Source organism: Lygodium microphyllum, chromosome 2 (assembly GCF_053477565.2).
Source record: "Lygodium microphyllum isolate KBCC chromosome 2, Lygodium_microphyllum_v1.1.10, whole genome shotgun sequence".
In the NCBI taxonomy this organism is placed as follows: domain Eukaryota; kingdom Viridiplantae; phylum Streptophyta; class Polypodiopsida; order Schizaeales; family Lygodiaceae; genus Lygodium; species Lygodium microphyllum.
In genome coordinates, this window is record NC_141136.1 from 42,810,727 (window position 1) to 42,954,905 (window position 144,179).

General features: G+C 39.8%; 1 protein-coding gene across 4 annotated transcripts; it reads right to left on the reverse strand.

The window, feature by feature from the left end:
- Nucleotides 1-34,050: 34,050 nt before the first annotated feature.
- Nucleotides 34,051-93,064, reverse strand: LOC148039670 (SGNH hydrolase-type esterase superfamily protein). 4 transcript variants are annotated; one of them, XM_087692858.1, is made up of 7 exons: nt 92,824-93,059; nt 92,161-92,238; nt 61,659-61,808; nt 61,471-61,547; nt 61,227-61,391; nt 60,950-60,994; nt 34,051-34,453 (listed from the first exon to the last, which is right to left on the reverse strand). In XM_087692858.1, exons 1-7 carry the CDS (start codon nt 92,920-92,922, stop codon nt 34,297-34,299), a joined length of 771 nt encoding a protein of 256 aa, XP_087548984.1. In that variant the 5' UTR covers nt 92,923-93,059; the 3' UTR covers nt 34,051-34,296. The 4 variants fall into 4 exon arrangements, with proteins under 4 accessions (XP_087548984.1, XP_087548998.1, XP_087548993.1 ...); XM_087692882.1 differs by lacking the exon at nt 34,051-34,453 and adding an exon at nt 44,341-44,668 and having other exon boundaries at nt 92,824-93,058; XM_087692872.1 differs by lacking the exon at nt 92,161-92,238 and having other exon boundaries at nt 92,824-93,064.
- Nucleotides 93,065-144,179: the final 51,115 nt, after the last annotated feature.

Below are 144,179 nucleotides of genomic sequence, written 5' to 3' on the forward strand. Positions count from 1 at the left end.
TATGGTAAAAAAGCACAGACGTCTCATAAAAAGTCTCTTTCTTTGAAATCTTATCCTCTAGAATTAGTACATTCAAATGTATGTCAGATGCCAGGATTATCTTTAGGGGAAATAAAAATTTTGGTCACCTTTGTTGATGATGCTACACGGAAGGTATGGGTTGACCCTATTCACCAAGGATGAAGTGCTTGACAAGTTTAAAAAATTCTTGGCATTGTTGAAAATTAGACTCATAAGACACTTAAGTGTCTTCGCTCTGACAATGGTGGGGAATATGTGTCCAAGGCCTTTCACGCATTTTGTGACAGCAAAGGGATAAAGAGGGAGCTCACTGCCCCTCATAATCCACCCCCAAATGGAGTTGCAAAGCATATGAATCGGACCATACATGATAAGGTATGTACGATATTGTCTCATGCTGCATTACCCCATGGCTTTTGGGTAGAGGCTGTTATGACAATTGTACACTTGATTAATCGATCACCAAATAGGTCTTTGGGTGGGGGAGTTCCCCAAGAAGCATGGTCAGGAAAGCCACCTTCATATGCTCATCTGAAAGTGTTTGGCTACAAGGCCTTTATGCACATTCGTAAAGAAAAACACAACAAACTTGAGCTAAAGTCCTATAAGTGCATTTTCCTAGGACACGGTGACAAGGGTGAAATGGGGTATAGATTGTGGGATCTCGAGAAAAGGAAAGAAATACATAGCAATGATATTATCTTCCGATAAGATCTCATGCATAAACAGCCCAAAAAGACTAAGAGGTCTGTAGGGTTGTATTCCGGGAAGAAATACCTTTTGCACAACAAAATGTGCCTATTGTACAGCAACAAATACCTATTGGAAATGAACCTATAAATGCAGGAAATAATGCTGGAAATGATCAACTAGCTATTGCCTACCATAATGAGCCACTACATGTGTAGGAATAGCCAGGAAAGGAAGCTATTAATGCTGATTTTCAAGCTGAAATGCCAGGATAACATGCTAAAAATAGACATTTGCAAAAATAGCTAGCAAACAATGATCATTGGGTTAGGAGATCATCTAGGGCTACTAGAAAACCTGATAGATTTGTTCCTGGTACAAATAATGTGGCTGATAATGTCATGTTGACAGACTAATGTGATGAACCATCTTGTTTCAAGGAAGCAATGGACAGACAAGACAACAAGAAATGGAATAAAGCCATGTTGTCAGAAAAGGAATCTCTTGAGAAAAATGGCACTCGAGACTTGGTGCAAGTGCCTAAAGGGCAAAAAACACTTCCACGCAAATGGGTTTACAAGATGGTCACTTCAGGTTCCTCACCAAAGTACAAAGGAAGATTGATTGCAAAGGGGTACAAGCAGGAGCATGGAATTGACTTTGATGAGATTCTCTCTCCTATAGTCAAGATGACTACATTGAGAACCATTTTTGTCTTGGCTGCAGGCTGAAGTTATGGAACTCATATAGATGGATGTAAAGACTGCATTTTTACATGGTGATCTACGTGACGACATATATATGTAGTAGCCTGAAGGGTTTGTTGAAAAAGGGAAAGAGAAGATGGTATGTAAACTCAAAAGGAGTTTGTATGGGTTGAAACAAGCACCAAGAGAATGGTATCATAAGTTTGATGCATTCATGTAGTCTTAAGGCTTTCATAGAAGTCAAGTGAATCACTACTTGTACACCAAGAAGGCAGCCTAATTATCTTGGTTTTGTATGTTGATGACATGCTGATTGCTAGCAGGGATACTCATGCCTTCAACTCACTGAAGAAAAGTCTTCATATGGCAGCTTTGACATGAAGGACCTTGGTGATGCAAATCACATTCTTAGTGTGCGAATACTCAGAGATAGATCAAAAGGCCTACTCTATCTATCTCAGCAGGAGTATATCGCCAAAGTTTTGCAGTGTTTCATTATGGAGGGGGGGAAACAATTGGGGTTCCATTGCCTCCATATGTGAAACTCAATGCAGAGGATAGCCCTACATTTGATGATGAGAAGGCTGAAATGGCCAAGATACCATATGGTTTAGCTATTGGCAATTTGATGAATGCAATGGTTGCTACACGTCCTGACATTGCCTTTGTAGTGGGAGTGGTTAGCAGATACATGGCAACCCCTGGCAAAAAGCATTGGGATGTAGTGAAAGGTATTATGAGATACCTCAAAGGCACAAAGGAGTTTTGCATCTGCTTTGGAAAGCAGAAGGCATTTGTTGTTTGCTTTATGGATGCAAACTATGCTAGTCATGCGGATTGCAAAACGTCAACTTCTAGGTATGTGTTTACTTTCACAAGAGGAGCAGTCTCTTGGATCTCCAGGCTACAAAAGTGTGCTGCATTGTCTAGTATAGAGGCAGAGTATGTGGCTGCCACTAAGGCATGTAAGGAGGCTTTATGGCTTTCACATCTAGTGGGAGAGCTTGGCACCACAAAGTTACATGTTCTCCATTGTGATAGTCAAAGTGCTATCATGCTAGCACGAAATCTCGTCTTTCATGCAAAGACAAAGCACATGCAGGTGAAGTACCACTTCATTACAGCAAGAGCATTGAGCTTGTCAAAGTACATACAGATGATAATCCTGCATACCTTCTCACGAAGGGTCTTCCAGCAGAGTGGTTTGCTCATCGCCGACAAATGATGGGAGTTGGATAGATATATGTATTTCAACTTTACACATACCTAGACTTAGCTGATTCTTTTCTCCTCTTAAGGCACATTGCCTTTAGGTGGGAGGTTGTTGGGAATAAAGGCCCTCATGCCTTTAAATGTGCTCGGGTGTGAACACACCCTTAGCACTTTTACTTACACATATATATCTATCTAAAAACCTAAAGGTACACACTTGTCATTTGTACCTAAAAATGTGCTCACTCTCTACTCTGCTCTCTCTCACTCTCTCTATCTCTTTGCATCTAAGGAACTCATGTTGTCTCGATGTTCATGCCTAACCTGACTCTACAGAACAAGATCAACCATGAGGACCCTAAAGCTGCAAGCAAACTGAAGGACAAGTACAAGATCCAAAAGAGCAAAGTGGACTACATGAAGAAGGACAAGGAGATTCATAATGACATATCTAAAAATGCTAAAAACCACAAGGGCTTGTTAATCCTTGACCCAAATTTTTACTAGACTTCTTTACTATATTACCTAGCCCTAATGTTTCTAACATAAGCTTGTAAACTTCTCATGTAACCTTGTACTACAGCCTTTGTACACTTTATGAGACCCCTCTTATAACCTCTAGATGTCCACTACGTCTTTGGTACCCACACTTAGCTTTTTCTGTGAGACAGCCTCTAGTGTTTACCATGTTTGTGGTGTGCCCACACTTTGAAAATGGTTGATCACTAAAGCCTCTTCACACTTTCGACTTCGCTGGTTGTGATTGAGGAGGGTATTGAGATATCTAGCAATCACACCCAATTGTATGTCTCTTTGTATGGAGCAATGGGCAATGTAAACACTAGCAATCTAGGAAGAGGTCCTAAATCCCATAAGCCCAGTGGTGCAAAATGTTACCTATGCAACTTCTATAAAGCATTGTACTTGACTATCACTTTCACAATTATGAATACAATATCATGATGCTTTCCTCTTTCAGTTGGTGTCATCTTTGTCATTGTCGGTCTCATACACAAGATTGTCTTTATGAGTTCAAGCTTCCATCTTGGAACCTAATTCACTTACCTAACAGTTATCTAACCCTTAGTCTATGTCAACATGAATCTAGCCTTCATCTTCCATCCACCATAGCTCTTGCCATGCTCTAGACCGCACTTTTCACAAACAGAATATACTCACATCCTAGATAATGCATCTACCACTACATTATCCTTGACTACCATATAAGAGATATCAAAGTCATAGCCATGTAATGTACCGCCTTCTTTGCTTAGAAGATAGATTAGGCTATCTCGATGATCACTCAACTTTGAAATGATTGTCATAATATAGTGATTTCACAACATGAAGTATGGCTGACATTTCTTGCTCATAGACATTGAGTTCCCTTTCTTTCTCATCCAACTTCTTTCTTTCATAGGCAATAATACCATGTTCTTGGCATAAACCATCCCCAATACCACAACCAATAGCATCAGCACAAATGGTGATTTCTTTGGAAAAGTCTAGACACACTAAAATAGGTGCTAAAATAAGAAGACTTTTCAACTCATCAAAGCTCTTCATAGTTGTAGCATCCCAAAAGAAAGATTGTTTTTTCAATCAATTAGTAAGAGGAGCTACTACATGGGTATAATTCTTAATGAATCTTTGATAGAAAAAGAATAGTCCTAGAAATCCTTGCAATGAAGTAGAGTTTTGTGGTATGGGCCAATCTTTGATGCATTGTACCTTCTTTTGATCCACCCTAATCCCTTTCTTACCCACAATATGACCCAAATATTCTATCTCGCTAGCCATAAAGGCACATTTGCTTTTTTTTGCAAAAGCCTAATGATGTCCCAATGTGAGAAGGACTTCAATAACATGTTGTAAATTATCCTCTCTATTCCTATTGTGTATGAGGATATCATCAAAGAATACCAAGAAAACTCTATATAAGAATGGCTATAAAACCTTATTCATGAGAGCTTGACAAGTAGCAACTATATTGGAATGCCAAAATGGCATAACCAAAAAATGATAGAGATCCCTTTTTGTTCTAAGGTCATCTTGTACTCATTAGCTTCCTTCATCTTGATTTGGTGGTAACCTAGCCTCAAGTTGATCTTTGTAAATACCTTTGTGTCCTTGAGTTCGTCCAATAAATCATCAATTCAGGGGATTGGATACATGTTCTTTATAGTACTCTTATTAAGGTCCCTATAATCAATGCACATCCTATAGGATCCATCTTTATTATTAACTAGTAGTACGAGAGAAGCAAAATGTGACTGACTAGGCTAAATAAACCCCCATTTCGAACAAGTCTTTAACATATTTCTCCACTTCTTCTTTTTCATACTTTGACAACCTATAAGGAGGTTTGTTGATAGGTTTAGTATTAGGTGCCAACTCAATAAGATGGTCCACTTCTCTCTTGCAAGGTAATGATGTAGGAGGCTAGAATATGTCTTTCAACTCTTCAAAAAGTTTACATAGACATGGATCACACACTTTGGGTGTAGAAGATTGCTAATTTTGATCCACGTTCAAATGGAGAAGTGTAAAAATACAAGATTAATTTCTCTCTTCATCTTATTTTTGTTGATTACTTTCACTTATTTTCTCTCTATACCATTAAGTGTTACTTGCTACCCATTCCAAGTAAACTCCATAAACATCTAATTGAGATCCATGGAAAATTTATTAATCTTTTTAAGCCAATCCTAGTCAATAATGACTATCTATAGGATCCATATCTAGGACAATCAAGTCCATCATAATGGTGCAAGGCTAAGATAGCTCAATGGGTGTTTGTATGCACATCTCCTTGCTCAACTCTTGAGCTCCATTTGCAACTTGTACCTTCAATGGGGTGTCCATTTCTTGAGGTAACAACTTCATCTCATATAATGATTTAGCATTAATAAAGCTATATGTGATGGTTGTATCTATAAGAACATGAGCAACCTTAGAATTGATAGTGCCTTTGAGTCAAAGTGTATTCTCTCCTTTACAACCCATCCAAGCATCTTGGGATATAGAAAACAACTCCTAATTTGGGCTGAAAAGAGCTTGATTCTCTACTATATTTTTTACTATAATGTTCAGCATATCGTATGGCTACATGTACATTTGTAGGCTTTGCTTCCCCAACCTTTGCTGAAAGGCTTAGATCTAGTCCCAAAATATACTTATTCAACTTTGTTGAATCAAACATGCCCTCAACATACATAGAAAGGTTTAGGAACTGGCTAGAATACTCTCTAGTTATAGAGCCTCATTGTCTAAGGTGATACCACTTCCTTTCCAACCTTCCTTTTTCCATTCGAGATATGAAAACTTGGATCATGGTTGATTTAAAGTCCTCCCATGTCAAAATCTTGCCCAATTTTTCTCATGTATCTCCGTTATCTATCTGCATAACCCTCTAGATGTAAGCTGCATAGCATATCTTTGCCTCATCATGATGTGGGTAAAGGGTAAAATATATTTTCAACTTGTTGATCCGTTTTTCTAACTCCAATGGTGAGGGTTATCTCCTTTGAATTGAGGTATGCTCATTTTCTATTTGTACCCTTTATCATAGTGATAACGATAGTTGTCATTGTTGGGTAAACCACTTGACTATTGACTTTAAGAGAGACTACCAAATATTGGTTGTCCATAGTTATTTCTAAAGGAATGCTGTCCAATTTTCTTGTTGTGAAAAGAGTAATGACTATGGCTGATGATTATGATCGTGCTAAACATGTGGCATCATATCCTCTAGATCATCATGCTGAAATATATCTTCTCTTCTTAGGTCTTCATAAATGCGTTGATCTTGTCCATTCCTTGCATTAGGCATTTGAGATTTTAGTGGATAAAATTGTTTATAGAAGGAATCACACCCATAAATCTCATCTTCTTTATTACCATGTTAAATTTTCTCTAGCTATCCATGATCCTTTGAAGAGTTATGGTCTTCCTCTATTCCATGAGTTGGAAGGAGACTAAATTGTTTCATTGATGCTTAAAGGACCACCATACTCATAGGTTGAGTGTATAAACTAATTGGTTGCCTTTGACTTCACATTATCATTTGAAAGTGATGCCCCATTATCATTGAAAGGTTGAGTGCTTTGCCATTTACCAACCAAGTTGCTAAGAATGGTAATCATTTGATCAAACTTTGTATCCAATAATTGATTATGTTGTCTAAACTTCTTAAAGTGATTGATCATTTGTCCTTTGGACATTACCCATCGTATGGTTCAATTGAATGATACCTTCATTCATACTTTCAATCCTATGTGAAAGTTGTTGGTACTTGTTTGAATCATGTCACACTTTTACTTTAGCCATATATCCCACATCATTAGGACATCTTGGCCATTGTGATTCTTCATTTATACTGCCATCATTCCTATCATTTTGTCCATGATTTTTTGCTCTTATAGATAAATTAATATCTGCTTGATAGTCAGTCAAGTCTTCATTTAAATTCTCAAACACTTCCTCTTTCTTCTTATTTCTAGCTGCCATTGGAATAGGTGCAGTAGAAGGAGACTACATGTTATTAACTGGGCTATATCTAGAGTTGTATCCCTCTAGTCCTTGTGTTTATGGGCTCAAAATGAAGCTTAGTATGTGTAGGTAGAGAAGATTCACTAAAATCGTAAGTTGCAGTTGGGTAAGGGGTAGTTCCAAATCAAAATGGTATACTTTGCCTAGCTATCAGGAGTTGTTTACAGTTACCACCTATCAGTAAAATGGCCATAACTTTTTCTTTACCAAAATTTTTAGTTAAGATAAAAGCTAACTTTTACCTCTTTAAGTAGAGTACAAAAATTCCATGTCAACATTAAAATATTTAATTTTAAATTTGCTTCTTTGTGATTGACCAGACTGTGATAGCAACATGTTTGCACTTGTAATTGCCCTGTTTTGTCACATTTGATCATAGGTATGTATCATACACTTGTGGCAACTAAAATACAACCAGCATACCTTGCAAATACCATTTAGCCATATATATCTAACCTGTAAACCTATGTATTTCTATAATTCTTTAGTGTTCACTAACCTGTTTTACCCTCTTTTAGTGCCATGTTTGCCAATGAACTTCAATTCTTTTGCACTCTATCCCGAGTGGTCTTAAGTGGTCCACCACCTATGTGAGGGATAAATTGGTAGAGGGGTATCTAAATGGGATCTAAAACTCTAGAAGGTATGCAAAGTTCCTTCCAAACCAGGTTGTGCACCCCCTACAAATTCCTAAATAGCAAGGAAGAGTCACCTCTCTTTTCTCTTACTAAGTCATTCATCTTTAACATTTTTCCTCAGCCCGGTATATATACATTGTAGTGCTAGTATTCTACAAAACAAGGATGCTATGCATTGCTGAAATAAAGCTTTGGGCCTTCAATTATATGTAACGGATGAGAAAGGTTTATCTTTAGTAATCAGTGAGTCATTGAATTACTAAACTCACATTTTATAATTTCTTGGGTATCTCAATGTACATAATCACAAGATATCAAAATTTAAAATTTAGGTAATCACATAAGCAATAATTTATTGAAATTTTATATTGCAATGTACTAGCATGCATGTTCTGATCATGAAGGATATCAATTATGAAAATCAAGCTAAAAGGTTGAATTTATCAAACATACCATCATAGAGATTCAATCAATCATGAGTGGACATTAGATTTCAGCATAAGTCAACTGAAATTTTCAATCAAACAAAGAGGACATACCCAATTCAACCTCTCCTTCAGTAATTGGCTATGCTTCAACAATTGGAATTGGAGACATTAGAAAAGAGTATATGATACCTTGTTTAATGCTTGAGATTGTTGTAGCATCGTGAAATGGACCAAATTCCTTCACAATAGTTGATGAAACTCCATATAAGCCTTTCATTGGATATGAATCCACTTGAAGTCTTTAAATAGCTTCAAAAATGCCAATCTTAAACCAATGTTTCTTGTATTGATAAAAGAGTATTCAAATCCCCATAAATCTGAGTCAATGCCTTCAATTTAGGCTAAAGATCAATACAAACTTCTAGAGATACTTCAGTTATTGATTAGAAACAAGAATCCAAGAGATCTCAGATGTCCATAACTATCAAAGCATTCAAGAAGAAGAAAATGCTATGAACCATGTTCTATTGCTTCAATGCCGGATCAATCTTTATGGAATGGACTTGCCCTTAATTCTTTGGAGTAGAATCCTTTGTAATCCCCATGACTAGATCACAAATTGACAAAAAAATTAAAGAATTTCGTGGCTGTCCTATTTTCCCCCAAATAAGGGATCAAGAATATTCTAAATGTAGTCAAAATGTTTTAATATTGCTTCCTTATTACATGTGGAAGGCTTAGATTTGTTTTTAGTGAGAATTTGAGTAAAAACCTTATGAAAATTTCAAGAACCAAGCAAGATTTCACTTCTTGTCCACAAACTCTATATCTAGGTTTTGAGAGAAGCATGAAGAGAGGGAAATGGCTCAATATATCTAAAGGAGGATAAGAGATAATGCTTCCAGAGGCTTAGAGAAGTGAGAACCCCATGGATTTTTGAAGAATTTGATAAAGATTCCCTGTTTTTTCTAAACACTCTAATAGGAGGAGAGAGAAAATCACCATACCTAACCTTCAAACTGAGAAAGAATGTTGCCAGCTTGTTAAAGAGTCTTCAATTGGTGTCAAGGACAAAGCTTGATGCCATAGAAGGAGGATAAGCACTAGAGATGTCCACCTAAAGCTACCCAAAATTTGCATTGAAAATTACACTGATTTTTTTTATCTAATCATATGGCTGATCTACTCTGTACTCTAGTCACAATACTACTCCTAAAGATGAGGAGAATGTTGTTGTGCACTCAAGGAAAAAATATTTTATCATGGAGAAGAGATCGTTTCAAGAAATTAGGCATGGAAGCTTGGGAGGGGCTGAGAGAAGAGAGAGAAATACTTGATTAACAAAAACAATTCCTATTTAAGCTTTCCCTAAACTCTATTAACCCCGATTAGAGACCTAAAACCTTCAAAACGGGCCTCTTCTTGTCCAGACCTACTAAAATATCCAAGATCTTGCCATTTCTTCTTCAAATCTTCTCTAAGAACTCCAAAATTAGTAAAGACTAACTATAGGAAACCCAAACTAGTCACAATTTAAATTGTACCAAGTCCTGTAACCAAATCTTGAACTCCAATTACCCTGGATGGTGTTAGTAACCAGATCTAGGCTTGAAAATGACATTTTCGAGAATCAAATTCAAGGCTTTAATACAATTGAAAATTGAATTCAAATGAAAAAAATCAAGCAAAAACTATTAAAACAATTGGTCGTAGCTATGTCATATCTGAATATGAATTAAGAATACAGCTAGCCATAGCTAGGTTGAATCGAAGGTACAATGAGAATCATAGAGGAGAGGATACTGTAAGAAATCCACCTCTCGCTATGGTAGGCATTGAGTATTCACTCTCACTGTTGGTGGGGAAGGTAAAAAACCCTCAAGCTCCAAGAAAATGAAGCAATTTACAAATGTGCAAAAAGATGATTACAATGTCACACTCTTGCCTTCTATACTTCATCCCCAATTAAGCTAATTCCCCTAAAGTAAAGGGTACAAATTTGTTGTATTACATGTAGGCACTATATTTTAACAAAGGGTGAGATATGACTAATGCAAGGCTATTGTCTTAGGGAGTGTATTTCATAAAGATCCAAAGTATATAATTAATTGTTACATTCCATGCCTTAAATGCATAGCAAATATTTATAGATTTAAAAGTACTAGGAGTAAAAATTGTATTTACAATCCAAGACTATACAATTTAAATTTTTACATAGCTATCTTTCAAGGGTATAGAAAAGTTTAAATTGGATTTGGATGGTCAAGATATAATGTATAAAAACTCTATAATTTTATAACTATCACATCCCTTGATTGAACCCAAATCTTCATGTATGATGTGCATAAGAAGTTTTTGGCATTTTCCCCTGTGGAAAAAGGGGCTCTTTTCCTTTGTTTGCACAAGACACGCCACATACCTAGCTATGTGTAGTTGGGGGCAATGGGGCTATCAACCCCCACCCCAAGCTAATAGCACCCTACCCCCAACTACGCCTAGCTAGGTATGCAATCCCTCCCTCTCAAAAAGTTCAAGATGTTGCCATCATGCACAATCTGGACATAATATGAGAATTCTTATAAAACTTCTTGTGGTTCCTCTCGCACAAAGTTGCACAAGAATCCAGCTTGCATTTGTTGAGCCAATGTGTTTTCGAACTTGTTAGCATATCCAACACAGCGCTAAAATCCCAAGTTAAGAACATGAACTATAATGCTCAAAAGAGACTTGAGTCTCACAAAGTACATCCACAAGCAAGTTAGTGTAGAAATTTATCCTTAGCTTCATCAGTTTCTTGTAAAATGCGCTTTCGGATTTCCCGAGATCCTACCAACTATTATTAGCGCTCTTTCATCAAAACCTTGCACTTGCAAGTACACCATGTAATGACTCCTTACAAATAATATAGCAAATAGTTATATGTAGATGCATGCTTGAGTATCAATGTAAAGAAGTGAGCTAAGAGAGAGAGGGAAAGTGCAAAGGAGAGAAAAGACTAGTTGAACAAAGAGAAATATTGAAAGTTGAGAGAAAAAGACAGGAAGTGGAAGATGGAAGCCATATAAGCTAAGAGGAAGCTTCTATGAAGATGAAAGAGACTTTGTATTAATTCTAAATGGTGAAAAAGAAAAGTCCCTTAGACCTTATATACTAGCCAATGTACCCAATATTTGTCCACATTATTAATCCCACTTTCTTACATTCTATTCCCACCCAAAAAAATTTGTCCTCAAAAACAAAAATGGAAATTATTACAAAGTATGGGATAGAATAAAACGGTGTACTAGTCTATTTCAGCCATTACAAGAGATAAATCAATGAATTTTCCAAGAATATGGAATGAAGGAAGAAGATATGATCAAGTATATCAAATGTACATCAATGGGGAAGAATAAAATCCATCACTTGATCATAAATCGGTGGCCAAATGAAGATTGCAAAGATGAAATAGCATGATGTTCACTAGTACCCTGTTGTTGTAGTAAATCTGCTATAGCCTTCTATAGAAAGCTCTAATCAGGTCATGCTAGGCATTAAAACGAAGCTCTTTCCAAATTCTTTTAGCCCATGTAAGTTGTGGCTTGCTGCCCATGATAAGGGGACTCCTCCATTATCAAAGCTAGTCTTGAAGAAGATTTTTCCAAGTTTCGTTCTCTCCATTTGATCAAATATTCTTTGATCATTCTTTTCCTAACCGTATTATCTCATTGGCCAATGACCTCCCCATGCACATACTAAATGATGCCCTCCTCATGCATGGGTGGAAGCTCCTCAACATGATCCATAGTAGATCCAATGAAAGGCTTTAACTGACTCACATGGAAGATATTTTAAATTTTAGTGGACTAGGGAAGTGCAAAGTGATATGCCAAGTCACTCACTCTCTTCAAAATCTTGTAAGGTCCATAAAATCTATGAGCTAATTTGGTACTAAAATCATCTTTAAGAGTAGCATAACAAGACTTGGGCACCTTTAAAAGCACTAAATTTTCATCTTGAAAATGTAGATTCCATCTTCTCTCATCAACATAAATCTTCATTTAATCCTAGGTCTTCTTTAAATTCACTTTACATTGGTAAAGGAGAGCCTATATATGATCCAACTCTTCCTTGCTCTCAGGGTTTATCTTGTCATTGGAAATGACCATGGGGAAGGATTACCTTGTAGCCATACAAAGACTTAAAAGGTAAAATTCCTATGCTAGAATGAGTGGAGTTGTTATAGGCAAATTCTGCCAAATACAACCATGAATCCCATGCATTTTGTACATCATGGCAAAAGTGTCCCAACCACTTATTAACTCTCTCTATTTGTCCATCTGTTTGATGATGGTAAGTTGTAGAAGGAACTAATTTAGTATCCATGGAGGTGAAGACCACTTGCCAAAAATTGTTCATAAACTTGGCATCCCTATCATGCACTATAAGTTGTGGTAATCCATGTAACTTAAAGACATGCCCCATAAATTGATTGGCTACTTGAGAAGTATATTGAACTTTTGTAGAGATCAAATGGGCTGCCTTGGTGAGTCTATCTACCACCACATAATAACTATTTTAACATTTCTTAATGGCATGTAAGCCAACAATAAAGCCCATGGTAATATGTGTCCATTTTCCTTCAGGGATAGAAAATGGCTATAATAAACCATAAGGCTTTGATGTGATGTCCTTGTTTTATTGGCATGGTATATAATTAGAAACAAAAGTCTTAATATTCTTCCAAAGGCCCTTCCAACATTAACTCTTAGCAATCCTGCCATAGGTCTTAAAGACAACAAAATGACCAATAGTTTTGGGCAAGGAATGCATCTCCTAAATAATTTTCTAGGTGAAGGGAGAAGTATGGGGAATGACAATCCATCCATGATACCATATGAGAGCATTCCTTCACTAAAATTGGGAGTTCTATTCCATAATGCCTCATTGCAATTTCTGAAATATAGGGTTGAAGTTCTATTCCATAATGCCTTGTTGCAATTTCTAAAATATAGGGCTGAAGTCTTGATCTAAAAGATAAGCCTCCTAGATCTTCTCTATCCAATCACTATAAAGTTTAGAAATGGTTAAAACCTTGCATACCCACTTTCTGGATAAGAAATCAGCAACTATATTATCTTTACCCCTGGTATGTGTGATATCAAAGCCATAATTCTGTAACATAGCTACCCATCTTCATTGCTCAGTAGTGAGATTTGACTCTGAGAGGAAATATTTAAGGACTTTTTTATCGCTTTTCACCCTAAATCGGCTGCCACACAAATAATGATGCCATTTCTTTATTGCATGAAGAATGGCCAATATTTCTTGGTCATAAACATCCATTGCCATCTCTTTTTCATTCATCTTATGGCTCTCAAAGGCTATCACCCCATACTCCCATAATAACTGCTCCAATGCCCCAACCACTAGCATCACACTGGATAGTGAATTCCTTCGAAAAGTCACAATAAAGATGAAGTAAGTAAGTCTTTTAGCTGATTAAAACTCTGATTAGTTGTGGTATCCTAGAAGAAAGCTTCTTTCTTTAGCTTTTCTTTGAGAGGAGCTGCAATAGTAACACAATGGTGAATAAAGCTCTTGTAAAACAAAGAAAGACTAAGAAATCCATGTAGAGAAGTAGTAGTATTAAGTGTACACCAATCTCTAATACACTACACCTTCTCTTGGTCAGTTTGGATTTATTTTTTTTACTAACAATGTGTCCTAGATATTTCACCTCACTCTCCATGAATGAACATTTAGTTGCCTTAGCAAATAACCTATGCTGCCTCAAGATATCAAATATATGTGCCAAATTATCTTGAAAGGTCTTGTTATAGATGAGTATATCATCAAAGAATATTAGCACAAAGTGAAAGAGGAAATTATATAAAATCGTGTTTATGAGGCTTTGAAAGGTAGCTAGAGTATTTATCAATCCAAAGGGCATGACTAGGAAATGATAGAGGCCATGATCTATCCTAAAGGTAGTCTTTACTTCATCACCGTGCCTCATACGAATCTAATGATAGCCAAATCATTAATCTATTTTAGTGAAATACTTTGATCCTTTCATCCAATCAAGTAAGTCATCCACCCTAGGGATAATATATATGTTTTTCACCATAATCTTATTGAGATTCCTATAATCAATACACATCTAAAATGATCCATCCTTCTTCTTCACCAAGAGGACTGGGATTTCATAAGGCGAGGAACTAGGCTCTATAAATCCCATCTCTAATAGCTCTTTAATATGCTTGACCAATTCTTTCCTTTCAAACTTGGAAAGCCTATAGGGTGGTTTGTTAACTAGCTTTGAATGAGGTTCTAAATCAATTGGATGGTCAACTTGTCTCTTAGGGGGCAATGTTGTAGGTATGTGAAACAGATCTTTGTACTTTTCCAAAAGAGCTTTTATGACTGAATTGTTGGCTTATTGTTTAGGTTGATCTGGCACTTCTTTATTAAGATTCAACATAAAGATTTGGGATATTTTCTTGAACTCCTTTTTGGCTTACTTTGTTGCAATAATCTCAAAATCATTTTTGCTATGGATTCCATCCAAGTGTATAAGCTCTCCACCACTGACAAACGCTAGGTACAATTAAGAAAAGTCCATAGCAATTTTTCCTAATTGCATCAACCAATCACAACCTAACACAATGTCAATGGGGCCTATATCCAAAGCAATTAAGTTGATTCCCTGCTCATAATTTTCAACCAACTAAATATATAGCTTAGAACACATTTGGTCTTTGATTTCTTCATCTCTATTGGCCACTTGGACCTTGATAGGCTATTGTAAATCAATAGGGGAACACATCAAAATCGGTCTAAGGTTGATTTATTTATGAAGCTATGGATCTACCACTATTCACCAAAATGAACATATTTTTTCCATTAATGCTCCCTTGGATAGAAAGTGTGTTTGGGCTTCTTGATCCTATTGATGCCAGGAGGTATATTACACGGTGGATTCTGTGCCATGGTGGATTCCGTGAGGTTTTACGGTGCATTCCATAAACTTTTATTACCGGGGCTCATACACAAATTGGATTCTTTGTGCGAGAAGTTGATGGGGACGCCTATCCTTTTCGGGCATTTCGTTAATTTAGTGTGTACATGGGTGATTCCATAGCGAGTGATTCCGCAAAATACATATTAAATTCATAAATGTTTATGAGTTTAGAGTGCGCACTCGTGATAAATTAAGGTTAGGATTAATTTCTAACCAATTGATTTATTTATGTAGCTGAAGATTGCTAGGCATTCACTTTTGTCGGTTTAATTGTATTATTTTACTAACGATTGTGAATGCTTCAGTTGATGTGTAGAGATAGCAGCAGTGGCGATGGAAAGCATTGGAGGATAGCGTGTATTTGAGTTATCGTCAATATTTTGATGGGTGCATACCTTAGGCATGGCGCCTATATTTTGTCGCACCTATTTATCAAGGCGTTTGATATTTATTTATTATTTTTGTATGTGCATGGACGCACGATTTAGATATTTGTATTTGGACATTGTATTGGATATGCCTGACTTCTTAGGCGCCCGCCCATTAGCTTTATTTCTATTTTGCACAAAAACAAACTCAAAAGCCAAAAGTATGCTATTTTGTAATTTGGGCTATTATTTGAGCTTGAAGATGATTAATACATAAAATACATACTTTGTGGAGTGCTCACATAAGGCATGGGGGGAGATTGCACCCAATTGGTCTCTTGTTCATGTCGTGCAAGTCTTCTACATTGATTTGTGTGCAAAAAGTAGAGTTCTTTTGTTCTTGGGAACCTTTTGACGCTCACTACGCACGCTTACGGCATCCAATCTGTGCACCAGTGGTATCAGAGTGAAGCTGAGATCGAGAGCTTTCAATCGCTTACCATCTTGCGTGAAGGCGGCGCTCCTGGAACGAACGAGCCCTACAGTCAGTTTCATCGCGAACGATCGATACGGGTGAATTCCTAGCGGTCAAGAACCTCTATCTGCATCCTCTAATCCCGAAGGACCGGCTTGAGGAGGCGGAGGACCACTTCTACATCTTCTTCAAGACGATTTTTTTTCAACAAAGAACAGTAAGCTTCATCTATAACCAAAAGTTCAAAAGCTTAAGTTAAAGCTTAGTAAGCTTAATAGTAAGCTTTATAAAGCTTACTTCAACGAAATTTTACATTTGTGAACACGGCATCTTCTTAACTAAGTCGACAGCGGAAAAACGGCCCCCCCTCCTAAAATCGAATTCGTGGCAGTCAGCTTAAGTCTTCTTAAGCTTAAGTCAATTAAGCTTTAAACAAGCTTAATCATCTAAGTTCTTCAAGCTTATTTACTCATGCAAGTTCTATAAGTCCACAGAAGTCAAAACAGACTTATCTCAATTACTCCTATAAAGAATGTTCCTGTGCAGAAGCATAGAATCACGGAATTGCTCTCTGGAAGACCCTGTTCCTATTTGTAAACTTGCTGAACCAGTTTCAGCAAACGCAAAAGGTCATACGCAGTTCATACGCAGTTTCTACGAAGATAGCAAATCCTGCAATCGCAAAAGACAAAGACCGTAAAAGCCAAATATATATATATATAAGCCTTGTATACCCGACTTTGAGCTATGCTTATCCCGCTAATCAGATTTCGAGAGTGTGAGGTCTTTTGAATTTTACAGGATGACGAAACAAAATATGGACGATTTAATGGCCGAAGGCGATCTTCCCAAACCTACGATGGAACAAAAATTGGATTTAATTATGATGCAACTTGATGAAGAACGAAGAGCCCGACAAGCTTTGCAAGTTTAATTGGCCAATTTGCAACGATCTACCACCGACAAAGATGGACGGCAACCCAAAGATCTTATCTGACGTACCATCGATGCAACGCTCGAAGCTTAATCCATCCGCAAAGAAACAAAGATAAGTAAAAGAAACTTCAAATTTCGTACTTTCAATGGATCTCGAGACGGAAAGACTGTACTTGCATTTATCAGTCAGTTTGATGATTACTTTCATGAAAAGACATATGCTGAGAAAGACAAAATTAAATGTATCACTAATCATTTAGTCGATCGAGCATCTCTATGGTGGACTGTGGTTCGTAAGAGCATTGATTGTCCCACTACTTGGGAGAGTTTCCAAAAGAAGTTTTTGCAAAATTTCCTTCCTTCCCAGTTCCATGAAAAAGCCATAAAGCAATGGGATCTTCTACAATAAAGAGATCATGAACCTATTTTCCAATACACTGAACGTTTTTTGAATGCTCTACTATAACTACGCATGCTCGAAGATGTACCTGAAGCGACTCACAAACGCAAGTTTATGTCTAGCCTACTTGGACATTACTATGCTGAAGTCAATATGTTCAAGCCAACAACCCTTGAAGATGCAATTTCTTTGGCTCATGACACTGAAGACAAGATTCGAGGAAGAGACAAGCGTCCATAATAATTTCAAGCAAATGGTAACTATGGTTCCAAGCAATTTAATTCAAATTTTAGAAGATTCATTCAAAGTCGTTTTCTTACATCTTCATTCCGTAAGTCTTGGACACGACCACCTGCTTTGCTATCAAATACCAATCCAAACCCTAAGTCATCCTCATAGCCAAATCCTAATATTCCTAAACTTCCTGCCATTGCCAACAATGTATCTAAAGCCAAACCCATAGTTTGTTACAAATGCCATCAAACTAGATATCTAGCAGCCAATTGCCAATCGAAAAAGCCACCTATCCATATCAATTATCTTTGAGCAATGGAAGATGAAGAACGTGAGGAAATGCCTGACTTTACGGAAGGTGATAATGACATTGGTACTCCTTCGGATACTTTGCCAGGTATGCCAACTCCACATTCTTTGTTGACAATGAAATATTTTGTGCATGGTAAAAAAAAGATTATTTTACATGATGATGGTAGCACACGTGACTTTATTTCTACAAAGTTAGTAAAAGAATTAAATTTATAAACTGTTTCTACACATTATTGCATTAAAGCAACATTTCTAAGCATAAGATATAATGGAACACAAAAAGTGTATAACTTAGAAATTAAAATTGGTGAATATACTGAATGAATGAATTTTCTAGTTGTTCATTTGTAGTCTAGTGATATTATCCTAAGTATGCCTTGGCGTCATCAATATAATCCTGATATAGATTATTCCACGCATTCAATTAAAATTTATTTTCAAGGAAAACAAATTACATTGCATGGTATGCACGCTTCTAATAATTTTTCATTGCTTACTCATACTCAAGCTAAACGTGCATTACGTAAAACTAGCAAATCTTATTTAATTTGGGTGAATGAACTTCAAGCTTAAAAAAAACATATGCATCCTAGGCATACACAATTTCTTGCTCAATTTAAAGATTCTTTTGCTAATGATTTACCACCTGGACTACCACCTTCACGTCCTGAAGATCACAAAATAAATTTAATTCATGGTACACAACCACCATGTAAAGCACCATATAGGCATAACCAAATTGAACAGAAAGAAATTCAAAATCAAGTAGAGGAATTGCTAAACAGATGATTAATTAAACCTAGTAGTTCTCCATTTTGTGCATCTATTTTATTAGTAAAGAAAAAGAATAATACTTATCGCATGTGCATTGACTATCGTGCCCTGAATAAAATTACAGTTAAGAATAGATATCCGATTCCTAGGGTAGATGATCTTATGGATAAACTACAAGGTTCTGCCATATTCAGTAAGATAGATCTTAAATCTGGTTACCATCAAGTGAGATTGGATAAATCTGATATATTCAAAATTGCATTTAGAACACAATTTAGATATTATGAATTTCTAGTGATACCTTTTAGATTGACTAATACACCTGCTACATTTAGTCGAATGATGAATCGCATATTTTTAAAATATCAATATTATGTTATAGTATTCTTTAATGATATATTGGTATTCAGTAAAAATGAAAATGAGCATTATGAACATCTGTCTTTAGTTTTCAAGTTGTTAAAAGATAATCAATTGTATGCTAACCCAGAAAAGAGTGAATTCTTTCAAACAGAAATTGAATATCTAGGTCATATTGTTTTATTAGAAGGTATTAAGGTTGACCCTAAAAAGATAGAAGCAATTTTAAACTGGCACATACCCAAAAATGTGCATGAGTTATGTTCTTTTCTAGGTCTTGCTAGTTTTTACAGAAAGTTTATAAAAAAAATTTCATTACTTGCCTTGCCTTTGACTAAACTTTTAAAGAAGGATATTGTTTATAATTGGACTGATAATCAATAAAAATCTTTTGATTTATTGAAACATACATTAACACATGCTCCTGTACTACAACTACCTGATTTCAATAGACCATTCTTTTTAGTAGTTACTGATGCTAGTGGATCTGGAATAGGAGCCGTACTTATGCAAGATAACCATCCCATAGCCTACTCTAGCTGTAAACTGAAACCATCTGAACTGAAATATTCTACATATGATAAAGAATTGCTAGCTATAGTACAAGTCTTACGTCAATGGAAACATTACTTAATGGGTTCTGAATTTATGATTAAAATGACCAACAAAGTATTAGATATCTCCTTAGTCAACCCCAAATATCTAACCGACATATTAAATGGGCAGCTTTCATTCAAAGTTTTCATCTCCTTATACAATATCAACCAGAAAAAGAGAATGTAGTAGCCGACGCTTTGAGTAGAAGACCAACAATTCATAATATCTCTGTGATATCATTTGATTCCCTTATCCCTATGAAAGATACTTATCATCAGGATATTACTTTTCAAGCTGATTGGAATAAATTAGTTACAAATAATTGGATTTCTATTGATTCACTATCTTACAATAATGGATTCATGTTTTATGAAAAGAGATTATATGTTACAGTTCCATTTAGATCTTTTGTTTTGAATGAGATTCATTGTCCTCCATATCAAGGTCATAGAGGTATTATATCTACTTTGCGTACATTGACTAAAGATTTTTATTGGCCACATATGGACACTGATGTATCTAACTTTGTTTCTGAATATTTAGTTTGTCAAAGAGTTAAAAGGCACAATGGTAAACAGTATGGTTTACTAATGCCTTTATCTATTCCATCACGACCATGGAAAAAGATTTCTATGGATTTTATTACTGGTTTACCTAACACTAAAGCTAACCATGATATGATTTGGACTGTTGTAGACAGGTTTAGCAAACAAGCATATTTCATTCCATGCAAGAAAACTTTAATTGTACCTCAAGCAACTCAATTATTTTTGAAAACTTTGTTTATTAATCATGGTTTACCAAAAGTTATTATTTCTAATCGTAATTCTAGATTTTGTAATAATTTTTGGATTACTTTATTTGCTAACTTAGAAACAAAGATTGATTTTTCATCTGCATTTCATCCTGAAACTTGATGCCAGGAGGCATATTCCACGGTGGATTCCGTGAGGTTTTACGGTGGATTCCGTAAACTTAGATGACCGGGGCTCATACGCAAAGAGGATTCTTTGTGCGAGAAGTTGATGGGGACGCCTGTCCTTTTCGGGCGTTTCATTAATTTAGTGTGTACATGGGTGATTCCATAGCGGGTGATTCCGCAAAATGCATATTAAATTAATAAACGTTTATGAGTTTAGAGTGCGCACTCGTAATAAATTAAGGTTAGGATTTATTTCTAACCAGTTGATTTATTTATGTAGCTGAAGACTGCTAGGTATTCACTTTTGTCGGTTTAATTGTGTTATTTTACTAACGATTGTGAATGCTTCAGTTGATGTGTAGAGATAGCAGCAGTGGCGGAGGAAAGCATTGGAGTCTAGCGAGTTTCCGATCTTTCGACTATATTTTGATAGGCGCCACGCCTATATTTTGATTATGTCTATAGAGACATCGACTATTTATTATTATTTTGTATGCGCTTATGCGCCTGGATATGTTATTTTTATTTGGACATTGAGATTGGGCGTGCCAGACTCTTTGGGCACCGTCCATTAGCTTTATTTTCCTATTTTTGGTAGAAAGCAAACTCAAAAGCTAAAAGCTTGTCATATTTTTGTAATTGGGCTATTTTTGAGCAAAAAGATTGAAAATATATATTAAATACATGCTTTGTGAAGCGCTCACACAAGGCATGGGGGAGATTCAACCCAATTTGTCTCTTGTCTCATGTCGTGCTTGTTTTTACATTGATTTTTGTGCTAAAAAGTAGAGTGTTTTGTTCTTGGGGACCTTTGGGAATTCACTACGTGAGCTACCTGCGTCCGATCTGCGCACCAGTGGTATCAGAGCGGAGCAGAGATCAAGGGCTTCCAATCGCTACCAATCTCGGGCGAAGGCGGAGCTCCAAGAACAAACGGCCTCTACAGTCAATCTCGTCGCGAACCGTCGATACAGGCAGACTTCTGGCGATCAAGAACCCCTGTTTCCACTCTCAGATCGCGAAGGACCACTCTCTGTCGGCGGAGGACCACTCCCTCAACTCCATGAACAAGTCGTGATGAAACTGTGAGAAAAGCTCTTAATCCTATTAATCAAAAGCTTAATCATAAAGCTTAAGGGTATTAGAGAAGCTTGATTAGCTTCAAATCAACAAATCGTTGCCAAGAGGAGGACCCCCGAAAATCGCGCGGAGTGAAAACGGCCCCCCCCCCCCACGATTGAAAAAAACGGCGGACTGATCTTCTTCTTAAGCTTATTAGCTTAAGCTTAATTTATTAAGCTTTAGTCATTAAGCTACTCTGCAAGTTCTACTGGGCAGACAAGTCTGCAAACTCTCGGTCACGCACCCCAGAAGACAAGTTTCGCAAGTCGACACTAATCAAGTCCTGCAAGTTCTGCAAGTCGGCTAAGTCCAGCAAGTCAACAACCCTGCAAGTCTGTTAAGTCTGCAACTCTGCAAGTCAGACTAAATCAGAACTGACTAACGCTCGAAACTCCTAGAAGACTTGTTCGTTTGCAAAAACTCAGAACTGGAAAGTTGTTCGCAGCAAGCTGTTTTACCTATCTGCAAGTTCGTTGAAGTACTTTCAGCAAACGGAGACAGAAATATTTCAGAATTTCTGAAAATTGAAGAAGAAAATACCCAAAAATACATAGCCTTGTAACCCCAAATTTGAGCTACGCTCATCCCGCTAACTGATTTTGAGTGAGAAAGGTTTGTTGAGTTTTACAGGATGACTACCCCACATATGGATGACCCTATGGCTGAAGACGACCTACCCGAGCCTACCATGGAGCAAAAGCTGGATCTTATCATGTTGCAATTAGACGAAGAGCGAAGAGCTAGGCAAGCCTTGCAAGCGCAATTGACAAAGCTACAAGGAGCGTCCACTGATAAAGAAGAACCTCAAGCTGAAGATTTGATACGCCGTACCATCGACGCCACTCTTGAAGCACAAACCATTCGCAAGGAATCCAAGATAAGTAAACGAAGTTTCAAGTTTCGCACTTTCAATGGCATAAGAGAGGGAAAGACTGTTTTATCATTCATTAGCCAGTTTGATGACTATTTCCATGAGGAAACTTATCCTGAGAAAGATAAAATCAAGTGTGTTACTAATCATCTGATAGATAGAGCATCACTTTGGTGGACTGTCGTCCGCAAGAGCATAGAATGTCCTGCTACATGGGAAGATTTTAAGAAGAAGTTCATGCAAAATTTCCTTCCACCGCAATTTCATGAGAAGGCAATCAAGCAATGGGATTTACTGCAACAACGCGACCGTGAGCCTATACCACAGTATACAGAGCGTTTTTGGAATGCACTCCTACAGCTACGCATGCTTGAAGACGTACCAGAGACGACACATAAGCGGAAGTACATGTCTGGACTTCTTGGACATTACTACGCTGAGGTGAATATGTTCAAGCCTGCTACTCTTGAAGATGCCATCTCCTTAGCTCACGACACTGAAGATAAGTTACGTGGAAGAGATCGACGACCACAGCCATTCCAAGCAAACGGTAATTATGGATCTAAACAATTCAATTCAAATTTCAGAAGGTTTAATCCAGGTCGTTTTTCATCACCATCTTTCCGCAAGAATTGGCCTAAACCACCTACATTACCATCCACTATCAATCCAAATCCTAAGCCTATCCAACAAGCAAATCCAAATATACCCAGACTCCCAGCCATTGCAAATAATGTGACCAAAGCCAAGCCTATCGTATGTTACAAGTGTCACCAGCCAGGCCATCTCGCAGCAAATTGTCATTCAAAGAAGCCATCAGCACATATCAACTACCTTGGAGCTATGGACGAGGACGAGCATGAGGATATGCCGGACTTCACTGAAGAAGAAGACGATCCTACTACTACTTCCGACACTTTACCAGGTATGCCTACTTTACATTCATTGTTGACTATGAAATGTATGGTGCATGGAAAAGAAAGAACTGTATTGCATGATGACGGTAGTACGCATGACTTTATTTCAGCAAAATTGGTAAAGGAATTGAAATTGCATACAGTACCTACGCACTATCGCATAAAAGCTGCATTTTTAGGCACTAGGTACAATGGCACACAAGAAATTCAAAATTTAGAAATTCAAATTGGTCCATATATTGAAAGAAGAAATTTCTTAGTTGTCCCATTACAGTCTAGCGACATTATTCTAGGAATGCCATGGAGACACCAACATAATCCCAATATATATTATTCCACACACACAATGAATATTAATTTTCAAGGAAAATCTATTACATTATTTGGTATGCATGCATCTCATATGTTTCCACTGCTTTCGCATACTCAAGCAAAACGTGCACTACGCAAGAATACTAAATCATATCTCATCTGGGTGAATGAATTGCACGCAAAAGAAACTCATATGCACCCTAGGCATAAGGAATTTCTTGCATATTTTAAGGACTGTTTTGCAGAAGATCTACCACCAGGTTTACCTCCATCACGTCCAGAAGACCATAAGATTGACCTAATACCTGGCACACAACCACCTTGCAAAGCCCCATATAGGCACAATCAAATAGAGCAAAAAGAAATCCAGACTCAAGTAGAAGAATTACTAAATAGAGGTTTAATTCGACCTAGCAGTTCTCCATTCGGTGCACCTGTGCTCTTAGTCAAGAAAAAGAATAATACTTATCGGATGTGTATTGACTACCGAGCATTAAACAAGATCACTGTAAAGAATAGGTATCCTATACCTAGAGTTGACGACCTTATGGACAAACTGCAAGGATCTTCTATATTTAGTAAAATTGACCTTAAATCTGGATATCATCAGGTGAGGTTAGATAGATCCGACATATTTAAGACTGCATTCAGGACACAGTTTGGCCATTACGAATTCTTAGTTATGCCATTCGGATTAACTAATGCACCTGCCACTTTCAGTAGAATGATGAATCGTATTTTTCTAAAATATCAATATTGTGTGATTGTTTTCTTTGATGATATTTTAGTGTTCAGTCAAAGTGAAAAAGAGCATTATGAGCATTTATCATTAGTTTTTCAATTACTGAAAGAAAATCAATTGTTTGCAAATCCTGACAAGAGTGAATTCTTTAAGACAGAAATAGAATATCTAGGTCATATTGTATCAAAAGAAGGAATAAAAGTTGATCCTAAGAAAATTGACGCAATATTGCATTGGCCTATTCCTAAAAATGTACATGAATTACGCTCATTCCTTGGTCTTGCTAGTTTCTATAGGAAGTTTGTACGTAATTTCTCATTACTTGCTTTACCACTGACCAAACTTCTTAAGAAAGGTATTGTTTATCAATGGACTGAAAACCAGCAGAAATCCTTTGATTTACTTAAACGTGCATTGACCAATGCCCCTGTCCTACAATTGCCTGACTTTAATAGACCATTCTTTTTAGTTGTAACTGATGCTAGCGGATCAGGAATAGGAGCCGTGTTAATGCAAGATAACCATCCAATAGCATATTCTAGTTCTAAGCTGAAACCTTCTGAGCTTAAATATTCCACTTATGACAAGGAACTCTTAGCAGTTGTACAAGCATTGAAACAATGGAAGCATTATTTAATGGGTTCAGAATTCATGATAAAGACCGACCAGCAAAGCATTAGACATCTACTTAGCCAACCCCAAATTTCTGACCGCCATATTAAATGGGCTTCATTCATTCAAAGTTTCCATCCTATCATTCAATACCAACCTGGAAAAGAAAATGTAGTTGCTGATGCATTGAGTAGAAGACCTGCAATTTATAACATTTCTATCATATCTTTTGATTCTTTGATTGCTATGAAAGACACATATCACCAGGATATTACTTTTCATTCTGATTGGCAAAAATTAGTTCAAAATAATTTCATTCCTGTTGATTCATTGTCATATAATGATGGATTCATGTTCTTTGAAAAGAGACTGTGTGTTACTATTCCATTCCGATCTTTTGTTTTAAATGAAATTCATTGTCCCCCATATCAAGGTCATAGAGGTATCATTTCTACATTACGCATGTTAACTGAAGATTTTTATTGGCCGCATATGGATGCAGATGTGTCTAATTTTGTTTCTGAATGTCTGATTTGTCAAAGAATAAAAAGACATCATGGTAAACAGTATGGGTTATTAATGCCTTTATCTATTCCATCTAAACCTTGGGAGCATATATCTATGGATTTCATTACCGGCTTACCAAATACTAAATCTAACCATGATATGATTTGGACAATTGTAGATAGATTTAGTAAGCAAGCATATTTCATTGCATGTAAGAAAACTTTAACAGCATCACAAGCAGCACAGTTATTTTTGAAAACTGTTTTTACTAACCATGGATTGCCGAAAGTGATTATTTCAGATAGAGATTCTAGATTTTGTAATAATTTCTGGATTACACTGTTTTCAAATCTAGGCACAAAGATTGATTTCTCATCTGCATTTCATCCAGAAACAAATGGACAAACAGAAGCCACAAATAGCACTATTTTAGATCTTTTACGTGCATACACTATCTCTAAACCTCAAACATGGGATACTCATTTGCATTTATTACAGTTTGCTTACAATAATACACCTCACACATCTACAAAGAAAGCACCTTTTGAAGTTATTTATGGACATAGATTATCTACACTTGTTGCATCTTTGTCTAATAGAATACAAAGTGCTGATGATATTGCTGTTATGCATAACACTATTTTTGATGAGGTAAAGGATATGATTGCTAAAGCCCAACAATCATATACCAAACAAGCCAACAAGAAAAGACAAGCCATGAATTTCAAAGTTGATGATTATGTTTGGCTTAGAATAGAAAAGCGTAGACTGCAAAGTATAGATAGACATCCAGTTGTCAAATTAGCCCCTAGATTCTACGGACCATTTAGAATCATTCATAAGATTAATGACAATGCATTCAAGTTAGAACTGCCATCACATTGGAAAATTCATAATACCTTTCATATTAGTTTATTGAGACCATTTAGAGGACAATTACCTATCCACCCTGTCTATGAAAACCCACCTTTACTAGAAGAAGAGACTGAAATCCTTGAACCAGAAGCCATCATAGACACTGACTACATGACCACTAGAACTGGCCGAAGGTACTCTAGATATCTCGTGAAATTTAAGAACCATCCTGTAGAGGAAGCACAATGGATGCACGCTAGAGACCTAAATGCTTTCCCCACTCTGTTAGCTCCACATTGAGCTAATAGCAATTGAGGTCAATTGCTATCCCACCCCGGGGGTATGATGCCAGGAGGCATATTCCACGGTGGATTCCGTGAGGTTTTACGATGGATTCCGTAAACTTAGATGACCGGGGCTCATACGCAAAGAGGATTCTTTGTGCGAGAAGTTGATGGGGACGCCTGTCCTTTTCGGGCGTTTCATTAATTTAGTGTGTACATGGGTGATTCCATAGCGGGTGATTCCGCAAAATGCATATTAAATTAATAAACGTTTATGAGTTTAGAGTGCGCACTCGTAATAAATTAAGGTTAGGATTTATTTCTAACCAGTTGATTTATTTATGTAGCTGAAGACTGCTAGGTATTCACTTTTGTCGGTTTAATTGTGTTATTTTACTAACGATTGTGAATGCTTCAGTTGATGTGTAGAGATAGCAGCAGTGGCGGAGGAAAGCATTGGAGTCTAGCGAGTTTCCGATCTTTCGACTATATTTTGATAGGCGCCACGCCTATATTTTGATTATGTCTATAGAGACATCGACTATTTATTATTATTTTGTATGCGCTTATGCGCCTGGATATGTTATTTTTATTTGGACATTGAGATTGGGCGTGCCAGACTCTTTGGGCACCGTCCATTAGCTTTATTTTCCTATTTTTGGTAGAAAGCAAACTCAAAAGCTAAAAGCTTGTCATATTTTTGTAATTGGGCTATTTTTTAGCAAAAAGATTGAAAATATATATTAAATACATGCTTTGTGAAGCGCTCACACAAGGCATGGGGGAGATTCAACCCAATTTGTCTCTTGTCTCATGTCGTGCTTGTTTTTACATTGATTTTTGTGCTAAAAAGTAGAGTGTTTTGTTCTTGGGGACCTTTGGGAATTCACTACGTGAGCTACCTGCGTCCGATCTGCGCACCAAAACTAATGGTCAAACAGAAGCTACTAACAATACTATTTTAGATCTTTTACGTACTTACACTATTTCAAAACCACATACATGGGATACACATCTACATTTACTTCAGTTTGCATATAATAATACACCACACACAGCTACAAAGAGAGCACCATTTGAAGTTATTTATGGTTATAGATTGCCTACACCTATTGTATCATTATCAAATAAAATCCAAACTGCTGATGATATTACTAACATGCACACTACTATTTTTTATGAAGTTAAAGATATGATTGCCAAAGCCCAGTAATCATATACAAAGCAAGCAAATAAGAAAAGACAAGCCATGAATTTTAAAGTTGATGACTATGTTTGGTTACGTATAGAAAAATGTAAATTACAAAGTGTAGATAAACACCCAGTTGTCAAATTAGCACCTAGATTCTATGGACCATTCAAGATCATACACAAAATCAATGACAATGCATTTAAACTAGAACTACCACCACATTGAAAAATTCACAACACCTTTCATATTAGTTTATTATGACCCTTTAGAGGCCAATTATCTGTACACCCTGTCTATAAAAACCCACCTTTGTTAGATGAAGAGATTGAAGTCCTTGAGCCTGAAGCTATTATAGATACTGACTTTATGACCACTAGAACTGGCCGTAGATATTCTAAATATTTGGTCAAGTTTAAAAATCATCCTGTTGAAGAGGCCCAATGGATGCACGCTAGAGACTTAAATGCTTTCCCCACTCTGTTAGCTCCACATTGAGCTAATAGCAATTGAGGACAATTGCTATCCCACCTCGGGGGTATGATGCCACGAGGTATATTACACGGTGGATTCCGTACCACGGTGGATTCCATGAGGTTTTACGGTGGATTCCGTAAACTTTTATTACCGGGGCTCATACACAAAGTGGATTCTTTGTGCGAGAAGTTGATGGGGGCGCCTATCCTTTTCGGGCATTTCGTTAATTTAGTGTGTACATGGATGATTCCATAACGCGGGTGATTCCGCAAAATACATATTAAATTAATAAACGTTTATGAGTTTAGAGTGCATACTCGTGATAAATTAAGGTTAGAATTGATTTCTAACCAATTGATTTATTTATGTAGCTGAAGACTGCTAGGTATTCACTTTTGTTGGTTTAATTGTATTATTTTACTAACGATTGTGAATGCTTCAATTGATGTGTAGAGATAGCAGCAGTGGCGATGGAAAGCATTGGAGGATAGCGTGTATTCGAGTTATCGTCAATATTTTGATGGGTACATACCTTAGGCATGGCGCATATATTTTGTCGCGTCTATTTATCAAGGCGTTTGATATTTATTTATTATTTTTGTATGTGCATGGACGCACAATTTAGATATTTGTATTTGAACATTGTATTGGGTATGCCTGACTTCTTGGGCACCCACCCACTAGATTTATTTCTATTTCGCACAAAAGAAAACTCAAAAGTCAAAAGCGTGCTATTTTGTAATTTGGGCTATTATTTGAGCTTGAAGATGATTAATACATAAAATACATGCTTTATGGAGTGCTCACACAAAGCATGGAAAGAGATTACACCGAATTGGTCTCTTGTTCATGTCGTGCAAGTCTTCTACATTGATTTGTGTGTAAAAAGTAGAGTTCTTTTGTTCTTGGGGACCTTCTAACGCTCACCACGCGCGCTTACCGCATCCGATCTGTGCACCACCTATCCGTCCATCCATTGAAATGGCATTTGCATCATTATTATAATCGTTTGAATCTTCATGCACTAAAATACTATGAACCTTGGCTTTTTCATTCATATAAGCATACTTTGTTACATGGTCACTGTATACTTCTCACCACATTTGAAACATAACCATTTTTCCTTTCTTTCTTTGTATAGGTCCATAGGAATAGACTTTGGATTGCCATCAGTATTTCTAGGCTTGTTATCCTCTTATTTATGATCCATTCTTGGACTATTTGATGTCCTAAAATTGATTTGAGGTCTCCAAGCATTAAATGATGGATAAATTAGCAGTCTAGAGCCCCCATTAGATGCATGTTTTCTCCCATAAACATTGCCAATCTACCCCCATTTGAAAATAGTCCTTGGTTATCCAATAGTGGACTAAAATGTAAAGTATCTTCTATACTTTCTTCCATACCTCTTTGCAAGTTCAATTGCCTTGAAAACTATAGTGGGATTTTGACTTGTGGGGAGCTTGAAGGACCTATGGACAATCTGTAGTACATGCACCTATACCCCAATTATGAGAATTATACCTGTAATGACCTATTTATACCTTGCAATGTCTTGTAATAGCCCTATTTTAATTTGTTTTGGTCTACAAGAGGCATGAATCTTCATGAGCACTTGAATCTTCAATTCTCTATGTGATGTACCTATGTGAGGGATAAAACGGTGTGATAGGCTCCCTACACAAGCTCCGCATCACCGAGAGGTGGACAAAGTTCCCCTCGAGTGGGTCGATTGTATCCATTTGGGATCTTTAATAGTGGGGGAGGGTCACCTTTCTATTGTCCCACTATCTTCCTCAACATCCACCTTTTTCCTTAGTGGGAATTTCAACATACCAATAACATGCTACTCTATCCAATCAACATGATGTGCATTGCTTCAAATATCCATTCTTCACAGACCATATGCGATTGAACAAACTTTGAATTCACAAAATGAGTAGTGCGAGGGTCTTATCATGCACTGACTCACTACATCTTACCATTTACAATGGATTTTATACTATTTGTCATGGATTGAGAAAACATCATCAAGACATTAGATTAGAGTAATGAATCCAACCAACAATACACTCTTGATCAAGAGGTTTAATACAATGCCACAATACTAAACTTAGCTTCTAATTGACTATTTTAATTCAAAAGAGGAATACAATCAACAAATGGGCTAATTTGACTATTAAAGGGTAGAAGTTTAATGAAATTTCCTCAATTCTTTAATCTCTCTAACAAATCAATGAAGCTCAACAAAAGGATAAATATGAGAAATCAAGAATTAATGAGAAGTATCTCTTCTATGGCTTGACGAAAACTTGAATACTCTCATATGCTTGAATAAGCTTTCAAATGCTCAATGTTGATTAAATAATCTTCAATCCTTGCTCCTTGGACATTAAGAGTATTCTTGAAGCCTCGATAGCTTGAGATTGAAGCCTTGAATCCATTTGCCCCAAATCTTGACTCCATGGAAGCTCTTGAGGTTGAATATTGACCAATCTTACTCAACCCTTGCAATTTCTTCAAGAAACATTCACAAGGTTGAGTGCCAAGGCTAAAATGATAAAGAATCTTCAAAAAAATTTAGAGGAGGTAAAGCTTGGACTCAAGCTTTCATGGCTGCGATGGACTGCACTACAAGGGTTCAAGAGAGTAGAAGAAGAGAAAGGCAACACCAATCTTGATGATTTCTCAGTGAATAAGGTTGCTAATGACTGGAGCCATCACCTGGAGGAGTTTGATAACTTTATGGTAATGAACTCGAGAAGCTTGGTGAAGTGCTATCTTGTCAAGAGGAGCTAGGGTTTAAAAGATCGAAATATATCTTGGTTGAACTTGAAACCTAGAGGAAAGCTTGAGGAAAGGGAAAAGAAAACTCTCTCTTTGAAAAGTAACCAAGAATTACTACTCCTCTATTGTTGGGCATAGTTCATTAAAATGCTCTTCAAAATAGGCAAAATGTGATCCACAATATGCTATTTTAGCCATGGTTTGGCTAAATCTCCTTGAGATCTTTGTCAAAGCCCTGAGATTAGCCTCTTCTCTCAGTAGTATACATGCAAGTACATGACGTGTGGCTCCTATACCTGGTGCCTTAGATTTAATTATGAAAAATAGAAAAAATGTCTAAAAATAGGGAAAATCAAATAGATCAAGAGCCTTTGCTGTGATATCTCTTGTAAAGAATTGAGTCAAAAGAGAGAGAAAAAGGTAGCAACAATATCTCATAGTGGATCAATGCCTCTACATACACCCTTCATTGTGTTTTCCTGCCCTCCATCAACCTCAATGCATCCTATGTAGTTACCCTCCTTAATATCATAGGTAGTAAGTTGCTTTGAACCTAATGCCAACCTCACCCCTGTTACTACCCTCTAGCCACCTTCCCAACCTAGTATCAAGCTCGTTACTACTTATAGCTCACATGTTATTACATTGACCTAGCCAAGCCCACTATCCCTAGCATTTCATCAATACTAGTAAACTAGGACACATAGATAAGCTAGAAAATTGGAGATTGTCAAAAAAATGAAACCATAAGAATAAGTTAAAAGTATCCTTCACAACACGTGCATATATATGGTCTACTGGTTTAAAATTTTGCATTATATTTGTAAAATCATAGGTTTAAGTCCTTTAAAGTGTTCTCTTTAGTAATTCCTTAAGTTTTGTATTTAATTTTTTTAATATTTAAAGGAAAAGTCTTAACTTTGTCTTAAACCCCTCTCCCAAGCTTTAAAATCCCCTTTGCCAAGTTTATTTTTTTGTCCTAAACATCTCGTTCAAGCTTGCAATCTATTGTCTTTTTTGTTGACAAAAGCTTACTTTTTTTTAATTTGATAGTTCATTTAAAGAAGTCAAAACCCCTTTCAATATTTAAAATGTTTTAATGTTGTAACTATTTTGTAGAGGCATAAATCCATTTCTTAAAATCAAAAAAATTTCATGTCTTTTGTTTTTAAAAGCCTAAACCCCTTTCAAAAAATTTAGGAATAAATTAAAAACCTGAAGTAACAAAGAGAAAATTCGAAGGGGTATCTCATGAGTCTAATGCAAAATGTTTAGCCATTGGACAATATACTATGCACATATTAGAAGGGCTACTTTTAACTTATTATTCTCATGGTTTCATTTTTCTAGAAATGGTACCATTTTTCCACACTCCTAATTCACCCTTAGTGTCCTAATTTAATTTTGTGTTTTAGTTTACTCGAACAATGTATCATTTTTGCAAACTACTAAGAATGTTCCAAAAAGCATGCTTCATTTTTAGCCATCAATCCCAACTCTACATGCTATGCTTTTTAATTTGAAGTGGATCATGATATGCATGATTGTGTTTGAATGGAGTATTGATACATGCATGTATCAACTTACAATTACCATGCATGATTGTATCATGTCGTGACAATGACCTTGAGATAAATTGATCAATACAAGTTTGGAACAATTGCTTACAAGTTAGCTGAGAGGTGGTGGTTGTAAGATCCAACTATGAGACTACATCCATATACCTTTTCTTTTTACTTGGCATAAGCGATTGTGATTAAGGTGTATCACCTTGTTTCTTGCAACAACAAAGCTTCAAAGCAAAGCACCGTTGTGTGGAAAAAAAGTTGACATTCTTCAATCTTTCAAGAGGGAAGTTTATGATCCCCTACTCTAATTACTTTCATTGACTATCATTTGGTATCATATGTTCATAACGACCTCTATATATATCCATTTTCAACCTATATCCAATAATCTACAATGTGGAGGTCCAACAAGTAACAACCTATGGAAGTGCCTTCATATCATAAGTTGGTTGAGCAACAAACAACACTAAATTCACAACTCAAAAGTCTCAAAAGTTTAGCTTGCCAACCATCTCTATCCATGGTGAAATAAGCAAGGAGGTAATGCACTAGTGAGTCTAACGCATCCAGAGGGCAAGTATAACCCAAAGACCGAGCCCAAGTTGATATGTAATATGAAATATGCAATTACTACAACCAATTGGCTTCTTTCACATGTGAGATGTGTTGCCAATGGAAGATGCTCACAAAATTGCCTTCTTCCACCAACACATTCAACAGCTAAGGGCATTCATCAAGTCATCAACCGCATACTAAGGGCATTCATCAAAGGTATAAACCATATTACAGCTTTATATCAGCTAAAGAGGAAGGATTTGGGTCATGTCAAGTTCTATGCTTCGACATAGGACAGCCATCCCCACCTTGGCAAACAAATAGAGCAACGCCTCTCCAAATACTCGAGAACAGCATGTTTACTCTTTTGTCACGTTACGCCTCATACCTATATACTCTTTTGAGAGCATTGGTTAAAATCAAAAAATTATTGAACTCAGCTGAAGATGCAGTGGCCTTGAAGCTGCCGGGAGTGGCGTTCTATTGTCTAGCAGCACCTGCTTCCAGTCCTCTAGTATTACAATGAGCTGAAGTAGCAAGGTGTCTAGACTCTCTGGGGAAGAACATGATAATGAAGAGTACCCATTTTGTTCAAAATCACAATGCAGTTTAGGTGAGCAGACCTTTTTCCTCAAAAATCTTCCTTAACAATGTTTTCCATTACAATTTCATTAAGTGAAATTTGCCAGAATTAAATGAAATTTGTTTCAGTGGAAGTGAAGAACCACATGATACATAAATCAACTGCTGGCAGAGTTAACATGCAGCAGAGAAAATGTTCTCAGATGAACTTACCACTCTTTTCATAGACAAACAGCCACCAAAGACCTTGTTTAAGAACTCCATACACATTATTAGGTCTGCAAGAGGTTAGCAGAAGGATTTTGCAGGGTCCTCAGCACAGACATCAGAATGTTCAGGAAAGTCCCACTTGAGTGCATCAAATGCTAAGCCATTGTCATTTAGAACCCTAAGAAGTTTGTCAAATACTACTGCATTCCCTTCAAGGCTCAGATGCAAGCCATCACTGCCACACGAACAAAACAAAGAAAGAGCTGATGCTATCAAACAATTCCCATAATTAATGCACTTTGAACATGCTGGTACCAGCCTTAGAGAAACAGGGCAAAACATACTTCCAAGCACTAAACAAGACAGAACCAAGGCAGAATTGAGTGGGTGCCATGACCTGCTTATGGCTGCATATCAGAAAGATTTTTTAAAATTCTTGAGAAGTTAATAGTAAGACCTTTTGTCTAGTTCAAAGCTGATTGGTGAATGTCCTTAACATACTCATTTAAATTCTCCCTTAGGATACTGAGGACAAAAAATCATCTATGCTATCGAAGCAACCACTCCAGTACTCTAAACAGCCCTAGGATATTGGCTAAGAGTTTCGCACACAAACAATGCATTTCTTAATACAGGACTCCAGGCCTTTCTCCAATCACATGCCAAAATAATATCATTATGTGTCACAAGTTTCCCTGCAAAGGCTTCAGTCACGTGACGCACAACAAACATTCATAACCACTCCATTCTAACCAAAATAACACCGAAGATTGTCTCCATGCTTGATGCACATCCAACCTTCATATATGAAAGACAAGCTCAAATATATTTTTAGTCTCATAGAATGGACTTCTGGCCTTCTTGACAATGAGTCAAGCCACCACATTCTTCTTCATTAGACTAAGTCTATCTGAACTTCATTTGAGATTCAATACTACTCGATGACAACATATCATGATAATGTGAGCACATTACTCTTGAAGATGATTACTAAGCCTCCTTGAAGTATGAATCCTTTTTCATAAACTTCATGCTTGGTGGTTCCTACCGTAACCCCAAAACTGCTTTTTCATCTCCACAAGTGCGCACAAGATGAGAGGCATGTTTTTCCAACAGCTGACACACATATACAGATTCCACTGTACATATGGATAGGTCATCCTTCTAGGAAAGTTTTCACCCTCTAGTTAGCCCCTCTTTTGCCCACCAGGGGTGCATCTTTGACCATCCTTGCTTCTTACTTAAAGCGAACCATGTTATCTCACACTCTAGAAGGTAGCCTACCATGTGTCTCGATCAGCAGAACAAGGCATACATAAAAACATAAACACATCAAACAAAGGACCACTCAATATGTTCTGAACCCACTGCCCAACTGCTTGAACTGCAATCAATGCTATTTCAGATCTCTTGAGAGACACAACGATGCTTGGGAGTGCTATTTCAAATTTATGGCTCAGTGAAGGACACACCCAGCCATGTGCACTTGGAAGAAAATCTTCAAGCAGAACACCTTATATAAGTCCCCCCCCCCCCAAAAAAACAAAAAAGCAAAAAAAGAAACAAACAAACAAACAAAACAAAACTCTTCCCTCTCCCCTTCCCTCCCCAACTCTTTCCGCTCCCCTTCCCTCACTGCCTCCCTTCCTCTATGAAATAACTGCACCTAGTTCTAAACCAAGCAAACTTTGTACATCGGTTCAATTTGAGACCTTGCATACTACACAAAACTGCCCAATCACATTACATATATATAATGATATATTCATAATGAGTAATAAGATTATATCATGTCAAAACACAAAATGAGTACAAAAAGAAAAAGCAAAGAAAGAGAAGAAATTGTTGTAAGAGAAGGAACCAAATCCTTGTGTATATCAAATTGCTTTTTTGTAGTGTGTTTCAAAAGTAGTTTTGTATTTTGGCAAGCACTTTTGTGTTTTGAAAGCACTTTTGTATTTTGGAAAGCTCTTTTGTATTGATGAAAGTAATTTTTCTATTTTAGAAAGCATTTTTCTATTTTCGGAAGTATTTTCACTAGCACCTTTTTATTTTCATAGGCAATTGTCTATCTCAAAAGGATTGTTCTATTTTCTCAATATCTTTTCTAGTTTTGAAAGCATTTTTTATATTTGAAGGGCATTTTTCTATATCCAAAAGATTTTTTTTGATTCTGTAGCACTTTTCTAGTACCAATAGCACTTTTCTATTAGGAAGAAGATCAACTTGTTGAATGAGATCTAATTGGCAATGTAGAATACCCTTGAGCCTAGCGATGTCCTTGGACACCAACAAGGAATCAAAAACAAATGCACTCCGAGTGACCCAATTCTACCATTATCCCCAAAATCTCAAAAAGTGAAACAAAATCTTCATATGTGGCTGTACTAGAGTGGGATATTTTGCATTACCAAAGACCTTGTCACAAGGACACAATGCAGCCACCAACCATAGCTCTCCAAATATCAGATAGGAGGGTCAAAATCTTATTGGCTAAAGGGCAAGAAACAAATCTATGACAAGATGATTCCACACACTAGTGCAGAAAAAGTAATTGCCGTTGGAGATTCGGCGCTTTGAAAAGGTCAAGACAAGGGGAAGACCACCAATCAGCACTCTCCAAAGAAAGGCCTTGCATTTGAACAAAATCTTGTTTAGCCACTCTTCTATCACAGAAGCAAAAAAGTAGAGTGTACTTACTGAACTCAAAGATAGAGTGAAAGTACAACTTCAGTTTAGGTCATCGGTTGACCTAACCCGTCTTCCACCAACTAACTAGACTTGGGTTTATTTACTCTAGAGCCTAGTGTCACTAATTTAAGTTCCTAAGACACTAGGTGTACACACCCTACATTGACACTTCAATAAATGTCCACACCACACAAAATACATTTGGCACTTCCCAAAATTGACAATTTCTAGCACCCCCCTTGCCATGCCAATGTCATGAACTACAAGGATGATCAATCACCAAAGGATAATAAGTTTGACTTTCAAAAAGCCTTAAACTTCTCACCTGGTAATGCTTTGGTGAAAATATCTGCAACATTTTTCTATGTAGGTACAACCATCAAGCTCATCTCTCCTGGATGGCATCGCTCTCTGATATCCTAGTAATGCACCTCAATGTGCACACAGGATTCCGTGCCACTGCAATAGCACTCTGACTATCCAATGGTAAATGTGGATCAACCAACAATCTGCACAACCATACATATTCCATTGTTGCCATGAAGGTTACCCTATACTCAGTCTCACAAGATGAGGTAGCCACTGTACGTTGTTTCTTGCTTAGCCATGAAATGCATGAACAGCCCAAAAAGAAATAGTGTCCACTAGTAGACTACCTAGTGTATCACTCGCCCAATCTAAATCACTGTAAGCCTGTAAGTATAAGTCTCCCCCCCCCCCGAGAAATAATAATGTATGTGATTGAGCACCTTACAAATATCTAAAAGTTCGCTTAACAACTTGCCAATGTATGATCTGTGGCTATGCATATAGCTGCTCACCTTACATATTGCATACTGAATGTTAGAACATGTGTTGCAAAGGTAAATAAGGCAACCAAAAGCCTTGCTGTAAATTGCAACATCATGCATCTCTTCACCATCATACATAGACAGTTTTAAGCCTAGCTCCATAGGAGTGCACATAGGTTTGCAATCTTGCATACTAAACCTATGTAACAACAACTTATCCACATGCTCTGACTGTGACATGATGATACCATGCTGATTTTGGGTGAACTGAATCCCCAAATAGTAGTATAGACAGCCCATGTCTGATATAGCAAATGTATGTTTTAGTTCAGTCTTAAAATCTGCAATTTTTCCCTCTGTAGATCCAATGAGCAGCATGTCATCCACATAAAGAATGATAACCAGCAGGTTCCCCCCTTTATTCTTAATGCATAGAGTGAGAGCAGGTGGACTATTTTTGAGCCCTTTATTGGCCAAATATGCATCAATTTTTGAATACCATGCACAAGGAACTTGTTTAAGACCATAAAGAGCTTTATGCAACTTGCATAACATGTGCTCTTTCCCTTTAATGACAAACCCTAGAGGTTGGGACACATAAACATTCTCATGCAAATCCCCATTCAAAAATGATGTTTTAATATCCAACTTATGTACTTTCCAACCATAATTTGCAGCCATCGCAATCACACATCTCATCATACTCATACAGGATGTAGGAGCAAAAGTTTCCTCATGATCTATGTCTTTCTTCTAGGCATTGCCTTTTGCTACCAACTGTGCCTTGTACCTGTCAACTATACCATCAGCTTTACGTTTGAGTTTAAGAACCCACTTAGTGCCAATAGCCCTATTGCCAGGTGGTAGATCCACAAGATCCCATGTAGAGTCGGTGGCATTGGAGTCTTAACTCCTCCTACATGGCCTATATCCAATGTACATCTTGCTAAGCTTCATCCAAAGAAGTAAGTTCATCATCATCCAACAATGAGCTCATAAACACATGCTCATCACAATCATCTACTTCCATTATATCAGTCAAATGTGCCCCTCTTGCATCATGTGTTGCATGTTTGGCAGCCCTTCTAGTGCGTTGAGATAAAGGAGCATCCATTTTACTCTCCTAGAGAGTTTGTAACAGCCATCTATTGGCTACATTTACAGCAGCCCTTTCATATTGTGCATGTGGCAAACAATCATCAATACCCTATTGTTCGCGAGCATATGGTGCAACAACAACTTGTTGTATTAAGACTTTCATGCCATTTACAGCATGCACAGACTCCAAAGAAAGTGGCAAAAGACCCTCAAAGATATCACCAATGTCATAGGAGGTTGGCATTTGAAACTGGTCATATGAAAATGCAACATTTTCACCAAATATGACATCCCTACTGACAAAGACTTTCTTTGTGTGGAGGTCATACAAGCAATAGCCCTTGCTCTCCAAAATGTAACCAATAAATATGTATTTTACAACCTTGTCATCAAGCTTCCCACGAAGCTCTTTCAAAACATGCACATAGGCTATGCAACCAAACACCTAAAAGTAATCAACTTTGGGTTTCTTGCCATGCCAAGCTTCAAACGGTATGATCATTTTCAATGCCAAAGTGCATGCACGATTCAACACATGATTTGCACACTGAAGGCCTTCTAGCCAAAATTTATGAGGCAGCCCCTTGCCCTTCAACATACAATGAGTCATTTCCATTAGAGTGTGATTCTTCCTTTCAACAACACCATTTTGATGAGGGGTTGTCCTAACAATGGCTTAATACGTAATGCCATGATCAAGCAAATATGTCTCAAAAGTACGAGACATGTACTCCCTCCCTCTATCCGTGTGAAGTGTCTACACTCCAATTTCAACCTCAAGCCTTGCAACAAGGTGTTAAAAATGCATGAATACATCAGATTTTGCCTTCAACCATACACACATGTATACTGAGAGTAGTAATCAATAAATGTAACAAAGTAAAGATCACCTCCAAGTGCACATGTCCGCATTGGACCACAAACATCAGAGTGAATAAGCTGTATTTTTTGAACAACACCATTGCACCATCATTTTTAAAGAAAAACATGTACATCTTGCCCAAATTACATCCCTCACATGCGTGAGGAGGTGACTAGAGGTAATGCATCTACCATATGACACCTCTAAAGGATCATCAAACTCACAAGCTCATATATCCATAGCAGGCATGCCATAGCTTTACATTCTACATAGCGGGCAAAAGAGTAGTAACCATCAAAGCATCATGAGATTGTCTATCATATATATGTAACAAGAATAGACCCTTATACAAGGTACCGGACAGCCTAAGTGCATAATCCATCTCTTGTCTCTAACAATGCATTTATCATCTTTAAAGATGACCTGAAAGCCATGCTTATTAAAAGCAAAGATAGACAACAAGTTCTTTGTAATGCTAGGCACAAACAAGACATCTAAAAGCATCAAATTAGAACCATCTGCAGCAATAATAGTGATTATATCAATGCCACATACATCATAACTGTTAATGTTCACACAAGTAACATGCCTCCCAGCAAGGGCTGAATACAAAGAGGTAAACAAACTCTTCCTGGAAGTGATATGCTTTGATGCTCCACCATCAATATAACATGTTTGTTGATTTCAGCAGCAATAAATGCTGAATCAGCCATTAAAGAATCGTAATTGCATGTGAAAAATGCATAATCCTCCACAAAGTTGACTGAAGCATCACCATTTGTAGATTTGTTGGCTGATGTCTCTTGGACACTCAAACCGGAGTCCTTCTCTTTGGCCAATCTCTTTATGCATTCATCAATATTGTGACCGGGCTGCTTGCAATAATAGCATTCCCCCTTCTTTTTAGACTTTTCTGAGTCTTGGACAACCTTATTTGATGGCTGTCCAGCATCACCCTTTTGCCTATTTTTTGCATTTTACCTGTCTTTATTTACCTTTGCCTTTGAACTTGAAAAGCATAGCCACGTCACTTGAACACAATGCAACATTCTTTCAAGTCAATTCCTCTTGCAATAAGAGGCCTTCCACTCCACAAATGTAAGGAGCTATTGTACTCCCTCAAAGACAACATCAAGAGGTGTAGAAACCGAGATATGACTCTAGAAGAGAGTTCAGTGTGATATTCATCAATTCAACATCCTGAATGACCTCATCAACCTTAAGCATCTACTCACGCAAATCTTGTATGTAAGTAACATGACCTGTCTCATGCTATCATCCTCATCCATGTTCACATTGGCCAACTCTCTACGAAGATGCAATATCCTAGTCTCATTGCGGGCTACAAGCATACGGTCAAGTATGTCCCACGCCGATTTGGAGGTCTTACAAGACCAAATGTGTGAAATAATTTCCCTTTTCACTGACAAGGCAATCAAAGAAAGTGTTTGTTTCAACTGCTGAGCAAAAGTGCTCAATTTGTCGATGTCTCTTGACTCAACTACCTTTGTTGGGCCCGTTCAGCCTTATCAACCAGTTCAACCACCAAGCCGCCACTACCTCTCTCTCCATTGCCTAGCTCTCTTGCTCCACCAAACAATGTCCAACGCAACATCGTCCTAGTCGAGCACAATGCCAACTCTGTCAGTTGTACCAACACTTCTGTCCACTCTAGTGACCACCAGACCTAAGTCTCTACCCTTCGACACCTGTTGATTGCTGTAGTCTTCCATTTCAGCACCTAGCCGTGTTGTATCCGTCGACATTGCCCGTCTTCCGTTTGCAACACTAGCTAGGCATGCCAATTACTGCCGCCACCAAACCTACACTCGTTGAGCACTTGGTCCTCGCCTGCTTCTCGCGCCGCCACCACCTTAGTAAACCAACATCACTCCCATCGTCGCCAACGTCTACTATGCCTCCTATAGGTGTGCCACTTGCTCCCAGCCACCACCCCCGTCTTCTCCTAGTCATGCTGTCACCACCACTCCTTGGTCACCGCCACCATCGTTGCTTGTAGCTTGTGCTGCTGCCTACTTCGTTGAAGATGTTAAGCTCCGTGCATAGATCTTGAGGCACTCCCAAATTGGGAGTTTTGCTCGATTTCCTTCCCAATGCGCGAATCGACGTCCGACAACTTGACATTGCACAATTTCTATCCAATTTGCATAAGAAATTTTAGGCTTTTTGGCCTAGAGCCTTTGGCACACATCAAGAGGCAAATTCTAGCTGTTGTTCACTATTGGCATGCATCTTGAGGTGACATTTCTGCAAAAATTCAAGGTGTAAGTATAAAATTCTTCAATTTCTTCGAAATTTCAAGAAGAATTTTGGGGCTTTTGCTCGGCATGCACTCCAAGGCAAGAAACAAGTGGTACAGCAATATTTAATTGTTGCTACAATCAAATTAAGCATAAATTTTTGGAAAAATTCAATAAATTTTTTGTGAGAATCAGCATTATGATACTGTAATTTGTACTTCTGTGGGCACGTATTTTGAGGCACATATGGTACAGCAGTGCATTGCTGTGATTTCCTAACTGAGTACTGATTTGGGTGACTTTGTACACACTTTGGCATATGTGTGACAGTTTGGTATTTGTTTCTAAATTCCATGGGGATTTTTGGTACTCTGAGGAGTATAAATCATACTTCAGCACTGAAGTATTTGGCTGCAATTTTTTGTCCATTACTGACAGCATGGCACATTAGGGGAATACAACATTCTTGGTGTCCTCATTTAGGAGGAAATTTTTGATGGCACGAACTACCCGTTATGGAGTTTTATGGTCCGCAACCCTGAGTTCTAGAGGGGCACTCATCACCATTAGTGACAATTTTTACATACCAATTCATTGAGTGGGGACCATTTCCCTATTGCCAAGTCGGTGGATGACATTCTTTAGTCAAAGTTCTTTATGTATCAAATTTGGGTTTTAACCTACTGTCTGTTGATAGTCTTACACAGCTAGGTACTTGCATTGTGTCCACACAAGATGTAGTGACTATGGAGAATGCATCTACGGGAGAAGTACATGGAAGGGTGGACTTTATACGCTCACAATCCTTGCTGCAAGGAGTTCCTGTGAGCTAGGATTACTTTGGCGTACCCGATATATTAGGTTAGGGTTTAACAGCATGTGCACACCATACACACACCCACTCATAGTGAACAAGTGAATAGCAAGAGAGAAGAGAGTACTAGAATGTCACATCTACTATGTGAATATCATATGAAAGTACAATCTCGAAGGTACTAAGTACCACACCCACTAACAGGTGCAATCCCTAAGTTACTAAGTACCACACCCCACTGATAGGTGTTCATAAGAGGAAAAACCCCTTCTCTAGCTAGAAGCTAAAAAGTACTCGTCTGATAAGAGAGCATTCACACTAAACTTAGGCGAAACATGCTAAGTGTAACAAACTCCCCTCGATTGAATGATGTGAATGTATACATGGAATAGACAAATCAATCCCCAAATGATATCAAGCCTAGAGCCTTACAAAAGGCTTCAAACTTCTCTCTAGAGAGAGCATTCGTAAACACATGTGCCAAGTTGTCTTGTATAGGAACATAAACCAAGTTAATCTCCCCTACATGGAGCCTCTCTCCGACATAATGATAATGCACCTCAATGTGATTAGTGCAAGCATGAGAAGCTGGATTCCTAGCAACTGCCATAACACTCTAACTGTCAATATAGATAAGAGTGGGTAACTATTGTCCCACACTAAGATCGATCAAAAGGCGTTCAAGCCATACACATTCCAATGTCATTGTAAATCATAGCAGCTAAGAAACGCGTTTCTTTGAATTTGAAACTCATGAAACGTTTCTTAAAGTACGAAAAGTTTGTGAGAGTAAAAAACGTGGGCATTTTTTTTTTCCCGTGAGTTGAAACCCAAAACATGGTTTTTTTGACAAAAACTATTGGGCAATGTTAAACATGATGATGATGATGTGTATGTAATGACTCGTGAGGGCTCAAGATTTTGGACGAGAGACTGATTAGATAGGCTATTTACATGTTAATTTCAATTTTCTTTGTATGATATCTATGAATCATAATGTGGAGTTCTAAACCATAGTATAGCTTGTCCAAAGACTAACTTTGGTATAAGTCACAAGTCAATAATGGATCATGGATATGTAACATATTATTCTCAATTGACTTTATTATCACTCAAGCTCAATTGTCATTCTTTGTTTAAGAGAGAGTTCCACAGAGGTTTAGAACCTCTTTTCCTAGTCAAAACTATTAAAAGTCCCTATATAAAAAAACCCACGTTTCTTATTTTACCCCCTCTTGAAAGAAACTTACGGAACACATTTCTGACATTTCGTTTCTAAATGTTTCTGACGTTTCTAGCTGCTATGCTGTAAATGTTGCCCTACATTTAGCTTCACAACTAGATGTGGCCACTGTAGACTGCTTCTTGTATGACCAAGAAATACATGAATCACCAAGCATGAAATAATTACCACTGGTTGACACTCTCATGTCAAAACAACCAGCCCAATCATAGTCTCTAGATGCATGCAAGCAAAGAGAAGTGCCTTTAGGATAAAAAAGGCTTAATGTCTAAGTGCCTTTGAGATGGTGAAAAACACATTTTACTACTTACCAATGTGTAGTACCAAGGTTGTGCATAACACGTGCCAATTGAGAGATCCTAAACTGAATTTTCATCCATGTATTACACAAATACAATAAACAACCACTAGCCTACTAATAAGGAGAAGCATCAAATGGTTCTTTTGCATCCCCAAGTTTAAACAAGTATCCTATCTCAACGGAAGTAGAGATAGGCTTCCATAAAAATACTCAAGAAGCTGCCCAATATACTTAAGACCGTTGCAAAATAATCCCCCCCTCAACTTCAATAAACTGTATGCCAAGAAAGTGTTAAAAGTGGCCAAGATCTATCACATCAAAAGCATGCTGCAATTCAGCTTTTAAGGCTGAAATCTGTGTCTCATGCGGTCCAATCAATAGCATGTCATCTACATAAAGAATGAAAATCAAAAGGTTATTCTCATTTTTGAAGACATAAAGTGTGCTTTCAATGTGTGAATTACTGAAGCCAAGAACAATCAAGTATGCATGTATCTTTTCATACCATGCCCTAGGTGCCTATTTCAAACCATAGAGAACCTTATGCAAATGGCACACCTTGCTTTCTAGCCCTTTCTGAACAAAGCCAAGAGATTGTGTGAAATAAACCTCCTCATGAAGATCATCATTCAAAAAAGCAGTCTTCACATCCAACTGATGCGCATGCCAATCATAATGAGCAGCCACAGCAATGACACTATGAATGGTAGTCATACATGAAGTGGGTGCAAACGTCTCATCATAGTCAATCCCATGTTGCTGGGCATACCCTTTGGCAACAAGACGTGCCTTGTAGCAATCAATCCTACCATTAGATCTACATTTTAATTTGAAAAACCCACTATGTACCTATAGCACAATTGCCAAAAAATAGAGTCCATTTCTGATTGCATAGTTGCCATCCAATGTTCATTATGTAAAGCATTATGTAAAGAAACAAGTTCCTCATTGCATGCAGTAGCTATGAGTGCTCAGTGCCTACACAACCAAGTTACCCTATGCATGGCAAGTGGCTACTCTAGTCCTAACAAGAAGTGGAACAGACTGTTTGCTGTCCCATAATGTATCTAACAACCATCTAGGGACTATTGTAGCTTCTCGAATAGCAATCCTCTCATCACCCACTTCATAATCAGCAAAGCTTGTCATCACACACTTCATAATCATCAATGGGCTGAAAATCAGGTTGATGTTCAGTATCTGTTTGCTGCTGATTTTGCTGCTATAAACCCTCAATAGGTTGCTGAAATTGACCAAAATCAGGTGCACTTTGCTGAAATAATGGCAACAAGGTACTAATTGTCAAACATGTCCATAGGCCCCACGTTGGGTTCATTTTTGCAGTCCATGAAGGATTGACCAGCATGTTCAGCAAACGCAGAATACCACATCTCCACCAACAAAAATCTTGTTGGTGGAGGGTTGGTACAAGCAATGCCCTTTAATTTCTGCACTATAACCAATAAAAATGAATTTAACCTTGTCTTGCAATTTATGCCTTCCTGGTTGTGACACCAAAGCATATCCCAAACAACCAAAGACACGAATATGTGACACCACTCGTTTCTGGACATTCCAAGCCTCCTAAAGTGTATATTCAACCAATGCTTTAGTGGGGCTATGATTCAACGCATACATTGCACACATAATAGCATCAAGCCAAAACTTGTGCAGCAACGTGCCATTTCCATTGAAGTGTGATTTTTTCTTTCAACCACATCCTTTTGTTAAGGTGTGTAAGGCATAGTACACTGATGTGGAGCATTTCAGCCAAAAAATAGTAAAACTCTCATGACATGTATCCCCCCCTCAATTAGTTACGTAGTGTAATTAGCTTGCATCCACTGCCATTGTCAGCCAAGGCCAAGAAGGTTTTAAAGCATGCAAACACTTCTAATTTGTGCCTTAAATCGTATGCCAACTATGTTAGATATGATCAATGCCCCACCCTCATTAGGTGCTACCAATGATCCATGGTGCTCAAAGTTGTAAGGCCCCCATTATGAGGAGAAGCCAAATGTGAGCCCGGACATTGGTTGAGTCCTGACTTGTATATCAGATGAGGTCTATGTGACCGGATGGCAAAAAGGTGATTGTTGTGGGTCTAATCTTTGGGTTAGACGGAGTGGTTAAGCTGGTAGCAACTCGAGGCACATTGCATTGAGTTGCGTGGTAAGGGAGTTAAAAGGGGCCCCTATTGTGGGGTCCGGGGGCCGCGGAAGCGGCCCCTGGCTGGGGGGTCCCAGGGGGGCCAGCGGCCCCCCTGGCGGGGGTCCGGGGGCAGCGCCCCCGGCCCGATGGTAAAGGGAATATTCCCTGGAATATTCCCTGGCCGACTAGTGGAGGCTCATATGGTAGGTCGGTCAGCAGGCCGACCTAACGACCTTCGCGGGCTATAAAAGCTAAACCCCTTCGCAGCCATCTCACACTCATCTTTCACCCAGTCAGAGTTGTTGTTCCAGCTAGCCTTAAGCTCTTCACCTATCTTCTGTCTAGATCGCCATCTAAGCTTCACTCAGTGGAAGCGCACGGGTGGACAGAGCCATCTTTGTATCAGTTGTTTGAAGTTAAAGAATTTACTGATTCTCCTCTTATCTGTTGTGTACTCTCTATCTCTTTCTCAGATTCTGTTCGCTGCGCCGTGTAATATTTTACATGGTATCAGAGCCCAGGGGGCTCTAGAGATCGGAGAGCGTGCAAGAGGCAAAGGCTTCAACAGCAAAGAGAAACGATGTCGACTCCGGGAAGCAGTTCTGGCGCATCAGGAAGCGGTGCAGGAGGTGGTGCTGCTGTACCGGCTATTCAAACACTGAGGATTCGTCCACCAACCTTCAGCGAAGGCAAGTTAGATGGTACAAACTACACCTTGTGGAAGTTCAAAATTACAACTATCCTTGATTCTTATGAGCTTCTGGAGACTGTGCTGGGGACTGACGCAGAACCACAGCCTACCCCCGACCCATCAAATCCTAGTGTGATGATTCCTCCGAATGCAGATCTTCTACGAGCTTGGAAACGAAGGAATGCAGATGCATTGTGTGCCTTAGTTACAAGCTGTTCTGACAGTGTTTTGACTCTGATTCAGCATACAACCAAAGCGTCAGAGGCTTGGAATGTACTAAGGAGTCAGTATGAAACACGAAACCAAACAAGGATTCAAAACTTGGAGAATCAACTAGCAGCGGAGAAGTTTGCTGAAGGAGAGACGGTTGAAGCATTCATCACTCGGATTAAGAATCTGCGCGACCAGATGGCTGGCGCTGGGATACAAAAGACTAGCGAAGAGCTAGCTCGGAGGTGTCTTCGAATTTGTCCACAAAAGTTTGATGGACTAGTAACTGCCCTTAATACTCAGGTGAGACCTCAAGCTTTGACTTTTGAGGAGTTTTGTGCATTATTAATGGAGGAGGAGTTGAGGCTGAAAGCCCGAGAAGGAAGCAACAATGGAGATGCTGCATTCTCTGCCAATGCAAAAGGCAAAGGTGTTTCCTCCACCAAAAATGATGGTGACAAAAAGAAAAAGGGCGGCAAGAAAAAGTTTCAAGGAGAGTGCTTCTACTGTAAGAAGAAAGGACATGCAATTGCAGATTGTCGTGTCAAGAAGGCAGATGAAAAGAATGGTACCCTTAAAACTAAAGGGAAAGAGACAGCCAATACGGCTGAAGCAGAGTTGGAATTATTCATGGCGACCATTGAGGAAGTGTGCTCCTCGGCGCAAGAAGAATCTACCACTGACTCTTGGGTGTTGGATAGTGGGGCCTCCCGTCACATGACCAACAAGAAAGGTCTATACAGTTCTATGCAGCCTCTACAAGAATCCATCACTGTGACGGTTGGAAATGATGCTAAATGCCCTGCTGCGGGCACAGGTACTATTTCTTTTGTTGCTGCAAATGGTGAAGTAAAAAAGCTTTCAAATGTGTTGTATGTTCCCGAAATCAGGAGAAATCTCTTATCAGTTGCTGCCATAACTGATCTTGGTCATGAAGTGAGGTTCAAGAAGACAGGTGCAGAAATTATTGATAGTGCTGGCACAATTGTTGGCAAAGGAGAAAGAAGGAACAACCTGTATGAGCTAAGTGCTCTTACAGCCACCGCTGGAGTGGGCACAAGTAAGCTTTGGCATGAAAGGTTTGGACACATCGGATTTGCAGTATTGAAGGAGATGCAAAAGCAAGGTATGGTTGCTCACCTACCTACAATAACTGAATTGAAGGAACCATGTGAAGCTTGTATGATGGGCAAGCAACAGAGAAAGGCATTTCCACAAGAAAGCAAGAATAGAGCACATGCTCCTCTAGAGTTGGTGCATGCTGACTTGTGTGGTAAGATGCCTACACAGGCCTTGGGAGGATCTTCTTATTTTATGTTGATTGTCGATGACTACAGTAGGAAGATGTGGGTGTACTTCCTTCGTGATAAGGCTCAAGCTTTTGGTAAGTTTAAAGAATGGCTAATACTTGTTGAGAATGAAACAGGGAAAAATGTGAAGAAATTTAGAACAGATGGTGGTGGTGAGTTCAACTCAAAGGAGTTTGAAGGCTTTTGCAAGAGCAAAGGGATCAAGCGTCAATTGACGACGCCTCACACACCTCAGCAGAATGGTGTTGTGGAACGCAGGAATCGTACCATTGTGGAGATGGCAAGATGCATGCTAAAGGGCAAGGGATTGCCTAACCATTTTTGGGCTGAAGCTGTTAATACTGCAGTCTACATTCTAAATCGGAGCTACACAAAGGCTCTCAAGGGAAAAACACCTCATGAGGCTTACACTGGTAAGAAACCATCTGTTTCACATTTCAGAATTTTTGGATGTGAATGTTATGCACATGTTCCAGATGAGAAGAGAAACAAGTTACAACCAAAAAGCAGAAAATGTATCTTCTTGGGTTATAGTGATGAGCAGAAGGCTTACAAGTTATATGACCAAGAGGCAAAGAAGATCATCGCGAGCCGTGATGTGGTGTTCAAGGAGGAGCCGCATATAGTGGAGGAGGAGAAGGCAAGGTCTTCCACTTTATCATCAAGCGAAGAAGTAGTCCACTATGAACCTGTCCCGAGAGCTATCCCTATCCTTAAGGAGGAGGAAGCATCATCTTCAGATGATGAGGAAAAAGTTCACCAACCTGACATCACCCCACCGGAAAAGCCATTGCCGCGCTGGGTGAAGCAGCTCTATGACCACAATAATCCTATGCCTGCATCTGTTGAGGAGAAGGCAGACGGACCAAGGAGGTCTCAGAGAATAGAGGAGCAAAGGAGGGCTTCTGCTCACATAGTCAACATGGCCTTGATGGTTGAGATTATGAGAGAAGTAAAGGAGCCAACTGACTTAGAAGAAGCACTTGCAGATCCATCATGGAAGGCTGCTATGCAAGCGGAGTATGACAGCATAATGAAGAATGACACTTGGGAGCTAGTGGATCGGCCAGCAAAGCGGAAGATTATTGGCACCAAGTGGATCTGGAAGGTAAAGTACAAGGCTGATGGTACCTTAGAAAAGTACAAAGCTAGACTGGTTGCCCAAGGATTTTCACAAGTTGAAGGGTTTGATTTTCAAGAGTCATTTGCCCCAACTGCCAGAATGACCACTATTCGCACGGTACTTGCAGTGGCTGCCCACAAGAAGTGGCCAGTGTACCAAATGGATGTTAAGTCAGCGTTCTTAAATGGTGACCTCAAGGAGGAGGTGTACGTGGCTCAGCCACCAGGGTTTGAGGCCCCCCATTCTGAGAACAAAGTGTGTAAACTGAAGAAGGCATTGTATGGGCTGAAACAAGCCCCCAGAGCATGGTACCAGCGGATAGATAGGTTCTTTTTAAACCTAAACTTCAAAAGATGTGCCTCAGATGCTAACTTGTATGTTTACAGGGATGGTAAAAAGTCTGTAGTGATTGTCCTATATGTGGACGACCTTCTTATTACAGGTGACTATGAAGATATGATCAACCAAACTCGAAAGGCTTTGAGTTTTGAGTTTGAAATGACAGACTTGGGCTTGCTGCACTATTGTTTGGGGATTGAAGTCTGGCAAGAGCCAGGAAAGATCTTCATCTCTCAGAAGAAGTATGCATGGGAGATCTTGAAGGCATTTGGCATGACCGAGTGCAAGGAGATAGCTACACCTATGGAGGTGAATGTAAAGTTATCCGTTGAGGATACATCAGCACTAGCAGACATTGGGAGGTATAGGAGGTTGGTCGGCAGTCTAATCTACTTGTGTAACACCAGACCAGATATCAGTTTTGCTGTTGGTGTTTTGAGCAGGTTCTCAAACAAACCTCATGAGAGTCATTGGAAGGCTGGGATGCGGGTGCTCAGATACTTGAAGAAAACTCTTGACTATGGTATCACATACAGTTTCGGAACTTCTCTTGTGGGGAACTGTGACTCAGATTGGGCAGGAGACATTGATTCCAGGAAGTCAGTTTCTGGTTATTGTTTCTCTTTGGGTTCAGGAATTTTCTCTTGGATTAGTAAGAAGCAACCAACAGTGGCATTGTCTTCTACCGAAGCAGAGTACAAGGCAGCTTGTTTTGCTGCATGTGAGGCCGTATGGTTGAGAAGGATTCTATGGCATATGGGAGTGCAGGATGAAGAACCAACTGTGCTGAGATGTGACAATCAGAGTTGCATCGCCATTGCCAAAAATCCAGTGTTTCATGCACGCACCAAACATATAGAGATCCAGTATCACTATGTGCGTGATTTGATGGAGGATGGGATAGTGGAATTGGTCTACTGTCCAACAGAGGAGAATGGAGCAGATATCTTCACCAAAGCACTTACGAAGGATCTGCTTCAAGTTCATCTTCAGAGACTCGGCATTGGGCCGAGGAGATAGTTCACCTATGGGTGGACATTGAGGGGGGGTGTTAGATATGATCAATGCCCCACCCTCATTAGGTGCTACCAATGATCCATGGTGCTCAAAGTTGTAAGGCCCCCATTATGAGGAGAAGCCAAATGTGAGCCCGGACATTGGTTGAGTCCTGACTTGTATATCAGATGAGGTCTATGTGACCGGATGGCAAAAAGGTGATTGTTGTGGGTCTAATCTTTGGGTTAGACGGAGTGGTTAAGCTGGTAGCAACTCGAGGCACATTGCATTGAGTTGCGTGGTAAGGGAGTTAAAAGGGGCCCCTATTGTGGGGTCCGGGGGCCGCGGAAGCGGCCCCTGGCTGGGGGGTCCCAGGGGGGCCAGCGGCCCCCCTGGCGGGGGTCCGGGGGCAGCGCCCCCGGCCCGATGGTAAAGGGAATATTCCCTGGAATATTCCCTGGCCGACTAGTGGAGGCTCATATGGTAGGTCGGTCAGCAGGCCGACCTAACGACCTTCGCGGGCTATAAAAGCTAAACCCCTTCGCAGCCATCTCACACTCATCTTTCACCCAGTCAGAGTTGTTGTTCCAGCTAGCCTTAAGCTCTTCACCTATCTTCTGTCTAGATCGCCATCTAAGCTTCACTCAGTGGAAGCGCACGGGTGGACAGAGCCATCTTTGTATCAGTTGTTTGAAGTTAAAGAATTTACTGATTCTCCTCTTATCTGTTGTGTACTCTCTATCTCTTTCTCAGATTCTGTTCGCTGCGCCGTGTAATATTTTACAAACTAATGATGAGCCATGTCATCGATGAAGGTAACAAAGTACAAGAATCCTTCGATGGATTTGACACGCATGGGTCCACAAATATCACTATGCATAAGTTGTAATTTCTTATCAGCATGCATAAATCCACCTTTCGGAAACAAAGCACGATACATTCTGCCAAGTACACAATTGTCAACGAAGGGAGATCAAGCACTATATTTTTGCTTTTTAGGTGAAGCAAACTACCATAATTAAGATGATCAAACTGAGCATGCCATAACTCATTGTCATCCACAATGGTGGCATCAACCTATAAAGCATCCTCTGATGCTCTCCTCTCATATAAATCAAGCCGATAGAGTCCATTGCACAATGTACCGGTAACAATGAGAGCATTCCCATCACTACAATCATAGACATCGCATCGACCAATGTGGAATTTAACCACAAAACAGCACACGTAATGGCTGAAACTCAAAGCAAATTTTTCTTTATGCCTAGCACACACAAGACCTTTTCAAGCATGATGGTTTTCCCATCTACTGCAATTGCATACGAAGCATTGTTTGCACATACAACAGTTCCTCCCATTTGTATACTTGCATATGATACAAACAAGTCACGAAAGGGTATTATGTGCTTGGAAGTTCTATTGTCAAAATACCATGTGCTGCAATTTTCAGCCACTAAAAGGCCATGTTCATGTGAAGAAGGATCGTACGAACAAGGCATAACAAAAGCGTAAGGCTGCTGACCAATGTCCAAGCTTGCTAAATGTACAGTTTGCATCCTTCGTATTTGCCAAATTTTCAATAACACTCATGCCTGATTATTTCCTCTTTTCACTTGCCATCCTCTTTTTGCATTCTTCAATAACATGCCCTTTTTTTCTGCAAGAATTGCATCTCTTTTTCTTAGCACGGTCATCCTGTCATCCTTGGTGCTGGAGGAGTCCGTGGAAGAAGCTAGCTTGCCTTTACCCTTTGAGTTTGAGGGCTACCATGATTTGCCTTTGTTTCTATAGCTAGCTGCAAATGCTTGATTGCCCATACTTATGTTAGAGCAATTTACCCTTGATTGCTTTCCTTGCAATAGCAATGATACCAATACATCAAATGTATATGCATTGGCATCTCCTTTTGCAAGTAAGTGAAGTATAGTAGCAAAGCTCAGATAGGTATCAAGTAGACCAACCAAGACTGTAGATACAAGAGAGGCATCAAGAATTACTTCATCAATATTAGCAAGCTGCTCCATGATGTCCTTGACACATGTAATGTATGCATCCACAAAATCGCCCTCTATCATGTACTCCATCTCAAGCTATTTATGCAAATAGGCTACACAAGCCTCATTGCGCACCTAATACAACGAAGCAAGCTTATCCCAAGCATCCTTGGCCATTGTGTAAGGTCAAATATACAGGATAGCCTATCTCTTGCACAAGAGTGCAATCAAAGCATGAGCTTGGGCATCATGCCCATCCCACCTCAATAGATTTGTTGTGGGAGATACAAGAGGAGTTGGAGCAGAAGATCCATTGGTGACAATGGATGTGATAGAAGAACTTGTAGCATTCTGTGTAGCTCGGCCTACAAGCCTAACCTCTGAACCACATACATAACCCCACAATTGCTTGGCAACAAAAATATGCTTCATCATGTATGCCCACATGGAATAATTAGTGCCATCCAATTTGTCATAAGTCCCCAAACATATTAAGCAAATCATTTTGTCTTGCCACTGCTTCTTGCAAATTTTTGGTTTTTGTAACCAACTGTGGTCCACAGTGTAAATGCTGGGGCGATACAAAAATAAAGCAAAGAAAAGGCCAAAAACTTACAATGTTTCACAAATTTGATGATAGCGATGAAGAATTTGCAGCTAAAACGGCTTTTGGTTGCACAAATGTCGATGTAGAAGGTGTAATTGGCCCAATGTTGATGGATCTAGGAGAATTTCACAAAAGCCCTAAATTTACATGCTAATATTTTATGAAATTTCACCTCGAATGTGAAAAGCCCCAAATTTTTAGAGCAAAATCCAACAATTTTTTTAGCACTAAATGCAAAATCTCCGAAATTTTGGTGAGACTTCGGGTTTTAGACAAACGGCCCAAAATTTTTGAAGAATTTTGGTGAAAATTGTGCTTCCCGCAAAATCCCCAAAATTTTGTACCTGGACGGGAGCCATAGGCGAACAAGCATCAATGGAGATGAAGTAATTGAAGATTAAGATGTGAAATTGATAAAAAATATGTCTATCAAAATCATTGATTTAAAAAATCAGCACATGCAAGTCAACCGGCAGGGAGGCAACGTGGCAAGAAACTTATGTCGACACTTTGAACAAACTGTCGACACGACAACTACGTGACGTGGACAAGCTGTGCTTGATGAGATAGAGTTACCTGCTGAATTCGACATGGCAAAAAAGGAATGTAGATTGTCGAGGGTAGTGATGGGACTATCGAGTACTATCACAATAGACAACAAACAGCTCCCTAAGGTACTAAGTATCACACCCATTGATGGGTGCAATCCCTAAGATACTAAGTGCCACATCCACTGATAGGTCTTCACACCAGAAAAAAACCCTTCTCCAACTAGAAGGTAAAAAGTATCCATGGATAAGGGAGCATTCACACCAGAACTTAGGAGTAACACAATAAGTGTAACATGATATGGGCACCTCAATTTTGATGGTTTTTTTGTGCAGGGAAAGGACCATGTTTGCAAGTTGCGGAAGGCCCTCTATAGCCTAAAGCAAGCTCCTCAAGCTTTATACCAAAGAACTGATCGATTCTTCTTATAGAGTGGCTTCCATCAATCAAATCAAAATCCCAACCTTTATTATAAGGTTGCACGAGACAGGTGCATGTTGGTCATAAACCAATCATCACATGGAGTGACTTACAGGAGGTTGATCAGACTCCAGAGATCTTGAGACAAAAGGACGGATCTAGGGATCCTACACTTCTTCATTGGCATGAAAATCTATCAAATGAAACAAGTCATCTTCATATCCAAGCACAAGTACATCTTTGAGATACTTTCAGAGTTTGGTATGGCAGAGTGTTAGCCTATTTCTTGGTGCGTTGATCTCGCTTATTCACACTTGGCTAGATATTTCTTTTGTAGTGCCATTGGTATCTTCTTTTAAGAAGACTCTTACTCAAACTCACTAAAAAGCCAATTTGTACATTCTATGCTACTTCAGGGGACTCAATCCTACGGGATCATGTATGGAGAGGGAGCCACTCTCTTTGGATGGAGTGACTCTGATTGGATAGGTGATTTGGATACAAGACAATCCACTATAGGTTTTGCTTTCTCCTTGGATCTGGAGCTATCTCATGGAGCAATAAGAAGTAGCCTATTGTGGCACTTTCGTCTACAAAGACTGAGTACCATGCTCTTTGTTCCACACCTATTGAGGTAATTTGACTTCACTGGATCTTAGCTGAGATTGGCTTTCCATAGCCAAGTTCCATTCAACTATGAGTGGATAACCAAAGTACCTTACCTCTAGCCAAGAACCCCATGCTCCATGCTTGTACAAAGCACATAAAGGCTCAATATCATTATGTATGGGAACGGATTGTGGATTCCGAGTTAGCAGTGGTCTATTGTCCTATGGTGGACAATGTGGTGGATCTCTTCACGAAGCCTTTGCCCAAGGATTCTAAGCTTCATCACATGCGATTGTTGGGTCTTTAGACTCTCCCAAGATCTGAGAGGGGGTATTAGTCTACCTTTTTCAGTCTATCAATCTATCATCTCTTGGTTGTGAACTCCATCAGAATGTGATGGGGATATAGGAGCTTTGACAACGTTTTGTGTGTATTTCTTCCCCTTGTGCACATTTCACTATGCATTTGTTAGGTTTGTCAAGCATTTCAGAGCCTATGCTGCTCTGTCGGTTAGTTTCCAGCCCCTACTAATTTGTGGGTGCTCCAAGACTGCCACATCAGCATTTTTACAGCTTTCTATTGCGATCAGACAGCATACTTTGCAGTCAGGCGAGTAAACAGCAAGTTATCCAGATCAGGTTGGCCACTTTGGGAGGTTTTTAGCTATTTATAGCTGACAAACTTAACAGTGCAGATTATTTACTCTCTATCTCACAGGTGCTCCGTCAAGTAGCTGCAGTCTTCTGCATCTCTGTCATGGACAGCAAACTGCACACTTTCTATCTCCATCACCGTTCACCATCATTGTCTCTATCTCCGTCAAAGGTGTTGTCATCATTCTTCAGCTTGATCTAATGCCCTCACTGACGCTTTGGGCTGCATGTAGAGACTGATCACTCCTCATGTATTCAACTTTCTTCTTTGTTCAATGCAAATCATTCTTCTCTTCTTGCCTTCTCTTCTTCTATCATGAGGACATGTATTTTTGAAGCCTCACTTAACATGTGGATTAATTTTTAATCGCATGATTAAGTAAATGTTGCACATGTGAGGTGCAACTAGGATTAGAGTAAATTTACCAGCCCGGGACCCAAGAAAATCACGGGATGTCAAAGGCAAAAGTTGCTATAAGTTATGTTACACAGGTAATCGGTGGTATCTGGTGTCAATTGTTGGCCTAGGTCATTCATTTGGCCATAAGTGTCAGTTGGTGACACTAGAGATGTGGCGTTTAATGGTACCTAATGCCGATCTAATGGTCAAAGATGGCACAGAGAGACTCGAGAGTGAAAGATGCCTAGCCAATTTAATTATTAGCCAGTTAGATTATTTTTCTAGGCACCAAAATAAGTATTAGCCTACAAACATAATTCCCTCCTCTAGGGTATACATGCCATGAGGGGTTCTTTTAGCTCTTATTTCTTCTATAATCTTGTGCATTTCTTGGTCATGTTCCAAACCCTCGTTCACTAACTCAAGGAAGTTGCTATTGACCACATTGATGGCCTTCAAATCGGCTTTGCGACTTAAGGCATTTTCTATTTTTTTTGTGGAGCTTGGCTTGTGTTTTGATCTCCAAGTCGAACTTGGCTACTAGGAAGTCGAGCCATTTGGCTTGTTTAGTGGATAACTTGGACTGGGACTGGATGTATTTGAGTAATATGTTGTCTGTGAATACAAATGTGTGTTTGTCTTGTACATAATGCTTTCATTTCAATAATGGAAGGCTGAAAATTAATATTTAATGATGGATAATGTTGGAAAAACCATTTGGAAAGGCTGCCACTTGGCAAACTTGCCCAAACAAGCTGGTAAAAGGCTAAAGAAGAGGGAAAAAACGAGATCATTCTTGATGTAGCAAATGTGGGAGAGCTATGAGCAGCCATGGCTAGCCTATTTTCAGCCATTGTAGCCAGCCACGAGTGAGTTTTGAGGAGGCGATTGCAGATTCGGACCCTCCACAGCTGGGCGATTGCATCCAAGTACAAGGTGACAGCTGATTTGGATGTCTTAGCTGTAGGCGACAACATTTAATAATGTTGTGGTAGGGCAGCAGCTACATTTGACTGATTTTCAGTCCTTCTTCACGACAAAACTCTGAATTGTGATATACTCCATCCCCAACAATTGACTTTATAAGATTCTTTGACATTACCAATTTTTAATTGGCTTGTTATTTTAGGATCATGGGAGACTTCATCGGCATATTCACATTCCTAACTTCCATTTTCTCGAGCATATACTCAATCAAAAGATGCTTTTGTGAGGTTGGCTACTCACTTTTGTTAGTATTTAGCTTTTGTGCATTAGTAGTCACACATAAATATAAGAAAGTCTATTCCTCTACTTCTTATCAATCATAATGAGGATGTATCGGGAGCTTAGATGGATGTGCTGTGCTATTTTGAATAGGCTTTTCCTACTAGGTTTGTTGTCTTGATGGAAAGGATGTGCCTCCAATTCCTTTAGAATGTTCCTATCTACTTTGTGGATGAGAGTGGATCATTGAAGAGATTGAAGCTTATTATGCAATTTTTAAAAAAATATCTTCATTCTAACAAGAAAACAGATTAGCTTTTTGATTATCTTGATTCTTAATAACACTAGCTCAATAGCACCTTCGATCTGTTCGATGCCCTACGCCATGTCGCCTTCAAGTCTATCTTGGTCAGTAGCTTCACACATTGACCTATCACATCTCCACCTGCAAGCCTTCGCCTTCCCAAACACCAACGGCTTGTCATGGTTTCTACCTAGCACCACATGATTTTGTTATCCACATTCAACCTGTCACATCCTCAGCCCATCAAAATTTAAGTGAGAATTTTTTGCTAGACCTTAATTGTAAACTTTAATGGTTTAATTATTTATCTAAAACATGGTTCGCATGTTCACATTTTAAAAATTAGGGTTTTTTCGATTCCACCAAAATTCCTCAAACAAGTTGTCTTTTGTTTAATTTCATTTCCTTTCAATTTACAAAGAAGTTATGTATTAGAGGGGATTGTAAACACTTTATGCATGACATCTCAACTGAGCCTGAAAGCTATACCTACGTATTCGGTCTCTAGTCATATGCCTAGTGGCTCAAAGCCATGCTATCTTTTGATCAGCCTCTGAGCTATGCACATGCACCTCTCAACCATGTCCTACTTTAAGTCCCTGAGCTTCTTGATAAAGTACTTTATGACCTGTCATCTACCTCATGTTGCATCTCTCTTACTTATGTATCTCCTTTCCAAAATCATTGTACAGAATTAGACACTACCTCTTCAAGGTAAGACCTTCCCTATTTCCTTTCTTTATGCTTCGGGTCAAGGGTTCAATCATCCATGACTTGAAGGGGGAAATTGTTAGTCATCATTTTCCCATTTGTGAATACACATTAGTGTGTGTAAACGTGTGTGTTTAGACACAAACACCTTTTATACCACTTAGCATTGAATAAGGATTAAAGATAGGTGGATACTTCAACCTACATATTGACGCCCTATCACTTGTACTAGCATCTCACTAATTATTATCAATTTATCATTCAGTTTGTGTACTTGCAAGAGTTCTCTCTCTCCCCCTCTCTCTCTCTCTTCTTTTTTTCATAAAAGGTAATTGTATTAATTACAAAAAGAGTACAAGATTACATGGTTACAAGATACAAGATGGCTATAGGCCATCATGCATAAATTCTGAGACATCACAATAAAGGTACAAAGGAAGGAGAGTGACTAGAGGGGTGCATAAGAAACTGCAACGTGCCAAGTAAGCAAATCCTACCTAGGGAGAATATTCATCAACTCAATCAAGTTGAGCTGCCAATGAAGAAGTCCTTTCAAGCAGACTATATGACTCTGCATGCTCAATGAAGCATTAAAGATTAATGCATTCCTCATGGTCCATATATGGGAACAATTCCAAAAGCATAAGAAAGGAAAAAGCACTTTCATATCAACCTGCACGGGGGTCCACAAACTTGGGATGTCCAAAGATTCAATCCTTTGGAAGCATTGCTAGCCCAACCATTCAATCAATTGGCCAATAGTAGTAACCAAACCTTCCACACCACCGAGCAAGTAAGGAATCAATGGTGGGGATTTTCTACTGATGTCTGACAAAAGAAGCAACAATCATTGAAAATGCTTCACTTGGAGAGTGCAAAGACAAGATGAAGCTAAATTTGGCAACTCCTAAAATTTAGGAGGTTACTATTTTTGGAAGTTGCTCAAATGGAAATTTTATTTGCGACAAAGGCTTCGAAATTTTCCAAGGAACAATTTTGTCTTCAATGGCTTTGGGGATAGCCCAAGTGCCTGAAAATAGAGCCTTTAAGCACCACCTCACCTTGCCATCCCGAGGCCCAAATATCACTCTCAGTACAACTCATAAGAGCCGATTTAGATGCATTAATGTGTAGTCCTGAGGCAAGGGCAAATAAGTCCCATGTAGCCATCACTCTTCATATATTACTCAAATCAGCCTTAAGAAACATGAAGGTATCATATCCCAAGGCATGTCCCACCACTTTCCTATCTTGAAAGACATGCTACTGACCTCATGTATTGGTATTGTATTAATCTTAATATACATCATGCAAATTGTTACCCCAAATTTAAGATTGCACCTCTTGCAATATTATTTGTCCAAATTTGGGCCTCACGCAACATTGTTAGCATATTTCTAAGTTTCAGTATGAGATTCAAGGTGTGAATTTTCTCAATTGCATTTTCAAGGAAGGCATACGTATCCACTATCTCTACATCTCATGCATTCATTATCATTATATTTTGTGAAGGGAGAGAGAGTCCAACCACCTCACCATTGGCCACTAGACAAGACAACATCGTCAAAATGGGGTGAGTGGCCAAGGCAAAGAACAAAGGATTCATTGGGCAACCCTATCTAACTGATCGACGAAGGGGAAAGGGTGTCATGAACCTTCCATTGAGCAGAACTCTTGAAGAGGAATTCACATTGATAATATTGATGAGTCCAAACATTCTCAAACCAAATCCCATGCCTTGCATCAACTAACCCAAGAAAGACCATTCCAAATGATCAAAGGCTTTTTCAAGGTCCAATTGCACCATCACCATTTTCTACTTCATGTATTGAGTATAATCTATCCCCATCTGGACATTCAAGATGTTGTGCAGAATATTTCGGCCTTTGATAAATCCATAATGGACAGGGTGAATAATGTTCGGAAGGCATTCATGCAATCCATTAGCCATGACTTTGGCAAAGATCTTATACATAGAGCCCATCAACTAGATTGGCCACCAATGCTTCAACGCTGAGGGTACTACACTTTAGGGATCAGTTTAATAAGACCATCCTTCCAAGAGAGCAGCATGTGTGCAGTTGTCCAAACATGCTAGCATAAGGCTGTCAAAGATGTAGGCAAGTGAGTGGCATAGGTCTCAAAAAACTCATTGGTGATACCATCCTACCCTTGTCTTTAGGTAAATACAAGAGGATATCCATGACCCCATCTTGTGTAATATCCATATTCAAACTGGCGGCAACATCTAATGAGACCTAATCTTTAACTAGATCACAAAACCATGAACGGACCACACTAGACACACCATATGGGCAAAAAGTAGCATCCTAATTTCATAAATTTTTATCATCTTAATCCTTGTGAGAGTGAACAACTTCAAAGATAACTGCAAACCTTTCACCCCTGAAACATTTCACTCTCAAAACATCGTGTTTCAACCTGAAATGTTAAACCCCTAGAAACGTCACGAGACCGCAGAAAAAGACATTCAAACCATATATATTCAGCAAATTGATAAAAGAAACTGCTCTTTTCTCTTCGAGTGAAACAGATGGGCAAAAGAGTGCACATTGAAGTGTTTCACTAATGGTTACTTGTGTGGTGTAACTACTAAAAAACTACATAATAAGCACAAACACTACAGTAGATCGTGCAAGTTTATTTTTCAAACCTTAAGAAAGTTTTCTGCCAGGATGGATGCTCTTGCATAGAGGACCATATATCAATCACTGGTACTCCAGCATCCTTAGCAACATCAATGCATGCTTGAGCATAGGTCCCTGTCACATCATTTACTCGTGAAGGAAGGTCTTCAGCATTAGCACCGTACTTTTTCCTAACACCAAAAGAACGATCAAGTTTCAAGCAATGTACATGAAAAGCCCCCAAGAAAACCATTACATGATTTGCCATACCAGGCTGTTATTCTTAGACTTTCCTCGTGAACAGGTGGTGGTGTGATGAGAACAACAAGCGTGGCATCAGAAACACTCTGAGAAACGAGCCAAGAATAAGACTTTGAAGTCTTTAAGATCTTAGAAACTAAGCAACTAACAATCACTAGCTTTCAAGATACAAACTGATTAACCAAACTTCCTCTGACCTTTATGCGTGAAATGATCTTGGAGAGATTTTCCTTGTATTCCAATATAGGCACATGTTGCTCCTTCGAGTTTCTATCAGGTAGTGTCGCATCATTGGCACCAAAAAACACTGTTACCAGCAAAGGTGCATCTGAACAATTTGATGAAGCCTGTCTATTTAAATTCTAGTTAGAAAATCATGTTAACAATGGCAGTCCTTGAGCTTTAAAAAATATTTTACTCTAAAGCACAACACTTGATGCTTGAAGCAGCAGTATTTTCAAGATGAATATGGTGTGTATGTCATGTACCTTAAATGCAATACAGTATGATACCATAGGTACAATCATATGTCCTATAGAGATGACATGTACAGACAAGTTACCTTTGTATTTGATGGAGTATTAAACTATCTCATAAGAGGAGTTTTAGAGGAAAGAAAAAAGGATACCCACATGAACCTTAATAGCTTAAGCATATTTAAGCATCATGTTTTATAATTACTTTGAACAAGTGACCATATTGCAGAGAGTATTAACCACGACTTTTGAGATTTGATTTCTAGCTGCTAAAGCAGGTATTGTCTGGTGGGGGGATTGGTATGTATCTGACACAGTGGGCTAATATTTCGCGTCCCCCAACTCAAGCATGACATGCATGCACCATGGTGCATACCCCCTCTTACTCCAAGAGCAATGGAATTTGTTCCACTCTCAATTGGTGGTCTTGCATTTCTAATAAGTTGCTGCTAGCAGCATCCAGACCCAAGAGATTGAGATTATGGAGGACCTCCAGAGTCCAGCCTATCCTTTTGTTTTAATCTTCCATACAGCGCTAACATCAACATGTGGCCTTCTCCACGAGTGTGGATTGCCAATGCAACATGCTTTCCAAAAATACAGTTGTAGTTTAAGATCATAGAGAATCAACACAAACATAAGAGCTATGCTTGCAATGAGCGGGCCAAGACACGAGACACCAAGTGCCATTCCACTCAATAGACTCCAACTCCTACTCAATGGGCTTCTGCCAATGATCAATCATCAAACTATAGCGCCTCCTTTACGAATGTTGACTCCCTATCCTGCATGGCATGAGTCATCAAACCGTAGTTAGTGTAAACAAGCTCAGTGGAATATGCCTTTTTTCTCTAAGATCACCAAGGACCATCTTGTGGCTGCCACTCCTCAGGAAGCCCCTCAATCCCTACATCACGGAGTGTCTCACAAGCCCAATGAGGAGGAGACTAATACCCCCCTCGCCACTCTGCCTTTGTCAAAGTCTTTGGAACATCCACCAGCCGGATTCCCCAATGGAGAAGCAATCTCTGACTCTGTAGCTGGAGCCTCAAGAGGCATAGGTTCCACATGCACTAGCTTAGGTGCACAACTATCACCTGGATCTCAAGAATAGGATGCTTCCCACCCCTCTTTGCAGTCTGGAGACTCAACAAACCGCACATCTTGGCTCGTATAAACATCTTGATGTATTATTTCAGCCTATTTATTGGCTACCTCTCCTCCATCTCACATCCATCTGATTGTGCACACTACATTCTACTGCAGAGGAGACCAGAAGCACTCTTCTAGTTGCCCAAAGCCCATAACTTTTGTAGTCTGTACACACTCTTGTGCTTTGGTATACATATTCCATTTCCTAAGTTCATTATCTATGAGTTCATGTGTTCTGGTTCCTCTATTCAATTCTTTGTGTTTACAGCAGCTCTATCTTTTTTCTTCCCTTGCTCCACATCATTCTAACATATAATTGGACTCCAGACCCTCGGGATCTCCTTCCACACCCCGAGATGGTGTAGGCTAATGGTGTGAAACATTAGCCTTTGAAATGAGAGCTTAGCCCAATATGCTAGTGGTTCTACACTTGGGGATGTACCTATATTACCTCTAGGGCTAGGAGCTGAGTCTATCCTTCTATTTTTCTTCTATGCTTGTCTACCTTGTGTCATGTCAGATGTGCAAATTGGAGATCTATGTGGGTGTCCCTCCCACTCTCTCTCTCTCTCTCTCTCTCTCTCTCTCTCTCTCTCTCTCATTTTTGCTCCACTAAAGCCTCAAACTTAGTTCATTCTCTCTCATACTTCCTCCATCAAGCTTTATTCATTCTCTTATAGCCTCGCCTAGCACAACCCATTATGAGTTGCCATGTAGCCATGTAGCCATGTAGCTTACATAACGTACATGTAGAAACTCGGTGACTTTGACCCATACAAATCTACTAGCTATTTCTTAGATTTACAACAAGGTAACAGCAAAACATTTCCCCCTTGAAATGTTTCATCCCTCAAACATTATGTTTCAACAAAAAACCTTTCACCCTTGGGTAGGTTGTAAGTGAAATGCCACATGAAACCGCAAAATATCACACTTAATGTGCATAAATTCAATAAGTTTTGAATAGCAATTCATTTTTCCCCTTGGCTCATGCATGGTGAAATGTGTTTCATGGTTACCATGATTTACCATCAAGTTTACTCATATCACGTTTTGCAGTAGTAGCTATACTATAGATAGCCCTTGATAATGTGAACTTCCAAAAAACGTGAAAGTGCCATAATGCACAATCCAAACAAGCAAATAGGTGTATCAACCATCAAAGGAAGTATAACTAGTCTCTTTGCAAGAGTCTTCTTCACATTTGATAACCAAACTAACATCCCATTGGACTCTACCTACTTGAGCTTCACAAGCACAAAGAATTCCAACTATGGAACAAAAGAGCCCTCTCATACTTCTTTCGTCCCACGGGACTACCATTTGATACCGTTCATAATTTCCTTCAAATATGGTTACATGCACTCATCCCAAGGGGATGATCCTTGACAAAGCCACAAAGATCAATAGAGCATGTCGCTCATGTCCTAGAATGCAAGATAAAAGCCACAACCATGGCCAGCGGGTCCATGCCATCATTATGGGCTTTCGACGAAACCCTACCCACAAACATCAATGAGGAAGATATATTAACCTTGCTTCAACAGCCCATGAGGACCATGCTCAAACAACACACGCCTCCCTACTTGAGCCAGTTTCTACCCATGAGTCTTGTTTTCCCATAGAATCATCGTACTCTTTTATGAAATACATATACATGTGTCCTATTACTAGCTAACATGATCATAGATCTAGAGTAATCTAGTATCCTTTTATCAATTTCAGCATTTTGACTTTAGTTTAGGTAACTTTTTCTTTTTTTGGTCTAGTGATACATGTAACCAGCCTGCCTTCTGTGGATGGGTAGTAAATCCCTGATTATAACTTAATTACAGCAACAAACAATTAGTGCAAATCTGAAAATACAAATTTACCTACTGATCTTGGACAATGCACACCTGATTGGCCCCAAAATTGGCACCCCTTTCGGTATTTCTTTAGCTTTATTGAAGAAAAAGTTAATTTACAATGGGATTCTCGCAATCCCTTCCGGTATTCCAACTCCCCTTGCTATGATGAATCACCAACATGTCTTTAATCCGATTTGCCCCTTGATTCGGGCAATCAATTGGCCTTCACCCGCTTTGATGGAGATGGAAAATGCCCCAAATTCAATTATTTGCTGGTCCCTCCACTTGAATAGGCTAAAAACAGCTTCAGCCCTATTGAATCCAAGTCTTGGAGCTTCCAATTTCTAGCACACTTCCCGAGACTGCTGCTAAACCCTAATTTCTGCTGCAGATTAGGATTTATAGCAGAGAAATCTGAAATTTCTCAGCCTCCAAGGGTCCAAATGCTAAGATCTTCAAAGCAAAACTAAGAAATGGCTGGGAGATGAGAGAGAAAGCTGTAGAGAGAGAAAATTCTGGATTTTGTCACAAAGAATGACTGAAAATCAGTCAAATGCAGCTGCTGCCATGCCACAACAGCTTGTAGATGCAAAGAATTGAAGGAAATCAGGCGTACAACAGCAAATCCTTTTGTTGAATTCGCAAAGGATCCCCAGTTTACTCGATTCTTGAATGCCCCAAAGAATGACAACAAAGGCAAAGAGAAGAAGATGCCTTCTACAGCATCAAGATAGCCACAAGAACCGAAGGAAATGCCTAAGTCTTCTTTAGAAGAGCCCAAAATGCCTGATGAGCACAAATAGTTGGTATTCGTGGGGCAGCAAGTGCAAATGCATGGCCAACTTGGTAATGCCAATCCATGGGAACACGGGCAGCAAGGCAATTATGCACATGCAAGCATGGGACAGAAAGGATACTTGGGTGGTGGTACCATTTTTCATGCTATGGTTGGACACGCACCGCATATGGGAATGTATGGCACAAATCCCTATGGTATGCAGCAGCCAATGCATGGCTCACAACACCCAATGTATCTGGGTAATGCAAGTGGAATGCCTAATCCCATGTATGGTAGCATAGGCATATTGCTTGGAGCATAAGGTGGGCCATATGGATATGTATCGGCACCCCCAAGAACTGTTGAAGCACAAGGATTTGGTGTTGGTCATGTAGGTGCTTCAGATAGTGCTGGTTTTTATGCAAATACAGCCAATGCACCCTTTTTGCAGCAGCCATTTATGATAACTTGTCTCCCATAGGTCCGCCGAAGGACTATGATGAAAGTGGCAAAAGCGTGAAGTTTGAGCCTTTCAGTGCTGCACAAGATAGGTTGAAAACACTTGTTTTTATTCAGCAGTTTGACGAAGCCTATTCTGGAGGCAACTTCACATAGGCATCTACGATACGCAAGGTAGCCACATTTTTTAAGGGAAATGCATCGCAGTGGTGGACTACACTTCTTATTCAAGGGAAGTCACCTACCACTTGGGTCCAATTCAAGCAAATGTTTGCTTCAAATTGGTTGACAAGTACCTTTGAAGTAGACACTATGACAGCTTGGAATTAGTTGAATTCCAAAGATTGCAAGATCTTGGATCGGTACAATAAGAAGTTTTGGGATGCATTGTTGCCAGTTACTTCTTATCGCATAGTACCCCTCCATGAGCAAGTGGAGAAGTATATTTGTGGTTTGCCAAAGGGTATTCGAGATTTTTGCATTAAGTCCACTGTTTCCAACATGTCTCAGCTTATAGAAATTGCTACTACAGCCGACACATTGCTGTGTGGAAAGGATGCAAGATTCCATGATGATGATGCCAAGTCACATGTCAAAGAGGCAAAGGCTGAGAAAAAGGGTAAATCTGAAAATAAAGCTGAAAATTATGGCAGATCTAAAAATAGGGCTAGAAAGGGAAACAAATCGCAGAGAAAGAGTGGGAAAAGTGATGCATTGTCACGTAAACCTCAGTTGTCGGAAATCAATATGATTTATCACACTAAGTTGGATGCCATGAAAGAGCAATATGTTGCTGATTCGAACTTTGCTAATGTTTATGATCAGTTTTGCAATGGCCAAAGGCATGGACACTTTGTGCAAGAGATGGATTTCTAATGATGCATAGACAATTGTGTGTCACAAAGCAGTTAAGGCCTAGAGTTATCACTGAAAGTCATGCTCCTCCGTATGCAGGACATAGAGGTATTGATGCCACGGTCAAGGCAGTGGAGCATTTCTTTTATTCGCCAGCTTTGAGGTATGATGTAGAACAGTTTGTTAAGACATGCATCGTACGCGAGAAGGTAAAGCATGATGGGCAAAAGATGACGGGTTTATTGCAGCCCTTGCCTATTCCTGATAGGCCTTGGCAGGGCATTGCAATGGACTTTATTTTTTAGCTTCCTTAGACACCTACAAGGAATGATGGGATATGGACTATCATTTGAAAGTTTAGCAAATAAGCCCATTTCATTCCGGTGAAGAAGAAAATAAAGGCTGATCATATGGCACGATTGTTTTTGCATCACATCTTTAAGTATCATGGTATGCCAGAGTCGATCATTAGTGATTGAGACCCCCGGATGACCAGTTTATTTTGGAAGGGCTTGTTTGAGAATATGGGTACCACGCTGAAATTCTCATCATCCTTCCATCTACAAACAAATGGTTAGTCTGAGGAAGCAAATTCCACAGTTTTAGATATTTTGAGGTGCTATGTTTCAAACCACAAGACATAGTGGGAGTAGTATTTGCCCTCGGTTGAGTTTGCTTACAACAACACAGTGCATAGTTCTACGAGCAAAGCTCCATTTGAGGTGCTAGAGGGTGGTAAGAAAGTACCCCCTATTTTGCACACAAAAGAAAAGATCTTTGAGTTTGATTGCTATGTGGAAAACATGGATGCAGCTTAACAGAAGGTTAAGTATGCACTTCAAAGATCACAAGATAAGCAAAAGAGAGCAGTTGATCGTCATAGGCGTGCTTTGCACTTTGTAGAGGGCGATTATTTATTGCTGCGATTTGAAAAGTCGCGGCTGAAAAAGATGAAGGGCAAAGAGCGATTGTATCCAAAGCTGTCCATGAGATACTATGGGCCATTTCAAGTGTTGGAGAGGATTACTGATGCATGCTATAGGCTGAAATTGCCTCCACACTTGCGGATACACAATGCCTTTCGTGTGAGGTTGCTTAGACCTTTTGACGGAGATGTGCTTGAAGATGTCTCTGCTGAAATTCAGTCGGAGGTTGAAGAGCTCGATGAAATACTGGTACTAGAGCAGATTTTGGCACACAAAGAGAGGAAGATCAAGGGTAAGGGTTCCAGGAGGTACTTGGTGAAGTTTTAGAGTTATTCACCAATGGATGCCAAATGGATGGAGGAGGATGACTTGGCAAACCATTCTCAATTGTTGCAGCTTTACCTTGAGGCTTTCCAGTTAGAGCCAACTTTAGTTCGGGCTCAATCAGGTTTAGCAAAGCAAAGGTCCAGAGTATTACCTGATGCTTGTGAGGGAGCTAGCACCTCCGCTCCTCAGTAATGATAGCTCTCGTATGTAGTGGATCTCGGATGTATTCAGCATGCATCCAAGGTACTGCGTTGACAGTATGTTTGCCGTGAGGTCACTATTCAGTGTACTAGTCACTGTATTTGGTATGTAGATTAATATGATTTTCACTGCAGCTTTGAAACTGTACATTTGCATCCGTTATGATCGGTGTATAATCAGTTATGCTCGATATGACATTGGTTATGCTTGATGTAGCATCAGTTAATGATCATTAGGGGTTGATTATCGAATGTTGGTTTTCAGCGCATGATCGTTAATATTCAGTGGTATTCAACTCAGTTTTTGATCAGCTTGAGAACCATTTATGGTCACTTTTTGGATCAGTTTTGCATTAGTTTTTGCATTGATTGCTGGTCACTTTTTGCAATCAGTTTGGGGTCACATTTGCAGTAGTTTATGATTAGTTCTCAAATCAGCAAGTGATCAGTTTATGATCAGATTATGCTCAGTTTTCAATGGTTTACATCTCATTCCATGGACAACAGTATATGTTATGATGCCATCGATGTTTTAGCTATGGTTTATGCTATGGTTTGGTTTTGCCGAATGAGTTGAGCTCATGAGAAATAGACATGTCACATGATAATCTGGCAATGTTTTTGAGATTCTTTGTGAGTCTTATGTTATGTTATGTTGGCTGGTAATTTTCAGCATATGTTGGGCATATGGAATGGTTGAACAGTACTACGCAATGTTGTGTCGACTATGATGCCCTACGGAAATTTCAGTGTAGTACTTTGCTTTTGATGCATTTGGCAGAGCAATCCAAGACGATTGCAAGGATTTCAAGGAGGGCTGTCATGAGAATATGTATTTTTGAAACCTCACTTAACATGTGGATTAAATTTTAATCACATGATTAAGTAAATGTTGCACAAGTGAGGTGCAACTGGGGTTAGAGTAAATTTACAAGCCTGCGACCCCAGGAAATCACGGGATGTCAAAGGCAAAAGTTGTTATAAGTTATGCCGCAAAGGTACTTGGTGGTATCTAGTGACATGTTGTTGGCCTAGGTCATTCATTTGGCCATAAGTGTCGGTTGGTGACACTAGAGAAGTGGCGTTTAATGGTACCTAATGCCAATCTGATGGTCAAAGATGACGCAAAGACACTCGCGAGTGAAAGATGCCTAGCCAATTTAATTATTGGCCAGTCTAATTATTTTTCAGGACACCGAAATAATTATTAGATTAATTTTCAATATTTAAAGACTGAAAATTAATATTTAATTATGGATAATGCTGGAAAAACCATTTGGAAAGGCTGCCACTTGTCAAAAATGCCCATGCAAGACTGGAAAACGTCTTTAGAGGTTGGAGAGAGACATTTTTAAAATATTCAGCCTGCAAGAGAGAGGGAGAAGATACTGCTGGTCTCATTTGCAGCCATTGGAGGACCTTCTGAGAGGCAGCCAGAGACTAGAGAAGACCAATCTACAGCAGCTGACAGCATCTACAAGTTGTTGAGACATGGTAGAAACAGCAAATGATTAATTTTCTTCAGATCTTTGCATCTACAAGCTATTGAGACAGGGCAACAGCAGTAAATGACACATTTTCTTCAGTTCTTCGTAAAGAAACTCTGAATTTTCTCTCTCTACAGCTTTCTCTCTCATCTCCCAGCCATTTCATAGCCTTGCTCCGAATATCTCAGCATTTGGACCCTTGGAGGTTTAGAAATTGCAGATTTCTCAACTGCAAACCCTAATTTATAGCAGAAATTAGGGTTTAGTAGTAGCCTTGGAAAGCGTGCCAAAAATTGAAAGCTCCAAGACTTGGATTTTTCAGGGCTGAAGATCAATTTCAACTAAATTCAAGTGGAGGACTAGCCAACCATTGAATTTGGGGCATTTCCATTGTCTATGAAGTGGAAGAATGCCAATTAAGTGCCCAAATCAAGGGGCAAATCAGATTGAAGACTTGTTGGTCACTTTGGACAGCAAGGGGAGTTTGGATTGCAAAGGGTATCGAGAGAATCCCATTGTAAATCAACTTCTTCTTCAATAAAGCTAAAGAAATACCGAAAGGGGCGCCAATTTTGGGGCCAATCGGGTATGCATTGTCCAAGATCAGTAGGTAAATTTGTATTTTCAGATTTGCCTTAATTGTTTGCTACTGTAATTAAGTTGTAATCAGGGATTTACCACCCATACACGGAAGGAAGGCTAGTTACACACAATGTATAACCTGGCCTTCCTTTATTCAAACTGTCACTAAAAGAATAAAGAATAAAGTGACAGTGATAGGCGCCCGCCACCTGCAGTCTGCAGTGGCAGGTACTGTCCGTGTAGTAATACACGAGCGGCTAGGCGGAGGCGCCTTTACCCCCAACACCACCATTATCAATGAGTTTCCTCACCACCAAGAGGCCCAACGGGCTAAAGACTAGCCAGTTATACCCCCGTTTGACCACCCCCTGCCTGCAAACTACACACTGTTTTAGAACAATTTTGTACTTGCCCAAATCTCAAGAATGTGCATCCTACCTGGGCTGAAAGTACTCGTCATAAGCTCTGTTTCGGCATGCGGCATGCCCCATTTGGAGCAACCTATCAAAAGTTATGCAATTTTACCTCAGCAGACCTGTCATGGACAGTATGCTGTCCCTAGTCTTTACCCATCCATTTTCATTGTAATGTGGCTCAGAGTAGTACTCTGCACCCCACTCCGTAAGCCCACCCATCACTCCCTCCCAGTTCTCTTCGTTTTTTAGAGCAAAAACCTTCAAGGTGGGGATGGATTGTAACGAGAGAGATACATAGAAACTAGGGGTTAGACACCCGGTCACACTGACCGGGGTATATAAGGTGTAAGAGTCCCAATTTAGGGCAACCAGTTATTATCAAGAACATACTCTTCACCTTCATCTTTAGCTTCCATGGCTTCCTCCTCCTTTCTCCCCTCTTTTCTGTCTCTCTCTCATTTTCTAGTCTTCCTTTCTCTTCTTCTTGCTCTCTTTCTCTCCCTTCAGTTCTTTCTCCTCTCTCCTCTCAGCTTCATTCATTACATCGGACTAACCATCAATTTATGGATGGAAGAATGTGTTGAGAAACCCTTCACCCGCAGTTTGCATTTCTGCGTTTTGCGTTTAGGGTTTGCAGCCCCAAAAAGGGGCACCATCCTAGACTGATCGTGCCTATTTATAGGCCACTTTTTTATTCATTCCTCGCGGCTGATTCATTCAGTCCGTCACCTCTTCTCTCCAGCCTCTCCACTACCCTCACACCCCTTCAGGAGGATATTGCAGTTCATGGTTCATGGCTGTCTTCATCATCTTCCTTGTGCTACGGCACCCTTGTTCCCTTGTATCACATTCACTCCATGATTCACGTCTTCATCATTCCATTCATCAGAGTTTCTTCTCTCTTCTCTTTTCTTCTCCATGTTTACCGAGTTCACTCCGTGTTGCTCCCCGCAAAACCCTACTATCTCGCTAGTACATCATCTTTTGACATGGTATCAGAGCTAGATCTGCTCACCTAGCAGCGAAGATCCTCCACTCCAATGAAGGCAAAGACCGGTGGCGGGTTCGACATCCACCTCTCTCTTACAAGCTGTCCTGCCTACGTTTTTAGTCTTTTCTCTCACCTATTGCCTGCGTTTTTTGTCTTTCTCTCTCCTGTAGACTGTCCTGCCTGTGTTTTTAGTCTTTCTCTCTCCTCACCTACGTTTTTCTACTGGTTGCAACCTCTTACTATTGGTCACATCCTCCTCCCACTGGCAGCTCACTTCTAGCCCTTCCGCTACCGTTCTATCCCTTGAGGCGGACATTGCAGTTCGTGCTTCACACTGCCCTCACACCCCTTGAGGCGGACATTGCGGTTCATGGTTCATGGTGACTGACCTCTTCCTTCTTCAACAAGGCACACAGGTATCTGTGGCTTCTTTACCAATAGATGACCAGACTATTGGGTGCTCCTACTGTGGCATCACCGGACACACCACCAATGCTTGCCAACTTCGACCTTCGCTCCCCCCCCCCAGAGTATATGCGTCTTCCACCAGGCACTCCTTGTGCCACCTCTCCTTCTGGGCCACAGAGATCGTTCTGCATCGACTATCAGAGTACTATGCTCAAGGCAATAAGACACATCTGATGCGCACTAAGTCCATTCCAGCACATGGAGGATCGATTGGTGCTTCGACCTCCTGGAGATCGTCGCAATGCCAGCGGCAGTCTTCTCCCACTTATTTTCAGGGTCAGTGGCTTCCACGACCTACGGATCTACAGTCCGCTCCATCGAGAGACAGTGATTGTTTGATACCGTCTCCTCGTTAGTGATCGTCTTCGAGAGATAGTGGCTCCTTGACTCCTTCCTCTTCTTCGGCTACCCAGTCCGCTGCACTAAGAGACAGCGACTGTTACCCACCTCTTACTCATTTTGAGCCCCACCCTTCCCTACCCTCGACTACTCAAGTTGTGGAGGAGTAACAAAAAGCAATGCTCTTGAAGAGTTATTCAATTGGTTTTTTCGAAGACAACTTCAAAGACTAAAGAATACAACAAATGTTTATGAAATTTTAATAGCCATGCAAAGGGCTAGCTAGCTTAAAATAGCCTTTACATCCTCTTCATTCTCAGGCATCTTTCCTTTGTAAGGAAAAAACTTTATCCTCTTATAGCTAGTAATGGATTTAATATGTATTTATTGTACTACCAAAGCGTACGAGGAGAATGCTAGAAAGTATCTAGCTCTAGAGGTAGAGTAGCCAAATATATTCATAGCCAAAAATTCAAATGGCTATTGTCTTTTCAAGAACCATTACTTTGTGGCCATTATACTGCAATCATGACTAGCCAAGAACACTTGTAAGAGCTCCGTCATCAAACATTTCGGAGTCCGTGATCCATGAGTTTTTGGACTCCCTATAATATGTGTTTATTGTACTACCAAAGCGTACGAGGAGAATGCTAGAAAGTATCTAGCTCTAGAGGTAGAGTAGCCAAATATATGCATAGCCAAAAATTCAAATGGCTATTGTCTTTTCAAGAACCATTACTTTGTGGTCATTATACTGCAATCATGACTAGCCAAGAACACTTGTAAGAGTTCCGTCATCAAACATTTCGGAGTCCGTGATCCATGAGTTTTTGGACTCCCTATCTACTTCAAAGGGGAATGTTATTTCTTTTCCCTCAGAGGAGGCATCTACTTCTACTTCGACTTCAATGGGGGCCCCTCCACCTCCCACCTCAGAGAGGGAACCTACTCCACATGAAGTTCTTCACCCATCCTCTATTTTCTTGGGGTGGCTGTCTTCGATCAGCCATCTCTTCTACTGATACCCAGGATCTTCCGGTATCACCTAGATTGGGACCTTGGAGGTTCAACCACGACTTGGTGACGAGGCCTTTGTATTCCTTCCAACATGGATGCACGGAGCTAGTGGCTTCTCTCCTGAGGTTGTGTTTGGGGTTCTCCAGTTCACTCTGTCTACTGGTCTTTAATGCAGGTTCTCTTTCCGAAGGAAATCTTGGATCTTCGGGATCCTCTACATCTTCTTTCTCCTCTTCTCTTCTTGCCTTGGTCACTTGGTTAGTATGGAGCCACCTCCCGAGATCGAGTACAGGCATATCCTTATTGTTCTCGGCACCACACAAAGTCCGACATTCCTCCTATGCATTGCATGATTTCATCATCTATGTACTAGGGCGCTTGGGCAAGTGAACAATTTTCCCACGCGGGACACTGTCCAAGTGACACTTGCTGCATGAGCATTCTTCAGCATATAGCATTGCATCTCCACCTCACTCTTCTCTTGTTCCTTTTTTGGGCTTGAGAGGGGGTGTTGAGAAACCCTTCACCCGCAGTTTGTGTTTCTGTGTTTTGCGTTTAGGGTTTGCAGCTTCAAAAAGGGGCGCCATCCTAGACTGACTGTGCCTATTTATAGGCTACTTTTTTATTATTTCCTCACGGCTGATTCATTCAGTCCATCACCTCTTCTCTCCAACCTCTCCACTACCCTCACACCCCTTCAGGAGGACATTGCGGTTCATGGTTCGTGGTTGTCTTCATCATCTTCCTTGTGCTACGGCACCCTTGTTCCCTTGTATCACATTCACTCCATGATTCAGGTCTTCATCATTCCATTCATCAGAGTTTCTTCTCTCCTCTTTTCTTCTCCATGTTTGACGAGTTCACTCCGTGTTCCTCCCCACAAACCCTACTGTCTCACCGATACGTCATCTTTTGACAGAATGAAAAGAATTTCAATGTACATGCCCATATTCTCAAACAATCCTTTCCAAAACAAACTTATCATCTATAGGTCACGATCACTAATGATGGAGTCTGACATACCATGGTACTTAAATACATGTTGTATAAAAAGAAGTGCCATATCATCACCCTTTATCTTTTTCCTCACTAGAATGAAATGGGCATGCTTACTGAACCTACATATGATAATCCATATTCCATCATTCCCTGTAGATGTACATGGAAGCGCAAAGATCAAATCCATAGCAATGCTTTTGCCAAGGCCTATTAAGAATAGGCAAGGGCTGCAATAAACCCAACATCTTTTGCCTATCATACTTGACTTTCTGGCATACTATGCATGTCCTGACAAACTATTCAACATCATGCCTCAAAGCTCGCCAATAAAAGAAGTGCTCAACTGCCTTAACTGTGGCATCAGTACCTCTATGATCTGCATAAGGCCAAGCATGACTCTCAATTTTCACCTTGGCCCTCAACTGTTTTATGACACACAGTCATCCATGCATCATCAAAAAGCGCTCTCAAAGTACAAAGTAATCATTGCAAAGTTGATCATATACATTTCCAAAGTCCGAATCAATAGCATTCCGATCCTTCATGGCATCTAACTCAATATGATAATCCATGCTAACAACCCATACTAAGGCTTACAAGACAGTGCATCAGTCTTACATTCTTTTTGCCATCTATGTGCACAATCTGAAAGTGAAACATAGAAAAGATGTTTGCCCATCGCATATGCTTCTCAAATAACTTCATCTGAGTCAAGAAGTAGCACAAAGTCTCATAGAAATCAATCCCTAAAAGATAGTGTTTGCATGTGGAAAGTGCATGAATTACAGCTAAGAGCTCTTTCTCATAGACCTGCAAATTCTTCTTTTCGCCATGGAAAACACAACTCTCATAAGCAATTACAGGCCATCTTGCATTAAAGCGGCCTCAATGCTCTCTATACCATGGAGAACACGACTCTCATAAACAATTGCAAGCCATCCTACATTAAAACAACCCCAATGTTGTTCCCACATGCATCACACTACACAACAAATGACTTCCTAAGATCAAGCAATACAAGCATAGGATCCAAAGTCATTTTATCATTTAATACATTAAATGCTGAAATTTCCATTGTTGTCCATTTGAATGGCACATTCTTCTTCTACAAAGCATGCAATGGAGAAGCAATTTCAGCAAAGTTCCGTACATACTTCCTGTAGTACCAACAAAGCCCCATAAAATTGCAGATCTCATGAATGTTCTGAAGATGTGCCCATGAACGAATTGCCTCAACCTTAACAGAATCCATATGAATGCCATCGGCCGATACGATGTGGCCCAAAAAGTGAATCTTATGCAAAAAGAATCACTTTTATTGCCATTAAACAACAATTGATACTTGCGCATCTCATTGAATACTATTGCCAAATGCTTGCGATGCTCGGTCTCATTCTTCGAAAAGACAATCATGTCATCAAAGAAAGTGCCCACAAATTCCCTATGTTGCCGAAAGGTGCGATCCATCATTCTATTGAACGTGGTAGGAGTATTTGTAAGCCCAAATGGCATGGCAAGAAACTCATACAAACCAAAAGATGTTCGAAAGGCTGGCTTGGATACATCCTCCAATCTAATCCAAGTCTGATGGTAACCACTTTCCAATCTATACGGCTGAAAATGGCTGCCCCATGTAATCTATCCAAGATATCATCGATCCTAGAGATCGAAAATCTATTTTTCACGGTGATTTTGTTCAAAGTATGTTAGTCAATGCACATGCACCATGACCCATCCTTCTTTTGCCCTAGAAGCATTGGAGAACAAAACGGAGATGAACTAGCTGAATCAGCCCTTTCTCTAACAGCTCATTAATCCAACTCATTACCTCCTCTTGCTAGGCTGCACTAACTCTATAAGGTGGCTTATTAGGAGGGCTATTGTTGGGGATCACATCTATGCCATGATCCTCGCGCCTTTCAAGTGGCAAGTTGTGAAGATATGCTAGGGTTTGCACTGCAAAAACACAACATGTATGACCAAGACTGAAACACAAAGACTCAAACAAAGACCAACAAAACTCAAAACCTAAATGCAAAATGCAAACGCAAAACTCAAACTCAAACAAAGAGACAAACACAAAGCGATGAAACTCTGAAGTGAATGAATGATGTAAATGAATATAAGAGTGTACAGAATGCCCAAAGGCAAAGCAATGAAGTGTCGGAGAGTGACGTCCACCAAAGACAATCCCAAGTGTTGTGACCACCAGTCACAGTGAGGGAGTGAGAGAAACACCAAACGTTGATCACCAAAGTGTCAGGAGAATGAGGCAACTGCAAGGATAATGTCCAATGATATGGACAAAGCAACAAAACGCAACAATAGAATACCGTAGTAAAACGTCGCAATAGAACACCGTAGTAAAACGCCACAATAAAACACAACAGTAGGATGCCGCAGTAGAGAAGCAGGGCGGGTGATGGCAGTAGTCACAAAGACTGGACTGCCACTTAGTGGGAGACTGATAGTTGAGATCTACACACAAGGGTGAGAAACCTATACAGAAGAGATACGGCTGAATGGTGGGCAACCTATCTATTTATAGATGTTAAAGGGTGCCCTAAAAAATTAGGGTTTGGGAAACCATCGAAACTCTCTCGAACTACATACCAAATTTGTGTTTTTCATTAATTAAGCATATTTTGAGACTGTTTAAAAAATGCTAATCAATTGTAAGCTCAACAGCCCCTCTTAGTCCTAAAATTGAGCCTAAAAGGGAAGGTTAGCAATGTTTACCCCAAGGCGTCCCACCCAAAGCAACCAAGGCATCAGACAAAGGATACACGTTAACTGCCCAATGGCCTACCAAGACTACAAAGGCAATGGTTATCTTACCAAGGGAGTCCAAGTAGTCACCCAAGAGAGGACAAGGTATTAGATAAAGGATGCCCAATAGCCTGCCAAGCCCTATAAAGGCAGATGGAACCACATTGAACTTTTTTCGTTAGTTTCTTTGGTTTTTTTTTTTTGGAAAGTTAATTTTAGGAGGTGGCGACCAATTCAGTAATTATGGCCGAGAAGGTGAAAGTGGGGATGGTACACCACCCAACATATCATAAGGCATGGGTGGATTGGGTATGGGGGCATAGTAACCACATGAGAAACTCAAGGTGGAGGGATAGGGACACAGGGAGCAGAAGATGGAAATTCATGCGTAGAAGTGACCAAATAGATATGTGAGGACGGTCCATAAGGAGAGAATGGATATCCTTGCATCTGAAAGGTCAGGGGAAGGGGGGGGAGGGGGGGGGGGAGGGGGGGGGAGTGTGTTTTTGTGAGCGTCCAAGGATAGTGAGGGAGATCACAACCATCCCAAAGTGAAAGGATGTGATAAAGTGGGGGTAGGTGAAAGGTACTGTGTTAAAGAATGGCATTCTCCCTAACGATATACCAAGGTGGAGGGAATGCAAGGTAGATACATAGTGGGATGGAGAAAGAGAAAGTATTAGAAGCAGAGATTAAAAATCCAACCCCTAGTGTGCTTTGAGCGGAAGTGGAATGTGATCCAAGATTTTGGAATAAGGATATGAGTAGATCAGAATGTGGAGAAAATAGTCATGGGATAGGAGAGAGTCAAGAAATGTGGTTTACTTGCTCAAATGAAACAAATGGTAGAGATATACCTAATGAAGGGTATCTGCTTTAAGAGCCGCCTCTATTAAAGTTGACATACTGAAAATCATCCAGATCCTGCATAACAAAAGAAGAAACTGGAGAGGATTTTGGCTCGTAAGACTCAAGTAATTTATACGAACCTGACACAAGGCTTGGCGGAGATGAAGGATATGGATCGCCAAACATGGCGAATGTCATAATCCCTCCAAGATCAAAGAGATGGCGAGTCTTACCAATCGGTCCAGATAGAGTAGTAACACTCATTGGAGGAGTGTAAACCGAACTATACATGATGTGCAAGTACTCCTCAAACTCTTCATCTATAAGATAACCAAAACAAGAAGAAGAAGATGGTAAAGGTGAAGGTGTGTCCACCTCCTCCTCAAGACCATAATGTCTTCTTAGAGTCTCCAATGATGAAGAAGCTTGATAGGTATCATAGGATCCGAAGAAGAAGGTGCCTGAGACATTATAAGTCTGAATCGAGTTGCATATGAGTCTCACATAAAGACTAGCCTCCACAATCAACGCAAGATACTCTTTAGAAGAGCACCGCTCTAATATCATGTAAAGATATGCTAGGGTTTACACTGAGAAAACACAACATATACAACGAAGACTGAAACACAAAGTCTCAGTCAAAGACAAGCAAAACTCAAACCCTAAATGCAAAACGTAAACACAAAACTCAAAACTCAAACACAGAGAAAAGAAACTCTAAAGTATTGTAAATGAATATAAGAGTATATAAAATGCTCAAGGGCAAAGTGATGAAGTGTCGGAGAGTGACGTCCATCAATGATGGATCCCAAGCACCGTGACCACTAGTAGGAGTGATGAAGTGAGAGAAACACCAAACGCTCATCACCAGAGTATCAAGAGACTGAGGCGACTGCAAAGGATGCTGCCTAATGATGTGGACGAAGCAACAGAACGTAACAATAGAATACCACAATAGAATGCAGTAGTAGAACGCAGCAATAGGACGTTGCAATAGAGCAGCAAACAAGGTGATGGCAGCAGTCGCAAAGGCTAGACCGCCATGTGGTGTGAGATTAATGGCTGAGATCTGCACACAAGGGTGAGAAACCTGCATGAAAGAGATAAGGCTGAATGGTGGGTAGACTGTTTATTTATAGATGTTGAAGGGTGCCTCAAAAAATTAGGGTTTTGGGAAACCACAAAAACTCTCTCGAACTACGCATCAAATTTGTGTTTTTCATTAGTTAAGCGTGTTTTGAGGTTGTTTAAAATGCTAATTAGCCGTAAAGTGTGTTTTAGCTCAACACAAGTGTCCTAGAAGTGACTGAGAGAAGCAATCAGCATACATTTGCAAAAATGACATGCGATCTTTATCCAAACGAGTAACATTCCCAACACTTTCATTATCACTCTTATCCTTAGTGAAAACCAAGAAAGCTGTTTCATCACTTTGAAAATAGCAGAAGCAAATACGACAAGGACACATTCCCCTTGCAACTTTACATCCAAAGTATGAACTTTGCCTCTACGAAAGAGGGTCACAATCTTATCATGAGCATCAATCACTGCATGCACACAATGGCACCAAGGCATACCAAGCAAGACATCACATCCTTCCAAAGAAGCAATAAAGAACTCTTCATTGTCCACATAACTTTGAATGTACAAACGAAGCTTTCCAATGATAGGAGTGACCTGCACTACATGTCCCTTACATGCCATACCAATCTCACCCCATCTCATCCTCTCTAATGCCTAAACGGGCTAACATATCAAGAGAGATGAAATCTGATCATGCTCCTAGATCAAGAAAAATCAATGCATGCTAATCTCTAATTTTGCCCCATGCCCTACAAAGTTGAGTACTATCATCATTGGGCTAATCTGCCACTATATCAGACACTAAACCAATAGTGGTTTTGTCTTTCTTTTCCCTGTTATCATCTTTTTCAGATTGCTGACTATTAGGACAGCTCCTTGCCGTGTGCCCTTCTTGCTCACAAATAAATTATTCATTTGCAACCATCAATGCTTTACGTCATGCATCATATTTTCCACTCTTTCTCTACCGTTTCTTCCTCTTTCCAACTCTATTTTCAAATCTGCCCTGATTTTCAGCCTTTATTTCAGTTCTGCCCTTTTTCCTAGCCATAGCCTCTTTGACATACGACTTGGCATCGATGTCCTGAAACCCTACATCTTTTCAACGACGAAGTAATGTATCAGCTGTAGCAGCAATTTCTATGAGCTGAGACATGCTAGAAACAATGGACTTCATGCAAAAATTCCATATATCCTTTGACAAACCACAAACATACTTCTCGACCTGCTCATGGAGGGGTACTAGCCGATAACAAGTGATGGGCAGCAAAGCATCACAAAACTTCTTATTGTACTAATCCAAGTTTTTGCAATGCTTGGAATCCAACTAATTCTATGCTATCATAATGTCTACTTCAAAGGTACTTGACTTGTCAACCAATTTGAAGCAAACATTTGCTTGAACTTGACCCAAGTGGTAGGTGCCTTTCCCTAAATGAGAAGTGTAGACTACCACTGCAATGCATTTCCCTTCAAGAATGTGGCTACCTTGCGTATCTTAGATGCCTCTGTGAAGTTGCCTCTAGAATAGACAGCATCAAATTGCTAAATAAAAGTAAGTGCTTGCAACCTATCTTGTGCACCACTGAAAGACTCAAACTTCGCACTTTTGCCACCTTCATCATAGTCCTTTGGCTGTCCCATGGTGTCAAATTATCACAAATAGGCTGCTACAAAAAGGGGCATTTGTTGTATTTACACAATACACTTACATGACCAGCACCAAATCCTTGTCCTCCAACAATCCTTGGGGTGCAGATACATGTCCATATCACCACTTTGTGCGCTAGGCATCATGCCTATGCTACCCTACATGAGATTATGCATTCCTCTTGCATTACCCAGATACATTGGGGGTTGTGAATCATGCATTGGCTGCTGCATACCATAGGGATTTGTGGCATACATTCCCATATGCAATGCCTGTCCAACCATAGCATGAAAAATGGTACCTCCACCAAAGTATCATTGCTGCCCCATGCTTACATTTGCATGACTACCTTGCTGTCCATACTCTCATGGATTGGCACTACCAAGTTGGCCATGCATTTGCACTTGTTGTCCCACGTGTACCAACTGTTTGTGCTCATCAAGCTTTTTGGGCTCTTCCAAAGAAGGCTTAGGCATCTCCTTCGGTTCTTCTAACTGTCCGGAAGCTTTAAAAGAGGTCTTCTTCTCTTTGCTGTTGCTATCCTTCTTGGGAGCGTTCAAGAATCGAGAAAACCGGGGATCATTTGCCAATTCAGTAAAGAGTTTTGCTGTTGTTTACATTCGATCTCCTTGAAACTATCATCGAATTCTTTAGCCTCTTGCTGGTCATCAGCCTCTTGATACATAGAAGTGCCAACATTTGGGTCATTTCCCACGTTTTCAGCTTGCTATCCTGTAATATTCCCGCCACAACGCTTCATATCAAGAAACGAATTTGGGCTTGAGGCGTTTTAAAAATTACTCGTCAAGCTGTCACATAAGTGATTGCACGTAATTTTCTTGATATCGAGTCTCGCATTAAATCAATTCTGCAATCCGACACAAGAAGACGCCTCAATATTCCCAGCCAACAAAAAGCAAAGACGCCTTGTAAATAATATTACGACGGCTTGATCATATCATTTTTCTCGCATTATATTTGATTTGGCATTCCCGATCCCATTTAATGCGTCGAGGATTGCATTGATTTCGTAACCGCAAGACAATTCGCAAAAGCCTCAATCGGTAGATAAAGAACGCACAAGAACGAGCATGATATTGAGAAGTTAAGTATCAAAGAGTATGACATGACTTTATATACTAGATAAGTCATAAAGTGACTTGGCCAAAAACCACCAGAATAAGTCGTTTTGAAGAAAAAAATACGTTTTTAAAAAAATAGGCCAAACTACATGACGTTTTTTACGCCTGGAGGGAGAGAAAGCATTAAAAAACCATCCTCATGCCACCATCCAACAGGCAGGCAATCAAAATGAATATTTAACAAAGCCCAATTGGCTCTTGACAAGTAGCCAAATAAATCAATCGACTGCATAATCCCCCTCATGCCTATAAATACACCCCCTCTCCTTCACAAAAAAAGCAAGAAGAAAGACCTCCTGATGATGGAAAAATTTCTCTACTTCTCTTATCCATTGAAGCTTGAGCCTTGAAAGAGGAAAATATCCCTCTTCTACCTCATTTTCATTTTCTCTACCCCCTGCTACGCCTTCGCCCCATATGACCATACTGCTAAGTGACATGCTGGCAAAATTTTTAAGGACGACCACCAACTCTCCCTGAACTACCATCAATTTCGCCTGACTTCCATGGCTCCGCAAGGTCGCAGTAATTCAAAAAGCACATTTGAAACAAGGGAGGCAAGAAATGCGGCCAATGGAGAAAATGATGTGATAGGAATTGGCGAGACTCCCGTTACACTAAACCTGAGAGAGAGAACATCTTGTCGATTTTGAAAAAATTAATGTTTTATAAACTTATCGCTTTATTTGGCTTTAAACGATTATAAACGCATTCTAATAAAAATGCATATGAACTGCCACTTAGGAAAATAACCTAAGTAATATAATAATTAACTATTCAATGAAAAGACTCTTATGTCTATCATTAAGAAAATATCTTAATTATGGTTTATTTCACGATATTTATTGTTATTTCATTAATGACGCATGTGATCATAATAACAGAAAAATGTTAAATGTTGTTAGAGAATGGAATATTTTATAATTTTTTCCTAAAAGTGACTATCTCTATTTCATTTTGCTAATGATAAACAGATGCATATGAATTTTATAATAATTTATAGAAAATCATTTAGATAATATCATGAAATATTAATGCATTAAATCAACGGAAATTTGTATAGGAAAATATATACTAGACGTGCATAAATTAGGTGTGTGGAAATTTAATTCGATGTCTGAAAGATGAAAGAAAAATTACACTTATGATTTTTGCATTACTTGGAATAAATTTTTCAGAAAAACAATCAACATTGCACTTAGGACATAGCTAAATGAATTTTGATCTTTCTAGATAACATTGAAAGTTCGACAAATGGTCAGAGATCGTCGATTAAACCATAGAATATTAGTAGAATAAAATAAAAATTTATTTTCTAGCTGAAAATACACGTAATGTTAATATTAATGATTATATTAGCGAGAGCGTCAATATTATGAGTTGACCCACGTATAAATCAGCAAGAAAACCTAACCTAAAATATCAAGAATGTTGAAGCGAAAACAACTATGAAATACTTGACAACCCTGAAACTATCAGTATCAAGAAATTAAATAAATATCGGGAGTCTATAGGACTTGTTGGACATTGATAAGAATTTATTGATACAAATTCTAAAGTCTAAACAGACTTGGAAAAGCATTTGAAATCCTGCTAAGTGTGGGTTAGGACAGGGCAACGCATGAATTCCCTGTCATAGGCATAAATGCCCATATTATCTTTTAGGGTGGAAATAACAATTTTTTCATAAGGATAAAATAGACTTCTCATAATTAATCAGATTCGCGAAATAACTTGCGGATCCCGAAAAAGAGTTGCAAGTAGGAAACGAAACCCTAAGAATAAGATGGGACCTTAAAAGAGAAACCCTAGATTTGGGTAGGGTTGCTTCCTATGCTAAAAACGCTTGTTGTTGTTTCTTTTTTATTTGTGCACGCATTGATGGTTGCACAAGAAAGATTGATTGTGCTTGCAACAGTTAGATTTGATTGTAAATATATAATAAGAATAATAAGAGAAAAGATCGCGCTATGCCTCTCCCACGGCTAGACGCGGAACCCTGCTCTAAGGGGGATTGTTTTATACCGCCATAAGGAGCTTTGGACCAGCCCCGACAGCGAGAGGTCGCTCGGTGAGGAATCCGTTAGGCAAGAGGAGGCGAGAGTGCCAGAGGGCTCTGGTCGTAAATCTCTCAATCGCTCCTAGGAACTGCTTGACCCTCACACGAATCAGGATGGGATCCTGGAGTCCCCGGTACTAGTGAAGGAACGAGAATCTTGGAGAGTTTATTTTCTTCTGTGCAGACAAAAGGGATTTTCCGGTGAACGGAGGTTTATCTTCTACATAGGCAGAAGGGAAAAATAATTGCAAATAAATTTGCGAAATAATAAATAAATATGTTTTGCTAAAAGATTGTTTTCTTTGTCTTTGTGTTGTGCCATAAAATTACACGAAGGAACCTGTGATAATAGATTAATTAACAAAGCTGGCTTTATATGCCATAACTTAATGCGATAGGTAATTAGAAAACTAAAGAAAACCATTTATGGGAAGCGGGTGGGCGAGATCCCTGACGGATCCGTCCTACGGATGGGTGGTCCCGGTAAGCTAGGAACTTCTCTCAAGAGATTGAACGAAACATTAATTAGAAAAATTTACGCAGAGCCGAGCGTTGACTTACCTAGGGTCAGGTCTTAAAACCTTGATCAACAATTATCTTAGGGGAAAGGTGCAGCGGCTGTGCCAGAATTGTTAGGGTTCCCTTAATCCTAACTAGTTACTGGAAAAAAGCATTGCACTCCATGAACCAAGCATAACTACGATCGCTCCAGCCAAACGAGAAGCCTTGTGGAACACCTTCGATGGAGCTAGCCGATATATCGAGACCTCAATTGGACCCCGAGCTTGCAAGTTGATCCTCGTGGGGACGGCCGGTACTTTCTGTTACGGAGTGGACTCTGGGAAACCTAGTCGATAGACCCCGTGCATTCTCGCGAGTGCCGGGCGAAACCGTCTAGGATAGTTTTCCGATAAACCACTAAAACATGCTGCCAGGGAATTGTTAGGCAGGCATGTGAAATATCCATACTAACAACCATGTCCAACATCAATCATTGCATTTCCCCCTTCACCACGTGAATGACCAAGAAGTAATGCTGAAACTAGCCTTCCTTCTATGAATGGGTGGTAAATCCCTAATTACAACTTAATTACAATAGCAAACAATTAATGCAAATCTGAAAATACAAATTTACCTACTGATCTTGGACAATGCACACCCGATTGGCCCCAAAATTGGCGCCCCTTTCAGTATTTCTTTAGCTTTATTCAAGAAGAAGTTGATTTACAATGGAATTCTCCCGATCCCCTTCGCAATCCAAACTCCCCTTGCTGTCCAAAGTGACCAGCAAGTCTTCAATCTGATTTGCCCCTTGATTCGAGCACTTAATTGGCCTTCACCCACTTCATAGACCATGGAAATGCCCCAAATTCAATGGCTGGCTAGTCCTCCACCTGAATTTAGCTGAAATTCACCTTCAACGGTGAAAAATCCAAGTCTTGGAGCTTCCAATTTCTGGCATGCTTCCCGAGGCTGCTGCTAAACCCTAATTTCTACTGCAAATTAGGGTTACAGCAGAGAAATTTGCAATTTCTCAGCCTCCAAGGGTTCAAATGCTGAGATCTTCGAAGCAAGGCTGTGAAATGGCTGGGAGATGAGAGAGAAAGCTATAGAGAGAAAATTCAGAGTTTTGTTGCAAAGAATGACTGAAAATCAGTCAAATGCAGCTACTGCCCTGCCACAACAGCATTAAATGCTGTCACCTACAGCTGAGACATCCAAATCAGTTGTCACCTTATACCTGGATGCAATCGTCCAACTATGGAGGGTCCGAATCTGCAATCGCCTCCTCAAAACTCACTCGTGGCTGGCTATAATGGCTGAAAATAGGCTGGCCATGGTTGCTCACAACTCTCCCACATTTGCTACAACAAGAATGATCTCGTTTTCCCTCTTCTTCAGCCTTTTACCAACCTATATCGGCAAGTTTGCCAAGTGGCAACCTTCCCAAATGGTTTTCCAACATTATCCATCATTAAATATTAATTTTCAGCCTTTAATTACTAAAAATTAAACTAATAATTATTTTGGTGCCCAAAAAAATAATATGATTGGCCAATAATTAAATTGGCTAGGCATCTTCCACTCCCGAGTCTCTCTGTGCTATCTTTGACCATTAGATCGGCATTAGGTACCATTAAACGCCACATCTCTAGTGTCACCAGCTGACAATTATGGCCAAATGAAAGACCTAGTCCAACAATTGACACCAAATACCACCAAGTACCTGTGCAACATAACTTATAGCAGCTTTTGCCTATGACATTTTGTGATTTTCTCGGATCCCGAGCTCGTAAATTTACTCTAACCCTAGTTGCACCTTACATGTGTAACATTTACTTAATCATGTGATTAAAATTAAATCCACATGTTAAGTGAGGTTTCAAAAATACATGTCCTCATGACAGATGCATCCTCTATTAGTAGTCATGTTTGTCAAGCCTTGACATCTCTTGCCTGTGAGCCTCACTTTGAGTCAGACCAAGGTAACCACAAAACGTTTCACCCTTGAAACGTTGCAATTCACCCCAAAACGTTTCACCTTTAGGCAATTCCCAAGCAAAACGCCAAGTGAAACAATTAAACAATATATGTGATATAGTTTTCTTTATAAGTAATGAGTTGCAACTTACACATTTATACCATGCAAACCCTTTCATGTCAATAAATGATGTCTATCATATATGCAAAGTTTTTAAAAACTCTCAAAAAAAACACAAAAAATTGATCGTTTTTCAATTTAAAAATCTTGTTTTAGTCACCCATTTCACTTTGCGTGTTTTGCGTTTCAGTGAAACGTTTCAAGCATTTCAACTGTTTTGCGCTTTAGTTCTAGCAAAATGCGTTTTGTGGTTACCATGAGTCAAACAAGGACTTTGGGAGCTGACAGGTCTGTCATGTGTTTTAACGAGAGGCTACTCATTCTAGAGTGGCTATCAGGGTGCATTTCTTTTGTTTGTCGAGTTCCAATGTGTTTTCCATGGGTAGTTTCTGCATTTCCCAGGCTGTCCACACTTGTCAGACATCGTCCTTGCCAGTCTGATTTCTTGGTGTCCATCTAGCATTTTCAAGGCATTTAGTGGCCATGACCAGCATTAAATGCTAGTCGATCAAACACTTATGGCATTTTCACATTTCAATCGGCCAGTTTAGGGGTTTTGTGGCTATTTATAGCCTTTTCCTACTTGGCAATCATTCACATTATCATCTTCCTTCCTTTCTTGGCAGGTGCACACTCCGACTCCATCATCTTTCTCTGTCTCCAATGTTACCCTCATCACCAACCTGATCTAGTGCCCTCACTAACGTTGTGGGCTGCGTGCAAGGACTGATCAGTCATGTATTCAACATTTGTTCCTTGTTCAGTGCAATTTTCTTTTCTTCTTCTCTTGTAGATTGTCTCTCTCTCTCTCTCTTCCTCTATGTTCGAGTTCCTTCTTCCATTGCGCACTTTCACATCCTCTCCACTTGACCCCATATCACCATGTGAAGACATGCTTACTGTAATTCACTGCTGAGAACAATTTCAGCAAGATTGCAATGATCCCAAGTTGCAATCAAGTGCCACGCGCCCACCAATTCAAATGATTTGACAATATCCCAACAATGGAACCATGAAACCAGCCTTTCTTTAGTGGATGGTGGTAATTCCTTGATTACAAGTTGATTACAGCACTAAGCATTTATTGCAAAACTGAAAATACAAATTTACCTACTAATCTTTGGACAATGGACATCGGTTGGCTACAAAACCGGCAACCCCTTTCGGTATTTCTTTAGCTTTATTGAAGTAGAAGTTGATTTACAATGGGATTCTCCCAATCTCCTTCACAATCCAAACTTCCCTTACTCTCCAAAGTGACCAGCAAGTCTTCAATCTGATTTTGCCCCTTGATTTAGGCTATCAATTGGCCTTCACCCACTTTGAGAAGAGTAGAAATGCCCCAAATTTGAAACCAACCTTCCTTCATGGGATGGTGGTAATTCCCTAATTACAAACTAATTACAACACTGAGCATTTATTGCAAAATTGAAAATATAAATTTACCTACTAATCTTTGGACAATGGACACCCCCTTTGGCTCTAAAACTAGCACCCCTTTTTGGTATTTCTTTAGCTTTATTGAAGTAGAAGTTGATTTACAATGGGATTCTCCCAATCCCCTTCGCAATCCAAACTCCCCTTGCTGTCCAAAGCAACCAGCAAGTCTTCAACTTGATTTGCCTCTTGATTCGGGCAATCAATTGGCCTTCACCCACTTTGGGAAGAGTGGAAATGCCCCAAATTTGATAGCTGGCTGGTCCTCCACTTGATTTCAGCTAAAAATCACCTTCAGCTTTGAATAATTCAGGTCTTAGAGTCTTTGATGTCTGGCACACTTCCCAAGGCAGCTGGTAAACCCTAATTTTTGCTGTAAATTAGGGTTTACAACAGAGAAAATTGAAATTCCTCAACTTCCAAGGGTCCAAAAACTGAGATATTCGAAGCAAGGCTATGAAATGGCTAGGGAACGAGAGAGAATGCTAAGGAGAGAGAAAATTCAGAGCTTTGTCTCACGAGAAATGACTGAAAATCAGTCAAATGCAGTTGTTGCCTTGTCCCAACAGCAATAAATGCTGTCGCTTGCACCTCAAGACCCAAAACCTGCTAACAAGACACCTTGTGTTGGTCATTCGGAGCAAGAAGAGAGGTTAGTGTTCAAAAAATCACTTTTGTGGTTCAAAAATTGATTTTAAAAGGACCTTTCCTCACATGTGGGGTAGTTATAATGCACAATTTACTGCATAGGTGTGGCGGGTATATCATTGTTGCCTTGGAACTTGTGTAACCTATCATTAACATGTCTCGACGTGATGGCACCTTTATGGCACCAATTTTTGGGTGAATAGCAGGATTTCTAGCCCCTTCTTTTTCAATTTAAATTTTGCTCTTTTGAATCAGTGCATGGTACCTTTTTGAATAAGTGCATGGTGACCATTGACAAATAAATATACGAAGTCAGCTAGTATTTATGCAAACTTTTTTTCCACGCATTTTTTTCTCTCTTCCACAACCACATCCTTGGTGCATCAAAAGCCGAGAGTATGTGTACTCCTAACAAAACACATTCATTCTTAGAAAGTGATCTCTCTCTCAGCTAACAAAGTTCTATTTATCATTTTTTTCTGTAGGCATTGAAAAATGATTGAATGAGCTATTTTAAGGCATTAAAAATGATTAGTTTATTTTCTTATGAAACGATTCAATGCCTTATGAAACATGATAAAGACAATCCGCAAAGTCCTGCCTTCAACCTAGGGTTATCACCTGGCTAACCTAGAATCTCCTGCAGCTGTCAGCTGCTCTAAATCTCCAAATGCCTACTGGCAATGGCTGAAACTCAACTCACAACGGCTGTCCGGCTCCTCACAATGTGTTTTCAACAAGAATAAATGATTCTTTTTTTTCGTAAAAGAATGAATGATTCTCTCTCTCTCTCTCTCTCTCTCTCTCTCTCTCTCTCTCTCTCTCTCTCTCTCTCTCTCTGTGTGCCTTCATTTTTGCTCTACCAACCTTCCCCATGTTTCTCCTAGCATCCCTTTGGAAAATTTAACAAGTGGCAACCTTTCCAAATGAATTTACAGCATTATCCACATTATTATATTAATTTTCAGTCTATATACATCGGTGTCCAAAAAAATAGTTTGACTAGCCAAAAATTTAATTGGCTAGGCTACTTAATCTCCCAAGTGTCCCTATGCCAATTTTGACCATCAAATCAACATTAAGTACCATTAAACGCCATGTCTCTAGTGTCACCAACTGATACTTATGGCCAAATAAATGACTCAAGTCAATAACCGGCACCAAATACCACCTAGTATTTGTGCGACATAACTACCTGCACCTTCTGCCTTTGATATCCACTAATTCCCTTGGGTCCCGGGGTCATTAACTTGCACTAACCTCAATTGCACCTCACATGTGCAACATTTACTTAAACATGTGATTAAAAATTAACCCACATGTTAAGTGAAGCTTGTAAAAATACATGTTCTCGTGACACTTAGTGCTGGGTTTTGCTAATTGGGATTATCGCTAGTTGCCATGTCATCATTCTCTGCTGCGTTTGCAGTTTTCTACCCAATCTATAACTAATCTAGCATCCTGGTGCTGCATTTGCTATTGCCAGACACATCCGAATATTGTCTTGCTGCATTTCAAGATCCATCAAAGTATGGCATACCCTCCAGTTCATATTCTTTGCCCTAGTCCTCAAGATACAGCAGTTCGGGGGTCACTGTTCATCACTACATAATGTGTTTGTTGCTTGAGCATTGTATTCTCTTCAGCATTCATTCATTATCTTTCAATGTGTTCATTGTCTTTGAGTTACACTAACCCTAACTGTATTCTTTAACAATCTATGTGTTTATCGTACTATTGTTTTTGTGTTTTCTATGGTAGAGCATTTCTACCCTCCAGTTCATATTCTTTGCCCCAGTCCTCAAGATACAGGAGTTCGGGAGTCATTGTTCATCACTACATAATGTGTTTGTTGCTCGAGCATTGTATTCTCTTCAGCATTCATTCATTATCTTTCAATGTGTTCATTGTCTTTGAGTTACACTAACCCTAACTGTGTTCTTTAACAATCTATGTGTTTATCGTACTATTGTTTTTGTGTTTTCTATGGTAGAGCATTTCTTCCCACAAGTGACAAAAAGACAAAGATACAATGATACATGTGGGTCGGGATATACACAAAAAGACCACAAGATATTTCCATTGCTATATGCTATTTTCCACTTGCAAACTTGAGATATGCATCACAAGATGGATCACTGTTTGATGTATTGTACAAAGATATCATGAAATATCCTAGCTAGGAAGATGTACTATTAGTAGGGGACTTTAATGTGGGAACTGGGACAAGACAAAGCGACTTTAATGTGCTCTACGATCAAGAGCCCAACGCAGAGGAGCAATACATATGCAAATGCACCATTTACTATGATATACAAGGAAGATATCATTGTCTCTTCCATGCAAGCTTTGACCTTCTCTGTTGGATTATGGAATATGAGAACCAAAGATGCTTAGGGCTTTTCCTCTTGGAGCTTCGGAGGCGCTGCTCAACCTTGATACGAGATAGGAGACCAATCCACCTAAAGAGACCCAAGCAGAGGACAATGATAAACTTCTTTCACAAATCGAATTCCACAAATACTACTAGTTCAGTAAACCCAACCCGTCTGCCCAAACCATGTCTACATCATGTCAAGGAGTCACATTAGATAGAGCCATTGCACTCTACACAGCACAATGACCCCAACCACGAAATGTATCAACTCTTGTATCATAGGCCATATTGACCTTTTGCAAATGTCAATATAGTTTTCTTCTTTCTTTATTTCTTCTTCTCCTCCTCCTCCTCCCCTCCTCTCTCTCTCTCTCTCTCTCTCATGTTTACTCCACTAAAACATCAAACCCAATTCATTCTCTCTTGTGTTTCTTCTATAAAACACCAAGCTTAGTTCATTCTTAGCTTGTGTGCACAACTAATGCACGTTGCCATGTGGCCATGTAGATTACATCAATTACATATGAAAACTCAGTATATTTAACATACACACCCATTAACTTCCACAAAGACAAACTCCATACAAATGAACTACACAAAAACACAAGAGCACTAAAATACACCGTCCAAAGAAGAAAGTACGTATATCAAACATCAAAGCAAGTTTCAAAAGGACTAGTGAAGGTAAAATTGAGTGAATCAAGAAATTTACAAATAGAAAGAACAAGAAATTGTACTAATAGAAAGAACAAGTACAGACCGTAGGAAAGATTTTTTCAAGAAGGAAGAGTGCCCAACGAGTGTTGTAACCACTATATCCACGGAGTAGCACATCTACCTGCCGGCAAACAAAGATATGGGAGCCAATATGCAAACACCAAGAAGCCAAAGGCTATTATCAGCAATCATTTTCCTTTTGATTAAGGATTTATTCATAGAAAGCAAATAGATGTGCTGAAAGTTGATGGCCACAACTAAACAAATGCCAGAAATACATGCCCTACAAACTAGAAATCCTAATGAGGCCACAGATAGGCATTTCAACAAGCTTATCTTGCAAAGAGCCCAGTGGATGCCCTATATTATGGAACTTTTCATGATTACTTGAGCACTCGACCATTGGCATTTACAAAAGTCAATCTTCATTTAGTTCGGAAACTGAATGCCGCATCCAGACCCCTGTTGGTCCTCCTATGAGGCTGTCCGATCTTGGGAAAACCGTAATGCTACAACCATTCTTGAGTTGATGCAAGGTCTTCTTCCTGAATTTCACTAGCAGTTCAGCACTTCGACCTAGCATTTGACCATTGGTCTCGCTTGACTAACTGCTATGCGGCTTGGGATAGTTTGACGTATGGCACACTCCCCTCCACAAGCTTATAGAACAGCTGGAAAAAAGTGCACAGATACAAACAGGGCATACCTTGCGAGCATATCGATCCGCGAGAGCGGCGCCCCAGCCCCCTGGCGAGAAAGACTGCTGAGTAATGGAGTCACCAAAGAGAACAAAACGAGGCCGCATCGTCGTCTCGGGTCGGAATCGTTCAGAGCCTATAACGCTTATTAAGCGAGGTACGTTAAGATCAGAATAAACCAATCCATGCTTTGAGTCATTGGCCCAAATGTACGACCTGGGCCAGCCTTTTTGGGACTGTCCAACGGCCCATTTTGTTTGTGTATGTGTAGTGTAGGGCGAATTTTCCCTGAGGCAATAAGTGAGAAGTAGAACAAGAATTGTCGAGAAAATTAAAATACGTATAATGAATGCATGGCCACCACTCTATGTCTATGTGTTGGGGGGTGTGGGTGCCTCTGTGTGTTCAAACAATAAATGAGATCTCTTGATCCATGAGCCTCTATATGTCTTTATACAAATGGAAATCATAATGTATTTTTGGCTTCCCCAAAGCCCATCATTGTAAGGGTCTAGGCCCCAAGGGCTATGTGAGCTAAGATTCTAATTAGAAAAAATATGGTCTAAAACTCTTCTAACTCCACAAGTAATGACGGCTATTAGGTCGGAGTATGGGAGGCCCAACCCTTTAGGCTTAATATGTCCATACTCAAGGAGAATGTCTTTTGTGAGAGCATCAATGCTACATGGATGAAACTCTACCAAAGTCAAAGATCCCATCTGTAGTAGTAGGTGGGAAGAAGCAATTAGAAAGGTCTCCAAGAGTTGTGGCAAGAGGAGGGTAGGGTAGCCAAATTCAAAGCTACAGTTTTGTGTTGTCTTGGCTTTTATCCTTGTGTTGGGATTCGTCTTCACCTCTGACAAAGAGTTGAGAACTTCGTTCAAGCTTAAGGGGCTTATCAATGTGAAGACCTTGAGATCCAACTAAAGGCCACTTTGAACTTGTTGGGAGACACCCAATCCAAGTTTTACTTTGACTTTGTAAAATTCAAATGGTAGAGGGAAACTAAGGTCTTGGCAGACGACTTAAAGGGGGTATTAAGGGACAATCGTGCAAAATTTAGTGAGCAATTTAGGAGCCACTTTTCAACCATTATTAGGTAGGAAGAGATTCTTGTAGGAAAGTATGAAGGGAGGATGGCTTCCTTTCTTGGTTCACTAGAATCTAGAATGCCTTGGATGCTATGACTAGAGAGACTCTCCTCCAATGAAGAGATTGAGTATGTTATTTTTGAAATATGCAAATCCCTTGGGCTTGATAAGTTGCCACTAGAGCTTTTTAGGAATTTTTGTTGTTGTGTGGATATAATTACCTTTGTGAGTTCATTAATGCCTTCAACAAGAGACAAAAGATTCCCATTTTGATGGGGATAAAGGCATGGTTAAGCTTATCCGTAAGAGCACTGTGAGAAGACTCTTGAGCCACTAGAGACCCCTCAGTGTGCTAAACATGCTTTACAAAGCTATGGCTAATGCTTTGACTATATAAAATTAAGCAATTGTTTCACACATTTCAACATTAGCGGCAATACGAGTTCATCTGGGGAAAAAAGATTCACGAGGCTATCTTGAATCTCATTTAGGCTTTAGACCTGAGAAAAAGTCTCCTTTGGTTACATGGATTTTGGCAATGCATATGACTAAGTGAGTTGGAATTTCATATTATGTGTGATGACATGGATAGGCTTTGGGGATAGCTTTTACAAGATGCTCTCTACACTTTTTGCAACACAACCTCCAAGATCTTCGTAAATGACATCCTTGCTCAAGCTTTGAGCTCAAGAGGTAGATTTTCCTAGGCTTTCCATTAGCTCCACTACTCTTTACCCTAGTTGTTGAACCCCTTCTTAGAACTAATGATAAAAAAGTCATGGAAGGGAGCATTAGAAGCCTAACTCTATTGGGGCAACGTAACTTTGTGCACAAATATTTGTTGATAGTAACTCTAACCTCTAAGAAGCAACCTTTTGATGCCTTGTTGTATGTCTTTATAATGAATTTGTTTTCCTTTCAAATTCCAAGAATGGTCTAGGGAAAACTGAGTTGATGTTAGCCAACTACAATCTTACTAACTTTGTTGAGCAACTAGACTTTCAAATAATGCACGTAGGACGCACAGTGGTCATTAGATATCTCAAATGTCTAATGGGACCAGGAGTCACAACAAACAAGCAACAATTTGTTTGGATCTACAAGAAGTTCCCCAATAAAGTGGACAAGTTTAGCACATTGCCCCTCTCCCTAACAAGCAAGCAAGCTTTTAGTGCAAGAGTCAGCTCCTCCCTAGAGAATGGTTTGATCTATAACCACCTTATGTGTGATAGATAATAGTGGCCCATTGTAACCTTGATCCTCTATCGCTTTTTCCAAATATGGATCTAAGAAATGTGATCTACACTCAGTCACCATTATGGTTGATTAATCAACAATCTCCAATCAAAGGGTCCCCAAACTCTTTTAGTTGTTTGACTTTAAGGTTCCTAGTCATTTTCAATGAAAATTCATTATGTAAACATAGTCTTCTATTATACAATAAACCATTTTTTCATATCTCTTGTTAGAGTAGCATGCCTTATAGCATGAGCCTAGTTTTAAATCTCTATTTTCCAATCTCCTTCATTTAGTTATTTTAGCAAGCACCATTACCACTCTATTTGCCCATTGCAAATTCTTCCTCCTTTCATTGTCGAGTCAAATGCCTCAAGGCAAATGCAAAGTTGTACCTCATGGAAAAAATTTCCAAGGTTTTGGGGTGTTGCTTTTGATCTTCCCAACTACACCACAATTGCCCCCTTCATCATGTAGTTGAAAGTTGTTTGTTGAAAATCCTTGATGTTTGCAACTAGCCATTTGTGCTCTCCCTCAATTCTCACTGATTGAAGGGTCTTAATTGCAAATGATCAAAGTGCGATCTTATAGTAAGCTCTTGAAATTAACTTCCAAGTTGACCATCTAAGGAAGCCACTCACCCCATGTGTTATACCGCCTATTAGTCTCACCCAATAGCTAGGATAACAAAGTGAATTGAAAGTTATAGGGTTAGGTTGCTACAAGTACTATTTAAGATAAATTAACCCAATTTATCAAGCTCCATTCCCCCAAGAAGTGTATTCACCTCCATGCACAAGTGGAGTGCATTTGAAAGCATCATCTTGTTCTAATACCATGTTAAAAACTTCCACCTACAAGAGACTTAAAACATTCTAGTTTACCAGCATGTGACAATACATGTTCCCTCAATGCAAATTAATTATGCCTATAAACAATAATAATAAAAACACCAACCTCTTCCTAGTTCATTAACACCACCACAATTCTATCATGTCTAGCACTAGTTTTCAGCTTAGAGCATTTGCATGATTTGACAAGGAATCGGATTTTTCACCCAATTCACCACCCACAAAACAAGTGTAGTCTTGACAATAGAAATTAGTCCCATGCATCTTATGCTCCCGAACTAGAATGACATCCAAAATTGTGACTGTATACCCATTTCCAAAAGGCATTCCTTTTGATGTTCCCCTTCGAGCCTTTGACATTGAATAATATCTTAATTTGATCATGCACCATTGTTTTTCTAGAGGTGCTTGAAATGCTTAAACCCTTTGTTATTGTTTTCAAAGACACCATAATCATTAAGACAAAATCTTGCTTAACAGAGTGATCTAAATGAATTTTTGTAGCAAACCATCCTTGGTTGATTATACTAGAGAGCCATTTGGACTTTTGCATCCATGCCAAGATAGTCTAGATCCAACTAATCCAAAGGCAACCTACTTAGGTGTGTGAAGGTGTTTGCTTTTCCTCTATTGCTTTTGGGGTATGGTAGCCTTATTCCAAGATTCTTGACTTGTGGGAATTTGATCGGTCTATTGTTTGGTACACTCATCCTATGTTGAGTGTTGAAGTTCTTATCGTTCCTACTTTTGGCCATTTTTGCATATGCAACTAATGATTGTTAAAAAATCATTTTTCTCATATTTTCTCATTAAAAATTTTAAAATATTAATATCCTAAAAATTAAAAATCTTGAAAAAACAAAAGAAACGCTTGGAGTAAAGTAAAGAAAAGCAAAATGCTTTGATGAAAGTAAATAATTCTCATGATGAAGATCATGAAAAGCAACAATGTGTGCAAATGAATAATTCAAATAGTGATTGCAACTATAAGTGCTTTGACAGATGAGCCAACTCGTAGTCATGGATGACTCATGTTTTGCGCTACCATTTACAACCTCAAGTATGAATCCTAGGCTGCACTGATCGCAAGCTGAGAGGCCATGCAGACTCAAAAAAGAGCAAAGCAAATGCTTTGACAAATGCAAATCTATATAGATTCGACAAAGACAAAGAAGTGGTTACACAATGAGACCAGACGAGAGATCGTCAAATGTGTCTTAGCTATTGAGATGTCCATCTCCACATGAGCTAGCATCCACTACATGTCTTAGTGATGTGGCACAACTTTACCCACATGCATTAGGTGATCAACATGGAGAATACAATGATTCTATAGCTGGACTATACCTTGATTATGCCACCTTATCTATCCTTATTATACTTAGTGATCACATGTACATATATTCTAGTACTTTCATATTTGAATTTTATCATGTTATAGTCTAAGTTCTTTTGTGTAGAAGAAGAAGAAGAAGATTTCAGCCCTATTTTGTTGTGTGCTCATGTCTCCATTGTGTATGTTCTCTTGGTTGCTTTACCTCTCTTTCCTCTAATTTATTTACATAGTATCAAAGCAACCCCACGACTATGTGGAGCTCAATCAAGGGCTAAGGTGAAGGCGAGGGAGCGTGAAAGTAAGTAAACAAGCAATGGTAAGAAGCCCTTCCGTCTTGTTCGATTTGCCTTGAAGTATAGTTGCAGGAGGCTTTTGAGGCTGGTAGGGCTATAGTCTGTGATTGTAGTGAAACTTGGTGAACATGAAGAGCAGTGTATATACTACAAATAGGTTCTTTAGGACTAACTATTAATAGTATTTTTTGAAGGCTAAAGTCAAAGAAGGTCAAAGCAAAGTGAAAGCTAATGCACTATGGATTATTATTATTGGAGTACTTTAGTGATTATCCGGTCACATTGCATTTATCACCTGCATTGTATTTGATGCATTCACAATAGTTGTGTGGGTTGCGCACATGGAAATGTGATTAGAATAGTGTAGGCTGGGTCTAATTAGGCTAAGGTGCAAGCATGCTTCAAGGAACCCGCCCTAGATCCCACAAAGAGAATAGGACGCCCAAAAGAGGGCGTAAACCCTAATTCACAGTGGTGGAAACCCTAAAATGCAAAAGGGGTGTAATCCTAACCCTAAAATAGTGCACTATCTTGGAGAAGTGACCTAACCCTAACCCTCATTTTTGTCTATATAAGGGTGGGAGATCTCAGTTGTATCCACCCCTTTTGGTGCATCCATGTTGTGAAAGCTTTGTTAGTGTAACTTCTCAAGCTTTCTATTCACTCCTTCCATTTTATCATCTTGCATCCATTGTTGTGAGTGATTGAGGGAGATAGCGTGAGAGGTGTGTTGAGCAAGGGATTGAGGGAAGGTGAAGTTCATTGTCATCATCTTCCTTTTCTTTTCTTCTCTACTAGCTCTTCAACGTTGGTGTGCTTGATGTTGGATGTGGACAGCATTGGATTGTATTGATTGAGGTCACTAAACCATCTTCAAGTCTTCGAGAGTTCAAGGTAAGTTAGGTGAGTTCACTACAACTCATAGCTAGTCTTGTGTTCTTCCTTTTTAGGGATAGAGAGGAGGATGCTTAGTTAGTTAGAGCAAAGTGTTGAGAGATAAGGTGAGAGATTGCCACCAATATGAGTTGCAGTTTCTAAAAGAATAGAAGTCCATCTAAAGTCCATTTATTGTGGTGTTTGGCTCAAGACTATTGCACATTGATTTTTACCATCTAAGTGTGTTTTGGCCTCTATTCTAGTCTTACAAGTTGGTTAATAGTAGTTTTTGGATATACTACTGATTTGGCTATGTTTACTATTTACTGGTGTAGAGGTTATAGATTTGTAAAGTTTTTAGCATTCCCTAGATTGCAAACACAAAGGGTATCTACATACAGGTTGGAGATTGTATTTATTATTGTGTAGTCAGTGAAAAAGGCTACATGTTTTGGTTGTAGTACACTTGGTATTGGCTTGGCTGTAGATTGTAGGTTTTGTAAGATTATCTATCTTGTTAAAATGTCTGACAATTTTAACTAGATTGTCACTGAGAACCTTAATAAGAATAATTTTCTTGCTTGGAATTTCAAGATAACAAATTTCTTAAAGGACAAAGGCATTTGGAACTACATTGAAGGAGACATGGTAGTGGCACCCGAAGTCCCTCAGTGAAATGCTACTGTGGAATAGATAAAGGCTAAGAAGGATTGGGTGCAAACATATAGTAAATTAATGCATTTTCTATCTTTGAGTGTCACAGATAGTATGATGAGCTATTTGTAGAAATCGCAAACCCCCACTATTGTATGGAAGAACATGGCAAGGTTGTTTGAGATAAATACAAAGGCTAGAAAGATGTAGCTCGAATTAGAGTTGAATCAAGTTATAATATAAAATCTATCCATCAATGATTATTCATTAAAGATCAAGTGTATTCTGGAAGCTTTTGGATCTATTAGTGTTAGTAGTTGATGATGATGATGATATTGTGCAAGCATGTTTAGATGGACTTCAAGATAAGTACAAGAGCTTCATGTTGTCTATAAATACCATGGATGCTATCCCTAACTTTACAAATCTAATTTCTATGTTGATACTTGAGGAGAAGAACCTTGCCTTGGATTCCTTTTCTTTTCAAAGTAGCAACAAGTCTAAATACATGTTTTACTCTACTAGCAAAGGTAAAGGTCATGGGCCAAGACCAAGGTGGTAGTCGTGGTTAAAGTTATGATGTATAACAAAATAGAGGAGGATAGTCTCAAGGAAGGGGAATCCAAAGAAGGCAAGTTGCCCAGAGATTGATTTTAGAGATGATACAATCCTTAACTAATATGATGCATGTACCAAATATAACTAAAGACCCAGATTTTGAGGATCAGATAGTGGAACAAGGATTGTAAGTTCCATCTAATGGTTGCTACGTAGAGGACCCTAGAAATGGTTGCAACTTGATTGCAAAACATAAGCATGTTGGTAGATTGTTTACTTCATGTAGATCTACCTAAATGGATGCTGCTATGTTTGCACAAGGTTCGTGTATTATGAGTGATATTGAAATTTGGCATAAGTGGATCGGTTGTGTAAATGTGTAGCATTTAAAAAATATGCAATCAAAGCAGATTGTGGATGGCTTTTACCAAAGTGCAGAGTTAATGAGATGCATAAAGTATGTGCAACATATCAATTTGGAAAGTAAACAAGGCATGCGTTTCGATATGAAAAGTATGTAGCAAGAAGCCACTTGAATTAATGCATTCTCATGTGTGGGGTCCTTCAAAGATTGCAGCTATGAGTGGTTGCAAGTATTATGTCTCCTTTATTAATGATCATACTAGAAAAGTATGGGTTTATTTATGCGTGAGAAAAATAAGATGTTCACTCACTTTAAAAGCTTTAAGACTTTGGTTGAGAAAGAAACATGCTTACATATTAAATTTCTAAGATTAGATGGAGGGAGAGAGTATTTGTTTAATGAGTTTTTTGATTTCTTATAGAAAACCAGTATTCAATTTACATGTAGGTACATTCCCTAGCAAAATGGAGTTACTGAGCAAAAAAACACATGCATATTGCACAAATGGCTCGAGCATTGATGTCTAAAAGAGATTACCTTATTACTATTGGGGGTAAAGTACTTGGTATTGCTATGTGTATTATGAACAAGACACCTATACCAGCTATACATAGTATGATACCTAAGAAGGAAGCCAAATTTGTCCCATCTGAAAGTATTTGGATGTATTGCTTATATGCATATTCATGGATTGCATAGTAAATTGGATTCCAAAGTAGAAAAATGTGTGTTTAGGATATTCTCTTGAACAAAATGGATACAAATGTTATAATCATGTCACACGTGAGTTGAGAGTTAGAAGGGATGTTGTCTTTTATAATATGAGTAGCTAGTATAGCAATGTGCAAAATAGACAATTTGGGATTGATGTGCATGAGAGTGTGGTTGTGTAGAAAACAAGTCAACAATCACAAACATTGAGTGGGCCACATGAGTCCCCTAGTCCTAGGTTTGTTGATAGACCTGTTGGGGGTAAAGGTGCCTCTGCCTAGCTGCCCGTGTAGTGCTACACTGACAGTACCTGTGCCTGCACACTGCAACAGGTAGCGGATGCCCATCATTGTCACTTCATTCTTCTTTTTTAGTGAAATTTGAATAAAGGGAAGGTCGGTCACACATTGTGTTTGGCATTGTGTTTGATCATTGGCATTGGGATTGGACTAGTATACATAAGTTCCAGGATTGTTTTAACAGCCCATAGGTAGTTCACATGTAGTGTTACATTGGCATTTGATGTTTATGCTTAGTTGGCACTAGTTGTTGATGCCATTTGGTACCCGATTGATGCCCAAAGGTTAGGGATTGCTATGCATATGCTATGGGAATGATTTGGAGCTGATTTTGGCTCTATTTTATCTCAATTTAGTAGTGATTTTGCTACTATAATACACCATATGGCTGAAGCTTATTTGGCCACTTTATGCTTTGCCTATTGGTCACACGGGTGCTTCCTGGGTGATTCATATGACTAGATGGATGCATACAGAGGTTGACACATGTCTTGTATTGCTTTAGAATGCCTTTTGAGCTTCGATCAAGCTCCTTCTTGATTAGCATTTGATTGACATTGGTCTACAATGGCATGCTTTGTGACAGTCATTATGCTTATGGTCTGTGCTTGACCCTTCGGTACATGCTTTGAAGCATATGTCAGAAATGCATGCTCCTTACATTGTCTATGTTTGATTGCCACTTGGAGCTTCAGTTGTTAGGCTTTCATTTGCATACTTTGGAGCTCTTGGATGCTTATTTGGGTTGTCAGAGATTTGACATTGATTGTTACATGATGTACTGGATGCTATAGGTGATGCTTGACCGCTCACTTGCTCTGGATGCTCCATTGATATACAGTCTTGGCTATATGATGTCTTATGTATTCACATACTATCTTTGACCTTGGTTACTCGATTGACATTGATCTTTATGCCAATCGGAGCTTCATGCTATCCCTAGATATTGCAGAGCTTGTGGGCTATGCAGTTGAGCTTCTTGAGTATATGAGATTGGGATCTCTTACATGTCTATGCTCTTGATAGATACTTGTTTGCATTGGATGCTTTTGGGCTGATTTGATTCGTCTTCTCTTTGAGCATACACTGACCTTTGTCAGGTCCTATCAGTTAGGCATACACTTAGCTTGGCTTACTCTCTGAGTTCTTTATGCCAGGGGTTGTATCCTCCTACTGACATCGATTGCTTTGACACATTTGGGTATTTAGCTCATGTTTCTTGGCTGCTACACTGTTTGTTACATGCCTGCTTGATGTAGGATCTGAGTTGGCAGTCATACTTGACTTTGGATCATTGTTAGCTCATTGTTTGCTCTCATTTTCTCACTATTGTGATTTATTATAGCAAGCTATTTTATGCAGACTATGAGCATTTACTAAGGATAATCATTACTGTTTGATACCCTTTTGGTCATATTTGGTGGACAACTGGTCATTTTAGCAGTTTCTCTTATTTTTAGCTTGTTTTGGCAGTGGTTTTGCCATGTTTACTACTAATTACAACAGCTTATTTTTTGCACAACTTGCCTCTATTTGACTCATTATGGTTGGCCATCTCAAAGATATGGCTTTGTTTAACATTGTCAAGTTAGATGGCACCAACTATGGCTACTGAAAGTCTCAAATATGGTAGGTTTTGGTGTAGAAATTGTAGATTAAGCCACTAAGAAATAAGGGTCTTAAACCTAGAACATGGATGATGATGACTGGGTTGATTTAGATGCGCTATGCAAGTCCACTATCATTTTATCACTCTCTGAAGAGGTCCACAATAATGTTGTTGAAGATGAAGATCAAAGTGCATGGAATATATGGGAAAAGATTCAGGAACTTTATGCAAAGCAGAGCCCTATTTTGCAAATGTATTGGCTTAAACAGTTGATGAATCTCAGCATGAAGGAGGGGATCCCATTGTCTGCTCACTTAGCTAGTTTCATTCTATCATGAAGAATCTACTTCAACATGGTATTGAGTTTCAAGATAATCTGCATCCTTTGTTTTTGCTTGGCACTTTACCTGAGTCTTGGGATGTACTTCGCACTATGATATGTACCAACAAACTTGATGGGCTGAAATTGAAAGATGTAGAGAGTGCTCTTTTGATTGAAGAAATTAACAGGAAAAACATAGATGTTTCCCGCAGTTCACATGCTTTATCCGTTAGAGGTGGCAAGAAAGATAATGATCGTCATGGGAAGGACTCTTAGAAGTCCCAGTCTAAGTCACGTGGATGCAGCAAGTCCCATGGACATAAGTCTGATCTTACATACCATTATTGTGGGAGCGCAAGACACATATAGCCGTAGTGCAATAAGATGCGTGATGACAAGCACAAAGAAAAGGGGAAAGAGAAAGTGCAGGAGAAACCCAATGATCACAGTATTATACCTACAAAGTCCAGCATAAAGATTGAGGAGATAAATGTCATGCAAATTGAGGAGTACGATGGTGACTACATATTAGCAGCCTCTTCATGTGATGCCTCTCAGCTGATTGAGGCTCAGTCTATGCATGCACTATGTTGGCTCTTGGATTTGGGTGCATATTTTCATATGACCCCCTACGGTGAGTGGTTTCATACCTATTGCAGTGTATCTAATTTTGTGCGCTTTGGTCTCTTGCTATTGTTGGCATTTGGTGATGTCACTCTATAGTTTTCCTTTGGTAGCACTTTTGTTCTGCATAATGTATGTCATGTATCCGCACTGACTAAAAGCCTTATGTCTGCTAGGGGCAGCTTGATGATGCAAGTTATCATATATGCTTTGGTGATTCTACATGGAAAAGTCATGGTAGGCTTGTTCTTGCAAGAGGTACCAAGTCTAGCAGCCTCTACCCCTTAGTTGTATTTGGTACAATGGGTTTAATCCCACATGTATCTCTATGGCATGCTCATCTTGGGCATATGTCGCTTAAGGGAATGAAAATGTTGAGCGCTTTATAGTATTTATAGCCTTTTGACTACTCATATTTTGATTCATGTGATCACTGTTTATATGGTAGGCAGACTAAAAATTCATATAAAAAGTTTGGTATTCTACGCATAGGTGAGCCTTTGGCTCTTGTCCATTTAGATGTTTGTGGACCCATGCCTTGTCAGTCATGAGGGGGTGCGAAGTCCTTTGTTACATTTATTGACAATTATTCACATAAGGTTTGGGATTATCCCATAAAGCATAAATATGATGTCTTGGCAGTCTTTCAGCATTGGCTTGCTCTAGCAGAGAACCAATCTAGGCATAGGTTGAAATGCCTACGGATAGATAATGGGAGTGAGTATGTCTCATGTGCTTTTGAGTAGTTTTGTGATGAGTGGGATATTAAGCGTCCGTTGACCGCCCCTTACACCCCTCCCTAGAATGGTATGGCTGAGTGCATCAATAGGACTATCCAGGAGAGGGTCCATAGCATGCTTAGCCAGGCTAGCTTAACGTAGCATTTTAGGATTGAGGCAATTACTACTATAGTATATATCATTAATAGGTCACCTTGGAGTGGCATTGACTTCCGGGTTGTAGAGGAGGTATGGACAGGAAAGCCTCCCTCTTATGCTCATTTTCATGTCTTTGGATGTGAGACATTCTGTCATGTGCCCAAGGACAAACGCAATAAGATGGATCCTAAAAGTGTGAAATGCATTTTCCTTGGCTATGGAGATTGGATATCGTCTTTGGGATTCGCAGGTGGTGCAAAAAGTGATCTGCAACCATGATGTTGTGTTCCATAAGCACAAAATGCATAGGTAGCTTGAGAAAGTTGTTGAGATATGTAGGGTTATTTTTTAAGAAGAGCCACTTGCTCCCATACAGCCAACTGGGGGCTGCACCAGCAGAGCAGATGCTCATGACCATGATGTTGGATAAGCAACACAACTTGCCTTGAGGCATTCTACTAGAGATAGAAAACCTCCTGACCGTTATACATCCTCCATGGATTATGACTTGGTTACAGATGTAGGAGCATAATAATCATACATGGGACCTAGTTTCCTTGCCTAGTGGTGGCAAGAGGGCTTTGCTGCATAACCTTCAAAACTAAATCTTGTAATAGGGTATGTGACCTTGCTAGATCTACATACCATTGGATCACTCAGTAGAGCCTTTACATTACTATGTGCTCTTTGTACACTTGGTGACCTAACTAAAGGAATACCAAGCTCATCATCCAAACTCTTTGAACCACTAAAGTTTCCATCAAATCCCAAGTGACTAGTAGATACATCATTACCATCCAACACTTTTTTCTTTCCTTTTTCTTTACCTATAATACTTATAGATCCACCTGAAGATACGGGGCTACTTCTTAGTCTCCTAGTCCAAGGACTAATTGTAGGTGTAGTACCAGATGATGTTTCTGGTCCACTAAGGCTTTGTGATTCTTGCTTTTCTTTCTACACATAGCTATCATGATCATTATCATCATCTAATACATCACTAGTAGATGCATACCAACTACTCCTCTCATAAAAAATAACGTCCTTGCTTACTCTAAACTCACCAATGATAGGGTTATAATAAAGATACCCTTTCTGCTCTAAAGATTATCCAATAAAAATACATTTTTCAGCCTTGAGGTCAAGCTTCTTTTGTAGCTCATTTGGCACATGAACATATGCAATACAGCCAAATACTTTTAAGTGTGATACATCGGGCTTATTGCCTGTAAAGCATTCTTCGGGGGTCATTCCATGAACTGCAGTTGTGGGCTCAACATCCTCAACTAGTTTCACCATATAAGCATAATGGTGAGTTGCATAACCTTCAAAACCAAATCTTTTAACAGGGTATTTGACCCTGTTAGATCTGCGTACCACCAGATCACTCAATGGAGCCTTTACATTACTATGAGCTCTTTGTACCTGTGCAACTTCTGCAATATGCCTATTTTTTCTTTCTGTAACCCCATTTTGCTGTGGGATATATCTGCAAGTAAATTGTCTCTTTATCCCATGAGACCTCAAGAAGCTACTAAACTTATTAAAGAGGTACTCTATTCTCAAGCACTTAAGTTTCAAGCATGTTTCTGTTTCAAAAATTGCCTTGAAAGATTTGAAGTGCTCATATCCATAGCTTCCTTGAACAATAATCAATAAACGTAACAAAGTATTTACTACCACCAAGAGATACATTCTATGTAGGCCCCCAAACATTTGTATGCACAACATTAAGTATATTTCTACTCACATCTCTGTCATGCGAAAAGGGTTGTCTTATGTGCTTACCAAATTGGCATGCTTTACACACTTTATGAAAATTTGCAACTCTAAAAGCAAGCAACCTTGTAACCAATCCTTTGGACTACATTAATTTCAGCCTTTGCATAGTTACATGTCCAATACATTTATATCATATTTCAATGTCTGCAACCACTCCTTTTCCTTTAGCATATATAGCAGCATTCATTGTAGAGATTCCAGCATCTAAAGTGAACATGTGGCCAACTCTACTTCCTTTTGTGACCAACCTGCACTTATCATTAAAGTATTCTATAAAACAACCTTTTGCATTAAATCAAACTTGCAACCCTTGCTCTACCATTTGGCTAATAGTCACTAAATTCTTTGTGATTGATGGCATATGTAGTACATCTAACAGACTCTTTGTTTGGCCATCATGCAAGGACAAGGGAATCTTTCTAATGTGTGAAATTGGGTGGCATGAATGATCACCCATTTGTACATAACCTGGATTTTGGAAGTCCTGTATCTCTCCAAACCATTCAACATGACTGGTCATATGCTTAGTTGCACCCAAATCAATATACCATACATAATCATGTGTCTCTTTTCCTATAACATCATTCATCATGCATAACAAATAGATGCTCATTTTTATCTTCATTTTGTTGTAAAGACAATGCATAGTTTCCTTGCTACAATTTACCACTGCGGATATCATCCTTCTTAGCATAATAATGGGCTGCAATATGACATGTTTTGCCACAATATTGACAAATAATAGTAGAATTTCCAGAACCTCTGTTCTACCATCCACCTCTTTCTCTAGAGTTCCCTCTGTCTCTAAAGTTTTCATAGACTCGTGAACTTGCATTTCACTAAATTATTGATTTAACTTGTCTTACTAGTTATCACCAGCACGTCCCATACCATTGCCTCTCGAAGAGGATCTATCACATCCCCTTCTTGAACTTGAGTAAAATGCTTGGACGTGTTCACCATTTCTCTTAGATGAGCCACCTTGGAAATGATTTCCAAGCCTTCTCATTATTAAGGCCACCCAAAGTAGTTGAAACCAAATCATCATCATCAGGCATTGTACCAATCGCTGCTAAAGCATCTACAATGCTCCTCACCTTCAAAATATACTCATTGATAAATATTTTCCATTTCTTCAAGGTATTCAACTTTTGCTTGAGTTGAATATTTCACGTCTTTGTATTGATTGAAAACATGTTCTCAAAAATTATCCAAGTTGCATGTGAAGTTTCTACATTCCTAATATGTCCTAGCATAGTATTATCAATGATGACGTCACATATCCAATATATCACCATTTTGTCTTTTGCATTCCATTCTTTCCATACCTTTAGTTTATTTGGAGTCATAGGGATACTCAGCTCTAGCTACTTTTCTTCACTTGAAATGAACTCATAAAGACCCTTTCCAATGAGAAAGTTAATCACACGAAACTTTCATGAAGGATAGTTGTTCTTCTCCAGCTTCTTAATGATGGAATTTCCACAGTTCTCTGCCATTATCACAAAAATGATATAAAACAACAAGCAAGTCTTCTACAACCTTTCACAACAATGTACCAAGCAACCTTTTTCACTGATTTCTCAATAGTACATGTAATTTGCAACTTGTTTGCAGATAAAGCTTATATTTGCTTCTTGATAAACACCTAAAAAATTACAGATTTGAAATTACATATGCACCCACTTTTGGTCGATACAACCGAAATCACAGTATACCTTGAAACTGCTGTCCACAATCTTGCGGCTCTAAAACGAGGCCTAAAAAAGTCTTAAATACCTAAAGATTTTCACTCTGCCTTGCTTCTAGTACCTCCACAAGCACTATCCACCAAGAGAGAGAGTAGAAGAATGGGAGAGCTTCTTACCTGTTGCTTGCTTGCTTGAATCCTTGCTTCTTCTGCTTCACTTCAACCTTCAAAACCAGCCTTTCTCAGTGGCACCACTCTGATACCATGTTAAGAATCACGTGGTGGGGGGACTTGCTTGAGTTGCTGCGTCAAAAACACACTGTACACACAAGAGGAATCTCACTCAAGAACACAAGAAGAGAGATGTAAACCAAAACGTTTTCTTATTAGTTTTCTTCTTCTTCTATACATTATACAATATATACAAAGTATAGATAAGATACAACATAAAGGAAAATGGCCTAGTAAGTTAGACAATACATAACTGACTATACTAATTGACTGGCACTATAACTATGCTAGCTGTAGGTAGGTGTAACAAACTAAATATAATAAGTGATAAGTTAGTGGCCATGTGAGGATCATAATGACCACCAACATGCTAAGTATTGACGTGTGGACCCATCTAGCTATGTGTTTCATCATTAGTGTATGCATGTGTTGAGAAACACACAAAGAGAGGCCTAAAAAAGTCTCAAATACCTAAAGATTTTCACTCTGCCTTGCTTCTGGTATCTCCATAAGCACTATCCACCAAGAGAGAGAGTAGAAGAATGGGAGAGCTTCTTACCTGTTGCTTGCTTGCTCGAATCCTTGCTTCTTCTACTTCACTTCAGCCTTCAAAACTAGCCTTTCTCAGCGGCACCGCTCTGATACCATGTCAAGAATCACGTGGTGGGGGGACTTGCTTGAGCTGCTGCACCAAAAACACACTGTACACACAAGAGGAAGCTCACTCAAGAACACAAGAAGAGAGATGTAAACCAAAACGTTTTCTTATTAGTTTTCTTCTTCTTCTATACATTATACAATATATACAAAGTATAGATAAGATACAACATAAAGGAAAGTGTCCTAGTAAGTTAGACAGTGCATAACTGACTATACTAATTGACTGGCACTATAACTATGCTAGTTGTAGGTAGGTGCAACAAACTAAATATAATAAGTGATAAGTTAGTGGCCATGTGAGGATCATAATGACCACCAACATGCTAAGTATTGACGTGTGGACCCATCTAGCTATGTGTTCCATCATTAGTGTATGCATGTGTTGAGCTTGCCATCTCAACATCTATCGGTGGTGCAACTCTAATACCATGTCATGAATGTTGTGATGGGGGGACTTACTCAAGCTATTGCACCGAACACACACAATATACACACGGAGAAGCTCACTTAACAACACAAAAAGAGAGGTGGAGACCAAAATGTTTTCTTGTTGGTTTCTTCTTATTCTTTCATATACTTTTCAGTGTACAGAAAGTATAGATAACATACAACATAAAGGAAAGTACCCTACTAATTAGATAGTTCTGTACCACTTTACTATAACCAAGTGTGAACAAAGATAAGGGACAAACCATCTCAATATGAATCAAGTGTGAACAAGGTTTAATTTGGGGAAGGCTTAGTCTTAGTAAGGCTTTTGTGATAGGTTTTAAAAAAAGCTTTGATCGTAATATTATGGAGCTCCACACATCCTTTTGAAAAGATGCTAAATCCATCAGGCGTTTTACCTGGCCTAGCGGTGCTAATTCTATGTACTACATCCTCATGTCCTACTCAATGCAATTTAGAGCTTAAGGCTCTCTTACTCTAAGGCAACCAATCAAAGAAAGTTAAATAATCTTCTCTTTCTCTTCTCTGCTCACTATAGTGGATCAGGCCCCTACTTCCTTTGTCAAGCAAACCCTATGGTTAAGTAGGCCCCCTGCTCAAGTAGGACCCAAGCTTAAGCTGTCCCTTGCTTCCAACAATCAATATGCATTACTGTCATACATCCAATTGTAGCATTCTATGGCTTTCAAAATGCATTCAAAGTGAGCAAAATCCAAGCTCTAATGATTCTACAATTCCATGTACCTATTTCAAGGGGATTAGATGAGGATTTGTATCTAGTTTAATGGTGGACAACAAGCTTTCAATCCAATGTAGACCTCGATTTGTCGTGCTCCTTGATCTGAATTTTCGATCCCATACTCTTGCTCTGATACCAACTAAAAAGAATGGATATGGATGTGCTACGAACGGGAGAATGGCACAAGATATGGAGGCTCAAGAAATCTTCTTCTTCTTCTTCTTCTTCTTCTTCTTGATTCTTATCTTTCTTCCATTATCAATTGAGTACAGAGAAAGTATCCCTCGCAAGGGTACATAGAAGAGAGAAGGCAAAAATTAAAGCCGATGAGAGCAAGCTAGTAGAAGAAGCTTCCTTTTGATGCCCTTGCAACACTCATTAAAGAAGTCCCAAGGCGAGTCAGGATTTCCTTCCTAGCCAGATCTATCAGGGAATATTGATGACATGCCAACGAATGTAGTTCCATTGCCAATCTTGAAGGGAGAGTACAATGAAAACCTTGATCTTCATGTAGTCGAGTTCATGGTAGCGTGTGTAAACAACAATGCTAGAACCTCTGAGCATTGGTTGGCGATATTCCCTGCCACTTTCAAAGGTGCAGCATTTCAATGATATGAGAGACAAGTAGCAGGAACTTTTGGCACATGGGACGAGTTGTAGCTAACCTTCCTCACTAAATTTAGGCGTGAAGGTTTTGAAGAGTAGATGCACGAGAGGAGTTCATGCTCTTAAGTCAATTCTTTGGTAAACAGGTGGAAGCATATGTCTCTAGAATGGAATCCATAATGAAGAGACGGACCAACCATTGGATAAAGACATCTAGAATGAAATTTTTCTTAGAGGCCTACAAATAAAATTTTGTAAGTTTGTGGAGCTAAGAAGACCAGTAACCTGCAAGCTACAGTGAAAGGTGCAAGGCTGTACCAAAAGTTGAAGCAAGGCTATCAATGACCTTAGGAAAAGGAGTCTTATATCCTCCCATGCCAGGAATGGTATACCTACCAAATGCAGTCCCACGGATTGCTTCCTATCCCTACCCTTAGATGCAAACAATGTCACATTATAGTGCATCAAATCCATAGTAGCCGCATGGATAGTAGTACCTCAAATGATGGTTCAACCAGAACAATAGTGGCCTCAAATAGTTCCTCCACTGGCAACTCAACAACAACAGTGGAACCCTACGAACTGGAATCAACGACTGCTAGTCTCGACAAGAGCTTTGAATCAAAATGAGAACAGAGGACCCTGTGGATCAACCCAACCAGTCTATATAGTGATTATGGAGACTTCGCAAAATCCTATTGTGAGTAATCTAGGAGGAGAAAGTTTGAAGGATTGTTTGTCCAATTCCATTGCAAGCATCAAGAAAGAGTTGATGGATGTGATAAAAAAACAGCTATAGACACTAAAGGTGAATACCACCAACATATCTAGTCTTGCAGGAGGTGGAAGAGAGGTGATACAATCAAATACATGGTGTAGAAAGTGTCACTAGGCGGGACATTTAGCCATTAAATATACATGAAAACCAACTATTCTTGGAGCCTTCTATTTGTACTGCTTAAGGAAGAACCATATAGAAGATATTTACTCTCTGAAGGAGATGCATGAATGAAGGAAGAAAGATGAAGAAGCATGATTCAACTTCTAGAATCCAAGATGACTACCCAAGATATTAGACCAAAGCTTAGAGGGTTTGGTTCTAATTTTGGCCTAAAGAGGTCTCTCTCTCAAAGTTACAGAGGCTGAGAGCTTGGCGGTGGCCAGAGATTAGAAGTGGAGTGTTATGGATGTAGAGAAAAGGGACATATCATACCCAATCATCCAAACCCTAGAAGGTCCATGGATTATAAATCCTTATGCAGTCAATGTAAAGGAGAAGGTCACATTGGAAAAGAGTGTCCCAGTCTAGCTCTTGTGAAAGCCAACACCATTGATAACCAACAGAAGATCCAAGAATCTGCCTCCAACTTGGTGGAATTGGAAGTTGCCGCACTAATGCATGCCAAGAAGAGAGAATCCATAGTTCCAAAAGAAAACGTTCACTTTACTAAAACTATGAAGTTTAATCTTCCAAGGAAGAAATAGAGCAGTACAAAACAGAGTAGTCCAATGCCACAAAAGAATACATAGAGGATTACGCACTTAGGAATTCTCCCATGTGTGAAGACAACTCTCGTAGGATGAGACTATTGGACCTATGTGGTGGTAAAACCAAATTCCCACAAGACCTCATATCCTCTATTGTTGGGAAGACCATGGCTCTTTGAAGCAAGAGCACAAATAGATTGGTTCAAGGGAACTTTGACCCTAGGCAGAAGACCCAACAAGGTGGTAGTGAAGTTGTATCGCTTGCAAAAAGATAATAGATCTACCTCTATTGAAGTCTTAATAGAATTATCCACTGAAATTACAAATGGTACATCAGTAGAGAAAGAAGCTGTCAAACAGATCTTTCCTAAGAAAATAGATGTACAATCCTCCCTGACAATGGTGGGAACTATATGCCAACTCTTGAAAGAAGCACAGTCCTTGTCGATGGTGGTTAAATACCTACTGCTTGAATTGGGAATGACATTTGAGATTACTTTTGATAGTGAGATAGAGGCATGGGTGTACTGTTCTCCCTGTTACATGGCCATAACAGAGCTAGAGATATAAGCAGAGACAGAGATAGACAGAGAAGCCGATCCAAAGGCAGAAGAAGAAGCAAAAGATACAATAGAGAGTCTGTTTTTCTCCTTTACAACGGCTACAGAAGTAGAGCCAGAGTCGAATGGGGACAATGATGCAAATCAAGATAAAGACAATGAAAGTGACATGGAAGAAGCTATACAAGTAGAGGAAAATACTAGTGAGGTCCCCCCAGAAGCATTTAAAGCTGAAGCTCCTATGCTATTGGATAGAATGACTTTTGTACCCTTTAAACTAGTTAATGAGTCATATCATAGGCGAAACCTCCATAAGAAATGGATTAAGCAGAATACGCCTTCCTTTAGTAGTAGCTCTTGTTGCCCTAATTTACCCTTCTTAAGAAGGGATGATGATGATGCATCAACAAACAAAAGTCCTACAGTAGCCCAAGCAAAACTCAGATGGTTTGTGTTTTGTGACATTCGTGGAGGCATCCTTAGAAGATGAGTCTTCAAGTCAAGAGATAAGTAATTCTCCCATAAAATCCAACACAGCTAGGATACCATTTCAGTATTCCAAAGAGCCAGTTGAGTCCCCATGGAAGAAAAAAGTCGCTTCCAATGGACCATTAGACGAGGAGTCCACTCCCTTGAAGGAGTTGGATCTATACCCAAAAGCAGTTTGTGGGATCTTCATCTGTGAAGTGAAAGCTGAAAAGTAATTAACTTTTGTGGATACAAATGGGACTGAACATCACCTGAAGTTGAGTATTAGTCTTCCAGAAGATGAGTTGTCAGTCATGCTGCATGACCCACTGAAGGAGAACTTGGATATGTTTGCATGGTCATATAAAGATTTAAAGGAGATTGATCCCACGGGGTGTCAACATCACATCGACCTAGAGCTTGATGCCAAATCGGTGAGGCAAAGATAGAGGCACATGAATCCAAATTACTTAGCTCTAGTGAAAGCTGAATTATTGAAGCTCCTTGAAGCTAAGTTTATCTATCTAGTGGCCAATATAGTGAATGGGTTTTGCCCATTGTGGTAGTACCCAAGAAGAATAAGAAGCTGCAAATATGTATGGACTTCCGAAAGCTGAACTCCAAGACAAAGAAAGATCATTTTTCTATTATTTTCATAGACCAACTGTTGGACATAGTGGTGGCTGGACATGAGCTCTATTCCCCCTTGGATGGATTCATCGGATACATCCAAGTCCAGATAGCAGAAGAAGATCAATCTAAAACAACCTTCACAATAGAATGGGGGACCTATACTTACAGAGTGATGACATTTGGGCTCTGGTAATGTAATGTGCCCGCTCCTCAAATCGCGGGACACGTCTTAGTAGTCCATTGAGAGATATATCTAGAAGACGCCACCCAGCACTCCCACGGAATGACACGGGGTTTGCCAACTAGGGTCTCTCGAGTTTGCCTCGTAACGGAACTTATCCGGACGTTCCCACTAGGATCGACTTGAAGTCCGGGTTCCTTGTAGTCGAGTCTTCCTAACAGCCTTCTAGTGTCGGTCTGGCTGCTCCACTTTGCGCAGATACAACTGGACCAAAGTAGACTCATACCGCACTTGGTTCAAAGAGAATGGGAAACGAGAGGGATGCATCGCTCGACCTCTCTGCCCGTAGGACATAGTCCCATTCCGGTCCCCTAAAACGGTATGAATCAGGTTTCTAACTTACAAGTTCTAAGGTCCTTGTCTATCTAACGTTCGCGTCAAATAAATTCCATTGAGGAAAGCTCTCGGCTAACTGAGACCACCCTGCCATAGGGTGGACCCGATGGTCACATCCACCATGCTTCCCTCGGGGGTTGTTTTAGTTATCTAATTACCTACTACATTATGTTTGACACATAAAAGTAGCTTCCTTAATTAACCAGTTAACCACATGTTTCTTTACGTAATTTAGGGCACATACACAAGATAAGATAAAACGAGATTAACTTATCTTTAGATTAATATTTGTCTCTCACCCATACAGGAGGATTAAGTGCCCCTTTCTGCCTTCGGAGAAAAAATGCTTCCGTCTCTCGATAATAAAAACCCGAAGGTTTATCCTACCAAGATTCTGCCTTGTAACTAGTATCAAGGCCTTGAGATCCCATCTCGAGTCACGTAGAACACTTGTGTAGGGTTTGGAGGCATTGGGATTTACAGCCAGAGCCCCCTGGCACCCAAGCATCCTCCTACGCCAAGTAATTTCCACGGAGAGACCTTTCATGGGGGGTTCGGTCCACATTCCCGGTGCGGATTCATAACCCCCTTGGTTACGGTTTGGCGGTTCGCGGGGGGTAGCTAGCACCATCCTTTCTTAATTATCCCTTTAGGAAATCATCCATAGCTGAAGGAACCAGCCCAATAACATTTTCTAGGGAAACATCCCTTTGGTTCCCATGGCAATTTATCCTAACGGTTCTCGCCATGAAAATATAATCATTTGGATATTCATCCAAAACCACAACCAATACTTAAGTATCCTTTTGGAAACAATTGAGCTGAAACAACCAGCTTAACATCCTTTAACTAGGAAAACCATCCTTTTCTAATCCAGCAAGTAACCATTTTGCTTACTAACCTCTTTTTCATCTTAAACAAGGTCAACCCTCATTAGAAACATCAATGGTAAACCATTTCAACAAGTCCCTTAAGCCACCGTTGCTTTGGAACTTAGCTTATCCCTACTTAAATCATTTTCAGCCTTGATATGCTACCTCCCTAGGGTTTACTCTTCCCCTTGGGATCTAGGGTTGCTCAAGGAACAACCTTAACGGTTATCTTCTAGATCTTTTAATGATCTATGTGATTTCACCTTGACCTTTATCAATCATGGCTACCTATTTAGGGTAGAAGATCAATCCATCTTAAGCACTTTAATGGAAAATACATGCAATTCTACCTCTATTTAAGAATTCAAGATGCGTGAGAAGAATCTAAATCTTGGTACAACGTGGATATGAGCTATAGTTACTGGAGGGTTGGTGGTATTCATGTCTCTGCTTGCATTGGATATGTTCCTAGCTCCATTTGCAACTTCAGCACTTGTGCTCCTTGTAACTCGTCTCTTGGGTGCCATCCTTGAGCATTCTTGGTCTTGCAACCCTTGAGGTAAATCGACCGCTCTAGCCTTGGAAGAAGGAAGTGGTACGTGGGTTCACAAGGAATCTAAGGCCAAAAATGTGACTTCAACATGCATAACTCTTATTCTTCTTTTACCCTCTCCCCAATTTGTTTACCTTCTATCTCACCTCTCCATCTCATAGTCTTCTCTCCCTCTCTCTTTCTCTCTCACTCTCCCTATATCCTCCCCTAATTATCTTCCACTTCTCTCTATCCCTCTTCTTCTTCTTCTTCTTCTCCTCTCTCTTCCTCTTCTTCTCCTTCTTTCTTTCCCTTCCTCTTCTTCTTCTCCTTCTTCTTCTTCTCCTTCTCTCTCTCCCTTCCTCTTCTTCTTCTTCTTCTTCTTCTTCTCCTTCTCTTTCTCCTTCTTCTTCTTCTTCTTCTTCTTCTTCTTCTTCTTCTTCTTCTTCTTCTCCTCTCTCTCCCTCTTCTTCTCCTTCTTTCTCTCCCTTCCTCTTCCTCTTCTTCTTCTTCTTCTTCTTCTTCTTCTCTTCTCTCTTCCTCTTCTTCCCCTCCTTTCTCTTTCTCTTTCTCTCTCTCCCTCTTTTTCTCCTCCTTTCTCTCCCTTCCTCTTCTTTTTCTTCTTCTTCTCTTCTCTCTCTCCCTCTCCCTCTTCTCCTCCTCCTCCTTCTCTCTCTCTGTGATCACCCGGGGGGGGGGGGGGGGTGGTGACGTCACGGTTAGGGGAGGTGCATTGTGTTCCCAAGATGAGGGGGGGCTGCCGTTGTCTGTCGATGGAGGGGGCCGCTTCCTGTCAATCCCCAGGGAGGGGGGGCATTGCCGCCTTTTAAGGTTGGGGGGGGGGAGATGGCTTATGGGGGGGAGGAGATGGTGCTCCCCACCATCTGGGGGGCTGCATGCCCCCCTTCTCTCACTTTACTTCCTCTCTCTCTCTCTCTCCCCGATGTGCTGTCGGTGGGGAGAGAGAGAGGGATAGAAAAATTTCAAAAAAATTTAACAATTTAAAGGGGGTTGGTTCATATGGGGAAGGCACGGGGGCACATGGGGGTATATCCTCTCCCTCTTAGAGGAATCGAGATGTCCTCATCTCGAGAGAAACTGGGGAAGACAAGCACTAATGGGGCTTATGACCTGTGGGTTAAGACCCACCATGTATCCGCTGTGCTACTCTTAATGTTTCAAATAGTGCACTCATATTATTTGAATTGACCATAGATACAAGAGTAGGATTTATTCTCAATTGTGTTACATGTCGATTAAGCTTCTAGGAATTTTAGTCCTCCCAATAAGGTTTAGTGGGCTCTAGATCTTTGCCTTCATCTGATTTGTCTATATATCCATAGACTGCACCTGTGTAGGTTCCTTTTCTTGGAGGCTATGTCTTCTGGACTTAGATCAGGGCAGTCTGCTTGGATGTGTCCTGTCAAGATTGTGGGAGAGAAGGAAGGAGTCTCGCTTGAAGCTTTCTTGCTTGCACAATGGGGGAAGACACACAAGGGTGGAGGCTGAAAAACAGTTTTCCTCTTCTTAGTTGTGTAAGCCAAAAGAACTCAAGTACAAAGAAATAGAAGAACCCTATGTATGGGTCTCAAACCAAACTCAACTAACTAAGGTGGCATACTAACTGAGCCACGAACTAGAGTAGATAAGGATAGCTATCATGTAGCTATTATTCATCGGCGGTGTACCAACCGCGTCTGCAACTGACAAGTCGGTGACATAAGTACTCAACGGTCACCCTAGCGTATCACGAGTGGAGCTCGATATCTCAATACTCCCCCTCGAGCTCAATCCCAATTCCTGCACACCAAGCAGGTCTCTGAACTTGCGCAGCTTCTCTGCGCCCAATGCCTTCGTGAATATGTCAGCTACCTGATCCTCTGTGCTGACATAAACTAGATCAATAAGACCTAGTAAAACCCTCTCTCGCACATAGTGATAATGCACCTCAATGTGCTTTGTTCTAGCATGATAGACTGGGTTATTTGCCAAGTGTATACTACTCATGTTGTCACAATAAATGACAACTGGCCCATCTGTAGACTGATGCATATCATGAAGTAGCTTATGCAACCAAGCTACCTCACATGCAGCCATTGCTGCACCCCTGTACTCCGCCTCTGTGCTCGACAAGGCAACTGTAGGCTGTTTCTTGCTGCTCCAAGTGACTGCAGCACTCCCGAAAGAGAACACATATCCACTGGTAGATCGTCTATCAGAAATGCTACCAGCCCAATCAGCATCAGTGTATCCATGCAACTGTATCTGAACCCCAGTCTCATAAAATAGTCCATACTGCAATGTGGACTTCACATACCTGAGTATGCGTCTAGCCGCATCCAAATGTGGTTTCCTTGGAGCCTGCATAAACTGACTTACCAATCCAACAGCATAGCTCAAATCTGGCCTGGTAATAGTCATATAAATCAAACTTCCTACTATGCGTCTGTACATAGTAGGGTCTTCTAGAAGCTCACCTGCATCTGTGCTCAGCTTCACATTCTGCTCCAAAGGAACTGAAATAGGCTTACAGCCTCTCATCCCATATTTGGACAGCATGTCCAATCCATACTGCCTCTGCAAGAGCTGTATCCCACTTGGTAATCTAATCACCTCAATGCCCAAGAAATAACGCAGCTCTCCCAAATCCTTCATCTCAAACTTCTGCTTCAATAGCATTTTCACATGAAGGATATCTTCATCACTATCACCTGTCATAATCAAATCATCAACATAAATGACAAGTAGCATAATACCTTTCTCTGTTTTTCTCACATAAAGTGAGAAATCTGCCTTGGAAATCTGAAAACCAATAGTGATAAGATACTGTCCTATCTTGTCAGACCATGCTCTAGGTGCTTGCTTCAAGCCATACAAGGCTTTCTTCAACCTGCAAACAAACTCAGGATGAACAGCATGCACATAACCTGGTGGCTGCTCCATATAGACATCTTCTTGCAAATCACCATGCAAGAAGACATTCTTTACATCCATCTGATGTAAAGACCATCCCTTTGATGCAGCCATAGAAATGACCGCTCTTACGGTTGCCATCCTTGCAACCGGACTGAATGTTTCTTCATAGTCAATACCATATGTCTGTGCATACCCCTTGACTACTAATCTTGCCTTGTATCTGTTCACAGAACCATCTGCATTGTGCTTCACCTTATAAACCCACTTACAGCCAATTGCATTTTTACCTTTAGGCAAAGGTACCAATTCCCATGTAGCATTAGCTTCCAAGGCATCCATTTCTTCATCCATGGCTTTCTCCCATTTTTCTTTTCCCATGGCTTCCTCAAAAGAAGTGGGTTCTGGTTCCTGTATTACTTTAACCATATATGCATAGTGAATGGCTGTAAATCCATCATATTTCAGCCTATCCACAGGATACCTAGCTCTCGTAGACCTGCGCAAAGTAGGTTCACTCCCAGGTGCTCTCAAAACATCCCTGGTCTTCCTTACTCCAGGTGTAACAATAGAAGGAATACCCAACTCATCATCAATGCTCTGTTCTGAGCCACTGGATTCACCATCCACATAAGAGTGACCTGCATTCACATCAAACATGGGCTGATCAACCTTCTCTTTTCCTTTTCGTGATACCTGCATACCACTATCTGCATTGCTTTGAGAAGATTCTCCTGATCTCAATCTGCCTGTCCATGGCGAACAATGTGAACCATTGCTAGAGGACGCTCCAGATCCACTAATATTTTGTGACTGTTGCTGTGAATTCTGTGCAGCATTACCATTTTGTGCATCTACATCATCAATCACATTTACTGGTTTATACCAGCTACTCATCTCATCAAAAACAACATCTCTGCTCACTGTAAACTTACGAGTAGAAGGGTTATAGCATCTATACCCTTTTTGCTGCAGAGAGTAATCAATAAAGATGCACTTCTCAGCTTTTGGATCCAACTTGGATCTCAGCTCATCTGGCACATGTACATAGGCAATGCAACCAAAAATTTTCAAATGAGAAATATCTGGTTTCCTACCAGTATACCTCTCCTCTGGAGTCATTCCATGTATTGCTGCAGTGGGAGTCCTGTTCATTATGTAGACTGCTGTAGCAACTGCTTCAGCCCAATAAAAATCTGGCAAGTCTTTTTCATTGAGCATGGCACGAGATACCTCTCCAATATGCCTGTTTTTCCTTTCTGCAATTCCATTTTGTTGTGGGGTATAAATGCATGAATATTGCTGCTTTATGCCATGCTCCTGCAAGAACTTTGCAAACTCATTTGAGAGGTACTCTCCCCCTCCATCTGACCTTAGGCATTTTATTTGCAGACCTGTTTCTTTTTCAGCCATAGCTTTAAGGGTTTTGAAATGCCCAAAAACTTCACTTTTCTTTTTCATAAAATACACCCAAACTTTTCTGCTATAGTCATCAATAAAAGTGACAAAATAATGACAGCCTCCAAGAGATGCAGCTTTAGTAGTCCACACATCAGAGTGGATTAATTCCAATGGCTTCTCACTCTCTTGAACATGTCTAGGAAATGGTTTCCTTGCCTGTTTTCCAAACTGACAGGCTTCACATACCTTATGCATTTCTGCAACCTTGAATTTTGGCAATCCTGCAACAATATTTTGGGCCTGCATTGATTTAAGTCGCTGTACATTAACATGACCAATGCGTTTATGCCAGATATCAATATCTGCAACTACACCGGTCCCATGTACAAACATTGCTGCACTCAATTCAGACATGTCTGCATCCAATGTAAACATTCTGCCCTTCTTCTTTCCTTTTGCTATCAAGCGACCTTTATTTTTCATATCCTCAACAAAGCATCCATGAGGATTAAATCTGATCTGCAAGCCCTGCTCAACCATTTGACCAACAGAAACCAGATTCTTGGTGATATTCGGAACATGAAATACATCGGAGAGGTATTTCTTTTTCCCATCCTGCATAGACAAAGGTATTTTTCCAATCTGCACAATAGGATGTGCAGTATCATCACCAGTCTCCACAAATCCTGGTTTTTCCATTTTCCTTGCATCCTCCATCCATTCTGCATGACCTGTCATGTGGTTTGACGCACCTGAGTCAACATACCATACATCGTTGCTTTCTTCTGCACTTGTCACAGAATTGTTCATGTGTTGCACCATAAACAGATGCTCATTTCTGTCATCACCCTGTCTACTAGAAGATGCATAATTTCCTTGTTGCAGTTTTCCATTCATGATGTCATTCTGCTTTTTGTAGTAGTCTTTAGCCATATGACCCATTTTACCACAATAGTAGCATTCAACATTACTGTTTGCATTTTGGCCTCTTTGCCATCCACCACGACCTCTTTGGCTCCCCCTGCCTCTAGAGTTACCACGTCCTCCTCCATAGGACTGATTTTCTTGAGTTTGCTGCATATTCTGATTTCTACCACGGCCTCCAAATCGGCCTCCTCTACCTCTGCCTCTACCTCTTCCAGCATTTTAGTAGAAGACAGCTTCTTTTGAAGTTCCTCCTGAAGAAGATGCATCACCATTTCTCTGCTCCTCAGAAATTAGAAGAGCAATCAAATCCTCAAAGTCAGGAAATCTTTCACGAACGGAAATGGATGTTCGAAACTGTGCATAATCCTTTCCTAGACCATTCAAGGTCACGGAAACTAAATCATCATCTTCCACTGGCGACCCAATGGAAGCAAGTGCATCTGCAATCTTCTTCACCTTCATGTGGTAGTCATTGATGCTCATATTTTCTCTTTGCACATTATGCAACTCTTGCTTGAGCTGCATTTTCCTGGCTTGTGTATTTGTGCTATACATTTTTGACAGAGTATCCCATGCTTCCTTTGGCGTACTTGCATCCTGAATATGCACAATCATAGAGTCTGAAATGCTAATAGACAGCCAGTACATAACTTTCCTGGCTCTCTCATGCCATGCTTTGAATGCCTGCATTTGCTGTTGATTGGGAACATCAGGAAGAACTGGTTCTTCTTCATTTCCTGCAACAAATTCCCAATATCCTTTTCCCATAAGGAAATTCGTCATTCTAAACTTCCATGCCTGGAAGTTGTTCTTGTCAAGCTTTTCAGTGACAATCTGTGAAAGAGAATCAGACGCCATTACAGAATACTACAAGAAATTCTGTTACTGCAAAAAAACACAGCTTCACCCTCACAAGGGAAAATCTGCAAAACTGGCGAAAGTGGTATTTGACCACACAGTCACTTCCTAGTGACGATTTTGCATAAACAGGAACCAAGGATGATTCTGAAACTCCCAATGTCTCTGTGCACAAGCATACGATGCAATTTCTACAGTAACTTTTCACCGACTTGTAGAACAGTGGCTGCACAACATAAAACTGAGCCTTTTCCTGAGTGCGTGCAGAAAACTTCCGTCTGCAAAACAGGCCCCGAAATGGCCTCAAATCAAAAAAACAAGGTCGCCAAGGGCTAAAGCCCTTCCCCGCAGCATATACTGCCCTCTTGCTTCACCGCGAAGGGCGTCTCAACCTGAGACAATGCACTCCTGCAATTTCCGGCTGTGCTACCTGCAGAGATCTGCTCCCAAAACAGAAAATGAAAGCAACACTGCTCCTCTTACCAGACCACCGCGAGCTTGGCTTGCTTTCTTGAGCTCCTTACCATGAACAAGGCTCTGATACCATGTCAAGATTGTGGGAGAGAAGGAAGGAGTCTCGCTTGAAGCTTTCTTGCTTGCACAATGGGGGAAGACACACAAGGGTGGAGGCTGAAAAACAGTTTTCCTCTTCTTAGTTGTGTAAGCCAAAAGAACTCAAGTACAAAGAAATAGAAGAACCCTATGTATGGGTCTCAAACCAAACTCAACTAACTAAGGTGGCATACTAACTGAGCCACGAACTAGAGTAGATAAGGATAGCTATCATGTAGCTATTATTCATCGGCGGTGTACCAACCGCGTCTGCAACTGACAAGTCGGTGACATAAGTACTCAACGGTCACCCTGGCGTATCACGAGTGGAGCTCGATATCTCAACATGTCCTAGCTCATTACATTGGAAGCATTGATGGTAGGGACATCTCCTATGGATGTGCCCTATCTCTCCGCACATATGGCATCTCTTATCCTAATCTCCATAGTCGTCTTTGCTATAATTGCCCGATTTAAGTTCTTGGACGATTGGATTCACTTAGAGTAATGCGTCTTGTAAGTCTGTTGGGTGCATTGATTCCAATCGAGTGTTTATGGGTGGATTCAATCCAACACAGAATTTTGACACCTGTTGTGTCACATCCATTGGGGGTGCATACTTTAGGAGTAAAACAAACTTTGAATAATATGCTTCAAGGGATAATCCTAGCTACTTCAAGTCATAGAATTCATTCATCTTTTGTGTGCGGTAGGCAGCTGGCAGATACCTCCCTTGCACAGCTTCCTTAAGCTTATCCCAAGTGATTGTCCCCTCCGAGATCACTTGCTCTCTGCACCACTGTTTCCACCAAAGTCTCGCTTCGCCTGTAAGCTTAAGTTTGGCGAGCATGGTTTGGTTAGCAGGTGCGGTTTTTGTTGCCTCAAAATAGTCCTCCATGGACTCAATCCAGATCTCGGCGTCAGCTTGAATAGTCCTTTCCTTGCCATCAAACTCAGGTGCCTTAATTTGCTTGAGAAGAAATTTCTTCTCTTGCATGTCAGCATTCGTGGGTACAGAAGGTGCCTGACAATCAAGCCATACCACTTAGGTTATTTTTGTTTAGGATATGCCTATGAACCGAACATTAATCAATCATGTATCATTATGAAGTTTTGCTCTGATACCAATTGTAACATGCCCGCTCCTCAAATCGCGGGATACGTCTTAGCAGCCCATCGAGAGATATATCTAGAAGATGCCACCCGGCACTCCCACGGAATGACACGGGGTTTGCCAACTAGGGTCTCTCGAGTCTACCTCGCAATGGAACTTATCCGGTCGTTCCCGCTAGGATCGACCTGAAGTCCGGGTTCCTTGTAGTCGGGTCTTCCTAATAGCCTTCTAGCGTCGGTCTGCACAACTGCTCCACTTTGTACAGATACAATTGGACCAAAGGAGACTCATACCACACTTGGTTCAAAGAGAATGGGAAACGAGAGGGACGCATCGCTCGACCTCTCTGTCCGTAGGGCATAGTCCCATTCTGGTCCCCTAAAATGGTATGAATCAGGTTTTTAACTTACAAGTTCTAAGGTCCTTGTCTATCTAACATTCCATCAAATAAATTCCATTGAGGAAATCTCTTGGCTAACCGAGACCACCTTGCCGTAGGATGGACGCAACGATCATATCCACCACGCTTCCCTCAAGGGTTGTTTTAGTTATCTAGTTACCTACCACATTATGTTTGACACATAAAAGCAGCTTCCTTAATTAACCCATTATATACCACAGGTTTCTTTACGGAATTTAGGGCACAGACACTAAGACAAGATAAAAACAAGATCAAACACTTTCTTAACTTATCTTCAGATTAATATTTGTTTTCCACCCATACAGGAGGATTAAGTGTCCCGCCTCTGCAGAAAAAATCCTTCCGTCTCCCAGCAATAAAAACCCGAAGGTTTATCCTACCAAGATTCTGCCTTGTAACTAGTATCAAGGCCTCGAGATCCCATCTCAAGTCACGTAGAAAACTTGTGTAGGGTCTGGAGGCATTGGGATTTACAGCCAGAGCCCCCCTGGCACCCAACCATCCTCCTACGCCAAGTAATTTCCACGGAGAGACCTCTCACGGCGGGTTCGGTCCACATTCCCGATGCAGATTCATAACCCCCTTGATTAGGGTTTGCCAGTTCGCGGGGGGTATCTAGCGCCATCCTTCCTTAATTATCCCTTTAGGAAATCATCCACAACTGAAGGAACCAGCCCAATAATATTTTCTAGGGAAACATCCCTTTCGTTCCCATGGCAATTTATCCTTATGGTTTCCGCCATGAAAATATAATCACTTGGATATTCATCCAAAACCACAACCAATCCTTAAGTATCCTTTCGGAAACAATCGAGCTAAAAAACCAGCTTAACATCCTTTAACTAGGAAAACATCCTTTCCTAATCCATTAAGTAACCATTCTACTTACTAACCTCTTTTCCATCTTAAACAAGGTCAACCCTCATTAGAAACATCAATGGTAAACCATTTCAACAAGTCCCTTAAGCCACTGTTGCTTTGGAACTTAGCTTATCCCTACTTAAATCATTTTCAGCCTTGATATGCTGCCTCCCTAGGGTTTACTCTCCCCCTTGGGATCTAGGGTTGCTCAAGGAACAACCTTAACGGTTATCTTCTAGATCTTTTAATGATCTATGTGATTTCACCTTGACCTTTATTAATCATGGCTACCTATTTAGGGTAGAAGATCAACCCATCTTAAGCCCTTTAATGGAAAATACATGCAATTCTACCTCTATTTAAGAATTCAAGATGCGTGAGAAGAATCTAAATCTTGGTACAACGTGGATATGAGCTATAGTTACTGGATGGTTGGTGGTATTCATGTCTCTGCTTGCATTGGATATGTTCCTAGCTCCGTTTGCAACTTCAGCACTTGTGCTCCTTGTAACTCGTCTCTTGGGTGCCATCCTTGAGCATTCTTGGTCTTGCAACCCTTGAGGTAAATTGACCGCTCTAGCCTTGGAAGAAGGAAGTGGTACGCGGGTTCACAAGGAATCTAAGGCCAAAAAATGTGACTTTAACATGCATAACTCTTCTTCTTCTTTTACCCTCTCCCCAATTTGTTTTCCTTCTATCTCACCTCTCCATCTCATAGTCTTCTCTACCTCTTTCTTTCTCTCTCACTCTCCCTATATCCTCCCCTAATTAACTTCCACTTCTCTCTATCCCTCTTCTTCTTCTTCTTCTTCTTCTCCTCTCTCTTCCTCTTCTTCTCCTCCTTTCTCCTTCTCTCTCTCCCTCTTCTTCTCCTTCTTTCTCTCCCTTCCTCCTCCTCTTCTTCTTCTTCTTCTTCTTCTTCTTCTTCTTCTTCTTCTTCTTCTTCTTCTCTCTCTCCCTTCCTCTTCTTCTCCTTCTCTCTCTTCCTCTTCTTCTTCTTCTTCTTCTTCTTCTTCTTCTTCTCCTCTCTCTCCCTCTTCTTCTCCTTCTTTCTCTCCCTTCCTCTTCTTCTTCTCTTCTCTCTTCCTCTTCTTCCCCTCCTTTCTCTTTCTCTTTCTCTTTCTCTTTCTCTCTCTCCTTCTTTCTCTCCCTTCCTCTTCTTCTTCTTCTTCTTCTTCTCTTCTCTCTCTCCCTCTCCCTCTCCTCCTCCTCCTCCTTCTTCACACACACACACACACACACACACACACACACACACACACACACACACACACACACACACACACACACACACACACACACACACACACACACACACACACACACACACACACACACACACACACACACACACACACACACACACACACACACACACACACACACACACACTCTCATCACGCGCGGGGGGGGGGGGGGAGGGGTGCTGACGTCACAGCTAGGGGGGCCCTGTGTTCCTAGGACGGGGGGGCTGCCGCTGTTCATCGATGTGGAGGGCCGTTGCCTGTCGACCCCCAGGGAGGGGGGGCGCTGCCGCCTTTTAAGGTGGGGGGGGGGGGAGATGGCTTATGGGGGGGAGGAGACGGCGCTCCCCACCATCTGGGGGGTTGCATGCCCCCCCTTCTCTCACTTCACTTCCTCTCTCTCTCTCTCCTCGACGTGTTGTCGGCGGGGAGAGAGAGAGGGATAAAAAAATTTCAAAAAAATTTAAAAATTTAAAGGGGGTGGTTCACACGGGGAAGGCACGGGGGCACACGGGGGATGTTATAGGTAACGCTCTTGCTATCTTTTAAAGAGTGATGATGGCTGCATTCCAAAATCACTTGCATGATTTTATTGAGGTATATTGAGATAATTTCTATGTCTACAACCTAATTTGTGAGCATTGGGATACTTGGAGCGGTGCTTTGATCAATGTTGCAAATATGGGATCTCCCTCAACCTCGACAAATGCATCTTTGGATTCTCTTTAGGTTCTTTGGCCACATTGTCTCTACACAAGGGATAGCAACAAACCCCGCAAAGATTGAAAAGATTGCAGACATCACCAACCAACCTCAAACAGTTGAGGGGATTTAATCAAAACGTATTGAAAATAATAGATATGAGAAAACAATGATTGAATTATTCAAATGATGAATATTTCTTAATAAAAAATAACTAGTTAATTACATAAACTGAAGCAATAAAAAAAAGGTAAATCTACATATAAGATGATTTGTTGAAGATAATATTGAATCGTTACTATCAAAACCTATTGCACATGACAGAAAAAAGAAAATATATAAACAATTTGGAAGTTACATAAAGTGCTTGAGATCGGAGAATTTGGAAGTTACATAAAGTGCTTGAGATTGGAAAATGGAGGCGAATATATATTTACCTCCATTGTCCAATCTCAAGCACTTTATGTAACTTCCAAACATATACTCACCTCCATTATCTGATCTCAAGTAGTTTATATAAATTTCAAACTATTTTTTTGCCATAACTTTGAATTCCAAAACCTCCTCAATAGCCTCACTTTTATGAGGCAAGAAATAGACCCATCTTATCTTGTTGAAATCATCAATATAAAACCTACATCTCCCACTCAAAGAAATAATTTGACATGGATCCTATATAAGCTGAAAACATATACCTATCCAACTCTCATCATTTTCCAGCAATGAGCAAACTTCTATGCTAGAAGACCTTTCATGAGAAGATCTGCGGGGTTATTAATAGTATGTACCTTGACTAGCTCAATGATCTTGCTGTGAAGTACTTCCCTAATGAAATGATACTTCACATGCATGTGCTTTGTCTTTGCATGAAGACATGATTTTGTGCTAACATGATAGCACTCTAAGTATCATAGTGGAGGACAAGAACCTCTATAATATCAAGCTCTCCAACCAGACGTGAAAGCCATAAGGCCTCTTTGCATGCCTCAGTGGTAGCCATGTACTTTGTCTCTGTAGTAGACAATGCAACACACTTCTATAGCCTAGATATCCAAGAGATTGATCCCCTTTTGAAGGTAAATACATACCCTAAAGTAAACTTCTTGTAGTCCACATGTCCAACATAGTCTACATTTGTAAAGCCAACGACAGATGCCTTTTGCTTTCCAAAGTAGATGCACAAATCCTTTGTGCCCATGAGGTATCTCATGATAACTTTCATTACTTCTTAATGCTTCTTGCTAGGATTTTCCATGTATGTGCTAACCACTCCCACTACAAAGGCAATGTCAGGACATGTAGCAACCATAGCATACATCAAGCTACCAATAGCTAAAGCATATGGAATCTTGGCCATTTTAGCCTTCTCATCATCGGACGTAGGGTTGTCCTCTACACTGTGTTTCACAAATGGAGGCAATGGAACACCAATTACTTTCCCCCTCCATATTGAAACGCTACAAAATCTTGGATACATACTCCTATTGGGACAGATAGAGAAGCCCCTTCGATCTATCCCTGAGTATCCGCATTCCAAGAATATGATTTGGATCACCAAGATCCTTCATGTCAAATTTTCCATGCAGAATTTGCTTCAGAGAGTCCAAGGCATGAACATCCCTGCTCCTGCAAAAATCAGCATGTCATCGACATACAAGACCAAGATAATCAGGCTGCCATATGTTGCCTTCTTCCTGTATAAGCAATGATCCACTTGACTCCTGTGAAAACCCTGAGACTGCATGAATGTATCGAACTTGTGATACCATTCTCGAGGTGCCTATTTCAGCCCATACAAACTCCTCTTGAGTTTACATACAATCTTCTCTTTACCCTTTGCCACAAAACCTTCAGGGCTGCATACATATGTCCTCAAGCAGGTCACAATTAAGAATATAGTCTTTACATCCATCTATATGATGTCCATATCTTCAACTAAAACCAAGCCCAAGATGGTTCTCAAAGTAGTCATTTTGACTACAAGAGAGAAGATTTCATCAAAGTCAATCCCATGTTCTTGCTTGTACCCCTTTGCAACTAGCTGTGCTTTGTACTTTGGTGAGGAACCAGAAGTGATTTTATCTTATAAACCCACTTGCTTGGAAGAATCTTTTTCCCTTTAGGCAAATGCACCAAATCCCAAGTACCATTCTTTTCAAGAGATTCCATCTATGACAGCATAGTCTTAAACCACTTCTTGTTGTCATGTCTGTTCATTACTTCCTTGAAGCATGATGGTCCACCACAGTCACTCATCATAACATAATCATCAGTATACTAAGGCACCAAGAACAAATCTATCAGGCGTCCTTGAAGGTTGGGTCGACCTATGAAGCGAAGGTTCAACATTTGCGGGTTGTGGAGCCTACAAATCTGCATTTATAGCTTGGTATCTTGAAATTTTAGCATGTTGTCTTGCCACATATGGTTGTCCTAACTGCATGTTATCTTGCTGAGATTGTGGTGCATCATGGGCAACACCTTGTTGACCATCTGCAACATCATTTTTTGCATTCTCAGGAGTATTTATAGCAAGTATTCATTGCTATCCACTAGGTAGAGTCTGTTGTCCAATAAGTATATCTTCCCTGAAAACAACCCTTTTGACCTCCTTTGCCTTTCCATGTTGCTTATTCATGCAATCTTTATGGAAGATAACATCATTGTTGCGTACTACTTTTCTTTTCTCAAGATCCCATAATCGGTACCCCATTTCACCCTCATCACCATATCCTAAGAAAATGCATTTACAAGACTCTGGCTCAAGTTTATTGCATTCCTCTTGATGAATGTGCACAAAAGCCTCATAGCCAAACACTCTCACGTGAGTATATGAAGGTAGCTTGCCCAACCAATCTTCCTGAGGGATTCCTCCCCCCTCCCAAGACCTGTTCAGTGACCGATTGATCAAGTGAATTGCTGTCATAACAACCTCTACCCAAAAGCCATGGATTAATGCAACATGAGACAACATAGTGTGGACCTTATCCTGAATGGTCCAATTCATACAACAACTCCATTTTGGGGTGGATTATGAGGGGTAGTGAGCTCTCTCTTTATCCCTTTACTGTCACAAAATTCTTAAAAGGATTTGGACACATATTCCCCACCATTGTCACAGCCAATATATTTAAGTGTCTTGACAAAGTCATATTTTCAGCCAATGCTAGGACTTTCTCAAACTTATCTAGAGCCTCGTCCTTGCTACAAATAGGATACACCTAGACTTTGCATGTAACATCATTGACAAAGGTGATAAAGTACTTCTTTCCCCCTAGAGACAGCCCTAGCATATGACATACATTTGAGTGTACCAACTCTAATGGAGAATATTTCAATGAAAGAGACTTTTTATGTGAAGTCTAAGCATGCTTACCATAGACACAATGATCACAATGATGAAAATCATCATACCGCAAACAAGGCAAATAATCTAAGCAAGAGAGCACTTTCATTCTAGTTTGAATCATGTGTCCCAACCAGCCATGCCACAAAGAAATACTTGGTTGCTCAATTATGGCAATAACATGGTCACGCACACTTGACACATGTAACGGATACAAAGTATTCTTTGAACCTCTAGCAATGACCTTAGATTGCTTACAGATCTCCCATTTTCCATCACCAAAGGTGGTATGATAACCATCATCATCTAGCTGCCCGGTGCTAATCAAGGGGTACATGCCTTACATTCTGAAGAGTAAAGATTGAACCATGCTAAAACAACAGCTACACACTACCAATGCCTACAATATCATATGCATAGTTATCTCCCAAGTGGACAATACCATGTGTATCCCTAGTGGAATCGAAGAACCACTCATGATGTGAGGAGTAACATGAAATGAAGCACCTGAATCCAAGATCCAAGTATGAATGTCATCATCTGTACCTACTGCCAAGGCATGTGCACTAAAGAAAGAAGAGACAAAGAGTATGTCATTACCACTATCGCTCTCATGGCTGACTACATTCACTTCTTCTATCTTGAGACTACTCTTCTTTGCTGGCTCACTATCCTTCTTCTCATCCTTGTTGTCATTAGTCTTCTTACCCTTCTCTTTCTCTTTCTTCCATTTGTAGTAGTCACACTTGAAGTGACCCTTCTTGCACAATGATAGCAGTCTATATCTTTCCCATGAGATTTACTGCATCCTTTGCTTTCAGATTTTCCCTTCTGCTGAGACTTGCCTCTAGTATGCAAAGCACTGGAAGACTTGTTGGATGCAATGTTTTGTCGATTCATCTCTTCCATAAGCAAAGCACCCTCTACATCAAAATACATCACCATAGGATTTGATTTTCTCATGGTTGTCCTAAAAGTATCCCAAGTTTTTCAAGTAGAGTACATAACAAGAAAGTAGCCTTGAACTCATCATCAATATTGAACTTCAAGGCAACCAGCTGGCTAAAAATGGAATTAAACTCACTGAGGTGTGTAGACATGGCTGTACCCTCTTTCATACAGAGATCCATTAACTTCTTCAGCCATTAAACTTTACTTGCAACACTCTTCTTCTGAGCATAAACTCCTCAATTCTCTTCCAAATGGCATAGGCAGAATCCAATCCTTCTATGTTAAACAACAAGGCATCATAAACTAAAAGTTCAATGGTTGAACGAGCAAGCTCATTGAGCTCATCACAATCCTCTTGTTCCATGTCCTTTGTCTTGCCCCCTTTGTCTTGATAGGCTTCACTTGCTTCTTCTGCATCAAGATGTTGTAGCACTGCTTTTTCCAAACTACAAAGTTATGTGCCCCTTCAAGCTTCTTGATGTGCATAAGATGACTGATGTCACTGTTGCTAGCCATGATTATAGCTCAAAATGACAAGAGAACAAGCCTAATCTGTCACACAAGAGGTGTAGAAAACCAACTTGCAATATACTTCCAAAATTTCAATTCTGGTTACTGATCATATTTTAACATGACACTGATATTTCAGACCAGTAGCATGCATATAGTCATCACCAAATAGCAGCAGACAAGTCTAGGTACAAATTGCCTACAAATGGTCTTGGTTGTTCACAATATACATCAACAAGATGTCTGCACAAACTAATCTGTTTTTAGTTCAAAAATGAGGCATAACACATATCCAATCAATTCTCAAGCATGTGACCTTATGTTAATACCTAATCCGCGTTTATGAGCTTCACTAAAAGCATACAACCTTGTCAAAATCACTTGCAGATATAACATCTATTGTCAGCAATTTCTTACAACCAAGACAACCTTTCCCAAGCTCCAAATCAAGCATTAAACATCTCCAAAATCACTTCCAAGTGATTAGCATTCATGGTATGCATGCACATTATTTCATTAGTACCTGGAAGATGACCCAAATGCAATTGACATACCACAAACCTGTGCCAGTTACATTCAACCCTGCTATAAATAGTAGTAAAAATGACAATAAAAATGATTTCAACCTTTATTAAAACCTAGCCAAATGCATCTTAGACCCAAGGCATATCATCTCCCAATGTAGTAGCACCAATAGATGACCATTCGGGCACCCCGAGAAGCGTATGTGAGCTCAAACAATGAAGCAAATGACTTCTCAAACTTGTCAATCATCGACTTATTGCTGTATACAATAGTGAATTCACTATCAAATGAAGCTATTTTAGTGGCAAAATCAGCTCCAAATCAATCCCATAACATCTCCATAACATAGGCATAACATAAGCTCAAATGCAATGGTGTGACCAATGCTTCCCAAGAAGCAAAGAGCAATGGCTGCCCTACTGTGAACTAAATGCAATGTCTTTCTCAAGAGACACAAAAGCACTACTTGATCAATCTCAAGCTCTTGCTCCAGAATGCTAAGCTCTAATATCAATAGTGAATTCACTATCAAATGAAGCTATTTTAGTGGCAAAATTAGCTCCAAATCAATCCCATAACATCTCCATAACATAGGCATAACATAAGCTCAAATGCAATGGTGTGACCAATGCTTCCCAAGAAGCAAAGAGCAATGGCTGCCCTACTGTGAACTAAATGCAATGTCTTTCTCAAGAGACACAAATGCACTACTTAATCAATCTCTCAAGCTCTTGCTCCAGAATGCTAAGCTCTGATATTAGTTTGAAGTGCACAGAACACAGAGTACAGAGCTTCTATGGATACAACAATGCAGGTTGAGAGAGAGAGAGATAGTGACACAGTATATGTAGGTACAAAAGATTGTATCACTAAGGTTTTACATAGGGGTGTGTGTGTGTGTGTGTGTGTGTGTGTGTGTGTGTGTGTGTGTGTGTGTGTGTGTGTGTGTGTGACATAGTATAGTGCCCTAATGGGCGGGCACAGGCACGGTGGCGCTTTATTCCCAACATGTCTTGAGATTTGGTTGCTCACTTTTCATTCCAGATCCACTTCTAGTAGGAGATGCTTGCACTTACTTAGCAAAGTCAGGTTCTTTGAGGTAGTGAAACTCTTGGTTCATGTATATGCTCTCTTGTATGCTATTGGGTGCAATTACCTCTGCTTATGGGCTAATTTGATTTTGTATGCTTTAGACACTGGCACTTACCCCTGTCAGCAATTTGTTAGTGATGTATATATACATATTAGTTATGTACTAAGCATCATTGCTCTTTGCTCCATCAATTGTACATTTGAGCGATCTCTGCAGTTGCTCTTGAGATCTTCTACATGCATGATGTATAAGCTTATGGGATGTATGGTTTATAGAAACTTTGAGTTTGTGATAGTATTTGGTACTAGTGGTCTATGCTTAATCACTGCTAGTTGCAGTCTTTGTATCCCAATCGCTACCTGAATATCCCTAGCTGTAGGAGCTTGCTTTCTTGGCTATTTTTCCACAATTGGAATGGCGTATACTATTGTCTTTATTTTAGCATTGCTATAATTGTAAATTTGAGCATTCTTATGAAGAGCAGACACTTTGCATTTGCATTCTATTGATTGTATACCCTCTTTTGTTCCTACCCATCCCTTTAGGATTAGTTTTGGGGATGTTTTACTGAATTTACAGCAGCTCCATACTCTTGTCATTTGCAGACACTCTTGGAGTCATTATAGCAAGTTCATCAACCAATTGTGCTATTTTTAATATTGAAAAGCTTGATATAAATATTTTTTAGAAGACACAAATATGGCAAGACTTGGTGTAGAAAAGGTAAGTTCAACCATTGGAGTTAGAGGGTATAAAGGCTGAGCTTTATGATGTAGAGGGTTGGGCAAAACTTGACGAGCTATGCAAATCCACTATCATTCTGTCATAATCAAAGAAAATGTATTTTAATGTCATTGGGACTGAGGGTGGTGCTTATGCATTATGAAAAAGTATTTGCAATCTTTATTACAAACAAAGTCATGCATCTTGGTCATACTAAGAAACTTGCAAACCTTTGCATAAAGGAGTGTATGACTATGCTTACTCATTCGAATGAGTTTCATTCTATTTTCAGCCATCTTGTATCATAGGGCATTCACTTTGAAGTTAGTAAAAAGTCTTTGTTCTTACTTGTTACATTGCTCGAGTCATGTGACACTTTTTGTACTAGTACGACTGCTCATCCCCTTGAGGGTGGTTTTAAATGTAATGATGTAGAGAGTGCTTTACTAACAAAAGAGATAAACAATAAGAACATTGATGCAGCATGCACTCATGCATTGATTGTTAGAGGTAGAAATATTGATAATGGTAATAATAAGCATGGTAGAGACTCACAGCCCAACATGGGCAACTCTCAATCTCATGGGCAATTTCGCAATAAGTCTCACTAGTGTAAGTCCTCTTTGACATGTCATTATTGTGGACACCATGGTCATATTAGGCCACAGTGCCATAACATGTGCAAATAGATGCAATGAGACCCAAGGGGTCCACCTACAAGAAATCATCTATATAACGTGCGCTCAAAGGATATTTAAAAATACCCTTTCTTTACATGTTGTGATCATTGTCTTTATGGCAAGCAAATATGTAACACTCATAAAAAGTCTAGCTCTATGTGCATGGCTAGCTCTTATGCATTTAAATGTATGTGATCCCATACCCTATTAGTCATTAGGTGGCATGAAATACTTTATGATATTTATTGATGATTATTCATGTAAGATCTAGGCTTAACCTATTAAGTAAAAATTAGACATTTTGGCTACATTTCAGCACTTCCTTGCTCTTGTTGAGAATCAGTTTGGGTATAGGTTGAAATGCCTAAGGTTTGACAATGGGAGTGAATATGTCTCTAAGGCATTTGAGTAGTTTTTCAATGAATGGGGTATTGAGCATTAGTTGCCCACTCTATAAACCCCACCCCAGAATGGTATTGCAGAGTATAAAAAGAGAACTATTCAAGAAGAGTCTATAGTATGCTTAGTCAATCAAGCTTACTATAGTACTTTTGGAGCCTTATTATCTTGGTGCTTTATATTGATGATATGCTTACAGCTAATAGTGCTCATGCTGAGCTGATGCTTTAAAGACTCATCTCAAAAAGAGCTTTGAGATAAAGGACATGGGACAAGCCTCACACATACTTGATATGTGCATTATGTGCAATCGCTCCTCCAAGGGACTTCTCTACGTGTCCCAAAAGGAGTACATACATACTTGATTAGTTTCATATGCATAATCGTAAGCCTATTGGATATCCTCATTTAAATTATATGGAAATCTTGTTAACACAACTTGTAGGAATCAACTTGAAGATGGATGAAGACATTTGCATTGGAGTACTTCTCAAAAGTCTTCCACCTGAGTATGATAATGTGTCTACAACATTAATCAACATGCCAAAGCCAAAGCTTGTGGATATCAAAGCCTCTCTCCTTGAAGAGGAAAATAAGATCAAGAGCAAGGGAGAAGCAAGCACCCCAAGTGGAGACCAACAACTCCTCTATGTGAAGGACAAAGGGAAGAAGAGCATAGTTTATGATTTTTGTAAGAAAACTGGGTATATTGAGAAGTTTTGTCATGCTAGGAAAAGATCTCAAAGAGCATATCTTGCAATAGTCAAAGAAGATGAAGAAAACAATGGAGAAGAAGAAGAAGAAGAAGAAAAAGACACCCAAGAACAAAAGGATAGGACGGACCAGTCCCTCCTTTGTAGCTCATTTTCTAATAGATTTTTTTAGGTTTTAAATGTGTACTTGCCTAATTTTCTTACCATAAGATCTTGTACTCCTCATGTAACCTTTGCACACTACAGCCTCTGCACCCTTAATGAGGCCTTATGATAGACTCTAGCTTTATATGGTTGTTTTTTTCATGTCTACACTTAGCAAGGTTTTACTCATGATAGCCTCTGTATACTCAGTGTCTTTCTTGGTTGTGATTGAGGAGGGGTCTTGAGAATGTGCAATCACACCCACTATAGCCTCTTTGTAATGAATAGTAAGGCAAAGGATCATATTGCAAATAAAGCCTTAGACTAGGTCATGTATGCATGGTTTATTAAAACCACAGTTGATGAGTACCATGGTCCCTTTCCACCATTTTCCACCTACCAATATCACCTACTATAAGCCTATAAAAGGAGCTCATCCACACACTCATTCTATCCATCATTCTCATTCAGTTGTACTTGCATTATGCTTGGATAATATTAGTTGTTCTTCTTTATCATTACTTATGTCTCATTATGATTGTCTACTTGCAATGATCCACCCTAGCATGCATCTTCAATATTTTAACAATCTTGCTCTAGAACACACTCATCTACTCCAAAAGTAAGATGAGAAGATAAAGCTCTCTCCAAAAGCCCATAACTATTCTCCTCTCTTTCTTTGGCTTAGACATAACCCCCGTACTTCTTTAAACAAGTAGACCCTATGCTTCAGCAAGTTGCTCATGTGCTTCTGGGCATAACTAGGCCCCCTGCTCAAGCAGGTCTTGAGCTTAAGCAACCCTTAAGCTTCCAACACGCAATACATAATCCAATCTTAAACCAAAAGCAACCAAACCATTGCTGTAAACCATGGTTTCTAGCCTTCAATGGCTTCCCAAATGTATTTAAAGTGAGTAATAATGCCCCAAATATTAGCTATAATGGCTCTTCAAATCCTTGTAGCTATTTTAGGTTGATTAGATTAGGATTTATACCTCATTTAATGGTAGACAAAAAGCTTTGAATCCAATGTATATCTTGATTTACCATGCTCCTCAATCAGATTCTTGACTCCTACACTCTTGCTCTGATACCACGTGAAGGGATTTGATTTAGATGTACAATCTAGAGGAGATAGATATGGAGGCTCACTCAATCTATATTCTTCTTCTTGTTCTTCTTTCTTCTCTTCTCTCAATACACACCAATGAGTATCTGCCAAAGTGGGTAGATACTTTGACTTTAGGACACTTTGCACACAATCTATTTTCCACTTTAATACAACCATACGATATGGCTTACCCTATGTTCTATTTCTCAACAAACTTGATAATAGTTGTACAATCCTATTATTCAAGTATACCACTCTCTAAGAGTACAAGCCCTTGAAGAATGCCATGAAAGGATAATGATAAGACAATAAATATAAAGTAGACTCACCACCAGTATTTTTCTTTTAGTTGATTTTTTTCTTTTTGGCTAAAAATATGGATCCTTGGAAAAAATCAGGTGAAAATTTGGGTCATTTTTTAGCCCCAAGAATCATAATTATCACCTAATATTGAAGATTTTAGCATAAAAATTGAGTTTTGATCGCCTAAAATGACTATTTTTGTAGAGGAAAAATATAGATATCCACATGTATCCTTACAAAAGTATATAGCAACATGTGATAAGGTACCTCTCAAGTTGATGATCTTGTCAAAAAATAATGATAAATTCTCAAAGAGAGGTCTTTGAAAAAAAAAGCACTGCTCCATAACATGGCTAACTAAAAAATAATTTATCTCTCTCCACCAATGTTGCCACATGGATACTACCGTGGGAAAAATCTACAAGATTCCTAGTCTTGGGATTGTGTCCTAAGCGTCTTAAGTATTCATGAATGTAACAACCAATAGAGCTCCTGCAATGATCCTATATGTGTACATGGCATGCACAAGCTGATATGAATATGCTCTAGGGAGAAACATAATTGTTAGGCCACCCTAGCTAGAAAGACAGATGGCACTAGTCATAAAAAAGGAGACACAAAGGAACTTATTTATTAGCACTACAATTTCTAACCCTCAACCAAATGACCTGATTGTGCATCAAGAAAGGCTAGAAGGTGAAGACACTATAAACTAAGGATAAAAAAGAGCATCAACACCTACATCCTAATATACGTTGGTGTAAAAAAGAGGGCTATGAGTTGGAATGGATCACTCTCCTATACTTTGGCCTAAGGATGAGCTCTATTGATCATGCACCAACATTGGATGCCTAAAGGATGATCTTCAAATAAATTAAGAATTGTCAAGCAAAGATAATGAGTCAAAGCCCAACTAGGTATTGTCAAGCAAAGACAAATCTATGGTTGTATTAAAGTGGAAAAGAGGTTGTGTAAAGTGTCCTAAAGTCAAAGTATCTATCTACTTTGGGAGCTAATCACTAGTCTATAGTGAGAGGAGAACAATGAAGATGAACATGAAGAAGATGGATTGAGCCTCCATATCTTCTGGCATCTCCGTTCCATTGCACATCTAAATCAAATCCTTTCAAAGTTGGTGTAGAGCATATCGATCACCTCCCTTCCATTCTACATCTAGATCAAATCCTTTCAAAGTTGGTCCCAAATCTTTGTTACTTTGGGTCTATTGTAGTGTTTGCTCAATTCATTTTTAGTAGCCCATTCCATGATTGATGGTTTATGAGGCTATCCCTTGTAGAAGGCCTTCCTTGGCACATCAAATATTAGCATCGATACTTTGACTCTTTGTCTTAGAGTCCCATCAACATTGATTGCTTTTATTTCATTGATAGCTCTTGGTACTTTATCCTCAAAAGGTAAGAAGAGGAGGTTCGTTGTGATTTCTTCTTTAATGAGCTTATTTAGACCTCACTCTTTTTTAGTAGCTCCTATACACAAATGGGTTATTGAGTGGAACTTACACCTTGACATACAAGCTCCACCTTCATCTACCTACCTCTTTTGATTGTGAGTCTTGTTAATAAGTTTTTGGACAACATTATCAATCTCTAATATCTATTGTCTATTTTTTATATACTATGGACATTATGTCAACTTATATGGCCAAATTTGTTATTGTTGGACACTTTTAGTCTACTTGACGCTTATGGTTTTCTATATAAAGGACTCTAACGCTCTCTCTTTCTTGGTTTTTGACCAAGACACCATGTTGTGGGTCCATCCCTCTTTCTCAATAGCACCTTCACTCATGTGTATCTTACACTCACTTAGGGTTGCCATCTTGTATCTTTTTCATTGATTTTTCCATCTATGGGGTTTCTTCAACTTGCAAGTTCATATCTTCACTGTTTCTTCTTTCTTCCTATTATGGCCACACAATCAAATAGGAATACCATGAGCACCTAATTATATACCCAATGGTTCTAAAACATTTGCTCACTATGAATGGTGACATTCTTTCAAGACCTTCCTTCTTAAAGGGTGATGAGTCACACCATCTTGAGCTCCTCCATCTAGTGACATTAAGCACAAATACATGCACATTTAGGACATTAAGTGCATATTGTATATGGAGGTGTGGAGTGTCTTTTGAGAAGATATTGATTAGTCAATTGGTGAGATATTCAATCACAATTAGGATATAGTCCTGAAGTAATAGAGGTTCTCTGTTGAGATATCGAGCTCCACTCGTGATACGCCAGGGTGACCGTTGTGTATTTATGTCACCGACTTGTCAGTTGAAGATGCGGTTGGTACATCGCCCCTAAATAATAGCTACATGATAGCTATTCTTATCTACTCTAGTTCGTGGCTCAGTTAGTATGCCACCTTAGTTAGTTGAGTTTGATTTGAGACCCATATCTAGGGTTCTTGTATTTCTTTGTACTTGAGTTCTTTTGGCTTCCACAACTAAGAAGAGGAAAACCGTTTTCAGCCTCCACCCTTGTGTGTATTCCCCCATTGTGCAAGCAAGAAAGCTACAAGTGAGACTCCTTCCTTCTCTCCCACAATCTTGACATGGTATCAGAGCCTTGTTCGTGGTAAGGAGCTCAAGAAAGCAAGCCAAGCTCGCGATGTTCTGGTAAGAGGAGCAGTGTTGCTTTCATTTTCTGTTTTGGGAGCAGATCTCTGCAGGTAGCACAGCCGGAAAGTGCAGGAGTGCATTGTCTCAGGTTGAGACGCCCTTCCCGGTGAAGTAAGAGGGCAATATATGCTGCGGGAGATGGCTTTAGCCCTTGGCGACCTTGTTTTTTTTATTTGAGGCCATTTCGGGGCCTGTTTTGGAGGCGGAAGTTTTCTGCATGCACTCAGGAAAAGGCCCAGTTTTATGCTGTGCAGCCACTGTTCTACAGGTCGGTGAATAGTTACTGTAAAAATTGCATTGTATGCTTGTGCGCAGAGACATTGGGAGTTATAGAATCATCCTTGGTTCCTATTTATGCAAAATCGTCACTAGGAAGTGACTGTGTAGTCAAATACCACTTTCGCCAGTTTTGCAGATTTGCCCTTGTGAGGGTGAAGCTGTGTTTTTTGCAGTGACAGAATTTTTTGCAGTGTTCTGTAATGGCGTCTGATTCTCTTTCACAGATTGTAACTGAAAAGCTTGACAAGAACAACTTCCAGGCATGGAAGTTTAGAATGACGAATTTCCTTATGGGAAAAGGATACTGGGAATTTGTTGCAGGAAATGAAGAAGAACCAGTTCTTCCTGATGTTCCCAATCAACAGCAAATGCAGGCATTCAAAGCATGGCATGAGAGAGCCAGGAAAGTTATGTACTGGCTGTCTATCAGCATTTCAGACTCTATGATTGTGCATATTCAGGATGCAAGTACGCCAAAGGAGGCATGGGATACTCTGTCAAAGATGTATAGCACAAATACGCAAGCCAGGAAAATGCAGCTCAAGCAAGAGTTGCACAATGTGCAAAGAGAAAATATGAGCATCAATGACTACCACATGAAGGTGAAGAAGATTGCAGATGCACTTGCTTCCATTGGGTCGCCAGTGGAAGATGATGATTTAGTTTCGGTGACCCTGAATGGTCTAGGAAAGGATTATGCACAGTTTCGGACATCCATTTCAGTTCGTGAAAGATTTCCTGATTTTGAGGAGTTGATTGCTCTTCTAATTTCTGAGGAGTAGAGAAATGGTGGTGCATCTTCTTCAGGAGGAACTTCAAAAGAAACTGTCTTCTACTCAAATGCTGGAAGAGGTAGAGGCAGAGGTAGAGGAGGCCGATTTGGAGGCCGTGGTAGAAATCAGAATATGCAGCAAACTCAAGAAAACCAGTCCTATGGAGGAAGACGTGGTAACTCTAGAGGCAAGGGGAGCCCAAGAGGTCGTGGTGGATGGCAAAGAGGCCAAAATGCAAACAGTAATGTTGAATGCTACTATTGTGGTAAAATGGGTCATATGGCTAAAGACTGCTATAAAAAGCAGAATGACATCATGAATGGAAAACTGCAACAAGGGAATTATGCATCTTCTAACAGACAGGGTGATGACAGAAATGAGCATTTGTTCATGGTGCAGCACATGAACAATTCTGTGATAAGTGCAGAAGAAAGCAATGATGTATGGTATGTTGACTCAGGTGCATCAAACCACATGACAGGTCATGCAGAATGGATGGAGGATGCAAGGAAAATGGAAAAACCAGGATTTGTGAAGACTGGTGATGATACTACACATCCTATTGTGCAGATTGGAAAAATTCCCTTGTCTATGCAGGATGGGAAAAAGAAATACCTGTCCGATGTATTTCATGTCCCGAATATCACCAAGAATCTGGTTTCTGTCGGTCAAATGGTTGAGCAGGGCTTGTAGGTCAGATTTAATCCTCATGGATGCTTTGTTGAGGATATGAAAAATAAAGGTCGCTTGATAGCAAAAGGAAAGAAGAAGGGCAGAATGTTTACATTGGATGCTGACATGTCTGAATTGAGTGCAGCAATGTTTGCACATGGGACCGGTGTAGTTGCAGATATTGATATCTGGCATAAACGCATTGGTCATGTTAATGTACAACGACTTAAATCAATGCAGGCCCAAAATATTGTTGCAGGATTGCCTAGATTCAAGGTTGCAGAAATGCATAAGGTATGTGAAGCCTGTCAGTTTGGAAAACAGGCAAGGAAACCATTTCCTAGACATGTTCAAGAGAGTGAGAAGCCATTGGAATTAATCTACTCTGATGTGTGGACTACTAAAGCTGCATCTCTTGGAGGCTGTCATTATTTTGTCACTTTTATTGATGACTATAGCAGAAAAGTTTGGGTGTATTTTATGAAAAAGAAAAGTGAAGTTTTTGGGCATTTCAAAACCCTTAAAGCTATGGCTGAAAAAGAAACAGGTCTACAAATAAAATGCCTAAGGTCAGATGGAGGGGGAGAGTACCTCTCAAATGAGTTTGCAAAGTTCTTGCAGGAGCATGGTATAAAGCAGCAATATTCATGCAGTTATACCCCACAACAAAATGGAATTGCAAAAAGGAAAAACAGGCATATTGGAGAGGTATCTCGTGCCATGCTCAATGAAAAAGACTTGCCAGATTTTTATTGGGCTGAAGCAGTTGCTACAGCAGTCTACATAATGAACAGGACTCCCACTGCAGCAATACATGGAATGACTCCAGAGGAGAGGTATACTGGTAGGAAACCAGATATTTCTCATTTGAAAATTTTTGGTTGCATTGCCTATGTACATGTGCCAGATGAGCTGAGATCCAAGTTGGATCCAAAAGCTGAGAAGTGCATCTTTATTGGTTACTCTCTGTAGCAAAAAGGGTATAGATGCTATAACCCTTCTACTCGTAAGTTTACAGTGAGCAGAGATGTTGTTTTTGATGAGATGAGTAGCTGGTATAAACCAGTAAATGTGATTGATGATGTAGATGCACAAAATGGAAATGCTGCACAGAATTCACAGCAGCAGTCACAAAATATTAGTGGACCTGGAGCGTCCTCTAGCAGTGGTTCACATTCTTCGCCATGGACAGGCAGATTGAGATCAGGAGAATCTTCTCAAAGCAATGCAGATAGTGGTATGCAGGTATCACGAAAAGGAAAAGAGAAGGTTGATCAGCCCATGTTTGATGTGAATGCAGGTCACTCTTATGTGGATGGTGAATCCAGTGGCTCAGAGCAGAGCATTGATGATGAGTTGGGTATTCCTTCTATTGTTACACCTGGAGTAAGGAAGACCAGGGATGTTTTGAGAGCACCTGGGAGTGAACCTACTTTGCGCAGGTCTACGAGAGCTAGGTATCCTGTGGATAGGCTGAAATATGATGGATTTACAGCCATTCACTATGCATATATGGTCAAAGTGATATAGGAACCAGAACCCACTTCTTTTGAGCAAGCCATGGGAAAAGAAAAATGGGAGAAAGCCATGGATGAAGAAATGGATACCTTGGAAGCAAATGCTACATGGGAATTGGTACCTTTGCCTAAAGGTAAAAATGCAATTGGCTGTAAGTGGGTTTATAAGGTGAAGCACAATGCAGATGGTTCTGTGAACAGATACAAGGCAAGATTAGTAGTCAAGGGGTATGCACAAACATATGGCATTGACTATGAAGAAACATTCAGTCCGGTTGCAAGGATGGCAACCGTAAGAGCAGTCATTGCTATGGCTGCATCAAAGGGATGGTCTTTACATCAGATGGATGTAAAGAATGCCTTCTTGCATGGTGATTTGCAAGAAGAGGTCTATATGGAGCAGCCACCAGGTTATGTGCATGCTGTTCATCTTGAGTTTGTTTGCAGGTTGAAGAAAGCCTTGTATGGCTTGAAGCAAGCACCTAGAGCATGGTCTGACAAGATAGGACAGTATCTTGTTACTATTGGCTTTCAGATTTCCAAGGCAGATTTCTCACTTTATGTGAGGAAAACAGAGAAAGGTATTATGCTACTTGTCATTTATGTTGATGATTTGATTATGACAGGTGACAGTGATGAAGATATCCTTCATGTGAAAATGCTATTGAAGCAGAAGTTTGAGATGAAGGATTTGGGAGAGCTGCGTTATTTCTTGGGCATTGAGGTGATTAGATCACCAAGTGGGATACAGCTCTTGCAGAGGCAGTATGGATTGGACATGCTGTCCAAATATGGGATGACAGGCTGTAAGCCTATTTCAGTTCCTTTGGAGCAGAATGTGAAGCTGAGCACAGATGCAGGTGAGCTTCTAGAAGACCCTACTATGTACAGACGCATAGTAGAAAGTTTGATTTATATGACTATTACCAGGCCAGATTTGAGCTATGCTGTTGGATTGGTAAGTCAGTTTATGCAAGCTCCAAGGAAACCACATTTGG

Coding starts and splice junctions, on each gene's coding strand:
- LOC148039670 (XM_087692858.1), bottom strand. CDS start 92,922: ATGCGGCCTCGTTTTGTTCTCTTTGGTGACTCCATTACTCAGCAGTCT. Junction 61,548..61,658: donor AGATCATTTCACGCATAAAG/GTCAGAGGAAGT, acceptor CTCGTTTCTCAG/AGTGTTTCTGATGCCACGCT. Junction 60,995..61,226: donor TGGCAGAAAACTTTCTTAAG/GTTTGAAAAATA, acceptor TTAACATTTCAG/GTTGAAACACGATGTTTTGA.